The following is a 144179-nucleotide window of genomic DNA, read 5'->3' as shown; positions in this document are numbered from 1 at the left end:
CTGACCTTACGATCGGCAGCAAAGAACTTAAGAAGTCAAACTCCCATCTTTAGCAACCATCCAGGATGACAAATAACAACCCTTGTATCATTTGGTCTTAAATGGCTGGGACTTGGTGAATTAGGGACAGTGTCTCTAATTTTTGTCCCTGCTTCTAACTTAGCACCACGCAGAGAAAACCAAATATGCCCATTTAAACCATCACATAGGATGCCCTGCTTCTAGTTAGCTGCCTACAGTTTCCTCTGCCAACAGGGCACACTGGAAGCCTTCTCTTTTTCCACCATAAACTTTTCCCACCCCTCTGCCTGCCTTCGAGTCTCTGCCAAATGTGAGTGATGGTTGCTGATTCTCTTGACGTAGCAAGCTCTAAATAAATAATGTTTGCTTATTCTCATTTGGGTGGTCTTTGTTTACTTCCTTGCCTGACTCACATAGTGAATTAATGAATGAGTGAGTGAATGAATGACAACCCTGCCTTCCAGAAGCTGACCCTCTAATGCAAGGGATAAAGCTAAGGAGGGGTCAGGTGCAGTGGCTCACACCTGTAATCCCAGCACTTTGGGAGGCTCAGGCAGGCAGATCACCTGAGGTCAGGAGTTCGAGACAAGCCCGGCCAACATGGCAAAACCATGTCTCTACAAAAATACAAAAATTAGCCGGGTGTGGTGGTGCACATCTGAAGTCCCAGCTACTCAGGAGATTGAGACAGAAGAACCACTTAAACCTGGGTGGTGGAGATGGCAGTGAGCCAAGATCGTGCCACTGCACTCCAGTCCGGGTGACAGAGCAAGACTCCATCTCAAAACAAAACAAACAAAAAAAAAACAAAAAAAGAAGTTAAGGAGGGGAAGGTTAACAGCAACATGGCTGACTGATGACAGAGACACTACACCTACAGGGAAACAGATGGGCCCTCCTTCTGAGTCTCTGTCTGTTTACACTAATCATCTTCTCGGGATGCCTGCTCCTTTATAAACCTGGGATCCTCCCATGCAAAATCACTAACATGCATTTTCACTTAATGTATGGTGAGCATCTCTCCACTTAATAGTATATCCTTCAAGGATGCAATTTTAAATGGTTGCATAGTATTCCATGAGGTCAAGTGGATGGTTGCTTCTAATTTTATTTTATTAAAAAATTACTTTTGTTATGTATTGACAAATTACAGTTGTATGTATTTCTTGGGTTACAAAGCGGTGTTATGATTTTTGATTACAAGGTGGAAAGACTAAATTAAGCTAATTAACATATCTATCATCTCAAATATTTAACATTTTTTGTGATAAGAATATTGGAAATGTACTCTTTTAGTTATATTTATATGCACAGAGCTCAATTATTAGCTATATTTACCATGATGTTCAATTAATATAAAAAAACAAATCTCTTTCTCTTGTCTAGCTGAGGCTTTGTACCCTGTGACTATCATCTCCCCATTTCCCACAACCCCAGGCTCTGGTAACCACCATTCTGCTCTCTGCTTCTATGAGTTCAATTGTTTCAGAATCCGTGTGTAAGTGAGAGCACGCAGTATTTGCCTTACTATACTTGGCTTATTTCACTTAATGTAATGTTCTGCCATTCTATCCATGTCGTTACAAATGACAGAATATTTTTTAAGGTTGAATAGTATTCCATCGTGTATATATGCCACATTTTTCTTATCCATTCATCAATGGTAGAGCATCCAAATATATAAAGCACATATTAAAGAATCTGAAGGGAGAGATAGATTGCAACATGATAATAGTAGGGGACTTCAGTAGACCACTTTCAATAACGGACAAATTATCCAGACAGAAAATTACTACGGCACTTCAGACCAAGTGGATCTAACAGAAATACATGGAAGATTTCATCCAATAGCAACAGAACCCACATTCTTCTCAAGTGCACATAGAGCATTCTCCAGGATAGATCAGATGTTATGCCACAAGACAAATCTTAGCAAATTTAAGAAGGCTGAAATGATGTCATGTATCTTTTCTGACCACAGTGTTATAAAATTAGAAATTAGTTACAAGAGGAATTTCAGAAATTTCACAAATACATGGGAATTAAATAGCATGCCCCTGAACATCGGGTCAATGGTGAAATTAGAAGAGAAATTTAAAAATATCTTGAAAGAAACAAAAAGGGAAATACAACATACCAAAACTTATGGGATGCAGCCAAAGCAGTTCTAAGTAGAATGTGTATAACAATAAATGCCTACATCAAAAAAAGAAGAGTTGCAAATAAGCACCTTATTGTTATGCCTTAAGGAAATAGAAAAGGAAGAACAAACTAAGCCCAATGTTAGCAGCCAAAGAAATAATAAATAGTAGAACTGAAATAAATGATACAGAGACTAGAAAACAATGCAAAAGCAATAAAAATAAGGGTTAGTTTTAGTTTTTTGAAAAGATAAACCAAGTTGACCAACCTTTAGCTTGACTAACCAAGAGAAAGAGAGCAGAAATAAAAGAGGAGACATCACAACGGACACCACAGAAATACAAAGGGCCATAAGAGACTATTTAGAATAATTATATGCTGGCTGGGTATGGTGATTCATGCCTGTAATCCCAGCACTTCGTTAGGCTGTGGTGGGAAGATCACTTGAGCTCAGGAGTCCAAGGCCAGCCTGGGTAACAGTGAGACTGTGCCTCTACAAATATTAAAAATAAAAATTAGCTGGATATGGTGGCATGCATCTGTAGTCCAAGGCTTGAGCCCAGGAAGTTGAGGCTGCAATGAGCCATGATTGCACCACTGCACTCCAGCCTGGGTGACACTGCACTCCAGCCTGTCTCAAAAAAAAATTATATGCCAAAAAATTGGTTAACTTAGAAGCAATGGATACATCCCTAGAGATGTCCAACCTACTGAGACGAAATCATGAAGAAACAGAAAAATCTGATCAGACCAATAACGAGAGAGGAGATTGAAGCAGTCATAAAAAATCAACCAACAAAGAAAAGTCCAGGACCAGATGGCTTCATGGTTGAACTCTGTCCAACATTTAAAGAACTAATACCAGTTCTCCAAAAACCCTTCCAAAAAAAAAAAAAAAAAAAAAAGTTGAAGAGGAGAAAATCCAAACTCTTTTAACGAGGCCAGCTTTACCCTGATACCAAAGCCAGACAAGGACATTACAAGAAAAGAAAACTGCTTCTAATTTTAAACATAAAATTCCTAAATCAAAGTTTATGCCACATTTTAAAGTTTTTCTTACATAGTTCCAAGTTGCTTTCCAAAAAGGTTATAAAAATTTGCCCTCACATTCAGAGTGTATGGGGGTGTATAGTTTCCTACTTCTTCATCAGCAATTGCATTTTACACTCTTTTCCACTGTCGGCCCATTTGAAAGCCAAAAAATGTTATTTTGTATTGCGTTACATTTCTTTAATAATAAATGGACTCAATATATTTTTAGCATATTATTTGATTATTTTTTCTCAGATAAATTTTTATTTATGCTCTTTTACATCTGTCTTTTCTGAGTGGGTTCCATATTGTCTTAACAGCATGGTTCTGTAATTTATTTTCATATATGATAGGGTAAGCCTCTTCTAATACTTATTTTGTTTCTTAAAACTATTATGAACGTTTTCATCCTATAAGGATTTTGATTGAAATCGCAATGTATTTGTAAATTAATTGAAAAAGTGCTATCTTTATAGTATTATCAGAATGTGATATATCTTTCCATTCATCCAGATCTTCTTTGAAGACTGTTAATTTTTTGTTTTTCTAATAGGAATGTATGACCTTTCCTGTTTAGTTTATTCTGTGCATTCAGATTTCCAGTTGTTTTGTGGATATTATTTTGCATTATTAATTATGGTTAGTTTTCACTGGCCATTGTGAATAAATAGGAAAGCATCTTATCTATCTATATATCTATGTATCCATCTACTATCTACCTATCATCTATGTATCTATATATCTATGAATCTATCTGTGTATCTATGTATCTATTATCTATCATCTTTACTCTGTAAATCACCACCAGACTGTGCTTTCTTGATTTTTCTAATTTTTATTTCCAGCTAATTCTCGTGGGTTTTCCAGATCAACAAGCATGTTGAGAAATAGCAAAACAAACAAACAAAAGAACCCCAAAAAACAAACAAAAAAACAAAACAAAAAACCATTATCGTATCTTTCCAATAGTCACACATTTTTTTTCATCTTTGTTATATTGAATTGCCTAGAACAGGCGGAATATTGTCAATGGTGATAATAGATTCCCTTGTCCCATTGCTGACTTGAATGAAAATGATGCTGGTTTTTCGCTGTCATGTGTGACAGTGTCTGCGGTTTGAGGTAGCTATTTTGTATTGTTTTGAGATCAGATGCTTCTATTTTAAATTTAGTGAGTTTTCATCAGGAGGAAATATTGAATTCATACCTTTCAGCATCAATCAAGATGACTATGTGATTTTCCTTCTTCGACTTTTTGATGAAATGAATTATAGTTAATGGATGTTTTTAATGTTGAAGTATTTTGCATTTGGGCAAGAAAATCTTAATCTTGTTGGATCTGAGTTGTAATATTTTATTTGGGATGTTTATGTCTATATTCACAAATGAGTTTAGTTCATAGGTTTTATTTTTTGTTATATTTGGGAAGTTTGGATGTCAAGATTATGCTTGCTTTGAACAATGGACTGGGAGAATCTCCAAGTTTCTCTTTCCTCTGAAACAAATGGCACATGGATTGTTCATTCCTTGACATTTGGAAGAAATTGCCCTTAAAACTTTAATCTAGTGTCTTGTTTTTGGAAGCAGTCCTTTGACAGTCTATCCACTTCTTCTATGTTTATTAGTAGTAGTATTATTATCCTAGATTTTTAAATATTTCTTTTATTGACAGTTTTGGAAACCCATATGTTTCCAAGAAATTTGCAAGTCTTATTCAGATTTTAAAAACTGTGGGTGTGAAATTGAGGGACATTCTTCACAATACCAGGCCAGTATTCCTCTAAACTGCCAAGGCAGGACTGAGAAACTGTCGCAGATCAGAGGAGACTGAGGAGACACGGTGACTAAATGAACTGGGGCATCTTGCATAAGATTCTGGTTCAGAGAAAGGACATTAGTTGAAAAATGGGTGACATCTAAATACAGTCTGGAATTTACTTAAAAAAGTATTGTTATGGGGTTATCATATTCTTTTATAAGGATGGCACCATCCTGCCACAGCAGAGATTGTTTTTTTCTTTTATCCTCTTGATTAGACTTGACTGGGATTTGTTTTGAGAAATTCATCCTTGAATTTATTTAATAGTTTGACTTAAAAAAATCAAACTGTCAATCATTTTAAAATTTTCAGTAACTTTTTATTGTCATTATTTCCATCTTACATAAAGTCATAGGAATAGTTTATGGACTCCCACATATCCCTTATCAATTGTGTAAATTTGCCCCATTTATGTTCTCTCTCTTTCTTTCTGTACATATGTTAATATGCACATGCTAATATTTAGTATACATTATTATGTATACTAATATTTTTTCTAAACCATTTGAGAATAGACTGGAAGCATCATTCCCCTTTACCTCTAAATACTTAATTGCTATTTCCTAAGAATGAGGGTGTTCTACGTAACCACAGCTGTTACCCAAATCAGGAAATTTAACATTGATATGGTACTATTATCTAAATTTGTAAATTTCTTGGAAATATATGCGTTACCAAAATTGTCAAGAAAACAAATATTGAAAAATCTAAAGATACTCCTACTAATAAACAGAGGGCATATCTCTTATGTATCCACAGCTCAGTTACCCAAATCAGGAAATTTGACATTGATATGGCACTATTATCTAAATTCACAAATTTCTTGGAAATATGTGGACTACCAAAACTGCCAACAAAAGAAATATTAAAAAACCTAAAGATAGCACTACTAATAAACAGAGGCATTCTCTTACATAACCACAGCTCAGTTACTCAAATCAGGAAATTTGACATTGATATGGTACTATTAACTAAATTTGCAAATTTCTTGGAAATATATGGATTGCCAATATTGTCAACAAAAGAAATATTGAAAAATCTAAAGATACTACTACTAACAAACATAGAAGAAGTGGAAAGACTGTCAAAGGACTGCTTCCAAAAACAAGACACCAGATTAAAGTTTTAAGCTTAATTTCTTCCAAACATCAAGGCATGGACAATCCCTGTGCCATTTGTTTCAGAGGAAAGAGAAACTTGGAGATTCTCCCAGTCCATTGTTCAGAGCAAACATAATCCATTTTCAAATGTTGTCAATTGTCCCAATATTGTCCTTTCTAGTTATTATTTTTTCCCTTGCAGTATCTGGCCCAGGATCAAGAATCGCATTCAGTTGTCCTGTCTCTTTAGCCATCGTTAATCTGGAACAGTTACTAATTTGGGTGTGTTTCATGATTCTTCATTTATAGATTCAGTTTATGTCCTTCTAACAGGAATACCCCACAAGTGACATCGTACCTTTCTGAGTGCATCTTACGAAGAGGCACAGAACTTGGTTTCTTGAGATACTGGTGCTGCTAACTCGGATCACTTGGTTAACATGGTGCGTATCTGCCTCCTCCACTGTAAAGTTACAGTTTTCTCCTTTGTAACTAGTAATTAATTGTGGAAAGATACTTTTGCACCTTGTAAATATTCTTCATCAGATTTTCACCCACTAGTTTTACCATACACTGATGGTTTTATCACCTCAGTGTTCATTCTATATTATCAGTGAGCATTCTACTGTAGGGAAGAGCTTTTTCTCCCCACTTACTTAATTTAAAAAACCATTTACTTATTTATATCAGTATGGACACATGAACTCTTAATTTATTCAATGGGTTATAATACATTACCATCATTACATTAAAAATACTTTTTTTTTTTTTTTTTTTTTACAAACTGGGTCTCCCTCTATCACCCAGGCTGAAGTGCACTGGTGTGATCAAGGCTCACTGCAGCCTTGAACTCCCAGACTCAAGCCACCCTGCCACCTTAGCCTCCTGAGCAGTTGGGACTACTGGTGTGTTCCACTATGCCTGGCTAACTTAAAAAATTTTTGTGTGGTGACGGGGTCTTGCTATGTTGCCCATGGGGTCTTGCTGTGTTGCCCAGGCTGGTCTCATACATACTCCTGGCCTCAAGCGATCCTTCTGCCTCTAAGAATGTATTTTGATGTTCAAATTGTCCTAGATTTGGCAGTTGGGATTCCTTCAATCTGGTTCTTGTCTCCTTTTGACAAATCCGTATGAGTCTTTGAGCGCTTCCTTAATTTCTGACACAGAAAGCTGTTTCAGGGTCATTTTGGACTTTCCCGGCCCCAGTTCAGTTATTTCTCCAAGGAGCCCTACCTGGAACCAACCAATTAACCAACCAACTAACTGACAAACCAACCAGTGGTAAACAAATACAGATTCCTCATTGGTGTTGCTTCTAGTTGGTTTCCTTCCTGCAATGGTAATGGGTTGGAATTTTGAACCCACCTTCTGTGACTTCTAGGATGAGCAAGTGAATCCATGTATCGAGGATAATGGGAACTGAGTTTCTCACTATGGGGATATATGCAGAGGAGGAGGTTAGAAATGTACTGGGTGTTAGCTGGGCATCGTGGCACATGCCTGTAGTCCCACTGCTCTGGAGGCTGAGATGGGAGAATCGCTTGAACCCAGGAGGCGGAGGTTACATTGAGCCGAGATTGCACCACTGCTCTTCAGCCTGGGTGACAGAGTGAGACTCCATCTCAAAAACTAAAAATAAAAAAAATTAAAAAAGAAATGTACCTTGTTGTGCTGAATTGGAATCAAAAGGGGAAGATGAACTCATGGTTTTTAATATCTATCTATCTATCATCTATCTATCTATCTATCTATCTATCTATCTATCTGATCTATCAATCATCTATCATCATCTATAGCTACAGAAGTAAATATTAATACCTATTTAATGTGTGTGTGTATGTGTGCACGTGTTTCCCAGCTGTCTGCTGAGAGGTCCTAGAAACAGTGACACGCTACTAACAATGAGCACGCCTTGTGCTAAGATCCTGATTTCTAATTACTGATCTCAATTACATTTTTAAAAAGTTTATCCTTCTTTTGTGCATGTTATATTACAGGAACATTTTGTAGATGCTATGCAGCATTTTAAAAACTGCCTTCTGTATGCAGCACGGTCCAGCAGAACTGCCTGCGATGGTAGAAATGTTATATATCCACCCTGACTGATGGAGTACCCACTAGACTCAGAAAACATGGCTAGTGAGTCCGAAGAACTGATTATTTACTTTAATTTTAATTAGTTAAAATTCAAATTTAAATAGGCACTCATGGTTAGTGACTACTATATTAGACTTTTGAGTATAGGTTTGAAAGGTTTGTATGTGTGTGTGTGTATTCAAGTTTATTAATAATACTACTCAAATGTATTTTGTTCAAATACTGTATTAGACCTTTGGGTATATGGTTTGTATATGTATATGTATATATGTGTAAACATACCATATCTATATATTCAATTTTGTTAATAATATTGGTCAAATCTTCTTTTTCTTCTCTGTATACCTGGCAAAGATCAAGAGAAAAATGTTCACTTTGACCATTTTGCTTTAATCTCTACCTTGTTAAATATTAATATTATCGTCTCTGATTTATTTTTGTTTGTGTTTGCCTGGTAAGTCGTTGCCCATCACTTTATTTGGCACTGGAAAAAAAACTCAATATTTATTTGTTAAATGAATAAATGCATAAATTTTTAAAGCTTTTTGGAACATTTTATTATAGGTGTGTTCCTTTATAATAGCTCTAAGCTGGATTTTGTTTTTGACCCAAACTAAGTCTTTTAATAGACGCTTCCAGCTCATTTACATTTGGTGCTTAGTTCCTTATAGGGCTTTTGTCATTTTGTGTGAAGTTGAAGCACAGCCTGTATCAGTCGCTTCTGGGTGAGGATTTTTTTCCCAGAGATCTTTTCCTACCTTGAAGACTTCCCTATTCATGTGCCCTAAGGAAGATTTTTGTTTTCTTCTTAATTATTGCTTTTCCACTCTTCTTTTCCTTCCTTTTAAGCCACTGTTACATCCAGGATAAGTGCCTGCTATTTCTTTTCTTTCTTTTTTTCTTTTTGAGACGGAGTCTTGCTGTGACGCCCAAGCTCAAGGGCGGTGGCGCCATCTTGGCTCACTGCAAGCTCCGCCTCCCGGGTTCGCGCCATTCTCCTGCCTCAGCCTCCCGAGTAGCTGGGATCACAGGTGCCCGCCACCACTCCCGGCTAATTTTTTGTATTTTAAGTAGAGACGGGGTTTCACCGTGTTAGCCAGGATGGTCTCGATCTTCTGACCTCGTGATCTGTCCCCCTCACCTGCTATTTCTTATTTCTTTCTCATTTGCATTTATCTTCGAGTCCTGGTACTATCTCTTGAGCTTGTCATCTAATTCTCCATTTACAAATTTGTCAATCATATTTCTCACTCCGAAAGCACTATTTTTAGATTTTTCTCTTTTATACTACCTGCCAGAGTTTCGTAGTTGAAATGTCTTGGAAGGACACACTTAGAGCATCTTTGCACTTGTCTCCTGTTTCTTGCACTAACTCTGCCATATAATGTGATGTTTGCTCTAATTGTGCAGATTTATGTATGCATCTTGAATGGCTACATATTTCCACCTGTCTTGTGATCTCTCTGTTTTTTCTTTCCCACATGGGGGAGGTCAGAGGGTTATCCAGTAGGGGGTTCTGAGAGAGTGTGGTATGCCTATGTAGGTATTTCAGGCCCAGTCAAAGTGGGGAGGGAAAAGTGTAGATTGACAGTTGCTTTCCTTTGCCAAATTAACTTATTTATTAAAACTCTTCTTCTTCTTCTTCTTCTTATTATTATTATTATTATTATTGTTATTATTTTTGATACAGGGTCTCACTCTGTCACCCAGGCTGGAGTAGTGCAGTGCTGCAATCTCGGTTCACTGCAACCTCTGCCTCCCGGGTTCAAGAGATTCTCCTGCGTCAGCCTCTTGAGTACCTGGGACTACCGGGGTGCACCACCACACCTGGCTAATTTTTGTATTTTTTTTTTGGTAGAGATGGAGTTTCATCATATTGGCCAGCCTGGTCTCGAACTCCTGACCTCAAGTGATCTGCCTGCCTTGGCTTCCCAAAGTGCTGAGATTACAGATGTGAGCCATCATGCCCAGCCTAAAACTCATTTTTATTTACTTATTTTGTAACATTCTATTTTATTTTATTTTTTTTTTGAGACAGTCTTGCTCTGTCCCCCAGGCTGGATCACAGCTTACTGCAGCCTCAAACTCTTGCCTTAAGTGATCCTCCTTCCTCAGCCTCACAAGTAGCTGGGACTACAGGAATGCTTCACCACACCTGGCCCCAAATTTAGCCGCTGTGACCCACAACGAGAGGCTCCTCAGGCAGGGGATTTCCCCCATGTTGAAGAGCGTCTGTTTCTTGTTTGCTGTGGCAGCCTCGAGTAAAAGGGAAGCATGTCCTCCTTCTCTTTTTGCCACCATGACAGAAGAAGAGAGGTATTTAATGATGTCAACCTTCTAGAATATGTGTGTGTTCTCTGTGTTTTGATAGTGTGTAACAGAGAAACTAAGCTTCAAGACTTGTAGCAGAGGCCAGGCATGGTGGCTCACACCTGTAATCCCAGCACTTTGGGAGGCCAAGGCAGGTGGACCACTTGAAGTCAGGAGTTCGAGACAAGCCTGGTCAACATGGTGAAACCCCGTCTCTACTAAAAAAAAAAAAAATTATCCAGGCATGGTGGCGGGCACCTGTAGTCCCCAGGCTGAGGCAGTAGAATCACTTGAATCCAGGAGGCGGAGGTTGCAGTGAGCTGAGATCGCGTCACTGCACTCTAGCCTGGGCGATGGAGCGAGACTGTCTCAAAAAAAAAAAAAAAAAAAAAAGACTGGCAGAGAGTGCCCTGAGTGGAGGGTGGCTCTACATAGAGAATTAGGTGCTATCATTGTCCCTGTCTGGCCACCAATTTGTCATGCCCTCATTATCTCCTCTGGATGGATCAGGGTCAAACGGACTCAACTGAAAGTCATTTTCTTTCCCTTTCTCTTTGTTCCTCTTTGGGTCTGAGGTTGAAAGTGAGAAAAACACAGGGCTGCAGGGTACCAGGTGAAAGCATAAAGTTTGGTTTGTTTTGGAACATAGGAAACTCTGTGTGTGTGTGCATGTGTGTGTGTGTGCATGTGTATGTGTGTATGCATACCTATTCCCAGGTCTCTCCAAGCCAAGCTAAATTCTCAGAGCACTATGTCCCTTTTTTGGGTTATATCCACTTTATTTTTGCCCTTGGACAGTGAGAAAGTATTGCCTGAGAAGTGCCAAAGATGAAACCGTGCCTTCCTGTTCTCTCCAAAGTGAGGGTTTCCTTGGAACTGGAGGTGTTTGTTTTAGGAAGAGGGATCCAGGAAGTTTGGAGAACAATGGCTGTGCCTGATGGAGACAAATGACTGCAGGCCAGACTTGGCTGGGAAGGAGGCTCCAGATGGGGCTGGGTCACCTTCTAAGCCCAAGACCTACCTTGGTGAACATCCTTAGATAGCAGATCCTCATCCTCGGGAGAACAGAGGGACTCAGGCAGATCCCGGGTCTGAGTTTATTAGCAGTAGGGTCTGGTCAAGTTTCTGTGCTTCAATCTCCCCTCTGATATGTGGGACAAATATTTCAACTTCATTGGATTGTTGGGATGATTCAGTGATAAAACAGCATCAAGCTTCTTGCTACACACAATGAATGGCACACCTGGGTTCTTAATTCCTCAAGACTAACTGGTTCATAAATATACACATGGAAGCAGCAGCATAGCACAGTGGCTGGGACCACAAGTTATGGAGTCAAATTACCTAATATAAAAATTCTGATTTTTGCTGGCATGGTGGCTCATATCTATAATCCCAGCACTTTGGGAGGCTGAGGTAGGTGGCTTGCTTGAGCATGGGAGTTTGAGACCAGCCCGGGTAGCATAGCAAGATCCTGGCTCTATTAAATTTTAAAAACAATTCTGGTTTTGTTCCCACTGGCTGTGTCTCCTGAGCAATTTTCTTTTATTTCTTTGAGACCAAGTCACTCTGTCACCCAGGCTGGAATGTAGTAGCATGATCTCGGCTCACTGCAACCTTCACCACCTGAGTTTAAGCGATTCTCCTGCCTCAGCCTCCTGAGCAGCTGGGATTACAGGAGTGAGCCATCACATCCGGCTAATTTTTGTATTTTTAGTAGAGGTGGGGTTTCACCACGTTGGCCAGGCTGGTCTTGAACTCCTGACCCCAGGTGATATTGGAGAATCAAAACAAGATACTGGGTACGAACTCTTGTTCCACCATGTCATAGCAGATGATCCTGGGCGAGTCATTGACCCTCCCAAAGTCTCAGTTTCTCATCGGTCACCTGAAGACCATGGTCCTGCTTATCTTCAACTGAAAATGCAGTGAGGCATGAGGGAGCTCCTGTGCAAAGCTTTCATCTCAGCTCCAGCAGGCAGCAAGGGCTGGTTCCGGAATGGTTAACCAGGGGGATTTGTAGACAGAAAGCCTATTTCCTAGAGTTCTCTCTTCTCCAGTTTCTTCCCCTGTTGTTCAGCTATGACACTTGGAAAATTTCTCACTGTCCTGTTTGCTGGTTCCCAGGCATACTCCAGCTGATTTGTTTCCCTGCAAAAGGAACTACCCCAGCCTGGATGGGGGGGCACCTCTCAGTGCTGGACATCACCTTCCTGTGAATGTAGCCTTGTTTAATTCACTAATCAACACATCTGGCAATCACCCTAGAAAGCTCAGTGCCCTCCTGTTCCATGTTTCAAGTCTTTCTGGGAGGGGAGGAGGAATACTCAGATTTACACCTCTGTTACTTACATATCCTATCTCTCAATACAAAGCCATCCTCTTGTGGCACAGGTGGATGCCCAGTGTATTAGTCTGTTTTCATGCTGCTCATAAAGACACACCCGAGACTGGGCAATTTATAAAGAAAAAGAGGTTTAATGGACTCACAGTTCCACATGGCTGGGGAGGCCTCACAATCATGGTGGAAGGCAAAAGGCACGTCTTACATGGCAGCAGACAAGAGAGAAGAGAATGAGAGCCAAATGAAAGGGATTTCCCCTTAAAAAAACGTCAGATCTTGTGAGACTTATTCACTACCACGAGAACACTATAAGGGAAACCACCCCCATGATTCAGTTATCTCTCAGTGTGTCCCTCCCATAACGTGTAGGAATTATGGGAACTGTAATTCAAGATGAGATTTGGGTGGGGACACAGCCAGATCACGTCACCCAGGCTGTATTTGTCCGACCTATCAATAATAATTTAATTGTACACTTAAAAATAACTAAAAGAGTATAACTGGATTGTTTGTAACACAAAGGATAAATACTTGAGGGGATGGGTTTCCCATTATATGATTATCATGCATTATGTGCCTGTACCAAAAATATCTCATATACCCCATAAACATATACATCTGCTGTGTTTCCACAAAAATAAAAAAAAATACAAAAAAAAAAAAGATCTAGGTGTCTGGATCCACCTTCTAGGGTAAGTTTGCATGGATCCAAGGGGTGAAGGTCGAACCTGGCTGATTCATGGTATATCAGACACATGACATCCTTCTTCTATGTCCATGTCCCCAACTGTAGCTCTGCCAGGGAGTTCCAGGAAACCAGGATGGAGGGTTTTGTGCTAAGATCTGTCTTTTATCCATTTAAATTACAATACTGGAATAATTGTGTTTGTGTACAAACGGTCATAAGTGTACTTAAATGGTACCTTTGCCATGTGCTAAAGTTACTTTTCATTATGACCTATTTGTACAGCATTTGAACCAAATATCTGAGCTCAAAAATGTAAACGTGTTTTTAGTTTTGCTCTGCAGGTTAGGTCAGCAGGCGTCTGAAATAAATATGATTGCAAGGGTGAAGGTGACATGATTGACTTAAATCAAGCAATTTCTCCATCAACGCACTGAAGCCTCAACTCATAAAGACACTCTTTACCAGATGAACTGTAAGGTTGTCCAGCATTTGTCATATTAGGCAATTTGAAAGGAAAGAAAGTTATAAAAATGAATGTAATTCTCGGTTGAAGAAAAAAAAAATCCAGTTTTTGCAGCAGGGGGGTGGTTAACTTTCCACAGATTAAAAACAGGTTTCACAGCAATTCTGCTGCTATAACATTCTACAATTAAAACATAAGAAGAAACAGCTCTGGTGCCAAAGAAGACAGTTGTGGGAATTAGTTTGTTTGGGGACAGGGAGGCAGGTTCCCCCTGCAGCATCAAAGGTTATTTTCTTTCCCCTAGGAACAGCACTGTCGCCATAAACGGTGCTGGTTTGCTTCCAACCCCCTTTTCTGAGCTGCTTTCAATTAGCAGGGATTATTAAACTGGAAACGTTTTAAACTGCTGCCGAAGCGGCTTTCCGGCCTTATGAGCTGAGGCCTTATGAGCGGAGCTAGAGGCATCACAATAAAAGCTGATTGATTAGGGAGGAAGGCACTGATAGCAACTGATGCCCAGTGTCATGTTCTATGTGTTTCACAGCCTTCTCTTTCCCCACCAAACTGTGCGTCTTCATGGGGAGTTTGACTTTGGCTTCTCTCTCTGGCGCCTTCTGCAGCCTGGAGGCTCTCAACTTCCGTTTCAACTACCTGACCTGGGCTAGCCATATCTCCATGCCCCATCTCCCACCTGGACCCATAGCTAGGGTGGGCAGATCCCAGAGGCAAGGCTCTTGGATTTCTGCGTGACTGGCCTTTTTCTCTTTGCAGTTTGATTGTCGGGATATCAGACTAACAGCGACGATAACACGTCTCTGCAAAATATAGGCCACAGAGCGTTGGTGGAGGTAGAGGTGGGGGCAGGTGTCTGTGTCTTGTTGGAGGGTTTCAAAAATGGAAGGCATTTCCCTAAAGTTTGATCGTCAATGACCTTGTCTTCTAGTGATCTTTCTTAAAGTTTCTTGTATGCATACCTGATTTCTTCAACTAAATTAATTAATTTATTTGATAACACATAGTACTTGGTTAGCATTGTGCTAAATTTTTAAAGGTATTTACTTTTCATGTTTAATTCTAGCAACAAATCCCTGATTTGTTGGTAGAATAGGTAGAGTTAACAGCCCGATTTTACAGATGAGTAAACTGAGGCCTGCGGGTGGAAAGGCTGACTTCAAAATGAGGGAGAACGCTTCACCACTGTATTGCTTCTTGCATTAAACCTGTTCCTGCTCTGAGTGAGGCAGGTGGAACAGATCCTCTATTCCTCCCCAGGTCATTCACTACTTAAAAAAAAAAAAAATCATGGATTCTTTTAATACATGCTGGTTGTGTGTGTCCAAGCTCTGAAGATGGTGGTGGACTAGTCAGACCAGCTGCCTCCTCTTGTTGGGACAGGGCTCATGCCCCAGCCTCTGTTTCTGATCAGTTTGCAAGGAGAATGCATATACCCACATTGCCACTTACCACGAGGAAGCTCGGCTTCTCAGCGTTGCCTAATTGCTTGAGTTGTAAAGGTTCAGCAACCCAGCTTGTGTTGGGTGGACTGGAAAAAGGAGACAGGGTCTACTTTTTGGTTATGCAGTGGGCTGCCTTCAAACCGCCTCCCCCCCACTCCCTGTTTTCTGGCAGAAAGGGGCTGGAGTGAGGTGCGGGGTGGGTGTTGGGGAGTGGCAGAAAGCGGTTTCCCTAGGGGCGGGGCCCGGGGTGAGGCCGACCACAGTTATTCCAGGATTATGACTCAAAGAACACCAACAAGAAGCATTTATTACCTCCGAAGTAGTGCTGGCTGTGTAGTGCTGAATGGAGAGGTGAGGTATTGCAGCTGTTATCTTTTGAACTAACTGCTATTGCATGTCCCATGACCAGCCGTGGCAGGGTTTTTGTTCCCATGAATGAATGGGCTATAAATCTGTCGGAGCTGACAGTAGCAGCAGTACGAGAGGGTGTAAAGAGAAAATGTGCAGAAGAATCTTGTGGTCTTTGCTTGCCTGGAAAATGAGTTCAATAAAATGGAGGTGATCAGCGCTTATTTATAGGGCAAACTGATACATCCAGCATTGGCCGTCAGAGCCTAACTTAGTGTTTTCTCATTTACAGTCACTCTGTTGTAAAGCACATCTGTGCACCGAGGGCACTCGTGGAGCTTCCAGCAATTGCAGCGGTGGAAGAAGTAGAGGAGACACTTGCAGATAAAGGGATGTTTTCCTCTCTGTTTCTAAGCTTCAGGAGCCTTCAGAGGTAGCTGTCTGTAGAGCTGTAGTTTGAGGTTTGTAACAGGCAGGAACACTCGAGGCTGAAAACTGTTCCTTATTTACATTTCAGTTTTGAGGGTGAATGGCAGGAAATGGGATGAAATTAATCGCCATTTTTCAGGCCCCCGAAACAATAAATTCCAGCAGCCATAAATTTGGAGCTGGGTTAAGTACTGAAAACAATTTATTGCTAATTTTTCCCTTAATTGCATTCCCAAGAAGAAGGGTTTGGTGCTTACTGGTGGCATTATTATATAAAAATTATTCGTTAGAAAGCACAGTGAACAGTAAATCAGAAGCTTACCTGAAACAGGGTCAGGGTTCCTCACAATTCATCCTCGCCCTCACCCAGCCTGTCTCCAGCAAGGTCTTCAGGAAAGAAAAGGATCAGGGAAAATGCTCCCGCTGTCCCCTCGCCCCTCCTCCGTGACACTGTGCGCAGATTAGGTGTTGATTCAATACGATGCTTCGCCTTCTAAAAGTGATAGTGTGAATCACGTGTGGAAGCAGAGGGGACATAATGGAACATCACTGCACGGCATCCCTGCCTCATTTAATTTGTTTTGAGGCTGCTAGCCGTGTCAGGCTAACTGCACTTGAGGCCAGTCAACAGCCTGACCCTGTTGGTGGAGAAAGTTGAAAGACAATGGCATGGTGTCAGAAGCTGCTGGGATGAAGTCAACATCCGTTCCCGTCTCCCCTTGGGAAAGCCATGTTCCAGGGTGAGCCTCCTCTGCAAAAAAGGACTTGTTGGGACTGGAGGTCTGAGAGCTGGGGCTGGCCTTGGGGAAGAGAATCACTGCAAGTCATTTTACACTATGTGGGAGACTTGCTGTCCTTTGGTTGTTTGATGGGCAGACTTTGCTCAGATGGGGATGGTGAGATGTCATCTTCCTGCAAATGCCATCTGTGTTCCTTCAGGTATACAGCAGGCCATCGGTGGGAACTCACCTGCTTAGATCAGTCTCCTTGGCATTTTACAGGCAAAGAGAGAGTGATGGATTTGCCATTCCAAACCAGCCGTAGGTGGAGCCTGTGCCCATCGGAGAGCTCCTGGAGGTTGAAACTGCAATTCTGACAGCCATCTGGGGAAGAGCCAATGGGTGCCAAGTGTTTATGACGTGACAAGTACATCTGCATCACGGATGGTGAGGTCAGTGGGAGCGGTTAGATGGAAGCTCTTCTGTCCCTTCCATAATGGCATCTGTCATCTCAGGCTGGCAATGGCTATGACGGTGGGAGGACCCCTCCCCTGCTGCTTGGGGCATGCTCCCACTGCTGGCCAGGGTGGGAGAATGGCAGGAAGACTGTGAGGGAGGGACAGGGCATTGGGGGCACTGACAGTCTTCCCAGGAAACGGAGAAGATGGGGAAAGTACACACTTCAGGACCAAACAAAATGGCACATTCACAGGGTCCTTCCTCCCTCCCCCCTCCTTCTTCCTCCTTCCTTTTTCCTCCCTCCTCCCTCCTCCTTCCTCCCTCCTCCCTCCTCCTTCCTCCCTCCTCCTCCTCATCTGCCTTCCTCTTCCTCCTCCCCCATCCTCCTCCCCTCCTCCTCCTCTTCCTCTTCCTCCTCCTCCTCCTCCTCCTCCTCTTCTTCTTCTTCTTCTTCTTCCTCTTCTTCTTTTTCCTCTGTTTTGACAGAGTCTCACTCTGTCTCCCAGGCTGGAGTGCAGTGGCATGATCTCAGCTCACTGCAACTTCCACCTCCTGGGTTCAAGTGGTTCTCCTGCCTTGACCTCCCGAGTAGCTGGGATTACAGGTGCCTGCCACCACACCTGGCTAATTTTTGTATTTTTAATAGAGATGAGGTTTCACCATGTTGGCCAGGCTGGTCTTGAACTCTCGACCTCAGGTGATCCACCTGCCTTGGCCTCCCAAAGTGCTGCGATTACAGTTGTGAGCCACCATGCCTGGCCTGAAAATCCTCATCTTCCTTTTTAGGCCAGCCAAGGCAGAGGCTCACAGATGGAACTGCAGGCCACAGCATCACCCCATCTCTCAATCTTATGACAGCTGACTATCAAGAAATTTCTGTAAAAAGAAATCATTAAATAAAAAAGATACCTGCACTTTTATGTTTATTGTAGTACTATTTAACCCAGTGTTCATCAACAAATGGGCAGAAAAAGTATGGTACACATACACAATGGCATGCTATTAAGCCATAAAAAAGAAACTAAAATCATTTCTTTTGCAGCAATATGGATGGGACTGGAGGTCATTACCTTAAGTGAAACAAGCCAGAAACAAAAAAACAAATATTGCATGTTCTCACTGATATGTGGGAGCTAAATAATGTGTACATGTGGATGCACAGTGTGGAATGGTAGACAATGGAGACTCAGAAGTGGGCGGGGTGGAAGGAGGTGGATGATGCGAAATTACTCATTGAGTACTATGCGTGTTATTTAGGTGATGGATCCTCTAAAGCCCCGACTTCACCACTGCACAATCTATGCATGTAACATGATTGTACGTGCACCCCATACATTTATACAAAGATTATCATAAAAAATAAAGCTGGATATATAACCCCCCAAAAAGAAATTCCTGTAAATGAAACGTGCGCCCAAGCTGATTCTACAGCTTTCTATCATGACCAAGGAGAATTTCTCACACCTCTTACTTCCTCTTTCTTCCTTTCCCTATTCCTGCCCTCTAACTCCTCAGAAACAAGACACCTTCTCTGGGGTTTGTTGGTATGAGCTAAGTGGCCAGAGTGTGGGCAACTGAGGGCAAACATCAAAAATAAGGAACTGAACTAAAAAGATGAACTTGCTCACGTACGTTCATGGCAGTGCTATTCACAATAGCAGCTACGTGGAACCAGCCCAGGTGCTCACCCGCAGTGGATTGGATAAAGAAAATGTGGCACATTTACACCATGAAATACTACATAGCCACAAAAAATGAAATCCTGTCCTTTGCAGCAACATGGATGCAGGTGGAGGCCATTATTCTAGGTAAATTAACACAGAAACAGAAAAGCAAATGTCACATGTTCTCACTTATAAGTGGGAGCTGAACATCGGGTACTCATGGGCACAAAGATGGAAAACAGACTACTGAGGATTACTAGAGGGGAAGGAGGCAGTAAAGGCTGAAAAACTACCTATTCGGTACTATGCTCACTATCTGGGTGGCAGAATCACTTGTACCCCGATCCTCAGTATCACACAATATACCCATGTAACAAATCTGCACATGTACCCCTTGAATCTAAAGAACAAGAAGAAGTGCTGAGCCCGTAGACCTTGGGTGAGGAGCAAGGGGGGAGAGGCCTTGATTCCTGGCCTTCAGGAGGCTGAGCCAGAAGCAGAAGCCAGAACAAGTTCTTGCAGAGCTGGGGGTCGCGTGCAGTTTGCGGTAAGTCATTCTGACAGCAAGAGCTGTGGGGGTTCAGAGCCTGTAAAGAACAAAAGCAAAACATTGCTTTTTGAATACAGGAGTAATACAAATTTATTTTTGAACATTCAGAAATACAGGGAAGTTTCAAGCAGAAAATAAAAACTGCCTATAATCCCGCTATCCAGAGATAAACCTTGTTAAATTTTTTATGCATTTCTTTACAGGCCTGTGGGCATTTAGATGTCTTATTATTTTTTCAAAATTGGGATTCAACTATACATATAGTTTTTATATCCTGTCCTTTTTTCCCTCCCGCTTAACATATTGTAAACATTTTCTATGTCCTTGATGGTTTTCAGACTTTTTTTGGTTCGATTTTAAGAATTCACAGAGTTGCATTTTATAGATGTGTTAAATAAAAGTTACAGGAGGCTATTGTTTTCTACTAAGCTTCTGCACTAGGCTTCCACAGAGCAGACTGAAAATCAAAATGGAGTTCCCCATGCTAACATGCTGTTACTGAAACACCAGGGGTTCTGTCTAGGCCCTGCTTCTCACCACATAGAAAGCCAATTACTGAGAAAACAATTATTGCCAAGGGAGAAGGCTTTAATCGGGTGTCGCAGCCGTGGAGATGGGAGGTCAGTCTCCAATTCCTCTCCCTGGCTGTCTAAAATTAGGGACTTATATAGCAGGGAAGAAATGTAACATGTGTTGGAAAACAGGAACCAGGGAATGGTGAGGAAGCAATCATGATGAGTGAGGGGTCTGGCATCTCCTTGTCTGGATGTGGTGATCTGGTGAGTTTCAATTCTTTCCTACTTTTTGAGGGGTCTGGGAGTATTTTCCTGAGGAAGGAATTCAGATAAAACAAATGACCAGAAATACCATTTGACCCAGAAATCCCATGACTGGGTATAAACTCAAAGGAATATAAATCATTATTTTACAAAGACACATGCACACGTATGTTCATTGCAGCACTATTCACAATAGCAAAGGCATGGAACCGACCCAAATGCCCATCAGTGATAGACTGGATAAAGAAAATATGGTACATACACACCATGGAATACTATGCAGCCATAAAAAGGAATGAGAACATGTCCTTTGCGGGGACATGGATGAAGATGGAAGCCTTTATCCTCAGCTAACTACAACAGGAACAGAAAACAAAACTCCGCATGTTCTCACCTATAAGAGGGAGCTCAACAATGAGAAAATATGGACACAGGGAGGGGAAAAGCACACCCAGGGCCTGTTGGGGGGGCGAGGGGAGGGAGAGCATGAGGACAAATATCTAATGCACGTGGGGTTTAATACCTAGATGACAGGTTGATAGGTGCCGCAAACCACCATGGCACACATTTACTTATGTCACAAACCTGCACGTTCTGCACATGTATCCTGGAACATAAAGTAAGATAAAATTTAAAAAACAAAACAAAACAAAAAACAAATGCAAGTTGCAGGCTTTGAGAGCAGAAGAGTTAGTATCTATGTTTATCTGAAAGCACTGTCTAAGGAAGTGTTGGATCTGTTTCAGTTTCCCAGTCACCAAAACTAAACTCAGTTGTTATCTGACCTCAGAAATCGGGAGAGAGATAACAGCCACTTTCCCAAACAGGTCTGTTTCAATCCTCAATCCGCATGATAATGAAGTTCCCTCTGCTTTAATCCTCACACAAAAAAGGAAGCCTGCAGTAACCCGATATTAATGAATCAGTTATTTTTCTATTGTTCTGTCTAAAAGTAACGAATCCTCTCTTTGTTCTTTGTTTCTGCTTTCTTCAGCCTTCTCTGTTAATAAAGCAAATTCTGCAGGGCTCACTGGATCACTCATTCTGTGTTTTGGAAAAAGGTGTTGCCTGATTCTAGAATTGCAAATAAAGCCAATTGAGCGCTTTAAACTCATTTGTTGTGCTGTTGTCTCTTGAATACCCCGGGGGTTACGGATGCCCACTCTTCTCCATCCACCCATTACGTGTTTGAAACTCTACATACAATTTTGACTTCCCCAAAACTTAGCTGCTAGTACTTACTGCTGACTGGACTCCTTCCAATAACATAAACAGTCACTTAATACATATTTTTAATGTTACATGTATTACATGCTGTATGCTTACAATAAAGTAAGCTAGAGCAAAAATGTTATTTGAAAAGTCATAAGGAAAAGAAAATGCATTTGCTGTTCAGTAAGTGGAAATGGTTTATCACAAAGGTTTTCATCCCCATCATCTTTCCATTGAGTAGGCTGAGGAGGAGGAGGAGGAGGGAGGAGGGGTTGGCCTTGCTGTCTTGGATGGCGAGGTGGAAGAAAATCTGAATGTAAGCGGACCCAAGAAATTCAAACCCATGTTGTTCAAGGGTCAATTGCAGTTTTGTCTTTTGACAGACGCATCATATTGTTTGACCATTTCCTTTATGGCAAACATGAAGTTGCTTCTGATTTTTTCACATTACCAGTGAAGTTGTGGCCAGTGTTTTTTTACCATGGATCACTGGGTGCCCTCTGGATATTTCTTTATGGTGAAGTCCTAGAAGAGAAAGTCCTAGGGAGTGAGGCCCCTTTATTTCGAAATATTTGTCCCCCAAGTAAGGTAGGCTCTGTGAGCTTTGTGGGAGAGTGACAGCCTAGATTTCCAAATAAGAGATAGCCTCTGCAAAGCTGTTTGTTTGATAGATCAAAATATTTAAAATGGGAATTTCTTTTATGGTGGAGGTTGAATACATTTCCATATGTCTCTTGTGTATGTGTATTTCTTTTCTCGTGCATTGTTTATTTGCCCACTTTTCTCTTGAGGATTAAGTCTTTGAAAGTGCTCTTCACAGCAGAAAGATATCATCTGTTCAACGACTTGTCCCTCTTTGGATGGGGTTGAAAAAGGAGATATGGGGGGCTGGAGTTTGAACTAGGCCTTGAGTAGTTGTGAGCAGGATTTTGATAGCTGGATCCTAGGTCAGTCCAAAAGGCATCTTCTTAGGTGAGCCATGAACAAGAATACACTGAGGAAAACCATAGCCTTACTTTGTACATTTAAGAAAGGAAGTCGAGTGAACAAGGGCAAATTATTTTTGGTCTTGGTCTCTGCCGAAACTAACATGCAAGGAGCCATAAATATTTACTTATCTGTGAAAGGCAGCATGCTGACAGCATTCTTGGAGAGGTTCTTCATTAAATAAAACCAGACAACTTGGCATTACTTAGAATTTCTTTGCTAGTTGATTATATTGGTCTGGGATGCAGAAGGCCGGGAAAAAAAATCATAAGACTTGTGGGAATCTTCTAGCTTTTCACTGCATCATGTGTATGTGTGTGTGTGTGTGTGTGTGTGTGTCTGTGTGTGTTTGTATTAACCAGTGAAACATTTTATGGAATTGATGGCGGACCTGGTCTTCAGCACCCCCGGCACCCCATTCTCCACGATGGCTGCCTTGTGTTTTTATGTTTTTAGTGTTTACACACACGTGGGATTAGGAAGCACTCCATTGGCTGGTTCAGAATTTGGATTGACTCTGATTGGCTCTGTGGTAGGCTGTTAATGATCACTGCCATCATTTCAGAGGGTGTTGGCAAGGTGATAATGCAATTAACATCTCCCTCTTTGATAGAGAATGAGGTGAAGACAAGCTGACTTTTGGAACCTGATGATCACTGATAATTAGGGGAAACCCTTGAGGGGAAGATATTGGGCTGTTTTAACAACTGCACCCGAACACATGTGCAGCAAGCCCACCTCTGAAACCACTTGAGGGCAAATAAATGCCCACTGGTCCCATCCTTTTGGGGTTGGGCTGGGCACAGCCATTCTGCACTTTATTTTTAGCAAATGTGTATTGCTAATGTGGCCAGAACCGCTGGTGATGTTTCAGGAAATTTATTTAAAATTCAATTTGTACATCGTGACTTTAAGCACGACTTTTGGGGAAGTGTGTTTTGCATTATGCCATATCAGTTCAGGATTATGGACTCTGAGGGAATATGTATAATTTTTATGCACTATGTTTATTGGCACATTTGTGCTAATAGCCAATAAGATGATATTGCTGTCTTAATACCATGCGAGTCTCTGTGACTCTGTGGCTAATGAGTGGGGGCCTCTGAGTACCTGACTGAGGCCGGGAAGGGGGCATCATGGGCTCTGGGATATGGGGTATGATGCTGGGAATCCAAACATTGGCTTGGCAGATTGTACCCTTATAATATGGAAGAGGGAACCTGTAATGCAGAGAGGAAATCCGGGTCCAACCAGGGAACAGTACCACCAGGGAAACACTGACATTGCCTTTACAGCAAAGTGACCATCCTTGGGAGAGAAAAAACAATCCCGAAGATATTTAGTCCTCAATTAAATAAAGCCATGTCCTCCTGATTGGCTTCCAGCGACCCTTCTGCTCCCAGGAACTGGAGATTTTGCTTTTTGCAGTGAATTTATGGCTAACTCTGGACAGATAACAAGATGTTGGACAGCTGACCCTCCAACTTGATTCTAGCTTCTCTCTGTGAATTTCATGGAAATTACACCAAGAAACAGTATATATATATATAGGTGCAAATATCACATTAGTGCAAACCGTGTTCATTGGAAAATTAAAACTAAAACCAAAATTAAAACCAAAAAAAGTCACTTAAAATGAAATAAAAAATTAAGAAATAGGGCATTTTTTGCTTCAAGGAATGCCTATTGGAGATTAGGTTTCTGTATATCCCAAGAGGCAGCCAGTAGAGATTTGGGGCTGAAGTCTGGCCTTAGAAGCTGTCACCTTTCTTTTTTTGGGGGAGATGGAGTCTGTTACCCAGGTTGGAGTGCAGTGGCACGATCTTGGCTCACTGCAACCTCTGCCTCCTGGGTTCAAGTGATTCTCCTGCCTCAGCCTCCTGAGTGGCTAGGATTACAGGTGCCCACCACCATGCCCTGCTAATTTTTGTATTTTTAGTAGAGACAGGATTTCACCATATTGGTCAGACTGCTCTCAAACTCCTGATCTCAAGTGAACTGCCCCCCTCGACCTCCCAAAGTGCTGGGATTACAGGCATGAGCCACCATGCCCGGCTAATTTTTGTATTTTTAGTAGAGATGGGGTTTCAACATGTTGGTCAGGCTGGTCTCGAACTCCTGACCTCAAGTGATCAGCCCGCCTCAGCCTCCCAAAGTGCTGGGATTACAGCGGTGAGCCACCGCACCCAGCCCCGGAAGCCATCACCTTTGTCAAAGCCAAGAGCTGAACCACAGCCGGAAAGCAGAAAACGGCTACTTTACCTACATCCTGTAGGTTCTACTGCCTCCCTTTTGTACCCAACTAGGTGATCTGATGTTAAAATGTGAAGTTGTATCAATAGGCAACTTCCATGAAGTCTCATGAAAGAAGGAATCTGGCTGGTGGAGGGATTTCAGAGTCCTTTGGATGCCATGGGACTTTCTCGGCTAGGACATGTTTGATTCCTAGACTAACTTGGTCAGAAGAGTTTAACTCTGTGCCTTTCCTTCACCCCTAGACACGGAATGTATTCATGTAGTACATCGACTCATAATGATCTTTTTATCATTTACAATGCAGGGCATAGGACTGGGTTCCTTGTGGGGAGGGGGTGGCAGAGAAATCCCCCTCCTGCAACCCAGAAATCCTGGGAGCTGCCCTCCCTCTGTGGGGTTCCAAGGATCATGTCTTCTCCCCAGCTCTCCTCCTTACTTCCAAACCAAGATATCTTCTGCCAAGCCCCATCGCTTCTCCTGTGCATTGTAGGATTGGAAAGAAAGCCCATAAGCTACTTGCGCTGGTGATCCCACCTCCCAGGGAGAACTAGCATCTTAATAAAGGAGTGTTAATGACAAAGCTGTTTTCAGCCTAAGGGAGGGGCAGGTCATGGTGACGGTTTGGGCAGCAGGTGTGACTTTAGAATGATATTTCAGACACATGGACGTAAGGTGTGGAATAATAGTCATTGGAAACTCTGAAGGGTGAAAGAGGAGTGAAGGATGAGAAATTACTTAATGGATACCATGTACACTCTTGGGGTGATGGCTACACTAAAAGCCCAGTCTTCACCACTGTGGAATACATCCATGGAGCAAAACTGCATTTGTACCCTGGATAAAGAAGAATTACACTTTTTTTAAAAAGGATATTTTGTAAATCCACCCCGTGCCAAGAATATTAAAATGTTCATCTAATTTTCACCTGGGTTTTATGGTTTTTATTTTGCCACATTTACATCTTCATGCTACTTAGGATTTTCTTTCTTTTTTTTTTTTTTTTTTTTTTTTTTTTTTTTTTTTTTTTTTTTTTTGAGACGGAGTTTCGCTCTGTCGCCCAGGCTGGAGAGCAGTGGCCGGATCTCAGCTCACTGCAAGCTCCGCCTCCCGGGTTCACGCCATTCTCCTGCCTCAGCCTCCCGAGTAGCTGGAACTACAGGCGCCCGCCACCGCGCCCGGCTAGTTTTTTGTATTTTTTAGTAGAGACGGGGTTTCACCATGTTAGCCAGAATGGTCTTGATCTCCTGACCTCGTGATCCGCCCGTCTCGGCCTCCCAAAGTGCTGGGATTACAGGCTTGAGCCACTGCGCCTGGCCGGGATTTTCTTTCTTTCCTTCCTCCCTCCCTTCCTCTTTCTCTTCCTCCTCCTCCTCCTCTTCTTCTTCCTCTCCTTCTTCTCCTTCCTCTTCTCCTTCTTCTTCTTTGAGACAGGGTCTTGTTTTGTCACCTGGCTGGACTACAGTGGTGCGATCATAGCTCACTGCAGCCTTGACCTCCTGGGCTCAGGCACTCCTCCTGCCTCAGCCTCCTGCATAGCTGGGACTACAGACCTGTGCCATCACGCCCGGCTAACATTTTTGTATTTTTTGTAGAGTTGGGAGTCTTACTATGTTGCCCACATTTGTCTCAAACTCCCAGATTCAAGCGACCTTCTTGCCTCAGGGTCCCAAAGTACTGGGATTAGTGACATGAGTCACTGCACCCAACTCTTTTTGTATTTTACCTCATTCAATGGAAAGACCAATGTTGTCTGCAGTGCTGGCATTGCCGTCATCTTGGTGTTATTACCTGTCTTTGTGATCTCATTGTCTCCTCCAAATTGGCTCCTCTTCCCCAGGTGGATGCCAACCACCAAGGCATCCGAGGAAGAAAATAAATTGAGAGGTCACTCCTGTCCCTTCCTTCTTATCCCACTCACGGTTTCCAGCCAGTCACGGAGGCCAGTCTGCAAGCTGGCCTTAGTACCAGGCTCTCCACACCTCCTACCCCACCCTTCCTCTCTGCAGCCTCAGGTCCAGCTGTCTTCCACACATGGGCAGGGCTCCAGCTGCCCCAGACAATCCCACCTGCCACCTGCACATATCGTCTCCTTCCACCTGCTCATTATGTCAGAATGCCTTTGCCACTTCTGTGTCTATTAAACCCCAAGTCTCAAAGTGCTGCCTCCTCCAGGAAGCCTTCCTCACTTGCTCCTCTACCGCCACACACTTTGTTTTTGTGTTTGCCGCAAGCTCTCCTCACTGCCTTCGGCGGCAGCAGATGAGATCCTTCCTGGTGGTGGGCACCCCTCACACCAGAGCTCAGTGCCGGAAATGGAGTGCATTGGCTATAGTAGGACCACTAATGACAACTACCATTTTGGGAGGCCAGAGGGTGTAGCAGAGTCAAGATTCCAACCTGGGACTGGCTCCTTCAGAGCCTGGCTATGATAGAGTTTCTGGGTGTGGACTGTCAGCTTGGTGGCCACAGTGGTGAAGACCAATTACCTGCCTCCTGGAAACTTACTCTTGCCTCCTGGGGACGCCTTTCGGTTAAGACCAGGGAACTAGGATGCTGGTCCTATTGCAAAGGGACTCCCAGAGATCTGGGCCTTACCTCTCTGAAAATTCTACTCCACCAAGAAGCAGAGTTTTACTGGCTTCAAGGTGACCTGGTGAGGCCCAGGAGAGCATCATTGGAATGTCCCTTTCTAAGGGACTACAACAGCGTACAAACCCGTCTAATGTTTTATATTTTTCAATGTCCTCTTATTAATGTTGTATGTAATAGAAATCAGTGCCCCTCAGAATAGTGCATTTGAATGCTCCTTAGAACCTTCCATTTACTGCTGAGCACATGCCTAAGCGTGTGACATGAGCTGGCCATTTTTTTTTTCTCCAGACAGGGTCTCACTCTGTCACCTAGGCTGGAGTGTAATGGTGCAATCACAGCTCACTGCAGCTTCACCCTCCTGGGTTCAAGGGATCCTAGGTAGTCCTTGTCCTCCTGAGTAGCCAGGACTACAGGCTGCATCACCTAACACCCAGCTACTTTTAAACATTTTTTGAAGAGTTACAGTCTTGCCCTGTTACACAGGCTGGAGTGCAGTGTCTGTCATGCAGGCTGGAGTGCAGTGGCAGTCACGCAGGCATGGTCACAGTTCATTGCATCCTCAAACTCTTGGGCTCAAGGGATCCTCCTGCCTCAGCTTCCTGAGTAGCTGGAACTACAGGCATGCACCATCACACCCGACTTATTTTTAATTTTTTTTGTAGAGACAGGGTCTCACTATGCTGCCCAGGCTGGTCTCAAACTGCTGGACTCGAGTGATCCTCCTGCCTCAGCTTCCTGAGTAGCTAGGACTACAGGCATGAGCCACCACCACCTCTGGCTTTTTTTTTTTTTTTTTTTTGTAAAGACAATGTTGCCGTGTTGCCCAGGCTGGTCTGGAACTCCTGGCCTTGAGGGATCTTCCCACCTTGGTCTCCCAAAGTGCTTGGATTACAGATGTGAGCCACAACACCTTGTCCCAAATGGCCATTTTTGTCCCCATTATATAGGTGAGACATACAGTCCAGCGTACAGGGAATAGGTGAGGAAGTACAGGGACATGTGAAGGGTAGGAATGGAATAGCCAAAGTCTAGATGGCAGCAGTGACTGTTATCCCTCCCTGCAAATCTCCCATTCCACAGAGTGACTGGGCACGAATACCTTCACGTCTTCCACTTCCCTCTCCCAGGTCCTTCCCAGCCCTGCCCAGCAGTGACTGCTGGTGCTTAGGGTCCGGAACTCCCGTGGCCAGGAGGAGAGGTGGAAGGTGAGCCATAGCCCCCTCCCTCCCCTTACTTTTGTAGACACACCACATTGCCCCCTTTGAAAAAATTTCCCCTTTAATAACTGTACTTAGGTGTTTTTTTAGATCCCGTAGTGTTTGCAACAACTGTTATGGCTCTATTATGATAATACAAGAAAGTTACATTATGAAATAAATGCATTTTAAGGTTTTTCCCTGGCAACATAATGTAAGGATCATTCTGCGTGTTGGTACTAAAGAATCAAAAACAGTTTAGTGAGTGGATGTGAACACTGTTTCTTGTCATCCAGTTAATGGATCTACTGTAGTATTTGTGTTCCTTCCAGCCTGGCTGCCGTACATCAATGAAAAATTATGTTTTTTTCCTCCGTGCTACAACACCCGTCATCTTTATAGTCGACGCATTCCCCTTCAAGTCGTGCGGTGTAAAATGCCTACCATTTCTCGGCCCCTTTCCCTCCCCGTCATTTACCTGGTTCTCAGCAATCGAGGGTCAGTGCTTCCTCTTATTAATGTTCTGTGTAATAGAAATCAGCGCGCCCGTGTTACTCATGTGGAAGCCTGAGCAAACAGCAGCTGTTAGTGTGCAAAGGGCAGACAGGAAGCCTAGCTTTATTTTTTTAACCCTCTTTGTTTACTGGATCTCTGCAGTCAATCACAGCCCCTCTTTGCATTTAAAGCAAGCCTGCCTGACTCCTGGAAACAGGCACCGGCTGCGGACACTGGCAGGAAAATCCAGAAGAGCCAGGATGCTGGCCCCATTGCCAAGGGATTCCCAGAGACCTGGCTTTGCATCTCTGAAAATTCTGCTCTCCCAGTCAGCAAAGTGTTCGTGGCTTCCAGGTGACCTGGTAACGTGCAGGAGAGCATCCTTCACCGGTGAATAAGCTCTCCAACTCACATAATTTTAGGGTCACCGAGAAGCATGGCTTACTATGACCAACTATTATCCCACTGGCCCTCTGGAAACTTCTATATCATATCTCAATCTGCAGTCGTGTTTCACCCCAGAGTTGCAAACCAGACACCTGTAGGGGCCAGGCAGGTAGTGCCATCAGTGACACGGGATAGAAGCCCCACTGACAACCGCCCTGCCCCAGCTGACCTAGCCAGGAAGGAATGCAACCCAGAATTGCCTAGTCCTCCATTTTTTATGCAGAAGTGGTAGTACAGACTTAAAAGCCAAACCTGATTTTTTAAATGTTGGGTAATTAAAGTAAAAAATAATTTGTGCATGTCAAACCAAGTCAGGCCACAGAGAGACAGTGACTTTCTAGTGGCTAACCTCTTCCACATCCCGGCCTTGCTGTGTGACCTCAGTCATGGCTGCAGCGGAGAGGATGCAGGGGTGGAAATTGCTTGGGGGCTGTGTTAGTCCATTTTGTGTTGCTATGCAGCAATAGCTCAGACAGGGTAATTTGCAAAGAAAAGAGGTTTATTTGGCTCACAGTTCTGCAGGCTGTATAAGCGTGGCACCCACATCAGCTTGGCTTCTGGTGAGGCCTCAGGAAACTTTCAGTCATGGGGGAAAGTGGACAGGGAGCAGGGTTGTTACATGGCGAGAGAGGTAGCAAGAAAGAGAGAAGAAGAGGTGACAAGTTCCTTTTAATAACTAGCTCTTGCATGAGCTAACATAGTGAGAACACACTCGTTACCGTGGGGAGGGCACCAAGGATTCATGAAGAATCCACTCCCATGATCCAAACACCTCCCACCAGCCCCCCCCCCAACACTGGGGATCACATTTCAACATGAGATTTGGAGGGGACAAATATCCAAACCACATCAGGTGCCCTCTCATCTAGCCTTCATTGAATGCGTCCTCACAGGTGTTGGAGCAGTCAGGGCTGAGCAGCATGAAACATCCTAATTGCCAAGGAGTGGCCCCCATTCCCGTGACAGCAGTGCTGCCTGGGAGGATGAGCAAGTCCTACCTAAACGTTCTTTCCTGTGCCTCCCTCTACAGAGCACAGCTCCCTGCAAACCTGCCACCCACAGTGGTGTTCCAGATCCAGGCTTTGCTGGGGTCTTCAGGGGATATCAGAGTCTGGGTGAGCGCTGAGCCAGAGATATGTGGAAGTTCAGAATGGAGGCATTTGGGGGATCTCGCTTGACGTTCCCAAAGAGATGCTGACAGGTTTGGGGCTGTGGTTTGGTTTTTTGTCCTTGCTCGATTCTGTGATCTTATGGGTCTCCTTCCCACCATGTTCTGAGATCTTGCTTCGCGTCATGCCCTAGGCTCTGCCCCTGCAGATATTTGATTGAAATGGCTACTTTCCTAGGGAGGGGTACACTGATGAGTTGCTAGCGTTAGACAGAGAGAGAAAGAGAGAGAGAGAGAGAGAGAGAGAGAGAGAGAAGAGATCAGCCCTTCCCAATCAAGCCTGCAGAGCGGAGCAAACTGGCAGCTCATTTCCAAGGTGAAGATGTCATGTGGTCATGGAAAGGAAGGCAGGATGGAGACCGTGGCATTCAGGTTCCTGAGAAGAACCCATCAAGCCACTATCCCACTTGATTCAAGGGGATGCAGGCAGCACACACAACCTATTGTGCTATGTTCCTACGTAGAGTCAGCGGCAGCGTGCTGGTGTAGTGGCCCCCCGGCTCACCGGAGCCATCTGGGAGGCACCTGGTGTCACCACTCCAGGGCCACGAAAGGTGGATTTTGCTGCTCTGTCAGCTTTCTTGGAGTTGGCCTAGATGAGAGGGCCTGTGGGCACTGGGATGAAGGCTGAGAGTGTCAGGGTGTGAGACTGGCTGTGTGCCCAGAGGTGCGTGTGGATGCCAGAAGGGCAGGGTGGGGCATGTGTGGGCAGTGGTGGGCACCTGGTGAATGTGTGAGCCTTAGTGCTGAGCTCAGTGTTCTCTGTCCTGAGCTGCTCATGTCCTAGAGCGTGGCAGGGCCACTGCCTCCAAAGGTGATGTAAGTGGCTGCGTGTCCAGGCTGTGCCCATTGGCTCTCCAGGTTCTATGCGGGTGTTAACTCTCAATGCCTGATGACAGCATGGGGACCTGGCCTAATGGCTTTCTCCGGAACACTGAGCAGCATTGCTGTGGGTTGGACTTCCCATGATGAGCTCCCAGTGCAATCAAGAATGGATGCACAGAGTGAGTTTTCACATCCGGGGCCCTGGTGCTTCCGGCACTAACTGGGGCAGCGAATGACATTGCTGAGTGGCCTGGGGCTCACGCCAGAGGCTCTTCCAATTCTGCATTCTTGAATTTGGTAGGATTCCTTGGATAAGGCCCTGTGAGGCCCTCTCCCTGCCTTCCGGACCCCCTGCTCTCCAGCACATTCTCGGGGTTTTGTGGATTTCGCTATAATGGGACAGGAGTCAGTGAAAAAGGACCCGTCCTTCATTCCTACCTCCTTGAGTCCCAGCAGTCCTGGCCTGCTCAGGAATGCTGAACAGGTTGAGCATACCTAATCCAAAAATTCAACATCTGAAATGCTCTGAAATCCAAAACTTTCTGTGCCCCGATATGATGCCACAAGAGGAAAATTCCACACCTGACCTCATGTGACAGATCACAGTCAAAACTTTGTTTCATGGCTGGGTATGATTGCTCACGCCTGTAATCCCAGCACTTTGGGAGGCCGAGGCGAGCAGATCACCTGAGGTCAGGAGTTCGAGACCAGCCTGACCAATATGGTGAAACCCATTCTCTACTAAAAATAGAAAAATTAGCCTGGTGTGGTGGCGCATACCTGTGATCCCAGCTACTCGGGAGGCTGAGGCAGGAGAATCACTTGAACATGGGAGGCGGAGGTTGTGGCGAGCGAAGATCGTGCCTCTGCACTCCAGCCTGGGTGACAGAGCGAGACTCTGTCTCAAAAAAGAAACAAAACAAGAACCAAAAGAAAACTTTGTTTTATGCACAAAAGTATTAAAAATGTTGTAGGCTGGGTGCAGTGGCTCATACCAGTAATCCTAGCCCTTTGGTCGGCTAGGGCGGAAAGATCTCTTGAGGCCAAAAGTTTGAGACCAGCCTGGGTGACAGAGTGAGACCTTGCTCTAAAAACAAAACAACAGCAAAAATGTATAAAGTTACCTTCATGTGTATATGAAATGTAAATTAATTTTGCGTTTAGGCTTGGTTTTTATCCCCAAGGTGTTTCATCCTATATATGCAAATATCCTCAAATCTGAAAAATATTCTAAATCCAAAATGCTTCTGGTCCCAAGCATTTTGAATAAGGGATATTCAACCTGTATTTCTACCTGAATGGTGGCAGAAGAGCAGGTGAGGACTGACCCGCCTCGGAAGACAGGCCTTTGCTGAGGTCAACTGGACTGGGGGTGGGTACCACCTTTGATCATTGTGGCATTTACCTGCAGGAACTCAAGAGGACACAGCTCTATCCCCAAATCCTGGCCTACCCACTGGTGAGCACTGCACAGGAGATTTGGAAGCTCAGAAAGGAGGGATTTAGGGAATTCCTCCTGACGTTCTGAATATCCCCAGACTTCCTGAAGAAGAGGCACTCCTGAGCATGGGACTGTGACCTTTTTTCTTTTGTTTTGTTTTGTTTTTTTTTTTTTTGAGACAGGGTCTTGCTCTGTCATCTCAGTTGGAGTTCGGTGGTGTGATCATAGCTTATTGTGGCCTCAGTCTTCTGGGCTCAAGCGATCTTCCCACCTCTGCCTCCCGAGTAGCGGGGGCTACAGACACGTGCCACTATGCCTGGGTATTTTTCAAAAATTCTTTTTGTAGAGAGGGAATCTATGTTGCCCAGGCTGGCTGCAATCTCCTGAGCTCAAGCAGTCCTCCTGCCTCAGTCTCCCAAAGTGCTGGGATTATAGGTGTGAGCCACATGCCCAGCGAGTGTCCTGCTTTTAAACATTATTTTTTTTCTTTCTCCTTCCTGCCCATTCCTGGTCTTGCCTCTAATAACGAGATAATAGCCTTTGTTCTCCTTTCTGCCAGGCACCCCTTGCATGATGATTCCCTTATTTAATTTTATGTTTGTTTGGAAGTTCTGGAGACTAAATCTTAAAACAATTCAAGCCACTGTGGAATTCTCCCCTCCTCAAGATTACTTCAAGGCTGCAGTTAATTTGTAACCCAGTTCTACCTGAGATGGTGCCAGTCCATTCACCAGATGGGGCAACAGCTCAAGATAGTCATCAAAACAAGTCACATAGACTAGCATCCCCAGTCACTCCTACATGCCCTACATACCAAAATCCCCTTTTAAAGTCCTTACCCTTGACCCAAAAAGCTGAAGCAGTTTCTTTAGGCATGCGCGTGGCTGCTTCCCCACTGCTAGCTTTGGAAGTAAAGTCACTTTCCTTCCACCACACCTCATCCTTATTATTTGACTTTGCCAGTGGTGAGTTGGTGAACCTACATGTAGTTACAGAACCTTTAGTTTGGTTTCTTGTCCTTGCTTGAGTCCGTGATCTTACGGCTCTCCTTCTCCACTGTATTCCGAGATCCTTAAGGGCAGGAACCAAGACTTTGGCTTTATTTGTTTCCCTGTCACTCTCTGACTTTCTCCTCCTTCCTTTCTCTTCCCCGCCCACCGGCCTACCCACCCTCCTCATCCACACTTGTCATCCTTACTTGGAAACAGAAGCAGCTGCTGCTCCTCTGCCCTGGCAATGCAGATGTGTGATGTGGCCCTTGGGGAGGACCCAATGTCCAGATGATGCTGTAGGGAGACTCCAGGTGGGAGCCAGGGGGAATGACCCCCACACCTGGGCCCTGCATGAGTGGAGATTTGCCGTCTGTCCTCAGAGAATTGCATGTCACATGCCTGGCTGGCCCAACACGGCCATTTGGTCTGTGCCTTTCCAGAATGTAAGTGTCTCTTGGATCCCTCGAGGCCCTGCTTAGCTGAGTGAGGCTTTGGTCGGTGCCACTCTGTCTCTGCTACATCTCCTGAATGTGGGGTGAGCGCACGCTCCGGAAAACTTGAGCTGAGCGGAAAGATTCACTCTTGGGGATTTTTTTTTCCTGAGCCTTCCTCCAAGCCAAGGAGGGTCCTCCAAAGAGGGAAGGCCTTGCTGTCTCAGTATGGCTGACATACGGGGCCCTCTGAACCCTCAACAGGGACAACTAAGGCATCCCTCCAAGGCATGCTTCCAAAGAGAACAGGACTTCAGGTCTCTCAGGCGTGGCGTGAGCTCACCTGCACTCACTGACTTAGCGGGTCTATGGTGGTGGTTTGGTTCCACCACGGCCTTGAGACTTCCTGGAAGTGGGGTTCAGATATTTGTCCTGAAGAGGTGATGGGGGTGGGGTTCTTGATTATACCAGACAGCGAGTAAGTTTCTTTAGTTTCAGGATGTCTGTGGTTGAGGCTCTGTATGAGCCAAAGCAAATCCTTCATTGTCTCTGGACCTCAGTGTCTCCTTTTGACCCATCAGGATGAGAAAACTCCTTGGCACTATGGCTACAGTAGGAGGAGATACTTTCGTGCTTTGGGATGAAAAGTGAAATCCCCAGTGCTGCCCATCATCAGGATGCCATCACTGTGAGCTCATGGTTATGGAAATGGTGCACTCTTGAGTTTTTATTCCACATGGTTTAGATTCATCCATTCGTCATCCATCCATCCATCCATCTATCCATCAATCCATCCATCCATTGGTCTATCTCTCCTTCCATCCAGTTACCCATCCATCCATCCATCCATCCATCCATCCATCCATCCATCCATCCACCCACCTATCCATTCATCCACCCACCCACCTACCCCTCCATCTATCCTTTCACACATCCATCCATCCATTCATCCATCCATCCATCAATCCATCCACCCACCCACTCATCCATTTACCCATCCATTCATCTATCCATCCATTCACTCACCCACTCACCTACGCATCCATTCATCCATTTATCTATCATCCATCCATCCATCCATCCATCCATCCATCCATCCATCCATCTATCCATCCATCCATCCATCCACCCATTGGTCTATCTATCTTTCCATCCAGTCACCCATCTATCCATCTGTCCATCCATCCATCCATCCATCCATCCATCCATCCATCCATCCATCCATCCACCCACCTACCCATCTATCTATCCATCCATCCATAAATCCACCAACCCATCCATCCATTTACCCATCCATTTATCTATCCATCCATTCACTCACCCACTCACCTACTCATCCATTCATCCATTTATCTATCATCCATCCATCCACCCATCCATTCATCCATCCATTCATCTCTCCATCAATTTATTCACCCACTCACCTACCTATCCATTCATCCACTTATCTGTCATCCATTCATTTATCCATCCACCCATTGTTAATAGTGTTAGGTGCTATGTAGGGCTGCAATGATGACTGCATCTATGTCCTTGACTTCAGAGGTTTATTTTTGCTTGTTTTACCTGGACCTCTACTCATAAGTCTTATAGATGGAGGAGATACAAAGTGTTTTACTTTGTATAGCCCATGTAAAGCATGGTGAGTGCTCAGCTGGGGGAGATATTAATTTTGGCTGGAGGGATTGGAGAAGCCTTCAGGAGGTGCTATTTAAGCTAAGCCTTGAAGCTTGCTCAGGTATAGACAGTGATGGTGAGGCAGGAGTGACTGTGTGTGTTGGAAGGGCTCATTGTTTAGTGGAGGTCCACAGTTGGGCATTGGTGTGTATCTCTCTGCAGGACCTGCCTCTAGGGGAAAAGTTTGGTCTGACTCACTCTTTCTCGCCGATGCCTAGACTCTCCTTGGGGGCCTAGAGGTGTTGTCTGTGGACAGATCTCTCCCCATTGCAAGACTCTGTGTGGAATCTGTGGACAGATCTCTCCCCAGTGCAAGATTGTGTGTGGAAGAAGGCCCTGCACAAAGACAGCTTAAACACAACCACAAAGGGGCTGTCAGAAGAATGGCTATCTCTGCTTGGACCCCAGGAGAGACCCAGGTGGGGTCCTTGCCTGCCACTAGCACCTCCACTTCCATAGGTTTCAGAGGTGCAGGGGCATCTGATAAGGGCCCCATGGAGGTCAGGAAGAGGAAGAGGGATAACCAGAGGGGCTGCTGGTGAATCAGAGGGTCAGCCTTCTGGGCCCACCCCTCCCAAGCAAGCTTTTGGGTTAGCTGGGAAAACTTTGCCCAACTTAATGAGAGCAGCAAACAAAGTTGTGCGGCTGAGTGATTGGTATGCATTGTTTTGTTTCTTTCATTAATTCCTGCTGCCATTCGGGATGCAGGGATGAACAATAGCAGGGGCCTGTACAGATCAATACCAGATTGCTGATAGTGCCTATCTGTTCTTGGAGCAGATTATTTGATAAATGGCATGGTCCATACATTTTGACAGGTGTTCGCCGTACAGCCCAGACCAAACAGGTTTTGTGGAGCCCCATCACAGGAAGCCAAGACAGCAGATAGAATATTTCCTTCTTGGTATAACCCACAGAGAAATTGTTGCTTTTATGCTATAGATAATGAATTTCTAGCAAGAGATGGGGGAAAAAAGTGGGGGGGGGGGAGGAGGAGCTTTACCTCCCCCATGGCTTGGGTTTTTAGTTGGGTCCTGGCTTGGATCTGGGTTTCATTTTGAAGGCAGGGCAGCTGCCAACAAGTGGTTTACAGGTAGAAAAGCTACTGGTCCCTAGGTCTTCAATGGGCTTTTGAAGGAATCCTGATTACTGGAGCCAAGGGGGAGGCTGGGGGAATCCTGCGGTTGCAGAGCACAGTGGCAGTCTTGGACAGGATTTCATGAGAAGAGTGAGGGACAGACAGGGCAGAGGTGCCAGGTTGGAGCTCCTAGGGCCCCTGACTTGCATGCAGCTTGAACCCCCAGGTGAGCTGCACTAATGCTGGATGGCTGTCCCATCCAGCGCCACTGCACTGGGCTAGCTAGTGACATCCTCTTTCCATTTCTACTGCATCTGTCTGACCCGGCCTCCTTTTGTCCTCTGCAGGGTAGACACACATTCTGCTTCACCACCGCCAGGCACTATGCTCTGTAACTGGGTTAGTCCTTGAGGCTTAAGTTTCAGCATGTCTGAGAGGTTGAAGTTACTGCCTGGCCCCACCTTTCTTGCACATCACAGAGTCCAGAACCTCGTAGAGGGCCAGCCTCATAGAAGGGTGTTGACTGGCTTTTGGGAGTGAATAGAGGATGTATCGAAGGGGTCATCTGGATCAGTGACTGACGTATGGACAGACGCAAGGTGGGCAGGTGATGACCTGAAAGGCCAGATCTTCAGATCTCCTCTGGACCCCTAGTCCCCAAGCCTTGGTTCTGGAGATGCAACGAAACCCTCAAAGCAGTCTTGGAGAATGCAGTACATTGGGTATGGAGGGTATTACAGAGCACAATGCATCCCACGGTATTATAGAGTTTGAGCCTCCCAGGCTTCCTGGCAAGTGGGCTGAGCATCCCCCCCCCCCCACTGCATCATGTAACAGAAGGGAAACTGAGGATCTCAAAATGAAGTGACTGATTCACAGCCACCCAAGATGAAACTCAAGAAATTCACTGTGCACTCCCCTACCTCCTGGATAAATGGTAGCCCATGGAGACAGGTGGGGTGTCAGGGATGGACTTTCCAACCCCAACCCCCCCAAATAGAGGAACCTGCGGAGGTCCCTGTGGAGCTATCCTTCCTGTAATGTGGAGCCTTTCCCGAAGACTTCTTGCTGACTGAGAGGCAATTACATGGGGGATGGTGACCCTCGTCTAACAAAGAATGTTGGGGAGGCTGGGGCCATGATATATGGAATGTCAGACATTATATTTTAGACTTTGCTTTAAAAAATCTCTAGCAACCTCCTAAGGAATGATTTGACATCCTTAAGTTCAACACTGGGCACAAATAAAGCTTATGGCAAAATTAACATAAATCATTAGCATTAATCATGCAGGGTTATTGATAGCCGTATGCAGACATGGATCACAATCCTGGCCAGGGATTCGGGCTGGGCGATATTTCTTCCAGCTGTCCCGGCCAGCTCTAACACATATGGCGGTGGAGTCGGCTTTCTTTTCTAATTTCCCTCCTCAGCTTGAGCTGTCAAAGACACCGCCTTTTCCCCACTCCCTTCTCTTCATGCTGGGCCGTTAATTTCATTGCATCTTTCTCTCTTTCCTCTCTCTCTTTTTTAGAAACCAGATTTCTAGTCTAGGTCAGAATCCATCAATGTCTGTGGCTGTCACCCACCACGTGACCAGTGGAAGCAAAATAGCTGGGTGACAATTAGCGATGGGTGGCCTACATTGATCAGTTTCAATTTGGTAGCCTTCACTTTTACTTACACATTCATCTCTGAAGCTGAGAACACCTTTTTTTCCCCTCGTACTACGTGGAGACTGGCATGCTCTTCACTCACCACCAGGCAATGTGCTTTCTCACCAGTCCAAGATGCAGGGGCATCGATGACAGTTTTAAGGTGGATTTCTTATAAGCACAGCATATCTTACCTTTGTTGAAAAATGAGGAGGAGAAATTCCACTGGTCTAAATCCCGATTGGTCTGTCTAACCACGGTGTAACTATGGCTGTATTAATGGGAGTATAGTGTAAAGAACATGGAGGTGATGAGAAGGATCTCTATCTTGCCATGCTGACCTGACCGCAGTAGATAGTATTGTGATCAGTACAGACTGGGACAGGGTTAGACACACTGCACCAAGGCAATGTGAGACATGGATAGAGAATATTCAATCCAGATATAGGAACATCTAGCGGACCATGATTTCTGGCTTTCTATATTTGAAGAGCTTCCAGATGAAGACAGAACAGTGAGTTTTGAACATCCCTAATGGATGGGAGCTTCAGAGATGTGGATGCTTGCTCAGAACAAGGGAAAGCTTGAGACTTTCAACACTAATCAAAAAAGGGATTGTCTCTGAGGGAGGTAGGGAGTGAGTTCCCCATTACCGGAAGTATTCAACACAGGCTATGTGGACATTGGTAGGAGAGGTTGGGGAGGAAATAAAACTTTAAATTAAGGGTCAGAGTAGATGACATTTAAGACTTTTTCCGCCTTGGTAGAGCTTGGAATTTCATGTTTGTATCCTCATCTGAATGCTGGGAAGACAGAAACAACCATGGAGTCTTCTTCAACCTCTCTTTCTTGCCACAGTTGAAGATATTAGTCTCCTCTATCATAACTTTCTCTTTTCCCATTCTTTAAGCTTCATCTTTTAACACTGCAGTGGCCTCAAGGTATGGGGTCAAATTCAGGTGGAATCATGTCATGTTTTATGGAGAACGTGGCTGGGGGGAATTTTGGTCATTTTTCTTCCTTGTATGTCTCCATCAGAATCCCAGCAATACTAGTGAGCCTAGTTAGCAGGGAGTAGTTAATCAGTGACAGGCTTGGACAGTTCAAGGCAGGGGTAGTTTCCAAGTGTAAAAGACTAGGATGGTTTGGGATTTGATAAATAAGAAAAGAGGTCAGCCACAAACAATGGGGTTGTGTGTGACCTGACCCCCAGCTCTCAGAAAGCTGGGAGCTCCATGTGTCTTGGTACTGATACAGCTGCCTCTCTTTACTGTTGTTATCAGTTCTTTTCCTGCAACTTGCTTTGAGTCCAGTCATCTTTGTGTTTATTGGAGGCAAGGCGATTGAAAAGCTTCTCTATGCTCTAGATCACAGGATTCTACACAGGACTTTCCATATTCTGGAAGCACTGCATGCCATAAAACCCACCCAACTCTCACTGGATTAAAAAAGAGAGAAAATTGTCTTGGCCTTTGTAAACAACAAATTGCTCCTTCAGGTGAGGTTTGATCCAGCACATTAAAAGATGTACCCAAGGGCCCTCTTGGTATTGGTGTCATCATCAGTTTCCACACAATATCACCCCCCCCTTTCATGAATATATGTGTTTCTGGCAGATGCAATCTTTGTATCTATACACAATCATCAATAACTTGGCCAGAATTGGGCCATGAATTCCTGTGTTTGGGTAAAGGCATACATCGATTGACTTACAATGGCATCCAACCTTGGTGCCGTATGTGAGGTCAACCCTATTCAAAATTCATGCTTGAGAATGGAAGGTGTGGCTTCACCAAAGGAAATTCAGAACACTGCTTTACCAAGAAAAGAGCTGATAGCTGGAGGGTGGAAAAACAAAAATATGCCCACTTCAACCTAAAAGTGTCAAGACCTTGGAAGATGGTTCGAACTTCCTCACTTCAGGTTTCCTGGTTGATCTTGCCATCTTTTATTTTCTCTTTGCCATTTTTCATGCAAACTTTGGCAGAGTTCAAACTTTGAGGCATCTTAATTTTCCTGGAGAAACTAAAGAAGATGAATGCAGTTGAGAAATAGCCACTCTCCTGATGCACACCTGGTGTGGGCCCCCATTTTGGAAGCACAGGGGGTGTCAATGCTCTACCTTTCATCAGTGATGAATCTGCAAACTATGCCTTTGGAATAGGGCTTACCTTGCACAAGACCAGCAATGCCTGCATTGGATACACACCTAAAGAGATCACAGACCCACAGAAGGTGGGCAAACAGGTGAGCAAGATTTCTTCATCTTGACCATGACGAAATTTGCAAGAAAGGTTGAGCTACCCCTTGCAGAAATATCCACCATTCCCCATTGCTCACGGGCAGCCATGCAGAGGACCCTAATGACTGGGAGTCACACTGGCGACAGGCATGAATAGGTCCCTTAATTTCAAGGTTTTAAAATACGTTAGTTGACCCCGGTATAATTCCTATATTTTAGTCATTTACGTGTCATGACTCAGTACGCATTCATTAAATATAGTGCTTTTCAAACGAAGAACGAAGATGAAAATTTTTCTTAATGATGACAAGTGGTATAATTTAGTTTTCTTTCTGTCATATCATGGTGCCCGTGAGCCTGGCCGTGGCCTCTCTGTGGCGCCATTGTTAGCTCCTCTTAGCCAAGGGCTTTCTTGGACCCATCACTGTGGCTGATTCTGTTCACATGGGTCTGAGAGGTCCCCACTTTGATCCTTGGTCCTGCTTGAGTTTAGCTGTTTGGATTCTTCAGAGGATCACTTCAATGAAGATACGCCTGCTTGGAGGTGGGAGGTATGATGGGGCTGGAGCTGACGGCGGGGGGATGATGAGGTTCAGAATCTTGGGTTCTGTGGCTGCAGGGGAACTGGGTGGGGGTGCTGGAGCTGAGCCTGAGGATGGGTGGGGCCCCCTTTTCCTCAATAGCTCCTTTTCCTGGCCCTGCTGAATTGGATGCTACTCATAGACCTTTTTTTTGAAGCTTTTGTTTATTTACTTATTAACTTCTAAATTTCTGTTTTTTCAAGACGTACAACTAAGTGATTTTATTATATTCATACAATTTTGCAACTATGACCAAAATCAATTTTAGAATAGTTTCATTACTTTTATTTTAGGTTCAGGGGGCACTTGTGCAGGTGTGTGATGTGGGTATATTGCATGATGCTGAGGTTTGGGGTACTTTTAACCTGTAACCTGGGTAGTGAGCATGATACTGGATAGGTAGTTTTTCAGCCCTTCCCCGCTCCCTCCCGTTCTTATAGTCTCCAGTGTCTACTGTTCCCATCTTTATGCATAGACAAATTTTAATGGCTCTTTGCAGGAGCTCAGTTCAGGATGAATTGATTTGTGCTGGAGTTTTAGTGGGTGCTTTCTGAATGGGCACTAGCAAGCCACCCTGGCTTTTGCACTACCCTGCAAATGAAGATCTCATTCTCACAGTCCTCTCTCTCTGGCAAGAGATACCCCAGCAGCTCTTCCCAAGTCTGGATCCAGAGACATCCTGTAGTAACCAGAAGTTCTGTCCTCAGGACTCACCCCACCAAGCCTCAACCATCTCCTTTTGTTAGTTCCTTTATTTTGGGGGGATGGAGGAGGAAGTTGTTCATTGCTGCTTTAATGTGGCTGCCTTATCCTATGTTAATCTAGAAGGATATTAAAACTATTACACTTTATTGGCATGGAATGCTTGGCAGGCAGTGGAAGGAGGTGGAATCTGCACATCTGGCATTAAGCTCCTAGAAGGTTTTAATTTTTAATGGACACATTTTAAAGACAACTACCTTTTATAGTTACCACCCTACCAATGAGGTCAAATGGCACACAGCCCCAGGCTTGCAAAGGGCTCTGGGTTACAATCCTTGAGGCAATGGTGGTGGCAGCAAACACTGATTATTTGATTATTACTAAACTTAAAAAAATCCCTGGACCACTGTGCATCTGATACTTACAGAGTGCCTTCCTCACGCTCTGAGAGGCTCTGATATCGATGCTCTTTGGGTTGGCTACTCCTGGGGGTCCAAACGGGGCAATGAGAAATGCAAGTAGATGCAAGGAGGTTAGGGTGGGCTTGCAATAGCTCAGGAACCCTGGATTGGGGGAGAGAGAGAGAGAGAAAAAGAGAGAGAGAGAGAGAAAGCAAGAGAGAGAGAAGCTTCTAGCTCCGCATCCAGGTTTTTTGTCTAGTTTCTCCTGCTGAGTATCAGTTTTCCTATCTGTAGAATGGTCCAGATGGTCTCTGAGGTCCCTTCCAGCCCCACTAATCTGCAATTTTCTCTGTTTTGGCTGCCTTTTGGAACCATCAGCAAGTGTTTCTGGAGTGTGGCCTATGTGTCCATGTGAGATGGGGAGATGTGAGAGCTATGAAGTCTCAGCCCCCTGCCTAAAGGGGCTCCTGTGGGGTGGTTGAGGCGGCAAGAGACACCTTAGCAAGTCCAAATGGAGCTCAGTGAGGCCTCCCATATCCTGGCTTCATGGAGGAAAAGGGATTTGATATGGGTCCTTAACAGTGCTAGAAACTAAGGTGCACACCATTGAGACATTTTATATCCCCATGAAGTGGGTATGGTTGGTGCCAGGGAGTGATGGGGAGGGGAGCTCCAGGCGGCCTATAGTTTCTGGTTGGGAAGCAAAGATACTTCCCAGTGGTAAAGGGAGCTGGACCCACATTCTTTCTGTTTTCCTGCCCTGTGATCTCACTCAGGACACTGCCATCCCCCTGAGCTCCGGAGCGAGGCCTTCATCCCATGCTGTGAATGGGGGTCTTCCAGCGTGCTGGAGAGTGGACGAGGCTTCCCTCCCTCCAAGCCGAGTTCCCTCTGGCTGTGCTAGGGTTGCAGGGACCAGGGCTAACTCAGTTGAATTTGAGACCCAAAGGCTCCTGCTGAAAAGTAAGCTAGTTTCCGTGCACGTGGGGTTCAAGGAAGGGCTGGCTGGTAAGTTTTTCTCCAGCCTTGGGACTTTGGATCCCTCCTTTCTCCTCTGTATACACTGTCAACCCTCTTTCTGTACTGTGCAACCCCTGGCAGAGCCCAGTGAAGATTCTGTCACTGTCCTCTGGTACATTTAAATAACCAGGGCTGTGCTGGTGTTGGTGGGCCACCAGGGTCCATGCTGGTGTTCCTGACGGGCTTCTCTGTCCTTCCCATCACCCACAAAGGTGAACAAAGTCCTGCCAAAGGGCTCAGAATGTAAGAAGCTCTGAAGTCTTTTTTTTTAATTTCAAGAGTGAAAGAAAAATGTACCAATAATTGCCTTTCCCTGCTGCCTGTCAAACTTCTTGTTTTCAGGGGCACAGGACACGGGGAATGTGGAATAGTGGTTAGAGTATAGATTTGGGAATTTGGGGCCTAGAAACAAGCAGATGGCATGTTCAAAGCTCAAAGTATGCACATCAAAGAGGGCTTAATGGGCTGGGCGTGGCGGCTCATGCCTGTAATCCCAGCACTTTGGGAGGCTGAGGCGGGTGGAGCACTTAAGGTCAGGAGTTCGAGAGCAGCCTGGTCAACATGGTGAAACCTGTCTCTCCTAAAAATACAAAAAGTAGTGGGACATGGTGGCATGTGCCTGTAATCCCAGCTACTTGGGAGGCTGAGGCACGAGAATCACTTGAACCTGAGAGGTGGAGGTTGCGGTAAGCCGAAATCACACTACAGCATTCCAACCGGGCAACAGAGTTGAGATTCTGTCTCAAAACAAAACAAACAAACAAACAAACAAAAAGGCCTTGCTGAAAGATTGAAAGAGCCATTGACAAAGGAGCAGGTAGGGATTAGGAGTCCACAGGGGTAGGAGTTGGGTAGGGAGAGGACGAGACACGGATGTTGGGAAAGAGCAGTTTGGAGCCTGAAGACAGAGGATTAATGGAAAGAAACACTAGCAGGTAGCATCCCTTCCAGAAGGGAGCTGGGAGAACAAATACCCTCATTCCCTCTCCTACTACCTTCTCATCTGATATAGGAGCTCTCTTTGGCTGAAATTGGCCCAGAGCCCATAATGTAGTCCAATTGGGGGCAGCCTCCCTGCATGGAGAGAGAATCTGGAGAGGTACAACACTCTAAGCCTACAGTAACTTGAGCAAATCACTTACTCTCTGTGTGTCTCAGTTTCCTTATCCATAAGGTGGGAAATAAAAAGAGTTCCCACCTTCTAGTTGTGAAAACTAAATGAAACAGATTGTAAGGAGTTCCTTTTTATTAATATCTAGAAGGACCTGAGTTCTGTGCCCGCCCCCTCCCCTCTGTTTTCAAGACAGGATCTCACTCTGTTGCCCAGGCTGGAGTGCAGTGGCGTGATCTCAGCTCACTGCAGCCTCTGCCTGCTGGGCTCAAGTGATCCTCCCATCTCAGCCTCTCCAGTAGCTAGGACTGCAGGTGCACCACAACGCCTGGCTACTTTGCTTGTTTTTTGTAGAGACAAGGTTTTGTCATGTTGCTCTGTCTAGTCTCAAACTCTTGAGCTCAAGCAATCCTTGTGCCTTGGTCTCCCAAAGTGCTGAGATTATAGGTCTGAGTCACCATGCCAAGCTGAAACCCTGTCTCTAAAAACTAAAACAATACAACGAAAAAGGAAGGAAAGTTGAGAGAGACAGAGAGATAGAGCGAGAGAGAACAAATGAACAAAAGAAAGAAAGAAAAAGGAAGAAAGAAAGATGAAAGAAAGAAAAGGACAAGTTTCACTAGTGGAACATCTTCCAGCTGTGAAGGCACACATGTACCTTGGAGACTAGGGGCCAGAAACTCCCCAAACCAACCTGAAGAGAGCTGGCTGCAGGGTTTATTTGGGTGACAAGTTGTACCCTTTATTTATGTTTCTCTGAAAAACAACCAATGTGTTTTGATGATTTCTGAAGAGTTTAAAAACAATATACTTAATTGCTATGAGTAATTTCAGAGCTCATTAATGTAATAAATCTCTGGAGAGGAATATCTTAGTTAACGATCAGCATAAAATTGGAGAGCCTCTCAGTAAAAGGAGGCTACAGCTCCTTCTGCAGTGGAGACAAGATTGGGGACATGACAGACAGAAGGAATCTGTTTGGCAAGTGACAAACGTCCATCACTGTTCATGTGACTGGTGTCATTTTGGGACTGGGGAGGAACTGCTCTCTGCCGTGTTGTCACCTGAATGCAGGCTCACTGGCATCATCATCAAAAGGTTTTGCCTTCTTGGGACTTTGAAACTCCAGGTTGGTGAATTTTGTTCAAAACCAGAAAACAGAATTACCCATAGGCATGGAGCAGTTGCCATGAGCCTTGCTCACTGCTTTAGGGAACATAAAGATGCCCTGCAGGTCTCTAAGACAAAATACAGTCCCTGATTCATGCAATCTCCAATGCATTCCTCTCCCAATTTGCCCCACATCAATTAAAGGCACCTTCAGCTACCCTGTTATTCAAGTCAAACATCTAGGACCTTCTGTGGTGGGCAGACAGATTGCATGAGTGGTATAAGTCCTCACCCCTGGCCATCTCTCTTTACAGGGCCACCCACTCTAATGCTGAGATCTGTCCTGTGACTTGCTCTGGCCAAAGGAGTGATAACAAATAAGCAGGAACGGAGGCATGAAAAACGCTTTGTGCTTGGGCTGGTCCAGTTTTCCACCTTGGCCTTCACCATGAGAATGTGCCTGGGCCAGCCTCACATGGAGGGTGGGAGCCAAATGGCCCATTTATCTCTCATCCCAGCTAACAGCCAACCCACCACCAGCCTGTCAATGAGCCCTGTCAAAACCAGAACAACCGCCTAGCCGAGCCTAGCCTAAAATGCAAAGTTCAGGATTGTGTACTAAATAAAAGCTTATTATTTTATGCCCCTGAGTTGGGCCATTTTTTCATGCACCATTATCATGGTGGACAGACAGATGACTGAAGCACCATCCTGGACTCTTCCCTTGCATGAGTGGTCTAGAAAGACCCTGTCTCCTGCCAGGTACAGACATCCTAGTCAATAATGCATCCTGTTGACTCCACCTCCAAACATCTTATATCTTCTCTTCTCCACCTTCCCTGACCCCACTCTTGCCTAAGAGTCCTGCATCTACTCTTTCTCATTCACAATCTGTTTGCCTTACTGAAGCCTTAGTGTTTTTTTAATTGTTGTTTGTTTGTTTATTTATTTATTTATGTATTTATTTTTGGCAAAGGAGCATTTTGCTTACTTGCTCAAAACCTTGCAATGACTTTGGATTCATTTAAAATAAAATATTACCTCTTGACCATGGCTTACAAGGCCTCATGTGACCTGACCTTGTTTTTGTGCCTTTCTCTGCCCTCTGCTCCTACCATTCTCACTGTTCTTTACTCTACTCCAGCCACAGGATCTTCCTTTTGTGCTTGCAACACATGAACATGAATCTTGGGCTTTTGCACCTTGCCCAAAGGTGGGTAACTGCCTTTTCCTCGTCATTGACCTCTCTGTCCAAACGTCTTTCCCTCGGAGAGGCCTTGGAGGGTCCAGGACACTGGTGGATTCTCTCTTCTTCCAGCACAAACTCACACTGCTTGTAACATCTGCCTGGTGGCTCAATCTTCTTATTGAAAGTGTCTGCTGAAATAAGAACATGCTCCAAATAGATATTCACCAAATGACCAAGGTGAAACCCAACAAGGCAGCTGGCCATGCATGGAGAGCAGTCCTGGGGATGGTGCTCTGGGCTAGCAGCAGAACATTCTCTAGGGCCTTGGGGCAACTGGCCTTTCTGGTGACCCTGGACAGTCAAGATAGTGGAGTGAAAGTGGGCATGGGGGCTCCTGCAGCCCTAGAGACGGATTCTGCACTGAAATCTCAGTTTGGGTTTAGATTTTTTATTTATTTTATTTATTTATTTTTTAATATGAATCTGAAACTCCTCTCTGCTCTGGAGTAAATGCTGCTGGCCTCAGTTCTGCCTTCCTAGAGCCCCACGAGGACCCAGGGTATGCAGCACAGCCACCCTCCTCTGGATTTCAACTCTGAAGAGTGTCCTCTCTCTGGGCTGATGACCTGTGCATGTGGCAGGCCACACTGCCACTCCTGTGCTGGTGGGAAGCAGGAGTCTGTAGCATCAGAGTAACATAGCGCGCTGAAGTCCTGTGCCATCCTGGTGCACTATTTTGGGGTCTCACTTTACAGACACAAGATGCCAGGCATGATGGCTCATACCTGTAATCCCAGAGACTTGGGAGGCTGAGACAGGAGGATTGCTTGGGGCCAGGAGTTCAAGACTAGCCTGAGCAGCATAGCAAGACTGGGTCTCTCCTTTCTTCTAAAAAAAAAAAAATTAAAAGAATTAGCTGGGTGTGGTGGCCTGTGCCTGTAGTCCTGGCTACTTGGGAAACTGAGGCAGGAGGATCCTTTGAGCCCAGGAGTTGGAGGCTGCAGTAAGCTACGATTGTGCCACTGCACTGCAGTCTGGGTGACAGAGTGAGACTCTGTCCCTCTTAAAAATAGTAAAAAAGGACACTGCTTGGTTATGAAAGCAGTTATCGTGTTCCTTCCCAGCTTGTTGGGACATGAGGTTTCTTCAGAGGAAAATCTGACTTTTATAGTTGGAGAGTCTCTGACCTTGAGTGGCGTCAGCCTGGTGGCGACCCCAGTGGAGAAGGCCCCATGATGATGGTGTGACTTCATGTGGGATTCCAGCTTAGCAAGACCCCACAAGGGGCTTCAAAGCACAGCTTCTCAACGCAAATCCATCTGAGGGGGGTGTTCCATCCCCCAAGAGGGGCTGGGCTGGCTTGGGTGGGTGTCACTGCCAGGGAGCTGGATGTTTCCAAGGAGACTGATTGTTGGGTCTCAGGTAGGGAGGGATGGCTTTGTCCTCAAAGGCATTCAAGGTTGGTCTGACCCCAAGAACTGTACAGCAGCAGCAGCAGTTCAGCTGGCAGAGGTGTGCTCTTGAACCACTCTTCACATGTCCCTACTATCTTCTGGGTATTTTCCTGAGGTCAGAGGCACCAGGGGCCCAGTGAAGTCACCTCCCCTTTCTCTCTCTTCTTCCTCGTGGCCCCAGGTGCTGTTGCTGAGCTGGGAGTGGAAAGCATATTTTCTCTTCGTGACACAGGGTGTACCTGCTCATGGAAAGGTGAGAGGTGGTGACAGTAGGGGTGGGGACTCCACCATAGGACCTATTGAGCTGGGGTCTTCATCCGTTCCAGCTCCTGGGCCAGAAGGAGCCTCACCATGGCTTCATGATGGCCTCACCATGGAACGCAAGAGCAAGGCTGCCACAGGACTGCTCCTACCCTCCCAAGAGCCACTCTCAAACAGCTACCAAATGGCAGCCAGCAACCCGGGGTGAAGAGAAGGGCAGTAAATGGATGTGGTCCTAGTGAAGTCTTCTAACAAGATTTCTGCCAGACTCTTTTTTTTTTGAGACAGAGTCTTACTCTGTCACCCAGGCTGGAGTGCAGTGGCACAATCTCGGCTCACTGCAACCTCTGCCTCCCAGGTTCAAGCAATTCTCATGCCTCAGCCTCCCAAGTAGCTGGGATTACAGGCATGAGCCACCACGCCCGGCTAATGTTTTGTATTTTTAGTAGAGACGGGGTTTCATCATGTTGGCCAGGCTGGTCTCAAACTCCTGACTTCAAGTGATCCGCTCGCCTTGGCCTCCCAAAGTGCTGGGATTACAGACATGAGTCACTGCGCCTGGCCTGCAAGACTCTTTTTATATATATATATATTTCAGTGCTGTGTACTGCAACAGGAAGGATCTCTATTAATGCTGGTGGTACTAGGAGATAACATGCAATGCCGCCTACCCTTCTATTGACTCTTCAGTAGTATCAAGGAAGAAAAGGAAAATAACGAGTAGCCTGGAAGAAGCTTTAAGCTCAAGTTAGATGAAGTGTGCTGTCTGGATTTTCCCCAGACCTTCTCTGTCCATGATAAACAGAGCGAGAGCTGGGATAGGTTTTTGAACAATTGCATTGCAGCCATGTTGATGTGGGTGGTGTAATGAAAGTTGGAAAAATCAGAGTGATTTGAAGAGTATGTTTGTACTTTATTTAGTTTTCTGCTTGGAGCTAGCAAACATTCTCTGCCTAATAGTACTGGTTAGTTTTGTCAAAGACCAAGAGCAGGGAAATATGTCACTGCAGTCTATGAATTATCCATGCAACTGGGAAGTGTGTTTCTTTACTTAACTTTCTCTATTCAAAGCAAACTTATTTTTTCCTCTTGTAATTCTGGGGAAAAAAAAAATACCCTAACCCCTCAGACAGTGACATTACTGTCACCTGCTTAAAATAGTATGACGTTCTTCCAGTCTTAGAATACTCTCTAGGGCTCTCTGTTTTCCATGAAAGCATTTATTTCAGTCAAAATACTTCATGCTTTTTCTCCACTCCGACACTTCACCAAAAAGGAGCTGTAAGAAAATATAGCAGCTCAAAACCGCCATGTCATTTTTAAAGGAGCTATTTTCTTTTTTGACTAATCAACCTTCATTGTCTCCTTGGGTACTGAAGGAGCCACAGGACTGGGTGGCGACTGTGGCCCCCGGAAAGAACTGATCTCTCAGCTGCCTCTGTGACTACACGTGTCTAGGGGTCTGGAGCCTGCCTGGGAGGGGTCCCTGGAGAGGGCAGGGGCTGACACTCCCGTGCACCCTCACCCCGGAGTTGACATCGCTGGTCTGTTACACCCGCATTCTTCTTCTCCCCTGATTGGGCTAGGACCAGGTGCAGGCCTCTCTCCTCCTCCCGTCATCCCTCCTGGCTTCTGCAGGCCTCATCCTGGAAAGCCAGGAGGGCCGCCCCCATCTCCCGCATGATGAACCTTTTGAATATTCGGACGTGGGCTCCTGGTCGGAGATGTCATGTCTTTCCCTCTGTTGTTAGTCCAGAGACAACACGGACCCCCCTGGTTTACCTGTGTAGTCCCAGGGCGTCTCAGGTGCCAGGAGCCGCTGCCACGAGCGCCTCGTCTCCTGTCAGATGTGGTTGGCGAGAGACGAGGACAGCATGACCACTGGGCACCACACAGTACAGAGGTCAGCGTGCAAGGACAGCGGGACGGCAGTGATGTGGCCATGACTACTTGTCAAATGAGTGGAGAAGAAGATCGGGGAGGGCGGGGGGAGACAGTGGCAGGCAGGACAGTCGGGAAGCGGAGGGGGGACTGCAGAGAGAAAAGTCCTGTCATCCCTGATGAAATATTCAGTGTTGTCGGTGATGTTTCATAGGCGGTTTCCCCCCAGGGGGTGGATTTCTAGATCATTCTTCAGGCCCCTCGGAGGCGATGAGAGCACTTTGTTTAATAGATTGGCGGTGCTCATCAGAGATATCTGTAATGCATTGCCAGTGGTTTAATGTTGGGAGACCCTGGAAAGTCCAAGCTGACTCTATTGTGTGCCAGCATCACACACGTGCATGTGTGGGTGCAAGCCCTCACATTCGGGACGTACATCATCCCTGCCAAAAATGACTTTTGCCTCCAGCACGCCACCTTTTTAAGCCTATAGAACTCCGAAACTGCTGTATAGTAACAAGTTTGTGAGATTTTGGAAAGGAAACCACAGTAATGATGCCAGTTCTTATGATCATAAATAATCATAATTAACAGGACTGCTGTATATTTATGTTGGTTTGTTTTCAGACACTTTTCATTTTATTTTGAATTTTTTCATATTGTGTTGACTTGAAACACTTCTGTCTATAGCGTGGCGTGCTTCTACAGAACACTGGAGAGCAGCATACTTTATTTGTCCTCGGAAACAGACCACAATAATGTGGGAACTTCTATCTGCTGGCAGGTTCACAGAATGGTGATATTAGTCCCATTGAAATTGCTATATATTAGACAGAGAATCAAAAGCTAAACGTTTAGAGTTTTTTTCTTGGACCAGTAACATTTTTCTGACTTTCCTCATGTATCCAGAATACTGCCTCAGGAAAGCACGTGTACATATTCTCCAGTTTAAATTCCTGACAAGCTTGGGTAGGATAACATGACAATAAATAATTGCGCTATGTCTGAAAATGTATGATGACTCATGGTTAAACGCCTGGGAAGGAGAACAATAGCTCTCATTCTGACACTGAAAGAGAGGCTGGGGCCTGGGTCCTCAGTGATCAATAATCTATAGCCCATACATTGATTCTGGGTGGAACGTGGGGTAAAAAGCTCAGAAAATCCAGCGTCCCAGGAAAGTGATGATGTGCACCCGGGGGGTGAGAAATTAGACCTCATTTACATGAATCTCATGTCAATAAGCCTTTGGTTGCTGTTCCAGAGCGGAGACATATCCTCTGTAAATTTCCAGTTGTGAATTTACAGCCAGGTGTCTCTCCCTCTAAATTCCCCCCCCGCCCCTCCAAGGAAGGGCTCCCGTCTCTATGTTTCATCTGTGTGCAGGCACCCCCTCCCAGCTCCTTCTCTCAGAAGGAAAAGAGGCTCTGCTGGGGAGGCCACGACAGCTTCAGAATGGAACGATCTTTCCAGCTAGCAGAAATTGAAACAAAAAGTTTGTTTTTCCTTCTTTCTCTCTCTGGCTTTCCCTGGGTTGTGATTTTAAACTTCTAATATGTGCATACTGGTGAAGCATTGTCCCTACTTAAATTATTTGTCTCCCTGTATGGCAGTTTTGCTGGGAAATGAACTATTCATGTAGCTTTTAGAATCACCATGGGTTTACATTAAAGCCTTAGGCCAGGTCTACACAGGCAAAGACCAAAGATGATTATGATTATGATTTCAAGCTCTCCTTTCCTGTGACTATCAGGATATTTCATCCAGAAGCAATAGCAATTTTATTATTTTTCTTTATTTTTTTTTTATTCCTCGTCCTCCAGCTCATGGGGGCTCCCTCGCTCTGGCCTCAGTGGATGTCGGGGTGCCTGACTCCATAAGGACTCATTGGTTCCGGGCAGCTGGGCCCTGTTTGATTGCAGGAATGGACCCAAAAGTGCAGCTGGATAGCAGAGAACTTGAAGGGGGCCACTGGGGGTGTGGGGAAGGAGGGGTGGGGATGAGAGCTGTTGAAGGGTAAGGAGAAGCAAGAAAGGTCTCGTGACAGAGAGTTACCAGACCTGGTCTCCCGTCCTATAGCGTAATCAAAGGTCCTGTTCGGGGTGCCCCCTGGAGGCTTGGAGACAGCTCCTTGGTCCAGGGCTTTGCTAGATGGTTTCCATGGAAACAGACAAGGGCCAAGGGAGCCAGAAGACAGGGGAAGAACATGGTGGCTGCTGAGTGGGTGCTTTGCAGAGGGCAGGAGGAGAGAGCTGAATTCCAGAATCAAGGCGGTGGGGCTCGAGTCATTATAGTTTGGTATTTAAAGTGAGCATGACCCCATTTCTGCCCCCCTGGGAGGCTGGTAGCATGTGGACATACCAGATTCCCAGTTTTGCCAAAGTCCAGGCAAAGTAGCTGGGGCAGCCCATTCACGCTTCACGCTTCTGTCTCTGCCCTGCCTCTGCAGGCAGGCGTGCGTATCCTCATCCCGTGGAGATGGGCAGCACCCTGTGCTTTGACTCCCTGTGAAATGATGGAAGGAGCTTTGCTCTCAGTTGACTCAGAGTTCTCTAGTCCAGTAGGATCCCAAGTTCCAGCAAAGAAAGGGTGCTAGGTCTGGCTGACGAAATGCAGAATATAGAGCTATTATCGTTAATAGTGATCTCCTAGTGAACTGGCAACACCAGACTTTTTTTATTGCTTACTCTGTACCAAGCACTTTATCTGCTCTGTCTCACTCTTTTTTGTTTTGTTTTGTTTTTTGAGATGGAGTCTTACTCTGTCACCCAGGCTGGAGTGCAGTGGCTTGATCTGGGCTCACTGCAACCTCCTGCTCCCAGGCTTAAATGATTCTCCTGCCTCAGCCTCCCGAGTAGCTGGAATACAAGAGTGTGCTACCACGCCCAGCTAATTTTTGTATTTTTAGTAGAGACGGGGTTTCAGCATGTTGGCCAGGCTGGTCTCGAACTCCTGACCTCAGGTGATCCACCTGCCTTGGCTTCTCAACCTGCTGAAAATACAGGCATGAGCCACCTCACCTGGCCCATCTCATTCTTTTAATGACTCCCTGAGATAGATAAGATTATTTTTTTCTTTTGTATCCATTTTACAGATGCAGAGGCTGAGGCTTAAAAAGATTACATGTTTTGTCCAAACTTGTAGAGTTAGTGGAGCAGGAATCTGAACCTAGGCAGTCTAATTTTAGAGCCTGCATTCCCTGCTTCCCTAAATCATGACAAACACCGCATCCCCATGCATTTTCTCATGGATGTTGCTCAGCTGGGGAGTTGGGGGATAAGTAAGGAACCCTGGCCTAGAAGCTGGGAAACCTGAGTTCTTCCATTTGCTGGCTGTGTGGTCTTGAGCAAGCCACATCCTTTCTTTAGGTCTCAGTTTATTTATCCATCAAACAGAGGCTTGGACTGGATTAATCCTTGAGGTCCACCCAGGTGCCAGAGCAGGATGTTCTCCTAAAATGAAACTTCAGGACATGACTGGGGCATCTCCTGAGGACATGCAGGGTGAAACGAGCATTTGGGGACGCCTTCATTGCCTGTGGTGTTGCAAAACCGCACCGGTGTCATAGTTCTTCATTGACACTGGACTGCCAGAGACTAAACCAACAGGTATGTGCTGAGAATCAGGATGGTTGCGGTGGCAGGTGACTGACCTCCTGTGGGCATGCACACTCTCTTACCTGGCCCATCTGCTTGCTGGTCATTCTCTCCTCCAGCCCATGCCAGCCTCTGACCTCAGGGTGCAGGGAGCGAAGCGGGGGGATGGGGGGGTGCATCCCTGGGAAAAGATCCCTGGGCAGAGTACTTAAGAGAATCTTCAAGGGAAAACAATCTTTTCTAATCTAATGTGAAAAACTTTGCTTTCTTGGGTACTGAGCTTTCTCAAGGCGGGGTTAATTCATCAACACTCCTTTGATTAAAGCTGTGCTTTCCTTCTCACTCAGTGTCGGGGGCTTCCCTGGCTGAAGGGAGCTGAATTCTAAGGCATCTTGAAAACTCCTTGAAGGGAAGGGGCACGTTTTTCATTCCTGAGGTGGGATGGAGATTTTCATTCTGGAGAGGCCTCTGTTGCCCACCCCTCATCACCCATTCACCAGCCTTCCCTGCCCCTCCTCCTGCCCAGGAGGCTGGTCCTGCAGGCTGCCCATGCTGGCCAGTGCCAATTAGATTTGCCCATTGGGAAGCTGCAAAAGGGGATGAGAGAACAAGGCGGGTGTGCTGTCTCAAGCTCCCTTTCTGCTTTGGGGCCAGGTATCTGGCAGAACTTCAGCTCTGCCTTCCTCAGAGGAAGGTTCCTGGGCCAGCTCATGAGGCTCTGGGAACACAGTGTCATCCCTCGGCCGTTTGGATGCTGTCTGGTCCATCGCTGGCCCCATCTGTGATAAATTATCTTTCCTGCACTTCCCTGCCTCATGTGATCTCTCTCTAGTCAGGCATCTGCTAATACTCCTATTAGTAAGAGACAGGTAAGGTAAATGGCTACTACTAAAAAGTCAAAAAATAACAAGTGCTGGCGAGGCTGTGGAGAAAAGGGAACGCTTACACACTGTTTGTGGGAGTGTAAATTAGTTCAACCATTGTGCAAGACAGCATGGCAATTCCTCAAAGACTTAAAAACAGAACTACCATCCGACCCGGCAATCCCGTTACTGGGTGTATATGCAAAGGGATACAAATTGTTCTACCATAAAGACACATGCATGTATACATTCATTGCAGCACTATTTACAATAGCAAAGACAAGGAGTCAACCTAAATACACACTGATGGTAGACCGGATAAAGAAAACATGGTACATATACACCATGGAATACTATGCAGCCGTATAAAAGAATGAGATAGTGTCCTTTTCAGGAACATGGATGGAGCTGGAGGCCATTATCCTTAGCAAACTAATGCAGGAACAGAAACCCAAATACTGCATGTTCTCACTTACAAGTGGGAGCTAAATGATGAGAACACGCGGACACATAGAGGGGAACAATGCACACTGGGGTCTGTCAGAAGGTGAAGTGTGGGAGGTGGGAGAGGATCAGGAAAAACAACTAATGAGTACTAAGCTTAATAATCTGGGTGACAGAATAATCTGTACAACAAACCCCCATGACACAAGTTTACCTTTATAACAAACCTGCACATGTACCCCTGAACCAAAAATAAGAGTTAAATTTAAAAAAGGAGGTAGGTGAGGTACGGGTGTTCCCAGCTCGGTGAGGAAACGAAATCCCAGGGAGGTGCTGATGGCCAAAGTCACAGAACAGTTTTATGCATGAGCTGGGACTCCAACCAGAGCCTTCCAATTCCAAATTTGGTATTATTTCCGTCGTTCTCCTCGCTGGATGATTGCGCTTACCAAAAACTTTTGGTTGTTCATGACAGGAAGGCTTTCTTAAACATTTAGCTTGGCAAATGCAAGCAAACCAGTCATGTAATTCACACATTTCCCAATTGTTTCCACGGCCGTAGGCAAGAGCGCTCATTCAGCCTTAAATGAGAACCTACAAATTTTAAAGAATATTAATGATACTGAGATACACAGGAAGATGGTTATTTATCCTGTTGACCAACATGAAAATATAAAGCAAATGATTAGCAAAAGACAAGCAGAATGTGTATTTACATGTTATGATATACGCAGGGGTAAAATGAGTGGTACAAATGTATTTTTAATTTGAGTGTATTTATTACTTGTGAAAGTGAAGACTAATTATACTGTCTCCATTCTGGTATTATAAGAGAGGTTCAAATGCAAGCTCAACCCCCACCCCTCCACCCCTTACATTGCTTCCAGCATTGCAGACCGCGTCTCTGGCGGGGTGGGTGCTGGAACGGGTTTCTGGAAGGAGACTTGAAGGACAAAAGGGAGGCAGATTTAGCTTCTCTTGTCACCTTCTCCTCAAATTGCCCATCCAGTTCTGTGCATAATTGCGACTTCCTCCTGCAACTTCTCAGTCTTGTATCTAAGGCCGTAATTCAATTCTTTCCCAGTGGACATCCGAGGGGGCAACCCACCAAGAGATGCACATGAGGTGTGGCGAATCTGTCCACCGTGGTTTTAAATCACCGGGCTACAGCCGATGCCGCCAGAGTCCTGGGCGGTGGATGGGCTGCGTGTTGCCGGAGTTGCAGTGAATTCTAATTATAGGCTCTAACTGGCTTCCGAAGGCAGTTATGAACTTCAGTGAGGGCAAGCAGTTATTCTTGGCGGCTGACACAGAGGCCTGACTTACAGCGAGGTGCCTTTCTGGCAGAACTCAGTGAGGGAGTGATGGAGAAGGATGAGCGGCATTCCCTGGGTAGAAGTCCTTCCCTGTCTCTAGCGGCTACTGCTCTGCACTCCCGTGGGCTGCTCCTACTCTCTGCCCTCCGTCTTTTATATTGTATTTTATTTCATTCTTTAAAAAAATTTTTTTTTTACTTTAAGTTCTGGGATACATGTGCAGAATGTGCAGGTTTGTTACATAGGTATACATGTGCCATGGTGATTTGCTGCACCTATCAATTCGTCATCTAGGTTTTAAGCTCCTCATGCATTAGGCATTTGTCCTAATGCTCTCCCTCCCCATGCCCCCAACCCCTGACAGGCCCCGCTGTGTGATGTTCCCCTCCCTGTGTCCTTGTGTTCTCACTGTTCAGCTCCCACTTATGAGTGAGATTGCAGTGTCTGGTTTTCTGGTCCTGTGTTAGTTTGCTGAGAATGATGGTGTCCAGCTTCATCCATGTTTCTGCAAAGGACATGAACCATGAACTCAGTCCTGTTTTTTTTTTTTTTTTAGATGGAGTCTCGCTGTCTCGCCCAGGCTGGAGTGCAGTGGCCTGATCTCCACTCACTGCAAACTTCGCCTCTCAGGTTCAAGCAATTCTCTGCCTCAGCCTCCTGAGTAGCTGGGATTACAGGTGCCCACCACCACGCCCAGCTAATTTTAACTCATTCTTTTTTATGGTTGCATAGTATTTCATGGTATATATGTGCCGCGTTTTCTTTATTCAGTCTATCATTGTGGAGAAATAGGAATGCTTTCACACCGTTGGTGGGAATGTAAATTAGTTCAACTATTGTGGAAGACAGTGTGGCGATTCCTCAAGGATCTAGAACCAGAAATACCATTTGACCGAGCCATTCCATAACTGGGTATATACTCAAAGGATTATAAATCATTCTACTATATTTTATTCTTTTAGAGGTGGGGTCTCCCTCTGTCTCCCAGGCTGGAGAGACATGGTACAATCACAGCTCACTGCAGCCTAGAACTCTCAGGCTCAAGCAATCCTCCTCTTGGCCTCCTGAGAATCTGGGACTACAGGCACGTGCCACCTTGCCTGACTAATTTTTAATTTAATTTAATTTTTTTTTTTTGCTGAGATGGGATCTCACTGTGTTGCCCAGGCTGGTCTTGAACTCCAGGGCTCAAGGGGGCTCCCGCCTCGGCTTCCCAACGTGCTGGGATTACAGGTGTGAGTCACTACACCCAGCCACTCTTGGTCTTTATTCAGATTGGGGGCTTCCAAGCTTTAGTCTGTGGTTCTCAAGCTTGGCTGCACAGCAGAGCCATCTGGAGAGCTTCAAAAAACCCCAGTGCCCAAGTGGCACCCCAGACCAGTTAAATAAGAAATTCTGCACTGAGACCAGGTGATTCCACTGTTCAGCCAGGGTTGAGAATCATTGTCCTAGGTGGTGGCACATGTGGGCCCTTTCCTGCCTTCTCCTCTCAAGAATGGGGCTTACTAGGGATTGTTGGTGGGCAGGGAGGTGGGGGTGGCGGTGGCGGTGGCGGGGGCTGCCTCTGCAGGTTGATATTTGTTTGTGGTAAACTTATCACCGCTTGTAGTTTGATTCTCAACCTCACAAATCTAGAAACAAGATTTTATTCTGATTCTGAGAGTGAATCTGTCTCTTAGGTGTGAACTCACATTAGTCAAGGCCATGAGACTGATGTATAAACCCAGAAACCCAATGTGTAATTTAACAGTGAAAAAGAAAACGGCATGTGTATTAGTCCATTTTCATGCTGCTAATAAAGACACATCTGAGAGTGTGTAATTTATAAAAGAAAGAGATTTAATTGACCCCCAGTTCTGCAAGGCTGGAGAGGCCTCAGGAAACTTATAATCATGGCGGAAGAGGAAGCAAACACGTCCTTCTTCACATGGCAGCAGCAAGGAGAAATGTCGAGCAAAAGGGTGAAAAGCCCCTTATAAAGCCATCAGATCCCGAATTCACTCTCACAAGAACAGCATGGAGGTAACTGCCCTCATGATTCAACTACCTCTCAGCGGGTCCCTCCTATGACCCGTGGGGATCATGGGAAGTGCAATTCAAGATGAGATTTGGGTGGGGACACAGCAAAACCATATCAGTATGGAACTGGGCTTCTTGCATCAACTCAAGCTCAGATCAGGCAACTTTCCTGCAGCAGCATTTTCTACCCTCTTCCTGGGCAGGTAGTTGTACCACTAGGTAAAATGGGCCAGCCCATTCTTCTCAAATGACTCATCTGAGATTCATCCAGGCGGGGCCTTGCCAAAATGTCGATTTCTTTTTTTGGCTCTGACTTCCTACAAGCCTGATAAACTGAAATTTGCTCAGGGAAAACTATGCTGGTTTCCTCAGCCTCCCTGGATCCTGGGAGACTTCACACTTCCTGGATACCCCTTTGAACAAGAGGCAGATAAAGGAAACGGGGCAGTAAAGCAAAGAGCGGTGTAGTTTCTTGTTTTTTTTTTTTTGTTTGTTTTTGTTTTTTTTTTTTTTTTTAAGAATATTTTCCTAGGCATTGCTTTCTCTCAGTGTGGCAGTCCACATTTGAATGTGAAGCCAAAAGCAGCAAAGTTGCCACAAGGTGGATGGGCCACTGGAGGTCATGATGTGTCAAGGCAGGAACTTAGGAGAAGCACAAACTAGGAGGCAAAGAAAATGTGGAAACATTTGGAGTAGGACTGCCAAGTGGGGGAGACTCATAAGGCTGGGGCCCGTGTGCAGAGTGGCAGGCCTGGCACAGGACCCACACGTCCGACTCATTCCCCTGCTCCTTTCCTTTGAGCTCCATGTGCCAGTGTGCCAGTGGCACTGCATCTGGGACTTCACTGAACACAATCACACTAGAACATGTGTCTCAGGGATCAGGGGTCTCCTTTGCAGGCTTCCCTAGGGTATAGAGTGACCTCGTTCCCCAGAAATCTCCATTCAGTTCCCAGGCATTCTTTTTTTTTTTTGGAGAAAGGGTTTCCCTCTGTTGCCCAGGGTGGGGTGCAATGGCACAATCATGGTTCACAGTACCCTCAACCTCCCTGGCTAAGGTGATCCTTCTGCCTCAGCCTCCTGGGTAAGCTAGGACTAAAGGTGTGCATGTCCAGCTAATGCTTTTGTATTTTTTTGTAGAGACGGAGTTTTGTCATGTTGCCCAGGCTGGTCTCAAACTCCTGAGCTCAAGCCATCTACCTGCCTCGGCCTCCTAAAGTGCTGGGATTACAGGTGTGAGCCACAGTGCTCAGCTTCAGGCATTCTTAATGGGCTGTAAATGGTTCCAATAGTTCCTGCTCTGGACTTGGGCATGTGTTGGGGTACAGGCAGGGCTAAAAGAGGCCAGACCAGGCCAGGTGCGTCTGTCTCCATGAAATGCTCACAGCCAGCAGCTGTCCACAGAGCAAGGCTGGTATTGGGGCATGCTGGCTGATTTAGAAAATAAATGAGAAAAACAACTTTTTGCATTGTCTACACCAATCGTATTCAATAAGAGGTATTACTAATATTAATAGAATCAATGGAAAATGCATTTCTTTAACACTGTCATCTCTCACGGTGACGTGCGTCTTCAGCTGATTTGCAAATGTGGGGTTCTAAGTGGTGCGTGGTCGGAAGCAGTTAGCTCCTAATGTTATGCTGCCGCATGGGCTGCAGCCGAACCTATTAATGAACTAATCCCAGACTCTCCAGTGGATGCCGTCTGGCTCCTCCGCACTACACTTTGCATTTTAGCTAAAATCAACAACGTTAAAGAAAGGAGAATTTAAATGGCTTAGGCTGCTTATCTCCAAAATTAGACAGTGCGTTCAGGAACAACGAGAGAGAAAGGAGCAATGGGTGTGGAAGATTTCTGAGCGCGGGGAAGTAGATTTAAACTTTGCTCATCCTCCATTGGGCAACCTGCCCCAGTCAAACATCGGCCGTGGAGGTCAAGGGCTCTGACTGTGTAGCCAGACTTCCTGGTCCTACCACTCACTAGCTGTGTTATCCTGGTAAATTACTGAGCCTCTCTGTACCTCAGTGTCTTCATCTGTGAAATGGGTTGGTGATGGAACTTACTTCCAAGGGCTTCTCTAAAGGTAACACGAAGGTTCATATTTTCAAAGTGCTTAGAAGTGCGTGGCCTGTAGAATATGCTATCAAAGGACTTGTCATGCCAATTCATTTATTCTGCAAATATTTATTAAGTATCTGTCACATGCTTGGTAAAATTCTTAGTGCTTGGGATTCAGCTTGAGTAAGAAAAATTTCTTGGTCACGTGGAGTTTCTGTTCTATGTGGAACCATAAGAAACAGGTAATTTCAGATTGTAATAAGCATGTGAAGAAACAATCCACTTTGCTTTTTGTTTGTTTTGAGACGGAGTCTCCCTCTGCACCCAGGCTGGAGTGCAGTGGTGTGATCTCAGCTCACTGTAACCTCCGCTTCCCGGGTTCAAGCAATTCTCATGCCTCAGCCTCCCAAGTAGCTGGGATTACAGGCACAGACCACGACACCCAGTTAATTTTTGTATTTTTAGTACAGACAGGGTTTCACCATGTTGCCCAGGATGGTCTTGAACTGCCCTCAAATGATCTGCCCTCCTCGGCCTCCCGAAGTGCTGGGATTACAGGCGTGAGTCACCTCGCCTGGCTAAAATGATCCACTTCGGACAGAGTGGTTACAGAAAGCCTCCCTGAGCAGGGGACACATGAGAAGATGCCTGGGTGATTAGGAAGCTGTCTGTGTGCCAAAGCCCCATGGGTGGCCCGAGAGAGGCATGAGCAATGCTGAAGACGTATGGGGTATGGGAAGCTGTGGTGGGTGATGCCTGGGGCTGGGCCTGCCTTCCCTGCTTTCCACTTTCACCTTTGATTAGACAATCCCCCAGCAAACAGACACTTTTGGAGAGTTAAGTCAGGCTCTGGCTCGGGCCGGGGAGCTGTCTCATAGAATCTATGGTGAGGAAATTGTCCATTACCTTGGAGGGGACCCACCCAAGACATTTCTCTCAGGCCTCAGCTGCAGGAAAAGCAGAATTACTGCCTTTTCAGTTATACTGACAAGGTGCTCCTCACTGGGTTTTGTTTTCCTCTTTGCTTTAGCTCCACGGAAAGCTCAGGGCTACGTTTTCAGTGTCCCTGTGGGCACTGCATGTCCACGTGGCTATATATGCTCCTTGTTTATGGCTCCAGGGTGGACTTGCCTCTCCTTGTATTATCCATGTTCCCCCATCTCTTCACTTCACCCTTTTGTGTCCTTTCGAGAAGTAGCTGAGGAGGAAAGAAAGGAAGGAAGGAAGGAAGGAAGGAAGGAAGGAAGGAAGGAAGGGAGAGAAGGGCAGAATGAAGGAAGGAAGGAAGAAAAGGGAGGAAGGAAGGAAGGGCAGAAGGAAAGAAGGAGGGGATGAAGGAAGGAAAGAAGAGAAGGGTAGAAGGAAGGAAAGAAGGAAGGAAGAGAAGGGCAGAAGAAAGAAAGGAGGGAAGGAGGGAAGAAGGGGAGGAAAGAAGGAAGGAGGGGAAGAAGGAAGGAAGGAAAGAAAGAGGGAAGGAAGGAAAGGAAGGAAGGAAAGAAAGGGAGAAGGAAGGAAAGAAGGAAAGGAAGGAAATTGCATCTGAGAATTTATTCACGAGTGAGACACTTCTGCCTTGGAGTTAGATCCCGGAAGAAGTTCTGGTCTTCCACTTCCGGGAAGGTAGCTTAGAGTAGTGTGAAGACCCAGCGGGAGCTGTTGCCTGTGCTGGCCCTTTGGCTGGCAGACCATGGCAATGGATACCAGGGACCATGGCCGGTGTCTCTTAGAGCTGGAACATCTTGCTGTGTGTAATGGATTGTTACATGTTTAAAGGTACACACTTAAAAATTAAAAAAAAAGGAAACAGCGTGTTGCCAAAGGCAGGCCACCCACTTTATCTAGAATCCATTGAAAGAAGGAATGACAGCCAAAGATGGAGGTAAAGTTGATAGCGTCCACTTGCCAAGGGGTAGGTATGTTGGTCTCTGATGCTACACTGTCTTAAGGGACTTGCAAGTGTATTTTTCATCTCACATCTATTTCTGGGTGTCTTCTGACTTTGGAAGCTCCGTCGTGTAAGTTCTTACTCCACTGCCTGTGTAGACAGGAAAGGGATGGCAGGAAGATGGAAGGGGCAACTGAGCCTGGCACAGTCCCTGGGGCTTTATTTTCCATGGAGAGAGCTTCCCCTAGAGCACCTCTGGGAGGAAAATGGCCAACCCTTGCCGAAGCTGGCTTTGATTCCCACTGGCTTCTGCTGAAAGAGGGGGCCTCAGGCTACCTCTCAACCCAGTTGGGTCAGCAGAGCATCGAAGGCCACCCAGTGGAAGATGGAGTTGAGGCTGGGGGATGGGGGCTGCACTGGGTGCAGGGTGCTCATCTGGTACAGCTCCAGCTCACTGAAGACATGGGGTGTGTGCATTTGGGGTCATTCCTATTCTTCTGTTTTGGGTCATTTCAGCAAACCCCGGGAGACAGCCTTCCTGAGACTCACCTGTCTGTGTAGAAGGACTCATGGTTGTCCACCCACTACTGGAGGCATGGTCTTTCATCTCCAACGAAGGAGAAATCACCCCCATTGGTCTTACAGCCAATCTCCGCTGCCAAGGCCTGGGGAACTCAGAAACACCCAGATGAAGTTTGAATGTCTGAAGATGGGTCCATCAGCCCTAATTTGCACTGCATCACATTTGCAAGTTGCAAAATGGAATTTGCAATTGCTTTTCGGCAATGTTCAAATTAGCACTTCTTAGCATATTAATGAATTTCCTTTTTTTTTTTTTTTTTCCATTATGTGACCAATTTTAATGTAAATAGCAGTCTCAGTGCAAGGATTAGGTCAGTGTTTCATGGGAATAAAGTTCCAAAGCTTCCAGTGGAGGCCGAGAACTGGCTTGTGGATGGGCATGGCTTTTGCCCAGCATGACAACTCAGACTGTGTGGATTTTTCAGACTCCTTAGTCTGGCAGGCCGTAAGTCCCGGATGAGGTCTGTGGCTCCTGGCTCAAGAGTTTGCACAAACCATGAGAGAGGTTGCAGACCCCGTGCCTGAAAAGGCTGGTGACTGAGCCAGCAGGGCAGGAGAGTGGCTGACACCAAGTATGTTCATCTCCATGCCTACAAGAGAGGTCACAGTGTAGGCCACCTGCAACAGATCATAGCCACACCTACAAACGGTGCAATTTTCTTCAAAATAGGTCAGAATCAGCTATAATGGATTCTGTGTGAATTTATTTTCCTGAGATATTTTCCTGCATTGATGCTGCCCTGGTCTACACTCTAGTAGCTGGTCTGGAGTCGTAAGAGTGCGTTGTCCATAACCCACCTGAGCATTTTCTGGAGCCATGTCAGGGTAAATTGAAAGGATCCCCCACTACAAGGATCTTGTAGCTCCCAGCCATGAGCAGCTCAGTGATGGGACTGAATGCACAGAGGACAAGAGAGGAAATCAACAAACAGGGCTTTTAAACTTGTCCCGAGACCAGGGACAGAACTGTGCACCATCTGCCCCTCCACAGAGCCAGCGTTTGGAGAAATGACAGACCTCTCTGTGGGCTCCGAAACCACTGGAGCCAGATGAGAAACTGGAGCCTGGGGAGTCTGCCTGGGTGGTCTCTCATCAGCTGTGTCTGACCCACTGGAGACAGTGTCCTGTGTCCTCTGGAAGAGGCGGTGACCCTTCCGCATAAGAATGACACAGCCACACCAAGATCCCACAGACAAGCATGGACCCCAGGTTTTCCAAATGGCAGTGCTTTCTTGGGTCATTATTTGAAATGAACTGATTATCCATCCCCAGCTTGAATTACCAGGTAGACCGTATTTTCCTGCCGAGTGTACATTTGTGATGCTGTCCATTTCATCCTGCATAACAGCAATACATTCCAGGAGCTTCGGCACCTATTCTTTACTATCTATAGATGGGTGCGTGGGTGCGCTGATTGCATTTTAAAAACAAGAGTTTGTATATCTGCTGGATCTGGAAATAATCAGTAACTAAGGTAGCAGAGGAGAAAAAAAAAAAATCCAGCTCTTGATGAGTAATTTAAAAACTGTGAATACTTCACAGCTTGATGTATTCCTGAGGAAGGAGTCCTTCACTCAGCGCAGCCTGAAGTGCAACTTTTTTTGGAGACCCTGGGAACCCGGTAGGCGTCATGGTACCGGGAGAGGAGGCTCTTCTGCCTCCCATCAGCCTTGTGATTTCAGAGGAGCCATTATGCTGTGGTCTGAATGGGGCTCCTCTAAAATTCAGGTGTTTTGGCCAATGTGATATTACTAACAGGTGGAGCTTTTAAGAGGTGATTAGGCCATGAGGGCAACTCTCTCTCTCTCTTCTGTTTTCAGAAACAGGGTCTTTCTCTGCTGCCCAGGCTGGAGTGCAAAGGTGTGGTCATAGCTCACTGTAGTCTCAAACTCCTAGGCTCAAGTGATCTTCCTACCCTGGCCTTCGAAGTAGACGGGACTACAGGTGCATACCACTATAACGGGCTAATTTTTGAATTTTTTGCCGAGATGGGGTCTCACTATATTGCTCAGGCTGGTCTCAAACTCCTGGGCTCAAGCGATCTCCTGCCTTGGACTCTGAAAGTGCTGAGATTACAGGCATGAGCCACTGAGCCTGGCTACTCCTTTCTTGTGAGTAGGATTAAGGCCTTTATGAAAAAGGCTTTATGCAGTATTCTACCGGCTCACCCTTCTACCTTCTGCCACATGAGGACATGGTTCTTCCCTCCAGAGGATGGAGCAGCCAGGCACCATCTTGGAGATAGACAGCACCTTCACCAGAAAACTGAACCTGCTGGCACCTTGATCTTGGACTTCCCAACCTCCAGAAAGGTGAGAAAATAAATTTCTGTTTTTTATGAATTACGCAGTCTCGGGTATCATTATAGTAGCACAAATGGGCGAAGACACTTTATATGTTTATCAGTCAATCCGTGAACTTATGATAGATTCCATAAACCTTGACTAAGATAGACTCCCTTATAGAGTCTCCAAAGGTCTCAAAAAAAAAAAAAAAAAGACTGTATAAGTGAGTTTATCTTATCTTTTGCAAGAAGCCCACGTCAGATGGGCTTGTCAAACCACAGATGAACTTGGCTCCTGTAACTAAAATTCCCAGGGGGTAGAGCTTCAGGTATAGCTGGATCCAGGGGCAAGAATGCTGTCAGCAGGCTTCAGCTCTGGTGTTCTCTGCCTTAACTCCATTTTCAGGCAGCTTGGAGTCTCTCTTTGTGGTGGCAAGATGGCTGTGAGCAGTACCAGACATTCATCTATCTTCTCTGGAACTTCAGTGAAAAGATTCTCTTTTTACACAAAGACCTGTTATTGAGTCGGGCTGTTCTGTATTAGTTTCTATCCCAACCCGTGAGCCAATCATGGTGGCCCGTGGGATATGATGCCCTCATTGTCCTGGTCTGGGTCACTTGCCTGTCCCTGGAGCTGGGGGTGGGTTCAGCTCCACCTAAGACCACATGGATCGAGCATGGGGGAGGAGTGATTCCTCAAGGAAAATCGGGATGCTATTTCCAGTAAAAGGAGAAAAGCGGCTGGGCAGGCAAAAACAACAGATGTCCACCCCAACAGCTTTTCAGCTAACTACTCACAGACGTCCAGGAGCAAGTTATATCCAGAGAACAGAAAAGGAGGCTGATTCTACGGATTTAACTATTTATATTTTCTCAGTGAGAGGCTGGCCACAGGCTTGGGTTTCCCTTTAGACGGAGGCTGGTCACTTTCACCCTTTATTTGCAAGCTCGTAACATCTGCTGGGCTCACCTGAGAGAACTCCCAGCTTCTCTGGCTGGAGACTGAAGGGAAAGGAAACCCTCTTTTGTCACTGCCTAGGGATCAGGTCTGCTGCCTTCACGGCTCTTTCTGCTCCAGCCTCTGAGTGTCTGCTTATGGAGTCAGAGACCAGGCTCTACAACGGGTCTTCCCAGAGGGCCATCATGTTTTCTAGTGTTCTTTTTCTGAGCCACAGCTGCACTCCCCTGTCCCTACAACCTGGATGTTGGCGCCTAGGCTGTTGTCTGGAACACATGACTCACACAGTGGTTATGGAGTCAGTCTCTCCTCCTCTAGCTCTTGCAGATTTAGCCATTTCAGGCCCCGGAAATGCTGGAGAAAGCCACACACAGCATCTCTCTCCATTCAGGGGCTGAGGCAGCTACAGATAGGAGACTTCGTTTTGTCTCTTTCTTCCTTCCTCTCTTCCCTTGCTCTTTCTCCCTCCCTCATTTCCTTCTCTTCTCACTCTTCCCTTCCTCCTCTCCTTAATCTCCTCCCTGTGATGGATCCTGGAGGGAATCACTGGTGCCCTCTGGGCCTCTTGGTTTCTAAGTTATGTCTTTCCATTTTCTCTGGATGGGACTGTAGGGTCTGAGGAGGTGGAGACGAGAGAGCTGGGAGAAGCAGGTTGGAGGCTGCCCTCCTGGTATTTGAACTCCACGTCCCCCCACAGCCTCCCTCGGGAAGATCTGGAAGGTCTAAGGGGACAGATTTTTGTTGCACCTTGAAGGACGCCTTGGCTGGTTCAAGCCTGGAAATGCTCCACGTGGGGTCATCCTTCTCTCCAGGTGTTCAGTCTCTCATCCCAATTGCCCGGCTTCTCTCATCTTCCATTTGCCTTCCCCTCAGAGGCCGGGCCAAATCCCATGAGGACAATTCATAGGCAGGGAGCCGTGGCCACCTCCTTCCCACTTATTAGGGCAGAATCGCTCTGACGAAGCCGCAACAGCCCAGCTAGTGCCTCATTATTTTGGGCTTCATTGAAATGCACGGCAGAGCCATCCTCAGTACTTTATGTACTAAACTTAACTACAGTAATGTATTCAAATCATTCTGAATTTATCTAGCCTGAGCATCTTTTTTTTTTTCCTCTTCCTCCTCCTCCTCCTCCACATATATATTTTTTTGAAGACAGCAAATGTGCCTTTTGAAACAACAGCTTAGGGCCACCTATTCTGCGTGGAAGGGACAGGTGGCCCCTTTCTGTCTCCATTGTCCCCTCTCTCAGCCAGGGTCAACCAGTGCTTACCTGATGGCCGTGGCATTTTGGGACCCATAGTGCCCCTTCTGGCTCCCGTGTTCCACCTTCGTCATTCCTTCCCCACGTCCCTGCCATTGCTGGGAGGTGAACTCTGGAGTGGGGGTGACCTGTGAGGCCCAGATATCAAATTCCTGCCTGGGGAGCCAAAAAGGTGGCAACACCTGGGGTAATCAGAAAGGCACTGATGAGAATGAAGGAGTGCAAAGGGCAGAAGAGCCCAGGAAAAGGATATTGCCTGGGAGGTAGGAAATGGGTTCTCTCTCCAGTTTGGTCATTTTCCTTCTGCGTGGTTTTGGGACACTCTATCCTCCTCTCTGGGGCTCAGTTTCCTTCACAGTAAAACTTATGGTGGTGAGGATGGTGGTTTTGAGCCAGGTCAGGGGCTCTTAGCTTGGAGTGTATGCATGAGCTTTGGGGTGGTCCATGAAATTGACATTGTAAGCAACATTGCATTATTATCTTTTTGTGGTGGAGAGAAAGTCCATCACTTTCATTGAATTTCCAAAAGGCTCTTAGCTATCAGAGGCTAAGCTCTCATATATTTATAGGAGCCAGGGACCCATTCACCTTCAGATGCTTTTGTTCAGTGTCCTGGTTTTAGAGATGGGGCCACCGAGGCTCAGAGAGGCGACTGGCAGGTGCTGTGTGCCATTCTGATGGCGATCCCCGAAGGCAGATCCAGGCAGGGATCCAGGCCCAGAGAGTTTGGGAAGAACCAACTGGACTCTGTCTTAGAACCTGACCTCCCAGAGAGGCATTGGGAAACCCAGGGGAGAGGAGAGACATGGACATAAGTAAATCAGGAACCACACATACACCAAAGCTTTTGGCAAAAGTAAAAACAACCGCGTGATATTGGTTAGTGACAATCGTTTGATGTGGGTTTCAGCCTGCACCTCTCTCTTCCAGCATCAACATGGCGGCTCTGGTCCACCAGAGGGAGAGGCTATAGCTGAGGACACGTGGCAGCTCCTGGGCCCTCCTCCCTCTGGCTGGAGACTGGACTCACTGTTCAGAAAGCGTCTCGTTTCTGTGGCACTGGGCATCTCCCACACACTCTTCCGCTCTTCAGTGTCTAACTCTTGTGGCTAAGGTCAGAAAGTAGGCTTCCTCGAGCTGATGGAAGAAAAGACCCCCTGCTCTTCCCCTCCCAGGTGGAATTATTTTGTCTTCCCTTTGTTTGCTCCTGTGGGATTTGCTCCTGCTTTTTAGCTGGAGAGAGACCACCAATGGGTCACACTCTGTCCTGGGTGGATCTGTCATCCTGTCTCTTGTCTCTCGGGGCTGGGGAAATGGGTGCATGCAGGAGCTTTGAGGTGGTCCATAAACCTCTTGAAAGTGTAAGCAACATGGCATTATTATTATTATTATTATTATTGTTATTATTATTTTGTGTGTGCATTGGGCAGAGGAGAAAGTCTATTGCTTTCATTGATTTTCCAAACTTGGCTATCAGAGGCTAAGATCTCAAATGTTTACAGGATCCAGGGCCCCATTCAACTTCAGATGCCCCATTCACTTTCAGATGGAAACAATTGAGCCTCCATTCATCTTTCCTGGACTCCTCCAGATTCCAATTTGTAAATGGCCCTGCAGTAAATACCCCATGGGAAGTCTGCAGCTACAGGTCAAATGTGGTCCCATGCAGAAAATTCTGAACCTCAAATAAGCAGTTCAACATTCCTGTTTGCCTAGAAAACATGTTTCTCCATAGTCTTTGCCCACTAGAAAGACCTTTCCTAGGCACCTGTGCTTAGTATTTTCCCCCTAATACTCAGCTAAATCGGTGCTTTCACTCTCCAGTCATGGAGGGAATATTAATCTAGAGTTGCTTTTAAAAATGTAGTTAAAAGATAGAATTCTGCTGTCTTTCAGAAAGGTAAAGACAAGCTTCCTTTGGTTATGGAAGTGTTACAGGATACCAACACTTACCCAAAGTTAACCTTTGGGTTGGGGGTTTCCTCACTGTAATCCCTTCTGTGGTCGCTGGAAAGATGTTACAGAAAAGGGGTCCCGATCCAGACTCCAAGAGAGGGTTCTTGGATCTCGTGCAAGAAAGAATTCAGGGCAAGTCCATCGAGTAAAGTGAAAGCAAGTTTATTAAGAAAGTAAAGAAATAAAAGAATGGCTATGGCATAGACAGAACAGCCCCAAGCACAGCTAGTTGCCCATTTTTATGGTTATTTCTTGATGATTTGCTACACAAGGTGTGGATTATTCACGTATTCCCTTTTTAGACCATATAGGATAACTTCCTGACATTACCATGGCTTTTGTAAACTGTTGTGGCACCGGTGGGAGAGTAGCAGTGAGGACGACCAGAGGTCATGGCGGTGGCCACCTCGGTTTTGGTGGGTTTTAGCAGACTTCTTTACTGCAACCTGTTTTTATCAGCAAGTTCTTTACGACCCGTGTCTTGTGCCGACCTCTTATCCTGTGACTTAGAATGCCTTAACAATCTGGGAATGCAGCCCAGTAGTTCTCAGCCTCATTTTACCCAGCCCCCATTCAAGATGGAGTCGCTCTGGTTCACACGCCTCTGACAGAAGTGTCATCCCATGCAATTGAGGAAGAAGTTCTATGTGCTCACCATTAAATACAATTTCATAATGAAAATTTTGTCTTATGAAGGTGAAACTTTGAGAACCTATTAGAATTCTCATTTTTCTATGCATGGCAATCAAATGACCTTCCTATACTGCCACATAAAGTATAGATTTAAAGTTAAATGATCCAGTCAGTCATTTAACATTTTCTTAAAGAGTAATTTCTTCTATAACTATAGATGTTTACATATGGTTTTCTTTTTGGTATTTACATTTTAAGAATTGAAGAAAAACTGACGTTCCTTTTTGGAACTGTTTTTTAATAGCCTTTGTTTATTTTTAATATGTGGCGTTCCAGGCCCTTGCTCTAATGATTTTTTTCACACTGCATTGATAATTAAATTCATTCATTTTCCCAGCTGCACAATTCCTTTAAGTAAAAAGTTATGGGTAATAACACCTCTTATGTTCAAAGTACAGAGGAGAAAAGGGCAAATCAGGATCTTTCTGTCAAGGGGAGTTACACAGTTGAGCAGGTCATGGGTTAGGGCAAAAATCTGTGTACACGTTCTCAGGTATTCAGGTCTTCTTAATTCATAGATTAGGACCTGTGGGTTTTGATTTTCTGATACTGAAAAATATGCCTTTTTCCCCCTTTATGTTCTAAAGATGTAATTTATCTCCTTATATCCTGCTCAGTTTTTTAGTTCATAATTTGTAGTAATAAGTGTCATCAAAAGCACTGAAAGCGTTGGTTTCTCTTAAATGATTGGAGACTGTTTGCATGCTGTTACCAACTCGCATATCTATAAGGAGGGCAGTAAAAGTGAGCTGAGATATTTAGTGACATAAAAAGAACCATGTAGATTTGTGAAAATGTAAAACTGTGATCATGGAAGAGGTTCATGAAGTAATGAGAGAAATGCTTCGTCCCTGGGCTAGTGATTCACTTGTAGCTTCTGTAATTTCATGGATGCTATAAGGATTTGGTTTTTACACATTTTAATTTAGTCCAGAGATGTTCCTATTTTAATTATCCATACACAAGGGCACAGTATCTTTCTACGGTTATTGCTATACGTTACATTTATATATAGCAATAGCAATTTGAAAAAAAAAAAAAACACAACAAAATGCTTTCACCTAGATGACCAAAGGGTTATACTCATTTGTTTTAATGACACTATATGGACCTTTGCATTCTTAAACAGGATTTTCGAATACACGAGATGCAAGCACTCAAGGATGTGCACGCAAACAGATACCTGTCAGAGAATAAAAAAAGAATATGTCCATGTCTCCCCTTTCATGAAGGATTTGCGGGTGCTTTCGTGGCAGCCCCTGAATGGGGGGGTGCCTGGAGCCTCTTGCTTTTCTGTTGAAATCAGAAGGCATTGAATCAGGGAATTTGAGAGCAAAGGGATTCCCACTGAGCCTCAGTGATCACATTTCAATATCTGGAAATCCATTTGCAGGAATGTGACATTTTAACTATCATATTGGACTCAGTCTATATGCATTAGCAAGGAGCTATGAGATAAAAAAACATAAAAATAAATGCACATGCCTAAATATATATCTATGTCTATTTAGTATCTGTTTATAAATATATATGTATGCAATGTATAAAAAGAATAGTCTGATGAAAGCACATGTTGACAAAAACTGAAATGTAAATCACCCAGGTCACACACGCTCTGCTGCTGTGAAAGGCTGATTCCCTAATGGCCAGGGGGTAATTCTTCCCCCTTCCACGGAGAACCAGCGAGCAGAAATCCGTCGCATTTAAGTGAATCTCCTGCAAGCCCTTCTGACCTGGGAGGCTGTGGAACTTCCCGCTGGCTGAGTCAGAGCTGGTCCAGCTTCTCGGGCAGCCCCGCACGGATGCCTGGGGGACTCTGCCCGGAGGCAGGGGACTCAATGTCACAAGCTCAGAGGGTCACTTCTACTAGTAAAGACTTTACTCTCTGGCCAGATGACCTGGTCCCACAGCCCAAGGGAAAACATCGTGCAAAAGGTCCCCTAGCCCACCCTGCTCGGGACACAGTGACCTTGGCCTGAGCTTGCTAGTCCTGTCTGTTGAATGGCGTGATGCTTGGCTTGGGAGGAAGGAGAGGAATTTAATGGTTTGTGTGAGTGTCCAGGGTCCTTGGAGGAAGGGCTTTTCCCAGGGTCGTTCACACAATGAATATCTGGGGGGCCCAATCTACCCACAGATGTATTTTGCTTGGTTCTCAAATTATTTGAAAAAAATTTGAATTTGTCGCCAGTATTTAGTAATTGGAGATTTCACATAATTATCTGGAAATCTGGCTTCATTCAAATGTTTGGAAGTGCTGGGAACACTGGGTCCTTACCACTGTGCAGAGCAATTGATTTCTCTGGATGGTGCAGACACTCCCCAGGCCTGTGCAGACCCCCAACTCCTTGTTATCTGCCTGGCCCTGGTGGACATCTGACTTGCCACTGCAGGTGCTTCTGCAACATTGGTGTCACTGGGGGCCTGTGATCCTTGTTTTCTGGGATGGTTCAGCCACTGCTTTATGCAGCCTTGCCTCCCCTTACTGCGTGACCCACTGAGGTTTGTTACAAGTGACAAGTGGGCTGCAGAGTGTCAGCTACGTCGCTCGAAGGTGGAATCTTGCACGCGACCCGCTGGGGCAGTGCTCTTCAGCATACATGCAAGTCCTCTCCTGAGAACACGATCCTCCTAGACGTCTAGAAGGACCACCAGGTGCAGAAGAACCAGTCGTCAGAGGTTGATGTGTAAGGGGCTTACTGCGTAGCTTCCTCGCGCTCTGCGACAGCTGGGGTTGAGTGTTGACTCCACGCACCTGCCTCAGCTAGGAGCACATTCCTGTGCCATTTAAAGATGCTGTCGCCTCCCAAACCGGGACTTGCCGAGGTCTGGGCTCTCACCCTGCTGCAGTTCCCAGTGAGTTAGTTTTTCTTTTCTTTCTCCCCCAGTAGTGGTAAGATAGGTGTATCTATTGGTATGTGTCTGTGTTTTGTGTTCTTGCTAGGCACAGCAGGATGGAGCCCCAGGCCAAGAAAGCTAAGGTGGGGGTCTCCATTCACTCTCTTCTTGTCTGGCACAAGGGAAGTTGCTGCAGGAGTGAGGGTGGCACCGTGCAAGGCTGTCCCCACTGCTGGGACAGAGCTCAATGGCCCTGTTTACCCAGACCCTCCCCCTTCCTCTGTTGGACTAGGAGTTTCTTGAGGACAGGGCCTGTCTCATTTTCATCTTTGTGTCTAAATGCCTGGGTGGATAGATTCATGGTGAACTGGTTCCGTCTTCTCTATGTATCTGGGATGGGAAGTTGCTAAATTAGCATGGCTGCTGCAATACAGCAGGTATGGGAGGTAGTTTTAGAAGCCTGGGCTGGAGGAGGTGAACCAAGAGGGCCCATGGGCCTGCATTGGAACTTTGACTCTGCCACTTCTCAGCCATTTTCTTACCTAAATGAAGGAGGGGCTGGGTGAGGTTTTTAAGGATACTCTGCCTGTTGAACCTCTTTCTTTCCTTTTCTTTTGTTTTCATTTCTTCTCTCTCTTTCTCTCTTTTTGAGACGGAGTCTCACTCTGTCACCAGTCTGGAGTGGAGTGGTGTGATCTCGGCTCACTGTAACCTCCACCTCCAGGGTTCAAGCGATTCTCCTGCCTCAGTCTCCCAAGTAGCTGGGACTACAGGCACCTGCCACTGCGCCTAGCTAGTTTTTGTATTTTTAGTAGAGGCGGGGTTTCACCATGTTGGCCAGGGTGGTCTTGATCTCTTGACCTCATGATCTGCCTGTCTCGGGCCCCCAAAGTGCTGGGATTACAGGCGTGGGCCACTGTGCCCTTCCTTCCTTTCTCTTCCTCTTCCTCTCCTCCTCCTCCTCCTCCTTCTTTTTCTTCTCCTCCTCCTCCTCCCTTCTCTTCTCTTCTCTTCTCTTCTCTTCTCTTCTCTTCTCTTCTCTTCTCTTCTCTTCTCTTCTCTTCTCTTCTCTTCTCTTCTCTTCTCTTCTCTTCTCTTCCCTTCCCTTCCCTTCCCTTCCCTTCCCTCCCCTCCCCTTCCCTTCCCTTCCTTTCCTTTCCTTTCCTCCTTCTCTCTCTCTCTTTCTTTCCTCTCTCCCCCCAGCTTTCTCTCCTTTCTCTCTTTTTTTCTTTCTTTCTATAGGGTCTCCCTCTGTCATCCAGGCTGGAATACAGTGGCACGTGATCATATCTCATTGCAGCCTCAACCTCCTGGGTTCAAGTGATTCTCCCGTCTCAGCCTCCCAAGTAGCTGGGACTACAGGCGTGCATCACCACGCCGGGCTATTTTCATTTTTTATTTTTTGGAGACACAGGTTCTCACTATATTGCCCAGGCTGGTCTCACACTCTTGGCCTCAAGCATTCCTCCCACCTCAGCCTCCCAAAGCACTGGGATTACAGGCATGAGGCACCACGCCTGGCCTGAACCTCTTCCTTTCTTTTCTCTCTCCTCTACCTGTGTTGTCTGTCCAACACAACTGCCAGATCTGACCCTGGAACACAGTGTTACTTATTCATTGATTGATTGGAACACCATTTTTTGTTTTTTTGGGATGGAGTCTCACTCTATTACCCAGGCTGGAGTACAGTGGCATGATCTTGGCTCATTGCAACCTCCACCTCCTGGGTTCAAGTGATTCTCTCGCCTCAGCCACCTGAGTAGCTGGGACTACAGGCTCTCGCCATCATGCCTGGCTAATTTTTGTATTTTTAGTAGAGATGCAGTTTCGCCGTGTTGACCAGGCTGGTCTCGAACTCCCGACAAGTAATCCGCCCCCCTCAGTCCCCCAAAGTGCTGGGATTACAGGCATGAGCCACCACGCCTGGCCTGGAACACCATTTTCTTAAGGGTCTCTGAGACCTAACCGTGGTTTGAGCTGGAGGTACTGTCACATACCTGTCAGTGGGCAGCAGTGCCTGTCAGAAGGCCACAATGCCTTCGTTATCAATAAGACTTGCCATCCTGAGACTGTGTGCACACTCTTCTTTTCCTGCCTTCTCCATGAAGCAGCCATACCTGGACCCCGCTGCAGGTGCTGTTAGTGCCAGGACTTTGCCCCTCTCAGAAGCGGGGGCTGACGTTCCCGGAAGTTGAACTTCGATTGACAGCTGGCAGGTTGTTGCTGAGATAGTGGTCACTGGAAAGGTGCATTTGACCCAGACTGGTTTTGGTTTTACTGGAAATCTGTATTCAAAAGCTCTGGTTTCTGTTCATTGTGTCTAAAGAGAAATAAAAATTTATTTAGCATCTGAGACCCCAGTGAGGACAGATCCTGTCTCATAACAAGCTCAAAAGGATCTCCATTCTGACCACACAAGAAGAAGATTTTGAGTGAGTTTTGAGGGGATACACAGGATAAGGGAACAAAAGCCCCTCTGGCCTAAGAGGTTAGGGTGAGAGAACGGTAGTTTCCTTAAATATGCCTATCATGCAGCGTTTCTGAGAACATGGAACTGGAAAAAGGAAATTACCAGAATGCCTAGGATGAATGAAATGATTCTTAGCTGAAGCTCTTGGAAGAAAGGCTTTTTTTTCTTTTTCTCAGTGTTGAGACTAAAGGCTTGTTCCTACAAAGGTGTCAGAATAGAGGGTGGCAGGTGCATCTCCAAGGGCTACAAACTCAGGTGACTGCCCAGGTCAGGCAGGACATATGCGTGGGTGAGCACAGGAAGGCTGGGTGCTCCTTGGCCCACGCTTGTGTATTCCTGGCTGAACCCTACCAGAAGAACAGAAAGGGTAGTAACCAAGGGAGGAAGAGCCAGGCACAGTGTGCATCCCTGGAGGCTCACATATATACACATCTCTGCCCTACGCACCCTCTGCCACCTCCTCCCCCAAAGCTTTTGCTGCTTAACTATGTCCAAGTCCCTCCCGTTCTGTAAGAGCTAAGAATTAACCTTGAGTTGATGTCCCTCTTGCTGTGTGTTGCCAGAAATTGATGTATATTTGACTCCCTGCATGTCCTACCCCAGTGTACATTGACCAGATTGTAACATCTTTGATGGGAGGCTGTTTCCCTGCTCCTCCCTGCCATTGTAGCCAGGGCTGGGCAGTACAGGGAGTATCCACGTATCTTTCTTTGTGGGTGGGCTGGTGAGGTCAATGAATCTCCGAGGTCTTGCAGGCCTGGGGTTCTCATTGCAAAGGCCATCCAAGACAAACAGGGAACTTGTTTTAAGCATATTGCGTGGAATTCGAAGCAAACGCTGGATCCAAATAGTCGGAAAGGTGGTTGGGGCTTCAGGCTTTCCAAACCCATCTGTAGAGTTATATGATTTACTGAAATACAAGAATGTTCTGCTTTTACTGCTCAGAGCTCCCAATACCCATTTATTTGTTTTACACATTTTCCCCATTAGAAAATGAAACATAGCAATTAGAAGCCAACCCAGATTGTTCTGCATTTAAGGGTTTTCACATATCTACTTGATAATTTTGTATCTGTAGCAGCTTGGGCATAGCACTCTTAAAGAGCCTTGTTTGGATTGTTGGAATAATGTTTTCCAGTTCAAAGTAACTGTTAGAATGGTCAAAAAAAAAAAAAAATTGCGTGGCAAAACTCAAGTCTATTAGCCTTGCCGTTCACACCTGCAGTTTCTCTCTATCCAGGTGTGGGGTTAATGCAAGCACCTCAGGTATATTTTCTGGGATTCTTTAGGAAAAGAGATAAAAAAGAGAGAGAGAGAGATAAACCCAAGATGCCTAATCAGAAATTACCTTACTGGTAGTAAAACCCAAATTCATGAGAATGTATAAAAATAGATTTCTTTTAAATGCCAGGGAAGAGATTTGGAAGCGTTTTGGCAGATTGGGATGCATGGGCCGACCTGCGCCAGGTTCTTCTTACGTTAATAAATATTCATTTTGTTTTTTTGGGGGGGAGTCCAAGTACTAAGCAGAGGGTCCTTGTTGTAGAAGTGAGATCTATTTCCACATTGAGAAATTTGAGAAATTCGAATTCTTAAATACCAGGTATTCTTTTCTAAAAATGTAACTCTTTCCTCGCAATTCAAACGGTGCAGGGGGACAGCTGCTCCTGGAGATGGATTCAGCCACGGCCTTTTCTTCTCTCGTGCAGCTAAGCCAAGCCAGGTATGAAAATGGCGCTCCCTTCCCCTTCTCAGACATCTTGTTTTTCTTTCTTGGACACACAGAGAAAGCTTCATTCAATATTGATAGTGTTTTGATACATTAAAATCGAGAGCAAGTCAGAAATCTTATATACAATGTACACAGATGTCAGTTTTTCCTGGTTTCGCCATTTTTGACCAAAAGCGTCAATATTTTACAGGGATTTCTTTTCCCTTCAAAGCCTGCAAGAAGTCCAATTCTCACAGAATGCATGTCCAGTTGGTACTGAAACGGTTCCCCCCAACATGTCTGTGGAGATCGCGTTATTAATATTATTTGAAAAAAAATCTACTTACCACTTGTGTTCAATTTAGCAAATTTGGAGCTTGAAAAAAAATCTCAAAATGATTTTCCTTCATCTGGCAGAGAGTAACATTGTTCATAATAAGTAAAAATAAATGTTTTGCCATTCTAACAAATAATGTAAGTAAACTAGAAGATATATTTCAAACAATATAGTTCATTTAAATTTATTTGAAAGACAAGGTAAAGAGAGAGAGAAAGAGAGAGGGAGAGATGGAGAGACAGACCTAAGTTGCAGCTGTTCCAAAGATTTCGGGTACAAATGTTCTTTCATTCCTTTGCATGATTTTGATAAAATTAGGTCAAAGAAATGTTCATTTGAAAACAGTGCTTTGTCATATTATCTACAACACATGTCTAGCAAATTTATGAATCCAGCATTCATCTGCGTGAAGTTTCAAATCCTAATGAATGGTTTAGACAGCATTGTCATCAATTTTCCGCAGGTGCAGCTGAGGCAATCAGTCAATTCAATCAAAAGCCTCCGTCAACTTGCGTGGCGCTGTCATTTTTTACATTCGGATCGCTGAAATTAACAAAAACGATCCCTCCCTGAATGCCGTTACACTCCTCCTGCCTTTGGGTGGCGCTTTTGAGCAACGCTTTGCCGTTCGCCGTGCTGCAAGATCTCGCAGCATTTTTTTTAACTTTATACTAACATAATATTTCTTTTGTGATATTATGGAGATAAAATTGCACTGTGTGTTTTAACACACATTACAACAACCTCTTAAGGCAAAAAAGTAAATTCATGCAAATGAGTTATAGAAAGTGAAAAAGATTTCTTGTTCGGTGCGATGCACGGTGGGACCCGGCGCTGGGAAACACTCCAATTGCCAGGTTCTGAACTTCCTTGTCCCTTCTCCTGTCAGGCTGTGCAATAGATTGCAATGCGGGCTCTCAACTTTGGAACTGTTGCTTTAAGATTTAAGAACCAGGCCACCTGGTTGCCTTTATCTTGTGTTTCCTCTGGGTTTACCTTCCACTGCCTTCCAGCAGTCGCTAGAAATCTCCAGGGTGGGCTTTACTGGTGTTGGGAGAGGCACGTTTTATTGCAACCTGGGTGATGAGAATTCTCTTCTTATCATTGCAAGCTATTGAGCTCCTTCTCCTCAAAGGGTTAACTCCTTCAAACCCTGCCACTTACCTTAAAAGAGTTAAAGATCCTAAGAAAGAAAAGCCTTGGCTTTTTAACTCATTGAAAAATAACCTTGTTTCCAAAACTCTATGATCTAAGAAGGATTTCAGCAGTGCCAGTGAGGTAAAGAGAAAACTGCAAGAGACACTCTGCATATGGCGAAGATGAACACTCCTGTCTTCTGTCTCCTAAGAACGCTACCAGGTTCCTTCTAAATCTTTAAAATATATGGACAGACAGAAAGCACTTAGCATCAGTTTCTCCATGATGAATGGAGTTAACCTTTGTAGTTCGCCAAAAGTCAGTAAGTTTTTCTTTCCCATTTGTTTCAGTCGAGCGACGAGTAGAAATGCAGGTAGGACCAGATAAACTCACATTGTCTCGGCCTTTTTGCTTAATGACAGCAGCCGACTGCTTACAGCAGCTGGCAAAAGAGACGTGCTAATATTAACTTATTTAAATAATCAGGTTACATGTAGTGACAGACAGACGCACTCAAATTTATTAAAGTGGCTTGAAAAATATTTAGATGCCTTTCCTTTGCAGACATCATGAATGGTCAATTGCCCCAACATTTCTGTGGCTGCATTAAAAAATACACTTGGTTTCTAGAAGAATGCAAATTCCAAGGAATATAATAAAAATGTTCTTTTAAATAACTAGTTATGTCACTTTGCAAATAGCTTTGATGTAGCATTCCTGCCTGCATAAAGTTGAAGCTACATCTGTGTCAGCCATACCTGCGTTTATGATACCTTCCCTGAGAGAGCAATTAGGGGCTGGTGAGGGCTGGAGTTCTAGCTAATATTTGAAACTACATGTGCGTCTGCAAGCTAAAGGGGAAAAAAGGACTGTGATCATCTGTGAATAGAGAAAAGAATTCTAACAACTCCTACCTTTTAGACACTTGATAAAAAATGCAGTTGGGGGTGCCTGGAGAGTCTCAAGGGAGTGGCTTTTCCGCTGAGAAATGAAGACTGCCACATAGCCGCCAGCCGGGCTTGCTATAGGAAGCTTACAATTCGGCTCTCTTCGGTGGAGTTTGAAGTTAAATGGTCCTGTCTGTTTCTTCTCTTGTTTGTGTCACTTGTTAAAGATGCCTTGAAATGCACCATTATAGTTTCTTTTTAGTTGATTGTAACAGAACTAAGCGAGTCATCTTGCATTTTGGCTACCTCTAATTTCCTATAAGGGCCTATGGAAAAGATCTTTTCTTTTCTTTTTTTTTTTTTAATTGCTCAAATATAAAAACATTTGACTTGCTATTACTCTTAATGTAACTGTAGATCTTGTAATAAAAGGTGAAGTGAAATTGAGTGTCCATAAATCAAGCAAGTGAATGTACAGAAAAGAACTAACGATACATATAGTCAAAAATACGTGTAGCCTTAAAGGAGATGCTCGGCATTGTGTGTGTGTTTTAATATTTTGCTTTTCATTAGGCTGGACTCTGTTGTACAGGGAAGACAAGTATTTCCATATTTGAATTTTTCTTTCTCTCTTCCAATCCAAAAGAGAATTTCTTTTGTTGTTGTTGTTAGTTTCCTTCTGAAAGGGAAAGAAATTAACATTGCTTTCCCCCCATGAATATATGTGGTGAAAAGCTTGCAGGGTGTTTTGACGAAGCATGCAAAATGTTTTATTAATCAGAGTAATAGAGTAGAAATGAAGGCAGTACGTCTTTAAAAGTGCCTGGGTGTCCAGGTACGCGGGGAGATCCGTAAAACCGTTGACCAAGCACAATGTACGTAGACAAATGTCTTCTCATTGTGTGATGCGTGAAGGCCATGATAGATGGCTTCTAACAACAAAGCGTGGCCACAGAGACAAAATTAGTGTTGTTTTAATTACCAGTGTCTGTAATGTTATCTATCCATAACTGCCTGAAATAGACCGTCACAGAGGGTCAGAAGGCGACCCGAGCTCATACTTCCACACGCAGCTTCCTTATTGGTACTGGAGTTGTAACAGCAGTGTGCTTAAAAAAAAAAAAAAAAAGAAAAAGAAAAAGAAGAAAAGAAAAAGTTTAATTCTTTACTTGAAACATTTATTTATAACAAAAAAATTGTTTCTTGTTTAAGGGAAGTGCCTTTATCTTTTTCTTTCAAAGCAGATCTTATTAAATGCTATTTGGAGGTCAGAGTAATGGGCAGAAAATGGGACTGGCCTTGACATTCTTCAACGAAAGTTTACACTCTCGGAGCGGTGTTTTTTGTCAGTCACAAATAGCATTATGACACTAATAGGAAAGAAGGTTCTTTATTTTTGAAACCTCCTTGAGCTGAGATGGGGCTGCTCTTCAGACATTAGTAAGTGTGTATATTGTGAAGATGAAGTATCCCTTACTTTCTGAGCTTGCGGGAGATGAAAGATAGGCCAGTTTTTGAAAATGGCCTGCGTGGCACATGCTATAAATGAGCAGGGAAAGCAATCGAGCTAATAGATTACAGTAATTATCCAATCTTTGGCTAGTTTGTATTGGCAAACTATAAATACAGTACACATTAGAACAAGGTGCTTTCAGAATGTACATGAAAGGTCATTGTAATTTGCAAGTCGCTAGTCATTAGAATATGCTAAAAACCATTGCTTCAGGGCTCAGATTTTAATGATGAATACATTGATTATTAAGTAGCAGAGGAAAAATGTACAAGAGCGGCTGTGGTGTAATGATAGGTCGCTTTATTTTGGGAAGGAAATCAACTCAGCTTCAGAATGCAGGCATTGAGGAATATAATTGCAGTGAGGAAAATTCCTCAGAGGAGCTTGGCACATATTAAAAGCAAAAACTTGAGACATGTTTGTGATAAGATTACTAATAAATCTCTGGTAAGTCTTAGACTCCTGACAATAATACAGCAACAGAGTACTTCATCTTCTCCAAGCTTTAGAATTTAAGATCAGTCACAAACAATCTAAATTACGACTGATACTAGGCAGATGCAGTACTGGACGATGTTGCTTGTCATAAATCTCTCGTTCCTTATATGCAAATTAAACTCCATTTTAAAAGATAATTTTTCACATGGTGATCGCCTTTATTTGTGAAACGCTGGTGATTTTTAATGGGGAGAGAGAAGAAGCCAGGCTCTATATCCGGGAATGATTTCGTGCAAGAGGGGAGGCAGGAGCCTGTCATCTGGATGCTTCGGGTGGGGCACCTTGACCGGCTTTGGAGAGAAGTTAGGGACCAAGTTGGGCTTAAATACAGCCACGCTGTGCCTAGAAGCTGCCTTGGCTGCTGGCTGCAAGGGGAAGTCCCTGAGTTGCATCTATGTTGCAAGGCTTTCTGACTTTTCTGTTTCAGAGGGGTGTGCCTGTTTCTGCTTGTTCTGGGATGGAGGCATTTTCTCTGACAGTCACCCGCCTCCTGCCCTCCTCCTGCCCCATTCTGTCTCTGCTGAGGAGTTTACCCTCTGCCCCTTGAACCTCATTTCTCCTAGCTGGCTATGGGCCGAAACCCGGAGTAACTCCTCACACGGCTGTCCTGGGTATCTTTGCCAAAAGAAGTCAACACGGAAACGGCCTGTAGTCCTGAGTCCTGTGCCAACCGTTATCACTGTTTTTTTTTTTTTTTTTTCTTTCATTTTAAGAGCAAAGCACCAGGGTCCTGATAGATAGAGAGGGAAGGCTTGCTTTTCCTCATCACAGTCTGTACTCATGAAATGTTTGTCTCTGAAGCCCTGGATTTTTACTGCAGGGCTGTTGATGGGAAACTTGGAAAGAATAAAAAAAAAAAAAATGTAAAGAGTGGGAAGCACCTGCCTTTTCTGAAATCCATCACTCTGCTACGTCATTCATGGACCCCGAGGGTTATAGGAGATGCTCAGCCTCTTTGTTGAAGCTACAGGGCAGTGAGACCAGGTGTGTTGAAGGCCTCTCCAGGGCCCCAGAGACAGGGATGCTGGCTGGCATTTATCTGGCAAAAGAGTAAAGCAAAGGGATTTTCACACCGTACTGGGTTCACCAGGGTAGTTTGGGGGCAGGGTGCTTGGGATAATCTTATTCTATATACACCTCCAAGGAAATATCAGGACCAAGGGGCCAGGTGGCCAAGTGTTTTGTAACGAGGAGCAGCACCACCCTGGAAATCTGGGTCCAATCAGAGGTTGGGCAAATTCTTCTTTTCCCCTGGTGCTATCAGGATGGAACTCCTACTATTTTTCCATTGTTTTCTTGGAAATACATTGGCAGGTCCCAGACAAGTGTTGGGAAGTTTGTATTTGCGCTTCCTTTTGTCTTTCTGTCGTTCTACCCCCACACCCTGAACACACACACACACACTCTCTCTCTCTCTCTCTCTCTCCCTTCTCTCTCTCTCCCTTCTCTCTCTCTCTCCCCTCCTTGTTCCCCCGTCTCTCCACGTCCTCTCCAAATTAACAAACTTAAAACAAAAACCAAGTGCTTGTTGATCAGTGCTGACAAAACCTGTTCCAGGAGGAAGGGACTAGTGGCTCCTTGGGGGCAGATGCGGCGGGAACCAGGTGGAGCGGCACATCCCTCTGGGTCCTGTGTAGCTAGTCATTTTATCAGCCTGTGCATTAAGGGGCAACACCACACAAGGGTAAGAGTATAAACATGCTTTACAATTCTCAGCTCCCTAGCATAAGAATACTTCCTGCGTGGATGTAAATTTACAACAGGTGCTTATCAAATGTGAAAATGCTTGCAAATCAGAAACAAACTTAAGGGTGAACATATCTCAGTGACGGCTTTTGCAAGGGCTGTGCTTGATGTTGGGCTATAATGTTGTTCCTCTTTAGTTTCTACATGAAGTGTCTTTCCATGGTTTGCCACGGGGAGAATGATGATGGCTGAGCCTCAGACACTGGTGTGAAGATGCAGATTTGTTTAATGAAATCCGTATTTACCATTGGGTTACAAACACAGCTAATATGCCCTACATTCAAAGGAGAGATCTTTACTCTGAGAACTAATATTTTCATTAATTGTGTCTTTCTACCAGAAGGCAGACATCATCTAACCATCTTTGCAGCGTAACTGCACCTGTGATAGAAACGGTTTTCAACCGTCCCATTCTCGATGACTAAAATGTGTTGTATTTGTAACATAAGGCAATAGCTTCTTTTCTTGGTTTGCCTGTCCTAAGTGGTGAATTCTCCAGTATAATCGGGCTGCGTGTGCTTTTTCTGATTTGCACTTTTTGTTTTGCAGTTTTAAAACAGGCCCCACCCCTTTGCCCCCCAAATCTTTCAGGTTTGCTTGTAAGATGTACTTGTTGTGCAGGAAGTAATTAGCCTGTTACAGAGATATTAATTAACATGTTGAAAATGTTTTCTTTATTAATGAGAAATTCACACATTCTATTTAAATTAATTTGTATAGTTTAAAATTAATTTATCGTGGCCTTTGATGACCTCAGATCTACGAAGACAAAACTGGAGTATTGTACTAACTGTTAAACCATTCATTAAACATTTTATGCAAATAGTGTTTGTTTATAAACAAATTAACTGCAAGGATTTTCAAAACAGGTGCTGTGTTGTGAATGCGTACTAAATGATGTGGTACTGAAAGAATTAATTAGACCTTCAAATGTAATTAGTTGCAATAATTTGCGTGATTAGCGGCTTGGTTAAGAAGTAAGACACACACATTGTAATGCATGGGAGAGTCACTGCAGTAGCTTTGTTTTTCATATGGTGAGGATGAGTCTTCTCCATGTTTAGGAAATTTTTCAAAAAATTGCTGACATAGCTGCAGTTAATTGCCAAGTATCCTGTGGGGGGTAATGTTGTTGTTGTCGTCTTTTTTTTTCCTCTTTCTCCCTTGGCTTCTTGCAATGCATAGCCACTGGATGCAATGCTGTTTATTTGCACCTTTATGAATTTTTAAAAGAGAAAGTTGTTAACCCCAGATCTTTTCATCCCCAGAGGATATGACAATACTTAACACTTTGAGGGTTAAAAGACAGTACACAATTATTATAAGCCAAATGAAACATGTCCTGCATTTCAAGAGCGGCTGTTATCGCTCAGGGAATAGCGACAGTCATTTTTTTCTTGACGTTGCGGTGGAAGTGTCTCTTCTGTTCTTTCACAAGATGGGCCGCCACTGTGAACAGTTTAGTCCGATGGGCCACGGAAACTGGTCCTTGTCACTGCTGATGGCTTGTTTACATGTGGCTGGTGTTCTAGAGGCAAGGCCATTGAGATCCCTGGGACCACGGCTTTCAGATGGATTTATTCTCTAGGGCCATGTTGCTGTGAGATGGCACTCAGTGTCTTAGGGACCCTCCGATCTCTAACCTCTATGCTGAGACCTTCCATAGTACGGTCCTGCTTTGAAGGATCCTGGTGAAAAATAGACCAGAGTGATTTCATTTCTTCATTTGTTCAGAAATATTCACTGGGTGCTCACGAGGCACCAAGGCCCTGTTTTAGGCTCCAGGGGGGATGCGGTAGTGACTCATATAGATGAGTCCTTTTCTTGTGCAGCTTCATTGGGTGCAAAGGCAAACAAGCGGCTGCCAAGTCTCAGACAATTTCAGCTAGGAAGAAATAGGAACTTGGCTGATTTCCCCTTATTTAAGTACACAATTCCTGTTGACGCACCTCTGAACAACTGTCACTCTTGTGCCCTCACTGGGCAATAGTGACATCCGGTACTGGAGGAGATGGAATAGAGGGAAGGGTAGTTGGTTAAGGGGTGAGCCAGAGCTCTAAAATAAGCCTGTTGTGTGCCTGTGTGTGTGTGTGTGTGTGTGTGTGTGATGTATCCTGCTGTTCCCAAAACCGACTAAATGACAGAAAGACTTGAAATGCATGGTTTCACTGGTTTCACATTTTATGAAGGCTCCTTTACCCAGGAGGAGAGTTGAATTATCTCGTCCCTTCCCTACCACACTGAATGACCTTGGGCAGGGCTGGGGTGAAATCTGATTTCCCTTCCAGCTCTAGACATCAAGGATTCTACTCTCAGCCTTGGAGAGGTTGAGGATCTAGAGACAAAAAAACTTGTGAGTTTCCGTAAGACCACAGCTTTTCCTCCTCTGAATTTCTTGGCGGTGTTTGATTCCGTTCATCCTCATTTTCAGCTGGTGTTTGCAAAGCAGTCTTTAAAATAGGCCCTTTTTGGATGATGTTTGAACTTGAACAAAATTAACATTTGCGTGTCATCAGTAGCCGCAGTGCATCATTCTGGGCAGTGAAGGATGAAAAGTCAAGAATGTGGGCCGCTTGATTAAAATGAACAATCCAGGAAAGTTCGGAAAGATGGATACGCAGAGCTCGCCTGCTAATTTATGTGGACTCGATTCCAATTGCAAAGGAACATTTTTTTCCCCTTTGAAACTTTTAAGAAATTAGGTTTTAAAGCTGAACTGGTGCACCACTCAACTTAAAATAGAAGAGAATTTGATTTTATGTGGTGCCTTTCACATTCCTGCACTCTATATAATAGCACACATCAGAGCTCCTGGCTGCAGGGTGGCTGGCAGGCCGGGCTAGGTTGAATGATTTCCTAAGAAGGGGATGAACAACCATCCCCTTTGCAAAATACTTGGAAAGAGCTTCGTGTGGGGTTTTAAAGCTTCTCTCTTTAGGGCCTTTGCACATTTTCTCCCTCCCTGGACTGTGAACATGGAGGAAATATTTACTGGGGTCTTAGGAGCTCTGCACACAAATTGTCCTCTGTGCGCAAATACCATCCTAAATATTTACTGGGACCTTAGCACCTCTGCCCACAAATTGTCCTCTGCATGCAAATACCATCCCGTCCTAGAAGATTCAACTAGAATGTTGTTTCCTACTCCCCAAGGTAACATTAATAGTTCCTTCCTCTGAAGTAACCTCTACAGTAGTATTATCAATTATTGGGCTCTGTTGTGTGTGTCCTTAGGAAAATGAGTGCCCTTGACTGAGCCTCACCTGCACATTGGAGCCATGCATACAATTGCCTGAAGGTAGAGGGAGAAAGCTCAAACTAAATGCCCAGCGTGCAGGCTCTTGATAAAAGTCAACATACCCTCTTGCTTCCTCTACCCCTGCATGGGGAGGAGTGCTGATGAGCAGACAACAGGCAAATGAAACCTATCTCCCTGCCCACAGGCTAGAAGGGGACTGGCGACAAGTCATGGACGGTCCCATATGTCAGCTATTCTTGAGTTCCCAACTGATTGCAATAGTTACTGCCTTTTGAGAACAGACACATTGTTCACATATTACCAAGCAAGACCCAAATAGAGACCTAACTGTTGTCCTTACTGGTGTATGTATGACTTCTCTTATGAGCCTCAGTTTCCCCAATTGTGAAATGAGCTGTTCTGGTGCATTAGGGCTGCTTTCCACTCTGATACTTTAGGAACCTGTATTTGGCTTTGAAATAATTATAGAATCAGGAGAAAAATTAGACCAAGGTATTTTCTTTGCCCTATGATTTTTTTTTTTTACAGATTCAGTTTGAGTTATATTCTCTCTCTCTCTCTCTCGCTCTCTCTCCCTCCAGTGTGATATATGAAAAAACAGACTTTAAAATGTACCTTGTAGAATAATATTTGGATTAGAACAGAATGCTATTCAAATATGCGTTCAGGTGATTTCTGCTTAAGCATGTTTTGGGTAAAAAAGTTAAAAATGGGGAGATTCCCTTAGACTTAGGGAGCTGGAGCTGGAGGTAAGTTGCAAGGAAGGAGGAAGTGGCTATCCAGAGGAATCTAGGATATCTCTGAGGGTCTCACTACCCTGGATACAGAAATGGTGGCTCTGTGGTAGAGGGCTTGAGCAATGTTAAAAACGAGGAAATAATCTGAGCAACCACAATGATTAATACAACACTCGTCTTCAAAGAGCCATGAGATCTTTAGTATCTACAAAATATATGAGGCTTCAGTTGAAGTTTTTATCAGAGAGATGCAGCTGGGGTTTTATTTCATCTTCACTCAGCTGAAGGCAACCTTGAGGGCTGGATGGAAGGGGGTTGAGGTGGGCGGAGAGAGGTCTGAGGATAGAGAAGCAATATCCCAGCATAGGCACCTCGGGAAGCTTGGCGTTCTGTGTTGGCATACAGAAAAGTACAACAGGGGACTTGTTTGGTGTCAGATACAGCTGGCTTGAATGGTATCAGTCCTGGGTGTCACTCTCTCCTCTACCATTGACCTCTCCCAGCCTCAGTTTCCTCCTTTTTTTTTTTTTTTTTTTTTGAGATGAGGTCTCCCTCTGTTGCTCAGGCTGGAGTGCAGTGGTGTGATCTCAGCTCACTGCAACCTCAGCCTCCCGGGTTCAAGCTATCCTCCTGCCTCAACCTCTCCAGTAGCTGGGATTACAGGCATGTGCCATGATGCCTGGCTAATTTTTGTATTTTTAGTAGAGACAGAGTTTCACCATGTTGGCCAGGCTGGTCTCGAACTCCTGACCTCAGGTGATCCGCCTGCCTTGGCTTTCCAAAGTGTTGGGATTGCAGGTGTGAGCCACCGCTCCTGGCCAATTTCGTCCTTTGAATACTGGTAATGTATATGCCCTACTGTGCAGGTTTTTTTTTTTTGTTTTTTGTTTTTTGTTTTTTTTTTGCTTGTTTTTTTTTTTGAGGACTGGAGAGAACCTAGGGCAGGGTCCTATGCATAAGTGGAAGTCACCTGAACACATATTTGAACAGCATTCTGTCCTAATAGCATTCTGCCCTAGACAGTGCTTGCAGAGAACAGACACTCAACAAGTGTATGTGAATGTGCATAGTAACGTTATTCCCTCGGGTTTTCAAGTGCACATTTCAGATTGGGGCCTGGCCCTTCACTGTTTTCTCTCTCCACTCTGTTTTGAAGAGCTCATTGCTTTTCGAAGGAGCTGTTGATGGACTGTGTTATGTTGTAGGTTCCAGCCTGAACATCTCCAAGTAACAATTTTGGAAGCACACGCACATATACAAAGAAGTTAGAGGTGTGAGAAGACTAGCATTGGAGAGAGGCTCAAAGAAGAGGCCACGTCATCTGATTCGTGTAAGAATTCACTGATCTTGTCTCCAGGAGGGACTTAGGGTCGGCGTTGCTTCGTTTGGTCAGTTTCCCTGGAAGGTAAGGGGTGAACCCATCCAGGGCAGTGCCGTTGCCAAGCAGTGTGTTTTTACTTGGAAATTCCTTTCCACATCTGAGGCACAGTGATGACTCATCTGACTCTCGCTTTTCAACTCATTTCCTCTGGGGTAATTCTCTCTGGAGCCCGTGCCCAGATGTTTTTTTTTTTTTTTTTTTTTTTTTCACCATTGGCAAGATGGAAGGGATGCTGGAGAAAAAGTTTTTCCGGTTCCCAAGCATCAGCAAATTTGAGTGAGCGTCCAAAGGTAATTGTATTAGGCAACATACTAGTCTTACTCTAATGGTCTTATGAGCCCCAATGATAAAGTGTGTACGTTCCAATGATTATAGGAATTTTATTTTCATCTGGTTTTTATATTGCTATAAATATTTTGCATTTACCAAATAAAGTGGTTGCTATGTAGAGATCATAACTTCTGAGACCTAAATTTGCTTCAGATGATAGGCAAATTATAGAGTACAATATGTGATCAAACAGCAGTATGGAAAACTTAAATAGAGTGAGCCCTGAGGACGAAGCCTGCTTAAAACTATGGGGGATGGAATAAATGGGAGTTTTAGCAAAGCTATCGCTGATTCCAGCAGATAAATTATGCTCTGCCTTTTTGTATCTCTTTGGGACTGTACTACATAAATTATGACCAAATATAATTTAGGCTATCAGCCTATATTTCTGAACATCCATCTTGTACATTTTAAGTACAAAATTACCATTTTGCAGAAGTATAAAATTGAGACAAATTTTTTTCTATCTGTGCATTTAACTTCTGCATACTTTATAGCAGCTAACGGGTTCGAGAGGACCTCATTACCATCCGGAGGGGACGTTAGCCCCGCGACTATATAACTGTATTAAGATCTACATAAACGGGAATAAAGTTCGAGGGACAGTGGAATGTGGAATTATATATTCTTTCTTAAATGGAGATGTAACTTTTATATAAAACTGCTCGTCGCTGCTTTTCTGAATAAGAGTCGCTGTTTATACATTCAAACTTCCTGATGGAGGAGGCTGTGTTTAGGAAAACTCCTTTCAAAACAGGCAGAAAAGGGCAGGCTCTTGGTGGCAAAGGGGACCTTCCAGAGATCCCTTGGCCATGGGAGCGATGATCTGGTCTTGAACTCTGGCGTGGCCCACGGAGACGACAGTGACTTCTTGGAGCCTCATTCTACTGCCCCCCAAGTACCACCTCCTCCGATTTCTGAGTGATATGAGTTGGGCAAGTCAGACAGGGCCTGTGCCCACCCATCAGGGATGAGGCTCCCTCGAATGACTTCACCTCACTGGCTTCTCGGGAGGCCTGGGTCTGGGTCGGGGACTGCACTGGACTGGACTATGAAGCAATGAGAACAGGCAGGGATTTGGGGGGCGGGGGACCAAGTTCACTTTCCCTGACAATTGCAGGTCTTCTGAGGGTGCTTGGCAAACCTTTGGCCAGGGACTGGGGCAGCCCAGGTTTCTTCCATGCAGACCTGGGTTCTTCACGACCCAGGGTAACATTGCTCTGACAACTGTTGTTGCATCTGAGGACAAGTTTTCTACTTCTGAGCTTGCAGCATCTTTTGAGCTGGAATGGAGCCTCTTGCGGCTCACAGCATGGCGCAGTGGGAGGTGCAGGTGGCAGGGGGTTGTTAAGACTTTGCACCCTTTGTGCCAAGTGGACAGCACCGTATAATCCTCACCTCATGTCCCGTCACTCCTTTATAGACAGCAGTTAGTTTTTGAAAGATCTTAGAGAATTTCTCCCCTTAATCTTCTTTTGCTTCATTTCCCCCTCTCCCTTATGTATGATTCATTTTCCCCTCTCCCTTAAACTAGTTTTTTTTTTTTTCTTTTTCCTGTGTCTTTTCTCTGCTCCTGGGTGCGTGTCTTTTTCCTTCCATTTCTTCTGTTTTTCTGTCTATCTTCTTTCTTACCCTCCTCTGATGGCCAAATTGCAGAACGAACTTATATTTCAGCCAAACAAGGTGGCTCGTTGGTCTACTTGATGTGAGGTGTTGCAAGCTGAGTCCCTCAAGAGGCTGCAATCCAAGTGAAGAGCAGCTGACCAGGTGCACAGAGAACAGACGGTCAGGGCTCCCATCTAGCCGGAGGTCTGGGCAGCAGTCACTGCTGTGGAATGTTCGGAGATGGGAGTGATGATACCAGACACGGATAGGAGTCATCACACAGGTCAAATAACAGGACAGATCCCTGTTTCCTCACCTGTTTTGGGAAAATACTACAGAGAAAGAAGGGCTTATGCAGAGACATTACGGGAGTGGCTTCGGAAGGACAGAAGTCCCAGCTCTGTTTGGTGGTTGAGCACACTGCTCTAAGAAGGCATCAAAAGGAACTTCTTTCATGAGTAAGGTCTGGTCATGTTTACAATGGAAGATTCTTCCTTTTTTTGAGACAGAGTTTTTCTCTGTCACCCAGGCTGGAGTGTAGCAGCTGCAGGGGTGCGATCTCAGCTCACTGCAACCTCTGCCTCCCAGGTTCAAGCGATTCTTGTCCCTCAGCCTCCTGAGTAGCTGGGATTATAGGCATGTGCCACCATAGCTGGCTAATTTTTGTATTTTTAGTAGAGATGGGGTTTTGCCATGTTTGCTAGGCTAGTCTTGAACTCGTGACCTCAAGTGATCCATCCACTTCGGCCTCCCAAAGTGCTGGGATTACAGACATGAGCCACTGCACCCAGCTACAGATTTCTCATTTTTTATAGGGGAAAATTCATAGGGGTACCTGGGGGGCTGTATCCAGAGTTGGCTCTCCTGAAGGGGCTCAGAGCTCACTGTAGGCTTGACACTGTCTTGGGTTCCCCAAATTCAGGGAAAATGCATCCAGCAGGAGAACTTCGACTCTTTCCATCATTGAGGAAGTGACTGGCAAAGGAGGCGATGAGAGGCAGATGCACTGAGACCTGGGAACCAGGATCTATCAAGCCCGGGTGTCCCAGCCTCGGGCAGGGATGTCCGCTCAATCATCCCCTCATTAGCTATTCAGTCAATGTCTATTGAGGACCTACTGTGAGCCAGGCAGGTTCTACTTCAGTGACTAAGATACACCTATACCTTGCAGACCACCAGATAGCAAGTAAGCAGTATAATACATAAATTAAAAAACTTCTAGTTGGTGATAACTAGAAGACTAGCATTGGAGAGAGGCTCAAAGAAGAGGCCACGTCATCTGATTTGTGTAGGAATTCCCTGATCTTGGCTCCAGGAGGGACTTACGGTCAGGACTCCTTGGTTTGGTCAGTTTCCCTGGAAGGTAAGTTTGAGACTTTCTTCGAAAAACAGAGCAGAGGTATCATTTAGAAAGTGCCTTGAGTTGGTGGCTACACTGGGGTGAGTGGCGGGAAGTCCACTCTGAGGCGGTGACTCCTGGGCTGAAGCCTGTTGGATGAGAAGGAGCCGGCCGTGGAAAGGGGGAGCAGCAGAGGGGACCACGTCGGGACAGCCAGCGTGAGGATTGCGAAGACACCACCCCTGCTGGCTCTGTCATCCTCTGGGCTCACTCATGACAGCTCTGAGGGTAACCACAGCAGAGCATTGAGTCAAACCGGTGAGGAGGCAGGGTGGGATTGTGGTAAATGTCTCATAGATAAGCATCCTGAGGTTCAGAAGAACTGGTCACTGTCCCAAGGTCACGCAGTGAGTGAGTGACAGAGGGGGCATCTGAACGACAGCTTCCTGGTTAGACTTCCTCCTACTGTTCCTTCTGCATTTTCAAGTCCAGATGGAGTATCCAGGAGGTGCTGCCATCAGACGCATGTGCTGTGTGTCATTTCCCATTCAGGACCTTGTAAATCATCGGCAGCAGTTTTGAGAGTTGAAGCAACATTAAACCTTGAGGAGGATTTGAGAGTTGAAGCAACATCAAACCTGCTTGAAGAGGGTGCTTCTTCCCAGTGGCTGCCTACCACCACTCCCCCAGGTTGTGACACTGCACACTGTAAGGGCTGCCTCATGTCTAGTGGGGTGAATATGGATGGGGACCCTGCCCTGTGCACTGGGGTGCAATGATCCTATGGCTCAAGCATGCCCATAAGTTGCCTGCAAATAGTGAGTCCAGAAGAGCTGGGGGCTGGCTCTGTCCATACATCAACACTCAACTGCTCTCTTAATGCAGAACTCAGATTCAGAACAGGTGCAGGTAGAGATCGGCTTTGAGCATGGACAGATGGACACCACCACACTGTATCACTGACTCTGTTCACTCCCCCAAAGCCCAAGGTCACACCTTTGGCAGAGCCTGGGTTATCAGAGCTGAGACCAACTCTCACCACCTTCAGGTGCTGGGGAAACGACCCATTCATTTGCTGAGAGAAACACAACCGCCCTGACCTGGAAATGTACCCATTGGCATTATCAACACTTTATTCTTGTGATGGATCACCCCAGGAAGCCAGGCTGTAATCCGAAACCACACTGTCAAATCACCCTGGGAAGCAAGATTGTGGGCCATTGTCATGAGCATATTCTTTACTAAAGACAACTGGAGATGTCCAGCCAGTTTGGAGCTAAGCCTGAGATCTGTGGGAAGAGCTTGGGTTAGCACCTGGAGTGATAGGTAAAGCTATGGCGGGGGAAATGGGGCAGATTGTCAGTGGAAGCCTGGGGACCACCACCAACCAGGGACAGGTCAAGAATGAGGAAGTCCTGGGTGGAGCTGAGCTGGAGTGGTCATGGAGGAAGGAAGAAAACCCGAGGCCAAGCGGGTAGATAGTTTCAAGATGACAGGAGTGTTCAGTGGTGATGAACACAGCAGCTATGTTCAGCCACACAAGGACTGAGGAGTGGGTGTCCATGAGATCTGCCTAGGGGAAGGTCACTGATGATGGACTGAGTGAGAGGGAGGAGCTCATCACGTTAAGAGTGGTTAGTTTGTTGGTTTATGGTAGGAGTGCTTTAGCTGGTGGTGATGGGGAGAACAGAGTGGAGGAGATAGAGGACCGTGGGTGACAGGGAAGAGCAAGGAGGGAAGGTTGGTCTTCAGTGGTTGGTGAGACAGGCAGGAAGGTGTCTCCATGAATGTCGCTAAATTTGTAGGTGGAAGGATGAGGTCATAAGAGCACTGGGAGGAACAAAAGAGGAAGCTGAAAACAGAGGCGGAGAGCCCTGATGGAGGGACCCAGGGCGCAGCGGAGATGGGGGCCCATATGCAGTGCTACACAGTGGAGAAATTCTTACCATTAGCTCTCAGTCACGTGGGAGCAGGAGGGGCGAGCAGGGTACAATCTCTGTAGGTTTAAGGACAAGGAAGAAATGTAGAATAACTGAGTGCCCAGCTGAGACCAGTGTGTTCTTATGAAGCAGTGTGGGTTCTGGCTGTGTGGGAGGCAGGAGCTGCCAGGAGGGACTGATGCAAGGGGCAGGGGGCTGGCGTCACTTTCCTGCAGGTCTCTGGGAAGAAAACCCGGCGTCTGAAGACTGGGAGCAAAGGCGGCTGTGGTCGAGGGGAGGACATGGGGATGTTAGAGTTCTGAGACCCGTCCCTCCCACCCTGTGGTGACGACACTATTCTGGGACACTGCTGGGCGAGGGTGACTGAAGTGGAAGAGCTCGCAGGCCTGAATCCTGGCTTTTCTGCGTGAGATTGAGCGAGATACGTCACCTTTTTGGGCTTCCCCTGCGATGGCGGTAATGATGGTGCTTCCATGATAGGATTGTGTTACCATGTGGCAAAGCAGAATTGAGTTGGAACCTGGAAGAAACGACCCATGTGGTGCCTTAGGCCAGGGCAGGGCTTAATAAATGATTGCCACTATCGTTGTCATCGTCATCATCATCATGACGTCATAGAACCAGGGTTCTAGAAGGCTCCATGGCAGGGAGTAGGACGGTAATTAACAGGGGAAGAACTAGGAAAGAGGACACGCAGGGCCACAGTAAGAGATGGAAATAAGAGTAAGTTTAGGGGCCGGGTATGGGGAGGAAGCATTGCAGTCCCCCTGACTGTGTGTGTTATGGAGATGGGAGCTTGTTCACCTCCAGGTTTCTGATCTAGGCCCAGCCGAGGGTCTGTGGTAGAGCCTGGTCAGCTGTGAGGGAGACGGCGAGTGCCCCTGCAGGTGGGGCCTGCTCTGGGTGTGTCTGGAGCATGGATGGACCCGCACGCCTGAATGTACTGTAAGGCAGGGCCATGTGGTGAGGCAGGGATGGGCCGCAGGGGAGTTTACCATGTGTAAACCCAAGTGCTTCTTTCTTCTTTGCCCCGTGGCTCAGTTTCCCCACGTGTGGCATAGAGAATTGGAGAAGGTGATGTTTTAATTCCTTTCTGTACTTCCATTCTCTGATTCCAAGTCTCCCTTTCCTGATGTTTTTCTGAAATGCCACCCTACCCTCTCACCCTGAGTGGTGAGAAGCTCAAGTGGACGAAGTCACATAGTGGGCACCAGGTGCTTCCCCTAACAAAAGGATGGTGCTTCTTTGATGGCTGTGAGCAAACCATTTGCACAAATCAGGGCTGCTGAAATACAGAGTGGAAACATGTTTGGGGGAAATAAGCCCAGTCCTCGAAGAGAGATGGCTCCAAGGTGAATTGTACCCATAGGATGGTGGGGAATGTCCCATAGGTTTTGTGGGACCTCCTTGAGCAGTGTCTGTGGTTGGTCTTACCTGATAAAACCAAGGGGTGAGTAAAAATGGATGTGGGTCTGGGGAGGGAAGGAGAGGCAGTGCAGGGCATGGCCTCACTGTTCCAGCTTTCTGTATCGATGTCGAAGACGTTGACCTCTGCTTCAGACGGCAAACTCCATTTTGCAAATTGGTTAGCAGGTGGGGTATTTTGGTCCTCTCCAGTAGGTCTAGGGGCAGAGGGAAGCATGTCTTGTATCATCGACCCATTTGTGGAGTCCCAGGAGGTCTTGGCAACTGGACTTAAGGTCACTGAGAGGAAGTGGAGCCCTTCTAGCTGCTTCCTAACATGCACACCCGAGCGTGGGCATGCACAGCCAGGACGTTCGGGACATGAACTCGAAGAAGCAAGGAGATCCGTCTGGAACAGCAGGACAAGGAGCAGGGACGTGAAATACAAATGGAAAATACCGGTTGCCTCAATGAGATACCATCCGACACCAGTCAGACTGGCTATCACTAAAAAGTCAAAAAATAACATATGTTGGCATGGATGTGAAAAAAAGGGAACACTTATATATTGTTGGTGGGGAGGTAAATTAGTTCAACCTCTTTGGAAAACAGTATGGAGATTCCTCAGAGAAATCATGACAGGACTGCCATTTATCCTGCAATCTCAGTACTGGATATCTACCCAAAGGTAAAGAAATCATTATAGTATTCATCAAGTATATATTAATCATTATAATGTATACTTATATTCATTACAGCACTATATATATTATATAATATATTCATTACAGCACTATTCACAATAACAAAGTTGTGGAACCAGCCTTAGTGCCCATCAACAGTTTACTGGATAAAGAAAATGCGGTACATACACACCATGGAATATTACACAGCCATAAAAAAGAATGAAGTTATGTCTTTTGCAGCAACATGGATGCTGCTGGAGGCCATTATCCTATGTGGATTAACGCAGGAACGGAGAACTATACACCATGTGTTCTCACTTATAAGTGGGAGCTAATCAGTGGGAACACACAGACATAAAATGGAGATAATAGACACTGGGGACTTCAAAAGGGAGTAGAGTGCGAGTGAGGCAGGTGTTGAAAAATTTCCCATCAGGGATAATGTTCACTGTTCGATTAATGTATACACTAGAAGCCCAATTCTCACCAGTATGCAATATACTTATGTAATAAACAGGCACAGGCACCTCCTGAATCTAAAATTAAAAAAATAAATCACGCGCGCGCGCGCACACACACACACACACACACACACACACACGCACACAAAAACACACAAAAGAATATACCAATTGCCAAAACCAAATTCTCCCAGAGCAACATCGCCTGTCCCTCTGGGTCCCATCTCTGCCCGGCACAAAGGCCCCACGCACCAGGGTGCATGGAGGGTCAGCACATACTGCTGCTTCCAGAAACTGAAACCTTTGGATGAGGTTGGGGAGCCCCTGCTTCTTCCTCGAGCCATGTTACTTCCTGTTTTTGTTTCCCATCCTATGCTTTGCTGCAGGAGCAGGGCCTGCTGACAAGGAACGGGTCCCGTAGAGGAATGCAATCGTGCCCTTGTTTGCCCGGCGCCCTGTTTGTTCCCCGCGCAGAACAATGACCTCTTGTAAGCCAGTGCTTTCCAACCTCATCGAGGGTTACTGCGCAGCCCCGATTCCTCCCCTGATTATCTTGACGCCTGTCAGACTGTGAGGTTCTCCCTCCCCTCTGTGCTCTTTCTTCCTAATAGACATGAAACAGTCCAGTCAATAATATTTTACTTGTCTTCCCACTGCGTGTCTCTTCTTCTGATCAGTTTAGGCGGGTTTGACTGCAGAAAGTCAGAAGGGAGGTTAAGATCTGAAAAGTTCAGCCAAATGTTATCAGCCTCAGAGATGTTGCTAAGGGAAAGGCCCCCGAGCCCTTGGTGACCGGAGCCAATAATAGCTGCGATTCACTGATAGCATCAACGCCTGTCAAAGATCCAGGCGTTTGTGGTTCGTCTGTAAACGCAAACACCTGTATCCAGTCAAGCTATGATGGTTATCCTCTCTTTCCCTGTCATTCCGATCGGTTCCTTGAAGGGGCTGCCAGGATGTTCTAAGCTGTGAGTTGATTTATAAAGTGAAGAGTCTCTCCAAAACTTTGGCATGGATGGAGAAATTGACGAAGGGGGCGCCTCTCTTTTAGGGGGTGATGTGGCGTTTTGACAATGATGAAGTTGACAGTCTTCTTTTAATTGCATTTTTGAACCCATGGCACCCGTGGCCCGAGCCGTGGGAAACATGGGCTTAGGCGTACTTTTAACTACCTTAACACGTCCCCCTGAAAGGACACTTAGTGCTTGTTTGAGATTTTTGCATGTGATGAATTAGATCAAAGTGACTAATAAATAGTGTTTGGGTAAGCTCTTCAGAACACAGTATATGCATAGTTGTGATATTTTCAAGATTCAACAGGCAAGGTCCAAACTGTTAAATAAACTTCAGTAAGTGCAAGGAGAAGACAAAGCCTGTGCTGACCCTCCCAGTTGGGGCGAGATTGTGCGGGGCATCAGATCTCTCTCAGTGAAAGACTTATTGACTTGGATGCTTGGGTGGTCAGCCATGGTGGCCTGGAAAACAGAGAGGAAACGTGGTCACATGGCATCCTTCCCAGGCCACATCCTCAGCTGCTCCACGTGGGTGCTTCCGTGGTTCCCTGGGAGCTCTACCCCTCCTCTGCTGGGAATGTCCACATGCACTTGCCTTCAATAAGCTCTGGCTTCCCATTCCAGCAGCATGAAGGTACAACTGCCCCAGCCACTCAATCCAAGCAGTCCCGTTGTCCACATGACTCTGCATTTGGTACCATCTTGTCCATCTTGTTTGTTTGTCTTTTCTCATCAGCAGCATGCAGCTCAGAGTAGAGGCTGGGGAAGAAGGGAAAAGAAAAAAGACTGGGGAACTAGGTCAGGGCAGGGCACTCAAGGGTATCAGCTAGCAGCACAGTCCCTGGAGTCAGAGCTGGGACAAGCTGGGCTTGACCACATGCTTGGACCACACTCTTCTCCAGCCTCAGTGTATCCACGTATAAAAAGAGGACAATGACAGTATCAGTTCACTTGCTGGGAGGATGATAGGAGACAACGTAGTGGGTCAAACAATATAAACATGGGACCCATAAAAATGGCAGTTTCACAGGGCACAATGTAACACGAGAAGCACTCAGCAAAATGCCAGGTGCTTAGCAAAACCACTCACTATCAGCGATTTCTCTTCTTCTTCCTCATACTCATTATTTTTATTTTCCTTCTTCCCAACACTTCTGGATGAGAAAAGTCTAATTTGGACCTGGGATTAGTGAAAAAAAAAAAAAAAAAAAAAACCTTGGTTATTCGACTCATATTAATGTAAAGCATAGAGTAACAAAAAAATTACAGTGATTTAATCAAGAGCAATTCAGTGCAATTCATATGTAGGCATCACAGGCTCCCTTTGAAAGCCTAGCAGAAGGCAAGGGACATGTGGGCCCACCCTGTGACCAGTCTCCACGAGTGATGCCCACGGGATCTGGCTGGAGATGTTCATTATAAGCTGAGTATTTAAAAGCTCACAAGCCAGATGATTCTCGGTGCCGTCAGGGTAATAAAAACCTAATTTGGATTTTATTTATTTATTTATTTATTTATTTATTTATTTGCCAATAAAGAGAATGTTGAGATGCATTGGTTCCATCCTTTTTAAATTGTTCCTCTATATTTTAATTCCAAATAAAAGGACTACAGTGAGTTGATGCTCTGGCCACATGTGCTAGGGAGGACGTGGCACCCCATGTTGGATCCTCAGCTGAAATAATGCTTTTGATGGGGTCTGGGGGTAACTGGCGAAGATTGTATAAATGACTGGATTGGAATGATTTGCAAGACCTCGGTGGAGAAGGGTCTGCTTACTCTACCCCTTGTTTTCCATTCCTCTCACTTAAGCCCTCATTGTTTTATGCTTCAAATTGTGCAATAGCCTCTGAAAGCCTTCAGTCTTCTTCCTGCAGTATGAGGTGGAAATCGTTTTCAGCAATGATTGACATGGTCTCACTTCTGCTCAGAAGCCCCATGGGGCCAGTTTCCCACAGCCTGGTGAATGTACTTGTATATCTGCTACTACAAAACCATGAAACTGTATGATATGGTTTAGTTCTTTGTCCCCACCCAAATCTCATCTCGAATTATAATCCCCACATGTGGAGGGAGGGACCTGATGGGAGGTCATTGGATCATGAGGGTGGGTTCCCCCATGCTGTTCTCATGATACTGAATGAGTTCTCATGAGAGCTGATGATTTTAAAGTGTGGCACTTCCTCATTCTCATTCTTTCTCTCTTCCTGCTGCCTTGTAAGACGTGCAAGCTTCCCCTTCGCCTTTCACCATCATTGTAAGTTTCCTGAGGTCTCTCCAGCCATGCAGAACTGTGAGTCAACTCTTTTGTTTATGTCACCCAGTCTCAGGTAGTATCTTTATAGCAGTGTGAGAAAGGACTAATATACTATGTTTAATTGACCATGGTTTGGTAGGCTCAAACTAAGATTTACGTGTTTACTTAAAGAAGGCAAATTACTCTATGGCTTGCAAAGGACTGGTTTTAGCACTGAAAGCCCTCTGTCCTGGGAAACCCTTCAGCCCCAGGAAAACCAGGATGGCTGGTCACTCTAGGTTAAAGAGAAAAACATCTGGCCGGGCACAGATGCTTTCCTTCTTTCCTCTTTCTTTCTTTCTTCTCTCTTTCTTTCTAGCTGTGGGTTTGCCCTGCAAAGTGCATGTCCTTTGATAGCAGCTCTGAAAGTCAGGTCTTTAGGGATGGGCAAGGGAGTCTTTGGATCAAGGTTGGTGTCCCCACTTGGGCATCCAAAGCAAGTCAGTTTCTGGATGAGGGGCTGCATCTACATAGAAGGTTCCCCCTCGACATCCCCTGGGGGCATCCCAGCCTCGAGTCAGCTAACTGGGGGCAACTGAATATAGAGAGAAACAGCTCAGTTCATGCCTAGACTTTTCCTTTTCAGGTCTTTCAATTAATATTGTCTTCTAAAGTTAACATGTAGATATAAATAATTAATGCATCATGAATATGCATTCTGTTGTTGATAAAACATTCTCTCTCTCTCTCTCTCTCTCTCTCTCTCTCTCTCTCTCTATCTCTCTTTTGAAAACTGAATCTCTGGGGAATTTGAGCCCACGAAGATTTGCAGTGCAGGTGAGGGAGCACGCAGTGGTAACCGCTTCCAGCTTCAGCCCCATGGCTGCTATGGTTGCCGCTCCCAGGGGCTCAACTAGAAGATGCCGTCTTTCACATCAAAGTAGAATTCACGGCTGCTGCACACCAGCCCCTTGTTCTAACAGTGAAACTCCAGTCACCTCGAGGGTTCCTCCATCGCTGTAGAAAGTGTGTGTCTTCCCTCCCCAGCACTGGTCTCCTCCTTAAGAATTGACCTTTGAGACTGTGTGTTCAGTAATGTCTCCAGTTTTGCTTGGTTAAACATGGAAAAATGTTCCTCTAGATAGAACCAGCTCCCCATTTATTTCAGAGCACCCTGTCTCTGACGTAATGTTGCCTGGTTTATGGCCTCGTTGCTCTGCGTTTCGGGTTGAGTAATGCCTGCTGGTGCAGGAGGCACCACCTACGTAACCACAGGAAGGGGCATCATCCAGGCGAGGCTTCCAGGCATCTGTTGGGAAATAGCTTCCTTTGTGCCAGACAAATGAATGTTTTTCACATTTCTCACAAAAGGAAAAGGGTTGCATGGCGGAGGTTAACATAACAATCTTCTCTTATTACAGTGATTTATGTGTGCATAACTTCAGCAGCAGAATGTCATCGAGGAGGTCTTTAATTGGCAGACTTCAGGGACCACAGAGGGAGATGACAAAGTGAGCTCTAGAGAAATGAGAGTGTCGGCTGCCATTCCCAGCTCATCCCTGCAGAGGAGGTCTAAATAAATCTCTTGGGGAAGGCAGTCAACTTTTAAACTTTTTATTAACCTGATCTCGGCTAATGAAATACAAAAAGGAGGAGATGATCTCCAACTTCAGATGATTTGGATCTCGTGATGCGGCAAAAGACTGCCTAGGTTTCTCGAGACAACGAAACACAAGTCCTCTGGCAATTTTCATTCAAAGACAACAATACTGCAATTTGCAGCCTTTATGACTTCAATGAGTCACTTGGTCTCGTCTTGCCACAAAGGATATAATCACGTATTTTTAAGCATGTCAAAAGATGTATTTTCTTTTGTGAACAGATTCTGAGCCCTTGGATAGAGGTGTTGTTTTTAAATGAAGTCTTTGCTGCTTTGGTGACGTGATGGGTTTCAGACAAGAGTCTTTCCCCTCTCAGAACATTGTGAACTGTCTAGAAGGTCGGGCATGCAATGGAATAGAGAGGGACTTCTTTGACAGCACCATCCTAATATCTGTGTCACTGTTAGGAATGCTGCGGTCTTTCCAAAATCATGATCAACGACTTTAGAAACATCTGTGTTTACATGCCCTCAGAAATTGTGTGGGCCTTTCTAGGCATTAAACTCCAGCACCTGTGATGCAGCGGTTCCCAAACTGTGGGCCAAGTGCTTTCATGGGTCACTAGGTTTTTGAAAGAGGACTAAGCATTTCTATGCTTTCATTTATTTTCCAAGTCACAGTATACTAAAAATACGATGTCTTTAAGTTAGGTTCCCCCAGAAGCAGACACTGTTATAAGAATTAGAGTGCAAGTTGTTTCTTTCAGTGGTGGTTGCAGGACACACTGGTAGGGGATGGGGAATGGAGGTGTGATGGTTAATTTTATGTGTCAACTTGACTGGGCCATGTTACCCAGATATTTAGTCAAAATTGTTTTGGATGTTTTTGGATGAAAGTAACATTTATATCGGTAGACTTTGAGTAAAGCTAATTGCCCTCCATAAAGTGGGCATCTAGTTATTTGAAAGTCTGAATAGAATAAAAGACTGACCTCCCCTAAGCAAGAGAGAATTCTGCAGCAGACAGCCTTCCAACTAGAACGACAACATTGGCCCTTCTTTGGGTGGGTCTCCACCCTGCAGGCCTAACCGGCAGATTTCGGACTTGCCAGCCTGCAAAATCACATGAACCAACTCCTTCAAGTGAGTTTGGCTCTCCATATACAATCATGCATTGCTTAACCATGGGGATACTTTCTGAGAAATGCATCCTTAGGTGATGTCGTCACTGTGTGAACCTTGTAGCATACATACACAAACCTACATGGTATGTCTTACTACACACCTGCACTATATGGTGTAGCCTGTTGCTCTTAGGCTACAAATCTGTGAGCATGTTACTGTACTGAATACTACAGGCAACTGTAATGCAGTGGGAAGTACTTGTGTTGTCTAAACAAATTTAAACATAGTGCATTCTGCTATGATGTTGTATTAATCTGTTTTTGTGCTGCTGATAAAGACATACCCGAGACTAGGTAATTTATAAAGAAAAAGAGGTTTAATGGACTCACAGTTCCACATGACTGAGGAGGCCTCACAATCATAGGAGAAGGTGAAAGAAATGTCTTACATGGTGGTAAGCAAGAGAGAAGATGTACAGGGGAACATCCCTTTTATGAAACCGTCAGATCTCATGAGACTTATTCACTATCATTAGAACAGCATGGGAAAGACCTGCCCTCATGATTCAATTACCTCCCACTGGGTCCCTCCAATGACACAGTGAATTATAGGAGCCACAATTCTAGATTTGGGTGGGGACACAGCCAAATCATATCAGATGTCATTGACAGTCATGATGGCTAATACATCACTGAGCGATAGAAAATTTTCAGCTACATTGTTATCTTATAGGAGCACCATGGTAGATGTGGTCTGTTGTTGACCAAAATGTTGTTATGCAGTGTGTGTATGCACATCCCATTGACTCTGTTTCTCTGGAGAACTCTGGCTAAAATAGGTGGTCTTTAGGCCCTAATTCCATCTAACCTGAGAGGAGAAGGGAAGGGAAGAGGACTGATACAGAATGCATTGAATGAGCAGGTTGCTCTGCCTGGCAGCCAGGAGTTCTGGGAATGTAAACAAATCCTGAGTTGTTCCAAGTAAGGGAGGAAATGGCTGGGTATGAATCTATCAACTCCCATCTGCTACTGGTGGAGTGGAGGGCTGTCCTGGGGCATTAGCCCTCTGGTGCATGCTTGCAGCAGACACCTTTGATGCCTGTACTAGAAATCTGAGTGCTAGTGCAGGGCACAGAGGTGATGTACAAATACTACCATGTTAGGGTCTGTACAACGTTATGCTTAAGGGACTACTCTAAGCATACTGTACATTTGGGGGAAGGGGGGCTCTGGAATGCAGGGTTGCAAGAATATATTACGGGCTTTGTCTTTAGGATATGGGATACTCTATGTATGACTTTGCATGGCTTAGTGTTGCCTGGGTTTGGTGTGGTCCAACATAAGTAGAGTGGTCAGTATATCCCTGATGTGAGCCAGTGGGTGGAGAGATTGCTACAGTTTATTAATGGTCCAGTTTATTGGACTGTAGCAATGGTCCAATTGTCCAACTGTAGCAATGGTCCAATTGCTACAGTTTATTTATTATCTGGATCCAAAGAAGAGTTGAACCTAGCGCTGGTTATATCTAAAGGCACCAGGGGTATATGTCTTGAAGGATACAATTCATTGGTTGAGGTGGGTGTTTGGTTTCTTCATTGTGGGCAAGCCCTTTATTTTCATCTTAATGTCAGAATACCTGTGGCTAAACTAACTCGCCATCTAAGTCTTTCAGACGGACTCTGTTTCTAGCCATGTATTTCTATCAGAGTCTCTTCCGCCTTTCCCTTCTCCCAGCCGGGACCACGGGGGCAGCTCTGCCTCTTTCCTGCTATTTCCTCAGCCAAGTAATCTTAACACCCCATTCGTCTTTCCTTTGAAGAGCCTCTCCATCCTTACAGTCTTTTTTATTTTATTTTTCCAAGTTTCTACATGCAGCATTCATTTTTATTTTATTTTTTTTCAAGATTATTTTGGTCTTATTTTATTTTATTATTTTTTTGAGACAGGGTCTCATTCTGTTGCCTGGGGTGGAGTACAGTGACACCATCACAGCTCACTGCAGCCTCAAACTCCCATGCTCAAGTGATCCTCCTGCCTCAGCCTCCCAAATAGCTGGGACTACAGGCATACACCACCATGTCTGGCTAATTTTGTTGTTGTTTCTGAGACAGGGCCTTCCTCTGTTGCCCAGGCTGGTCTCGAACCCCTGGCTTCAAGCAGTCCTCCTGCCTCAGCCTCCCAAAGTGTTGAGATTACAGGCATCAGCCACTGCGCCCAGCCCATCCTTACGATCTTGACTTTTGTTATTACTGGAGAGGAAGATGAGTGTGCTAACCCCATTTACCTTAACAAAATCATTTTGCTCATAGCCAGAAGCTCAGATGTTTCAGACGTCTACCAGGCAGAAGTATGATCTGTTTTCATGTCTGCCTCTCTGGGGTAATGGCTACACCATACCTACCTATAAATACTTGGAACAGCCCATGTATAGTAAGTGGTAAAATACACCCAGAGTAATAATTCCATATGTTTAATAACCAATGTGCCAATGAGACTGCTGCTCCTTGCCTCTGCAAGCTCCAAAGGGTGCCATCGTTTTGTAATCTTGTGGGCTGGTAGAACAGGCCCTTTAAAACTCAAAGTGGGTGGGGTGTTCTAATGGCTCTCACTTTCCTTCTGTAAAAACCCGTGTGTCTGTGGGGCTCGTGTGCCACTATTCACGAGGTGACAGCGGTGATCAGAAATGTAATTTTCAATATTTATGATTGAAAATGTAATTTAGAAATGAAAGAAAGGGCACTTGTTCCTCCTTAGCTCGAAGTGAAATCATTGTTTTGAGACGTGTTCTTTGTGCAGTTAATCTGGCCAGTGTAATTTACCACACCACGGCTGAATTGTAAGTCTGGTGCTCTATTCATCAAATAAGAATTATTTGTGCAAAATGCATTTGAATTAGTGGGTGTTGTGTGGTGCAGTGGTGATTTGATTTCAGAAATCTGGCAAAGGCAGGAGTTCAGTGAGGTAAGTCTGCAGTGTCACCTCCAGGGCACTGGTTCCATAAAAGGGTCAACAGTTGAGGTTGGCCGTGTGTGGAAGCTGCCGGGTCAGGGTTTCGGGTCCTTCTCCCATTTTGTCTGTGAGGCACTAGCCCACTTGGATGTGACCAGGGGATGTCAACAAGCTTAGAAAAGTTGTGGCTTGTTGAGCTATGCAGCTTGGCCTGCACTGTGTGTGTGTGTGTGTGTGTATGTGTGTGCATGTGTGTGTTTAACTTTGCATTTTTAAATAATTTAAGCTGCACACGAAGTTGCAAGAATAGCACCAAGAGAAGAATTCTTGCGTATTCCTTCCCCACCTTCCCCCAATGGTAACATCTTACGTGACCATAGCACATTATCAAAACCAGGAAACTGGCATTGGTACAATATTATTGACTGAACTATAGACCTTATTTGAATGACATGTGAATGTTTTAAAAATTGAATTGGTTGTAGGGTGAGGTCGTGCGGAAGTAAGAAGATTTATTCATACTGAGCCTGTGTTCTGCAGGGGAACAGCAGGGAGCACTGAGTCACAGCAACCCCTCCTGGAGAGGGACAGGCTCCCCAATTTGCTCTGCTCCTCTCCACCGCATAGGGACATACGCCTTACTAGCTTTGGTCATTTACTCTGCCTGCTGTGTCCTTGTGGGGATTGAAGTCTGCAATGCCTGTAATAATAGCTGCAAGTTCCCCAGTGGTAGCTGGGGGCTGAGAACCATGCCCTTGCTGAAGAACCTCTGCTTTAAGGAGTGGCCACCCCAGGGGCCAGGGGCTCAGCAGAGGAATTCCCTTTGGAGAGCAGTGGACTTTTTCTGTACAATACACAGACATAGTGGATAGTGGAACCACTCACCACTCACCACAAATAGCGAGATGTTCATGAGATGTGGTGTGTGCTCATAGCCAAACTACAGACGCACAGATGCAGTTGTTTTACAAAAAGTAAAGTATTGCTTGGGCTAAAGACATGTTTCAGGGTGTAGCAGTGCCCCTCTTCGCTCCTGCTAGCCCTCTGGCTGAACTGCATGGCATTTTGTGGTCCTTGGTTATCCTTTTGCAAAGCCGTGGAATAGATTTGGAGGCAGATATGCCCTTTCACGCTCCTCTTGTGATGGCGTTTAATTCATAAGCAAGACAGGCATTGGGTCCTGGTTCTAAGAACAGTCTCCTGTCTTTTCAAGGATAGGGAAGATGGAGGACTGGATGCAGGTGCTATTGAACTGAAGCCTCTGAGACACTTCCTGGAGAGGTGTCAGTGCTGCAGAGGGCTTTGTAAACATAGAGCCCTTGGAAGGGGCCATCCTTTCCTTCCCCAATTCAGTTCAGCAAACACTTGCTAATGCCAGTATGCGACAGGCACAGTGCTCGGTGCTGGGGCACCACAGATTAGTAAGTCATAGCTCCTATCTTTGGGGAGCTCTCGGGGCTCTGGGAAAGAACCATTGACACCACGAAGTAGATGAAAGCCAGGGTGCTATTTCACCACAGCGCAATGGGAAAGCCAGTGATGCAATGCATGCTGCCGGAACATCTGAGGTGGAGGCTCCGTGTATCCCACCAGCAGGCTCCCGTGCATGCGGCATGCGTGCTACAAGAGCAAACACCAAAGTAGCAAGTGCTTTTTTTCTTTTTAGAAGGCTGTGAGGGAAAGCAGGTGGGTGAGTGGTGATGGGAGTAAGGCAGGCCACAAAATGAACATCTGGAAAGAGAGACAAACAGAAACTCCCTTTCTCTGCAGAGCGGCTGTTCTTCCCCGGCCTCACAGTGCTAGAGAATTAGTTCTGGATTCTCTTAGTAATTAATAGCATTTAAGTTCCAGGGTAGTCAGTTTTGATTAAGCAAACATTAAATTAATCCAATCTGCAAACACTTACTCTCTAAGCACTGCTGGGGGAGAGAGGCGGCTGGATGGACAGATGGATGTGTTCTCATTGGATTGCGGGCCACCTCCGAGTAGTTACAGCTGGATCAATACGGCTCCTAGAGCTATAATAGAATGGCTTCGACATGCTCATCTGTGGCTGAGAACACAGTATACACATTGATTTCCTGGCCTGATATAACCCATTTACCTATTCAGCTACTCCGTTCAGGAAGGTGGAGGGGTCCCCAGGCCCAAGGGAGCAATGATGCCTGTAAGTAGGTTAGCAAATGCTTGGGAAATGTCTTAATCGGCGACATGGTTCCTTTTTTAGGAAGGCGCGTTTCTTTGTAAAGAAAAGGCCTCCTTAGAATCATATTGGCTTTGTCTGGGGAAGCAGGGGAAGTTGGGGTGTCACCATTTCCACTCATCAGGATTTGCCCTTCTCATCATTGAAATCTCAGGTGTTGAACAATTATCTTAGTTCACGGAGCATTAAGGGCTTCACTGTGGAGTGCATTCCAGGTGTGTCTTTGGCTCTGACTTAGGTAGGTTTGGGGAGCTCATAGAAAATGCACCAGGATCACTCAGACAGGAAGGATGCTTTCCTATATCTACTTTTGCTTTCCAATTTAATTTATCTTATTTATTTTTACTTCTTGAGACACGGTCTTGCTCTGTCACCCAGGCTGGAGTGCAGTGACCTGATCTCCACTTACTGCAAACTCCGCCTCCCAGGTTCAAGTGATTCTCCTGCTTCTGTCTCCCGAGTAGCTGGGATTACAGGCATGAGCCACCACATCTGGCTGATTTTCATATTTTTAGTAGAGATAGGATTTTGCCATTTTGGCCAGACTGATCTTGAACTCCTGACCTCAGGTAGTCTGCCTGCCTTGGCCTCCCAAAGTGCTGGGATTACAGGCATGAGCCACCACATCTGGCTCTCTTTCCAATATAATTTAAAAAGAAATAGCTGGACTCAGTGGCTCATGCCTGCAATCTCAGTGCTTTGAGAGGCTGAAGTGGGAGGATCACTTGAGGCCAGAAGTTTGACACCAGCCTGGGCAACATAATGAGACTCTGTTTCTACAAAAATAAAATAAAATAAAATAAAAAAATTAGCCAGGCACAGTGGTGAGCACCTGTATTCTTAGCTACATAGGAGGCTGTGGCAGAAGGATTGCTTGAGCCCAGGAGTTTGAGGTTGCAGTGAACCTATTTTACCACTATACTCCAGCCTGGGTGACAGAGTGAGACCCTGTCTCTTTAAAAAAAAAAAAAAAAGGCCAGCGCGGTGGCTCACGCAGGTAATCCCAGCACTTTGGGAGGCTGAGGCGGGCGGATCATGAGGTCAGGAGATTGAGACCATCCTGGCAAACACGGTGAAACCCCATCTCTACTAAAAATACAAAAAATTAGCAGGGCATGGTGGCGGGCGCCTGTAGTCCCAGCTACTCGGGAGGCTGAGGCAGGAGAATGGCGTGAACCTGGGAGGTGGAGCTTGCAGTGAGCCGAGATGGCGCCACTGCACTCCACCCTGGGAGACAGAGCAAGACTCCATCTCAAAAAAAAAAAACAAAGAAAAAACTCATAAAAAGAAATTTTGCAGTTGTGTTTAGCTCATCATTTCCAAGTGAAGTTCAGCCATGGGATATTCATAAACTCTTTAACATGTTAAAGTTACAGAGAACTAAAGACCAGGTCAACCAAGGACCTATGACATCCCTCCTTAACTGACTAGTTAAGGGTCAGTTAACTGGTCACTTAACTACTCAGTAAACTTTCTGTTTTTTGAGACAGGGTCTTACTCTGTCACCCGGGCTGGAATGCAATGGTGTAATCACTGTTCACTTCAGACTTGAACTCCTGGGCTCAAGTGATCCTCCTGCCTTGGCCTCCCAAAGTGCTGGAACTACAGGTGGGCACCACCACATTCGACCAAGGCCTGGTTAATTTTTCTTCCTTCTGTGGAGCATTTATTAATACTAACATCTTGATTGTTCTATGGAACAGACTTTGGAAAATGATACTTTAAGTTCACATAGAATTTGTTCTTTGCCCTAACAATGATAGTTAATATCTGTTTATCATTTACTTTTGAAGAGACAATGTGCTGATTTGTGTAAACTAGCTCCTTCAGTCCTCACAAAAGAAATCCTAGGAAGCAGGGGCCATTATTATTTTTCATTTTATTTTTTTTGAGACAGAGGTTTGCTCTGTTGCCCAGGCTGGAGTGCAGTGGTTCGATCTTGGCTCACTGCAACCCCCGCCTCCTGGGTTCAAGCGATTCTCCTGCCTCAACCTCCTGAGTAGACATTACATTCCTCCTGAGTAGGAATTACAGGCGTGCACCACCATGCCTGGCTAATTTTTGTATTTTTAGTAGAGATGGGGTTTTGCCATGTTGGCCAGGCTGGTCTTGAACTCTTGACTTTGGCCTCCCAAAATGTTGGGATTACAGGCATGAGCCACCGTACCTGGCCACAGGGGCCATTATTGAGACCCCATGTCACAGTGAGGAAAGTAGCATGTGGAGAGACTCAGTACCTTGCCCAAGGTCACAGACCAAGGGTGTGGCAGAACCGGGGTTTAGTCGCCGTAAGTCTGCAATAGGACCCAAGCACATGGCCACCAGTTTTTTTCAGCCTCAGAATTGCTTGTTTTTACATTAATAAGTAACAACTCGAAGTTCTGTTGAGCTGGCTCAAGTCAGAGGCTGAATGCTTGACTTAGGAAAAAAATAGATGACTTGTTCCCAACAGAAGCATTCTTCCTTTGTTTCTAGAGGACACACAAAATATACTGAGGACTCTTCATCCTTGCATGCATTTGTTCATACTTTTGGAAATAGCTAGGGGCACGTGGTGACAAAGTGTAATGTGCTGTTGGATGGGCTGTGGGCACTGTGGCCCCACCATCTTTCTGTGGCTGTTTAACTTTGCCCTTGTGGATACAGGTAGTGAGTGAAGGTAGTTTAGTGGCATCAACCTTCCGCCAGCTCCTTTATTCTAATCTCTTAAATGATTCTCGTGCATGTTTGATGTTAACTCTGCCTTTTGATGTGGTATCCTCTTTATTAGGCAGTATAGAATACAGCTTTTAATATCAGTGTGTGTCTTACACATGTGTTCAGAGAACACATTACATTAGAAGGTGCTGGGAAGGAAAAAGAGGCTAGTGATCTTAAATGCGTCCAAGTGCCTTTATGAGATGCAATCAACCATGTCTTAATTCCCTCTATCCATCATTAGTTGAGTGGTGAAAATATATGCAAAAGAAAATGAAAGCCAGGCAGTAAGGTGGTGAAGAGGTTTTACAAATTAAATTATTTGAGTATATGATTCCTCAGATAGAAGGATATTGTCCAAAGGACTCTTTAATTATTATTCACTTCCTTTGGTGCACAAGAGAATACTGTCAGGGCCACAAGAGCACTTCACTGCAGTCGAATTAAAAGGATAACTATCTGACATAGGGCTGTGTCTACACTGGATGAAATACGCTGTAGGCGGGGCTTCTCTATGCCTCAGATTGACAGGCCTTTGCTTTTGTAAGAAAGAGCTGGCTGCTGATGCAGTGATCTTGGTCAGATGTCTCATTAATGGCTGGGTGATTGTCCTGAACCTTCTCCCTCTGCAGATGGCTCAGCTGTCCCTGAGTCCTGATCCCCTTTGTCTTTAAAAGTCATGTATTCTGACCAAACAAGCTTCATAATCATCTAGTCTAACATTTACTCTGGAGAAAGCCCAGTGGTCCAAAACTCTTTTCCATTTTTAACAAAAAGTATGGGATCTAAGTGTAGAACAAAGAGAAAACAGTAACAGCCAAAAAAAAATTTGATTTCTATCCTTTGCATTCTTCCAGCAGGGGAATTCACCTGCTTGAGTGTGCTTGAAATGGGAATGCTATGGGGATACAAGGTCATGGCTGTGGGTGCCTGGGCTCCCCTACCCAGGATGTTTTGGAATCGGCCTGCAATTTACAATGAGTTTTGGGCATGATCAATGCATTTTGATGAAAAGCACAACCTAGAGGTTGTCCCAAGGAGGTAGTGGGAGATCAAATCATCCCAGTGTCAGTAACGGGCAGTGGGCCTAAGACACTGCAAAGCAGGGCACCGTAGAAAAAAAACAAATCTGAGTGGCCATCATGGGCATAAATCAAGACATTTTGGACTTTCTTGAACTTCACTTAGGTTACTATTAAGATTTTAGGGTTTTTGTTGTTGTTGTTGTTGTTGTTGTTGTTTTTGAGACAGGGTCTCACTCTGTTGCCCAGGTTGGGATGCAATGGCACGATCTTGACTCACTGCAACCTCCACCTCCTGGGTTCAACCGATTTTTCTGCCTCCGCCTCCTGAGCAGTTGGAATTAAAGGCATGCACCACCACGCCAGGCTAATTTTTGTATTTTTAGTAGAGATAGGGTTTCACCATGTTGGCCAGGCTGGTCTAGAACTCCTGACCTCAAGTGATCCACCCACCTTGGCCTCCCAAAGTGTTGGGATAACAGGCGTGAGCCACCACGCCTGGCCTACTATCATGATTTTAAATTATGCACTATTGCAGAGGGCACCAGGGAGCCCTGTAGTCTTTCAGATCATCTTTCTGGGGCTCAGCCTTCTCTGGGATGAATCTGATACTGGGCGAGACTCACAGCACCCCCATCCCTCCTGCTCTTCTCTCTTACTCCTGGCTTCTGTTTTCAGTGACTCCCAGGGTGCAGGTGGGTAGCTCATATTGCCATCAGGGAAGAGACTGAGGAAGAGAGAGTGAGAAAATTGCTGATAGGTGGTTATTAGCTGCACATAAACTGTAATCTTGACTCACCTTATGGGTGTAATAATTACCAAGGCGCCCCTCTACAAGAGCACCGTGGCTTTGTGAAGGAATTAAGTAAGTGCCTTTATTAACCCTGCAAGACAGGGTCAGGTGGGTGTGCAAAGCTGCTATTATCCACACCTGCGAGGTGTGCTCATTTGCTGGGGGTTTTAGATGTGTTCTTCTACCTTTTAGGTGGCTTCAAGCACAGTCCTCATTCACATCCTGGTGTTCATAGTGACAGAGAGTTAAAATTTAAAAAAAAATCTGATCAATGGCAAAAAAGCGACAAGACGAAGACATACCTGGAGACTTCGTATCTCTGAAATCAGGTGCCTCCACACCATCTTTGTTATTGAGTCTTAGCTGCCGTATTTTTTATTTGGAAATCTTCACCTTCCTCCGGATTGGCTTTAATGATGGCTCCATCTGAGATTCTCCTGTTTACCATTTACCTGGGCATTGATTTGGACAAAGAATCGTCTCTCTGCTGCCAGACAAGTTAGGTCTTAATCTATTTTCTTTATTTTTAAAAAATCTTCCCTACTGACATTTAGGGCAAATGGGTGGTGGATGATGGGGGACAGGAGAAAATACCCAGTCTCTCTCCACCTTCACGTCCCCACAGCTTCCCTGTGCTGATGACATTGTATGATTCTTGGCTTATCATGAAAAAAGAACAATCTTTTTTCCATATTCATAACTAATATACACTCACTGAGAAAAATTTAGAACATGCATAAAGAAAATTATAAAATGAAAATAATCTGTAACCTCAGCACTCAGAGATGGTCACTGAACCTTTTGAAATACATCATCCTGGCCGGGCGTGGTGACTCATGCCTATAATCCCAGCACTTTGGGAGGAGGCGGGCAGATCATTTGAAGTCAGGAGTTTGAGACCAGCCTGGCCAACATGGTAAAATCCCATCTTTACTAAAAATACAAAAATTAGCTGGGCATGCTGGCAGGTGCTTGTAATCCCAGCTACTTGGGAGGATGAGGCATGAGAATTGCTTGAGCCCGGGAGGCAGAGGTTGCCGTGAGCAGAGATTGTACCATTGCACTGCAGCCTGGGTGACAGAGCAAGACTCCTTCTCAAAACAACAACAACAGCAACAAAATCATCCTGTTGTTTCCTATACATATACATGAATACATGTCTACGTATATATTAATTTTTAAAAATAGATCACAATTATATTCAGTTTTACAACATGCACTTTTTACAAATAGTAAGCAAGGTTCTCTCTCCCCCATATTCAATAGTTTGATAACCCATATTATTCACTTATAATACAATGACTATGATTTCAGATCATCAATATTATTTATAACATTACTTTTCATGGCTAATCATTGTCTATTGCGTAGAAATTCCCTTATTGTTGTACATTTCTATTGTATAATTAGACTGCCTTTCTTTGATTTCTGAGATTGCCTACTTAAAAGTGTTTATTGGACGCTCATATTTGTAGTTTTTGAATTTTATGTTTTTCTATCTCACACTTGTTTGCCCATTTGATTTGGAAAAGCTGACTACATATTAAAAATACAAAATGTTTATCATATATGTTGCAATAAATTTTTAGTTAATGGTATTAAAACCTTTTTTTCATGAAAGATACCATGTAGAGAAAAGCGCGCAAAACAAAAGCATATAGCTCAATAATAATCATGTTCTGAACACCCATGTAACTACCATCCAAGCCAGCAATCCAAAATCTCCTTGTACTTCACAATCACTATTCTCTCGTCCCCAGCAACATCCATGCCAAACCAAAAGAGCATGCTGACTTTCATGGTATGCAATTCCTTGCTTTGCTTTATAGTTTGCCATGTAAGCATGCATCCCTAAATACTATAGCATCGTTTTACTAATTTTCTGAACTTTATATAAATGGGAACATGCACTGTGTTCTTATGTGTTTGTTGCCTGTAGCTGTAGTTCCTTCCTTGCCATTCTTGCAGTTCATTCCTGCAGTCTTCCATCGTATGACTACAGCACAATGTATTTTTCCATTATTCTGTTGATGGACATTTAAGTAATTTCAGTTTTGGGGGCAATTGATAATGCAGCCATGAATATTCTTGTATATGTCTCTTGGTTCACATACATGTGTATTTCTTTTGCATATGTAACTAAAATTGTGTTAAAGTATGTATAAGTTCAGCTTTGGCATACACTGACAAACATTTTTCCAAAGTACTTGTACAATTTACACCCCACGTGGAGTGTCTGACTGTTCCTGTTGGTCTACATCCTTGCCAAAACGTAGTGCTGTTAGCTTTTTATTTTATTTTTATTTTTAAATTCCAACCATTCAGGTGTGTGGATTGTGGTATCTCACTGTGGCTTTAACCAGCATTTCCTAGGTGACTAATGAGGTGGAACACTTCTGGTCTGTTTATTTGCCATTTGGAGATCCCGGCTCGTAAGTGCCTGGTCATGTCTTTTTGCCATCTGTCTATTCTGGCTCACCTGTCTTTCTTCCAATAGCTTTGTGGTTTTGGTGAAAAGCCTTTGTTAGTTTCATGTGTCACAGATGCGTTCCCATGATCTGTCTCTTCTGTTGGAGTGTTTTGATGAACAGAAATTCTTAGTTTTAATGTAGTAAAATCTACCCTAAGGTCATGAATACACTCCCGTATATTACTTTTCAGTGGCTTTATTAATTTGCCTTTTATATTCAGGTCTAAAATCCCCTAGGTATTGATTGTTGAGTATTGTGTAAGGTAGGGTCAGTTTTATTTCCTGATAGATATCTAATTGTCCCATTGTCATTTCCTTCTAACTCTCAAGTATGACTTTTCTCCTGTAGAGCAAATGCGTATATACATGTACATATATATACACACACACATATGTACATACATATATATAAACTCAGTCTTGTTATCATTCAATTCTACTGGCTTTGAAGAAGCAAGCTGCTATGATGTAAACTGACTATGGAGAAGGTCACGTGGCAGGGAATTGGGTGCAGCCTCTAGGAGCTGAGGTCTCAATCCTACAGCTGCAAAGGGACTAAAATCTACCAACAACCACCTGGGCTTGGAAGATGACCCCGATCTCCAGATGAGAACGCAGCCTGACCAACACCTTGAGTGCCATCTTGTGAGACTCTGAGCAAAGACCCAGCTAAGCCACACTTAGACTCTTGACGCACAGAAAATGTAAGATAAGGAATGTGTGTTTTCTAAAGCCACTGATGTTGTGATAATCTGTTTCGTGGCAATAGAACGTTGATACAATAAGCTTGTAAACTTCTAAAAAAATACTGTTGGAATTTCTATTGTGATTGTATTGAATAGATCATATTGGGGAACACACAGTATTTTACAAAATCAAGCTTCCAGTTCATGAACATAAAATATCGCTCTGTTTATATTCTTTTATATTTTTCTCAATGATGTATTATGATCTTGGATGTGGAGATCTTCCACTTTTTTGTTTGGTCTATTACTAGGCTTTTGATATAGAATTTTATTTGATATTTGTTGTAATGGTTTTAATTATATTTGTAGATGGTATATAAAAATACATATTTTAAATATATTGCTCTTATATCGAGCAACCATGCTAAACCCACTTATTATACTAATTCGTACTTCCTTTTTTAAAAAAAATCCACAACTTGTTACTTCACTTCCAAATCCTCTTTTGTTTATTTTTTGACTTAATTCTTAATTTCAAAAACAATATTCCAATATTTTATCATTGAGATCCAGTTCCTCTACCGTACCTTGTTGAAACTTGGGCAGCAATCTTCAATACTTTTTTTGGGTGAGTCTATTAAAAGCACTTCTCAGTCTTCCTAACTGGAATTGGTATATATCCCCAGGTGAAAAAGGTAACCCCAAATTCTAGGCCTCCTGGGCCTCCATTTCCCATTGGTCATGGATTGTTAATTCTTCTATATTTTGTTAGTTCTGTATTTCCTTAAAGTATTTTTTTTTTATTTTTAATGTGTTATCTAGTTTTTCTAGTTATCATGGGGAAATGACAGTTCAAATAATCTATCATACCCTTATCAAAAGTGGAAGTACTACAATAATTTTTTAGCCATTTTATGGAGGTATAATTTACATAATTTATAAGCCAAAGCATTCAATGATTATAAGTGTACAGTTCAATGAGTTTTAGTTTTATGTATAAATGTATAGAGTCATGCAACAGTGGCCACAATCAAAGTTCAGAATATTTCCATCACTCCTAAAGGTTTTTTCATGACTTGTAGTTGGTTTCCATTCTCAGCACTTAGTCCCAGGTAACCACTGATCTGCTATCTATTGGTATAGATGGGCATTTTCTAGAAAGTCCATGTAAATGGAATCATACAATCTGTGATCTTTTGTGTCTAGTTTTATTTCACTTAGCATAATGTGTTGAGGTTCATCTGTGTAATTTCATGTAATGATTTATAGTTTTCAGCATACAAGTTTTTAGTTATAATTTTGAAGTTTCAGCATATAAATCTTTTGTTTATTCCTAAGTATTTGTTTTGATACTAAGGTGAATTTTTTTCTTAATTTTGTTGTTTATAGACATATAATCGGTTTTTGCATATTGATCTTTTGATCTGTGACTTTGGTGAATTCTCCCAGTAGTAGTACCTTTTCATGATCTATAGAAATGAATAGAAATTTACTTCTTTTTCAATATGCATATGACCCTTGAACAATGTGGGAATCAGGGGCACTGACTTCCTTGCATAGTTGAAAATATCATAGAACTTTTGGTTGCCCCAAAACTTAACACTAATACCCTACTGTTGACTGGAAACTTTACCAATAACAAAAACAGTTGATGAATATATATTTTATATATGTATTATTTACTGCATTCTTACAAGAAAATAAGCTAGAGAAAATAAAATGTTATTGAGAAAATCATAAGAAAGAGAAAATATATTTACTATTCATTAAATGGCAGTAGATTCATCATGAAGGTTTTTATTCTTGTTGTCTTCACACTGAGTGGGTAGAAGAGGAGAAGGAAGAGGAGAGGTTGATCCTCTCAGGGGTAGCAGATGTGGAAGAAAACACATGTATTAAGTAGACTTATGCAGTTCAAGCTTGTGTTGTTCAAGGGTCAACTATGTATGCCTTTGATTGTTTTTTTCTTGCTTTGTTGCACTGGCTTGGTCCTGTACTGCAATGGTGAATGGAAACGGTACGAGCAGATATCCTTGCCTTATTCCTGATCTTAAGGGGAAATAACACAGTCTTTAAAATCAGTCATGTTGATAGATGTAGGCTTTTCATAGGCTTCCCCAACTTTATCAAATTGGGGAAGTTCCCTTCTAGTCCTGGTTTGCAGAAAGTTATTATTTTAAATAGGTGTGGTTTTTGAAAATTGAGAAAATCATGTGAGCTTTTGGTCCTTTATTTATTAATATTATGTATTACATTAATTGATTTTTAGATGTGAAACCAATCTGTGTTCCTGAGATAAATATCACTTGTAATGTTGTATAATAATCTTTAAAAAAACTGTAGCTGTGTTCAATTTTTTAATATTTTGTTAAGAATAATTTTTTTTCTATCTTCATTAGGAATATTGATCTTTAGTTTTCCTTTGTTGTGATGCCTTTTTCTGGCTTTGACATCAGGGTAATACAGGCCTTATAGAACGACTTGGGAAATGTTTCCTTCTCCTCTGTTTTCTGAAAGAGTTTGTGTAGGCTTAATATTATTTTCTTAATATTGATAGAATTCATTAATGTAGCCATCTGGGCCTGGGATTTTCTTGTGAGAAGATTTTTAACTATTAAATATATTTATTTACTTGTAGTTTTATTCATGTTTCTATTTCTTTGTGTCAGTTTTGGTGATTTGTGTCTTTAATTTTATCTAAGTCATCTAACTTTGTTGGCCTAAAGTTAATTATAGTCTCTCTTTATGATCTTTTTAATTTGTGTAGGTTTGGTAGTGATGACACCTTCTTCATTCCTAATTTTGGTAATTTTTATATGTTTTCTTTTTAGGCTCATTCATCTAGCTAAAAGTTTATCAATTTTGCTAATCTTTTCAAAAAACTAAATTTTATTTATTTTCTCTATTGTTTTCCTATTTTCATTTTCATTGATTTCTGTTCTGATATCTCTTTTTTCTTCTACTTGTTTTGGGTTTAATTTGCTCATCTTTTCAGCTGTTTTTTTTTTTTTTTTTTTTGAGGTGGAAGCTTAGAGTCTTGAGATTTTTGTTCATTTCTAATGTGAGCTTTTAATGCTATAAATTTACCACAAGGTGCACATTTTACTAACTTTATTGAAGCATATTTTGTCATATAATAAGCTGCACATATTTAAAATGTACAAATTAATATTTAATAGATTTTGACATATGCACATTGTAATGTGCAAGAAATTACAATGAAAATAATATATATATCTGTCTTCTCCAAAGGTTTCCTTGTGCCCTATATAATCGTCTGCAATCCTGCCCTGATGCACTAATAATTCTTATGTTTTGTTGTCATTCTCATTCTGTTCAAAATATTTTCTAATTACTTTTGTAATTTCCTTTTTTTTGCCATTGGTTGTTTAGAAGTTTGCTTTCAAATTTCCAAATTTTCAAAATTATTTGTTTTTAATTTCTAATTTAATTCCATTGGAGACAGAGAATATACTTTAAAGGATTCAGGTCATTTTAAATTCATCAAGAGTTTTTCATGGCCTAGATATCATTCATTCTGGAGAAGGCTCTTCATACACTTGAGAACACTATATTCCTCTGTTGGAGTGTTCTATGCTATACATGTCAGTTAGGTCAGTAGGGTTGATAGAGGTCTACATATTTATATCTTTACTAATATCTTTATATGTGTAAAGTTTATATATTTATATTTTTGCTAATTTTATCTATTGTTTACAGTGGCTTATTGAAATCTTCAACTATGATAATTGACTTACCTATTTCTCTTTTAATTCTGCCAGATTTTGCTTATTGAATTTTGAGGTCTATTATTAAATTCATAATACATGTATTATTATACATATTATTAGATTCATAATACACATTGACCACACTCATTCCATCTTGATGTATTAAAGCTTTATTATTATGAAATATTTCTCTTTATATCAAGAAAAATTTCTTGTCTCAAAATCAACTTTGCTTGATTTTTATGTAGCCACTCTAGTTATCTTATTGTTAATACCTGTATGTTATGTCTAGTTTTGTCCTTTCACTTCTATTTATTTGTCTTTGAGTCTACAATGTGTCTCTTATTGATAAAATAGAATTGGATTTTGCTTTTTTATCCTTCAGATAATCTTTGCCTTTTGTTTAGAGAGGTTAGTTCTTCAGTACTTAATGTAATTATTGATATGGTTACATCTGCCATTTTGCTATTTGTTTTCAATATGTCTCACTTTTTTTTAGTTCATCTCTCCCTCCTTTTTTTGTCCTTGTCTGCATTAAACAAACATTTTTAATGTACCATTTTAATTCCTCTGTTTTTCTAATGATGTATTTTTAAAATTTTTTCAAATACTTTTTGCTCTGTAGGTTTAAAATATATCTGTTGAGGTATCACAATATACTTCAGGTTAGTACTGACCTAATTCTAGCAAAATAGGCCACTTTGCTATAATATAGCTCTATTTCTTCCCTCTCTTTTGTGGCATTATTGTCTTATATATTTTAGCTATGTGTGTTAGAAGCTAAAAAATACAGTGTTCTAATTCCTCTTTGAAATCTTGTATTTTTGAAAAAAATAAAGCAGAATATATATTTAATCATTGTTTTATATTTAATCATTTATTTATCATTTTTAAGCTTTTCATTTCTTCCTGTTGATTCAAGTTACTATCTGGTGACATTTCCTTTCAACCTGAAAAATGTCCTAAAGCATTTCTTGTAAGATTGGTTGGCTACTAACAGACTTTCTCAATGTTTACCTAGGAGCATCTTTCCCTTCATTTTTGAATACATTTTTTTGATACAGAATTCTTGGTTAACAGTTTTATACCCACCACACCCCCAGCACATTGAGTGTGTTATTCTATGCCTTCTGGACTCCATTGTTTCTGATGCAGAGTCTGCTGTTAATCATTGTTGTTACTCCCCTCTACACAATGAGTTGTTTTACTCTTGCTACTTGCAAGATTTTCTGATTGCTTTTGTTAGCTCTCAGCAGGCTGATTATATTATATTTATCCTACATTTGGTTTGAGCTTCTTGTATCTGTAAATTGTTTTCATCCAGTTTGGGAAGTTTTGGCTACTATTCCTTTGAATATTCAATTTATATACCCTTTTCTCTCTTCTCAAGTTCTAGAACTCCCACTTTACATGTGTTGGCATTCTTGATGTTGTCTCACCTGATGTCTCTGTTTTTTTAAAAAAAAATTTTCTCTGTTCTTCAGGTTAGATAAGTTTTATTTATGAGTTTTCAGTTTACTGATTCTTTATTCCACTATCTTAAATCTGATGTTGAACTCATCTAGTGAATTTTCATTTCTGTCATTGTATTTTTCATCTATAATTTTTATTTAGTTTACTTTTATAGTTTATATTTCTCTATTTTGGTTCTTGGTATGAGTCATTGTTATTATATTTTCCTTTCATTATTTTTTAGATTTTTAAAATTGAGGTGAAATTCACTCTTTTAAAGTGTACATAAAATTGACTATTTAAGGTGTCTGCTAAGTTGGGGGTGGAGCAAGATGGCCAAATAGGAACAGCTCCAGTCTCCAGCTCCCAGCGCCAGTGACACAGAAGATGGGTGATTTCTGCATTGCATTTTCAACTGAGGTACCAGGTTCATCTCACTAGGGAGTGCCAGACAATCAGTGCTGGTCAGCTGCTGCAGCCCGACCAGCGAGAGCTGAAGCAGGGCGAGGCATCGCCTCACCTGGGAAGCACAAGGAGGAAGGGAATCTCTTTTCCTAGCCAGGGGAACTGAGACACACAACACCTGGAAAATCGGGTAACTCCGACCCCAATACTGCACTTTACCAAGGGTCTTAGCAAACGGCTCAACAGGAGATTATATCCCACACCTGGCCAGAAGGGTCCCACGCCCACGGAGCCTCCCTCATTGCTAGCACAGCAGTCTGTGATTTAACGGCAAGGCAGCAGCGAGGCTGGGGGTGGGGGCGCCCACCATTGCTGAGGCTTAAGTAGGTAAATAAAGCCGCTGGGAAGCTCGAACTGGGTGGAACCCACAGCAGCTCAAGGAGGCCTGCCTGTCTCTGTAGACTCCACCTCTGGGGACAGGACACAGCTAAACAAAACAAAACAAAACAAAACAAACAAAAAAAAAGCAGCAGAAACCTCTGCAGATGCAAATGACCCTGTCTGACACCTTTGAAGAGAGCAGTGGCTCTCCCAACATGGAAGTTGAGATCTGAGAACAGACAGACTGCCTGCTCAAGTGGGTCCCTGACCCCTGAGTAGCCTAACTGGGAGACATCCCCCACTAGGGGCAGACCAACACCCCACACCTTACATGGCGGGGTACACCCCTGAGAGGAAGCTTCCAAAGCAAGAATCAGACAGGTACACTTGCTGTTCAGCAATATTCTATCTTCTGCAGCCTCTGCTACTGATACCCAGACAAACAGGGTCTGGAGTGGACCTCAAGCAATCTCCAACAGACCTACAGCTGAGGGTCCTGACTGTTAGAAGGAAAACTAACAAACAGGAAGGACACCCACACCAAGTATTCAGTTAGGAAAAGAAGAAGTCAAATTGTCCCTGTTTGCAGATGACATGATTGTATATTTAGAAAACCCCATTGTCTCAGCCCAAAATCTTCTTAAGCTGATAAGTAACTTCAGCAAAGTCTCAGGGTACAAAATTAATGTGCAAAAATCACAAGCATTCTTATACACCAGTAACAGACAAACAGAGAGCCAAATCATAAATGAACTTCCATTCACAATTGCTTCAAAGAGAATAAAATACCTAAGAATCCAACTTACAAGGGATGTAAAGGACCTCTTCAAGGAGAACGACAAACCACTGCTCAGTGAAATAAGAAGACACAAACAAATGGAAAAACATACCATGCTCATGAATAGGAAGAATCAATATTGTGAAAATGGCCATACTGCCCAAGGTAATTTATAGATTCAATGCCATACCCGTCAAGTACCAATGAGTTTCTTCACAGAATTGAAAAAAACTGCTTTAAAGTTCATATGGAACCAAAAAAGAGCCTGCATTGTCAAGACAATCCTAAGTCAAAAGAACAAAGCTGGAGGCATCACGCTACCTGACTTCAAACTATACTACAAGGCTACAGTAACCAAAACAGCATGGTACTGGTACCAAAACAGAGATATAGACCAATGGAACAGAACAGAGTCCTCAGAAATAATACCACACATCTACAGCCATCTGATCTTTGACAAACCTGAGAAAAACAAGAAATGGGGAAAGGATTCCCTATTTAATAAATGGTGCTGGGAAAATTGGCTAGCCATAAGTAGAAAGCTGAAACTGGATCCTTTCCTTACTCCTTATATGAAAATTAATTCAAGATGGATTAGAGACTTAAATGTTAGACCTAATACCATAAAAACCCTAGAAGAAAACCTAGATAATACCATTCAGGACATAGGCATGGGCAAGGACTTCATGTCTAAAACACCAAAAGCAATGGCAACAAAAGCCAAAATTGACAAATGGGATCTAATTACACTAAAGAGCTTCTGCACAGCAAAAGAAACTACCATGAGAGTGAATAGGCAACCTACAGAATGGGAGAACATTTTTGCAATCTACTCATCTGACAAAGGGCTAATATCCAGAACCTACAAAGAACTCAAACAAATTTACAAGAAAAAAACAAATAACCCTATCAAAAAGTGGGCAAGGGATATGAACAGACATTTCTCAAAAGAAGATATGCATACAGCCAACAGACACATGAAAAAATGCTCATCATCACTGGCCATCAGAGAAATGCAAATCAAAACCACAATGAGATACCATCTCACACCAGTTAGAATGGCAATCATTAAAAAGTCGGGAAACAACAGGTGCTGGAGAGGATGTGGAGAAATAGGAACACTTTTACACTGTTGGTGGGATTGTAAACTAGTTCAACCATTATGGAAAACAGTATGGTGATTCCTCAAGGATCTAGAACTGGAAGTACCATATGACCCAGCCATCCTATTACTGGGTATATACCCAAAGGATTATAAATCATGCTGCTATAAAGACACATGCACATGTATGTTCATTGTGGCACTATTCACAATAGCAAAGACTTGGAATCAACCCAAATGTCCATCAGTGACAGACTGGATTAAGAAAAAGTGGCACATATACACCATGGAATACTATGCAGCCATAAAAAAGGATGAGTTTGTGTCCTTTGTAGGGACATGGATGAAGCTGGAAACCATCATTCTCAGCAAACTATCGCAAGAACAGAGAACCAAACACTGCATGTTCTCACTCATAGGTGGGAACTGAACAATGAGATCACTTGGACTCTGGAAGGGAAACATCACATACTGGGGCCTATTATGGGGAGGGGGAAGGGTGGAGGGATTGCATTGGGAGTTATACCTGATGTAAAGGATGAGTTGATGGGTGCTGACGAGTTGATGGGTGCAGCACACCACATGGCACAAGTATACATATGTAAGAAACCTGCACGTTATGCACATGTACCCTAGAACTTAAAGTATAATAATAAAAAAAAAATTAAAAAAAGAAAAAAGAAAAAATTGACTATTTAAAAGTGTACACTGCAGTGGCATTTAGGACATTCACAACATTTTTCTAAAACATTTTCATTACTCTGTAAAGAAACCTTATATCCATTAAGCAGTTGCACCCTATTTCTCCCTTCATTCAGCCCCTGGTAACCACCAGTTTGTGTTCTGTATGTCTGGATTTATCTTTTCTGGATATTTCATATAAATGGTGTCCTCTGATTCGTACATTTTGTCTGGCTTCTTCCACTGAGCATAATGCTTTTGAGGTTTATCTACATGGTAGTGTATATCAATGCTTCATTTATTTTTGTGGCTGGATAATATTTCATTGTGTGTATATACCATGATATCTTTATTCATTCATTTGTTGATAAACATTTGGCTGTTTCCACTTATTTGCTATTGTGAATAGTGCTACTATAACTACGCATGTAAATGTATTTGTTTGAGTACTTATTTTTAAGCCTTTGGGGGATATATGTACAAGTGTTATTGCTAGGTCATATGATAATTTCATGTTTAGCTTCTGAGGAAATGGCAAACTGTTTTCCACAGTGTCTGCATCATATCACATTGCACCAGTAATGTAGAAGAGTTTTGATTTCTCCACATCCTCACCATGTTTTTTTTTCTGTATGAAGCGTAAAGTTTTCCCTCATTGTGGTTTTGATTTCCATTTTCCTAGTGACTAATACTGTTGAGTATTTTTTATGTACTTGTTGGCCGTTTGCATATCTTTTTGGAGAAAGGCCTATTCAAGTACTTTGCTCACTTTTTAATTGGGCGTTTATTTTTTTTCTTGTTGAGTTATAAGAATTCTTTATGTATTCTGAATGCTAGATTCTTATTAGATATGTGCTTTGCAAATATTTTCTCCCATTCTGTAGGTTGTCTTTTTGTCTTTATCGATAACCTCCTTTGATACAAAAAGTTTTTAATTTCAATAAAGTCTAATTTATCTATTTTTCTTTCATTGCTCGTACTTTTGGTGTCCTATCTAAGAATCCATTGCCAAATCCAAGATTATGATTAACTTCTAGGTTTTCTTCTAAGTTTTATGGTTTTAGCTCTTACATTTAGGTTGCTCATCCATTTTGAGTTCATTTTTTGATAGAGCGTGAAGCAGTGATTTTTCTTTACTTATTTAAACATAGTGTTCTTTGATGCTTTGAATGTATTTCTGCATTCAAAGTCCAGAGTGCTCACCATTACACCATGAAAACATGAATGTATTTCTAATAGCTGCTTTGAACCCTGTCTACTAAATCCAAATCCAACATCTGGGCCCACTCAACATCAGTTTATATTGATTCTTTTTTTTCTCCCTGAGTAGAATTTATACTTTACCACTTCTTACAATTTTTTTGTTGAAAACTGTACATTTAAAATAATATTTTGTACAACTCTGAATTATAAATTTTCCCCTAAGCATTAAAAAAAAAGTAACTTGCCTGGACTTAATATATGAAATCTGTCTTCTAGGCATGTGTGGTTGATATATCTTTTTAGTTTCTTAAATTCTTATTTTTGTTTTTAGCCTGAATTCCTAAGAGTTGCCCCTGTGTCTGCATAGGTTAGTAGTCAGTCAGTCACTGGAAGATGCTCAGTGCTGCCATACTCTGTTGATTGATTTGTATATGGGTTGCAGCTTGTACCCCATGTCCAGGCAGTTTTCAAATGTGCCTTAAGATTTAGTTGTACTTTCTGCTGGGCTCTCCTGAGTATTCCCTGCACATGCTAGTGGCTCTCTAGGTAGCCCAAGATGTGTGGATAGCTTAGTTAGTTCTTCCAGGATAATTAAATTTCTGGTTATCCATTCACCCCATTCATCCCAACAGGGACAGCAACTTTACATTAGCAAGGCTGTGGGTTTTCCTCCTTAATCTGCTTCTGAGTTTGCAACTTTTACTGACAACACAACCAAGTACAGGTTTGCTCTTCACTCCAAAACAGACCAGCTCCCTTTGGCAGTGAAGATGCTGTTTTTCTAGCCAGCTTTGTCCTAAAAAAAATACCATGCCAACTTAGCTGGGGAAGAGAATGGAGCAGCCCTGGGCAAGAAGGTCACCAAATCCTACTGTTCTTACTCAAAATTCTTGCAGTTTTCATGAATAAATGCTTCCAATTTATTGTTTGCTTTGGGTCAATGTTATGGAAAAAGTTTGTGTCTCCCCAAAATTTATATGTTCAAACCCTAATCCATTGTGATGGTATTTGGATGTGGAGACTTTAGGAGGGGTGGAGCCCTCATTAATGGGATTAGAGCCCTTATAAATAGAGCCCAGAAAGCTCTCTCACTCTCTTTCTGCCATGTGAGGTCACAAAGAGAAGTTGGCAGTCTACACCCTGGAAAACAGCCTTCACCAGAACTTGACCTTGCTGGCACCCTGATCCTAGATTCCCAACTTCCAGAACTGATATAAATTTAGGTTGTTTGTAAGCCACTTAGTCTGTGTTACTTTGTTATAGCAGCCCAATGGACAGAGACAGTCAATTTCCAGAGCTCTTAGTGTTTGTTTTTGATAGTTTTGTCCAATTATTATTTGTTTTATGGGGAGAAAAGTTGCTGATCTCTTTTCTCCACCATGGCTGAAAATTCTGCTACCACAACAACTGTTTTTAAATTTGAGTTTTTCATTTTTACCTGGTTGAAGAGATCAAAGTTTTCTCTATGGCTATGCCCTTAGTTTTATATTTAGGATTTCTTCATCCCAAGATTACACTGTAATTAACAGAAATTTTGTATTATAGTGTAAGGGTTTAATTTTCCCTTCAAATGTTTGGTCATTTCAATTTATTTATTTCATTGTAATGAGGCAGGACTGTAGCTCACTTTTTCTTTTGTTGTTAGCTAGTTGTCCATACCAATCTTTTGAATAATTTATTTTCCTGTTGATTTGGAAAGCAACATTTTAAATGTTTGAGCGATATATTTTTTTACTTGACTTTTTATTCTGTTCCACTGATTAATTTTTTTATTGATACTTTCTTTTTTATTTTTTACTTTTATATTTATTGATTTGTTTGAGACGGAGTCTCAATCTGTTGCTGAGGCTGGAGTGCAGTGGTGCAATCTAGGCTCACTGCAACCTCTGCTTCCCAGGTTCAAGCAATTTTCATGCCTTGGCCTCCCGAGTAGCTGAGAATACAGGTATGTGCCACCACACCCTAATATGGCAAATTTTGTATTTTTAGTAGAGATGGGGTTTCACTAAGTTGGTCAGGCTGGTCTCAAACTCCTGACCTCAAGTGGCCTGCTCTCTTCCCAAATTGCTGAGATTACAGGCATGAGCTACTGAGCCTGGCCTTGTATTCACTCTTTCTTAGAAATGCCATATTGTTTTAATTATTGTACCTCAGAATGCCTTCTAATATAGGGTATGGCAAGATCCTTTCCCCTGCCCTTTCACATTTTGAACCATACAGTGGGCTCCCATTGTCCACACTGCAGAGTTAGTGTTTATTGATTCATTAATTCCTGCATCCCACAGATGTTTATCGAGCTTGTGCCCTGCATCAGGCAATGTGTTGCTTAGGGATTCCATGGTGAGCAACAAGGCCTAGTTTTTGCCTTGCTGAGATTTGCAGGTTGGCATGCAGACAGGAAAAAAAAGGTAAACAGACAAACTCATCAAATACCTGAAAATTCTAACAAGTAATGTGAGGCAAAGAATCAATATGGGACGTTTCTATTCCAGAAACTAATGTTTAAGTCAAAGTCTGTAGGATAGGTAGGAGCCATGTAGGAACCAAACATTGTTTTTGTTGTTTATTTTCCCCCAAATGTTTGTTCATTTGTCCCAAAGCCACTAATTACAGAATTTCTCCTTTTCCCATAGGGGTGGGAGGGAGCAGTCCACATGAGGGGAATAGCACATGCCCCAACCCTGACATGGAAAGGAGCCAGAGAACCTGAAATACAACCTGCATTCATTCACTTAGGCGAGTGTCCTGACCTGGCATGTGGGAGGGGTTGAGATGGTCAGGGAGGGGAGGGGAGCAGTGGGCAGATCACGCTGGCCTTGTAGACCATGGAGGGAAGTTAGGATTGCATCCTTAGGGCAGTGGGAAGCCCCTTCAGGGTGTCCCCAGGGCAGCAGTGCACATTATGTTTTAAGACGACTGTGCAGTGTGTGGTCTGGATAAAGGCTGAGTGCCTGCCGCAGTGAGTGAGAGTGGGGTGGAGTCCAGACTGAGGGAGGGGAGCCAAGGTGGGTGGCCAGATGATGGACAGACATGGGGCAGATGGAAAGGAGGGCAATTCTGTCCCCTTGCAGGTTCTGGCAACAGGCCTTTTCATTATGAACTGGAGAGGGGCAGAGAGGGAGTCCCTGCTTAGGCTCCTGTGGGTGAACAGAGCCCAACAAACTGCCTTTCTGTAGGCAGCATCTACCGTGAGATGGGAGCATCCTCGGTGAGTGCCTTGGGAGATGATTGGCCGTGTGGGATGCAGCGCACTTCTTTGGAAATCTAGTGGTGTGGATGGCGAGAGGGTGACACCCGGCCTCTTGCTAAGCAGCACGTACCAGGGCCGGGGAGGGCCGAGAGCACGGCAGAAAAGGCGATCGGTGCAAGAGCGAGACGTAAACAATTGACAGAATGTTATGGGCTGAACAGAAATGTCAGGGTATTAAAGTGGGTGTCTGAGAAAACAGAGAGTTGCTATCTGAGATGATGAATAAGCCAGTGCCAGTTGTCACAAATGTGTGAGGCGCCTCTGTGAGCAGAGAGGAGGCTGAGCTGCACTTTAGGGAGGCAGGCAGTGGGGGCCCTGCACTGGGCCAGGCCCTACTGCTATGGGGATGGAGCCAGACGCCCTCCCACAGTGCCCACTCTTCCGCGCCTGCCTGCCGCCCTTCCAGTTACATGCAGAGTGTATCTCCCTGACTGAAATGGAAGTTCCATCAGGACAATGTGTTATGTGGTCCTCAACATTCCTGCTCCCTGGTGTACACGCCCAACCTGACCCCCTCCCTGGGTGTGGGTGAGACCTGTGAATGTGGTGTGGTGCATGACAGAAGTGAAAGAATTTTTAAAAATTGTATTGATTTATTTATTTTGTATTTTAGATTCAGGGGTCCATGTGCAGGTTTGTTCCACAATCTATTGCATGATGCTGAAGTTTGAGCTTCTTTTGAACCCATCACCCAAATACTGAACATAGTACCTGATAGGAAGCTTTTCAATCCTTGTCCCCGTCTCTCCTCCCCCACTTTGGAGTCCCCAGTATCTCCAGTGCAAACCATGAGCTTCTCTTGCTCACTGCTGGGTGTCCAGCATCTTCACACAGTGTGCTTGGCACACTTCAGTTCCCAGATACCTCTCTGTGGCATTAAGCTGTTTTCCCTTTGGTCCTCATTTCTCTGCATTCAAACAGCTTGGCTTGTTCCTCATGATCTCAAAGAGAGAATCCTCCTCCACCGTAGCCATCATTTAACAGGAGGGGACAAAATTAAGTCTGACGGAAACAGAAAAATGGCACATACAGCATCAAGGCCAGAGAGCAGGTGGAATAGAATATTCTGGAGGGTGCCGAGTACCAGCCTTGATGCGGTCCCAGCACTGTCTGGAAGGCCACGAGGAAACCAACTCAAACCTCTTATTGTGGCTACTGTCAGATTAAATGATCCCTTTAACATAAGGATTCAGATTCTCTGAGGGTTAAATGTGTTTGTCGGCCGGGCGCGGTGGCTCAAGCCTGTAATCCCAGCACTTTGGGAGGCCGAGGCGGGTGGATCACGAGGTCAGGAGATCGAGACCATCCTGGCTAACATGGTGAAACCCCGTCTCTACTAAAAATACAAAAAACTAGCCGGGCGTGGTGGCGGGCGCCTGTAGTCCCAGCTACTCGGAGGCTGAGGCAGGAGAATGGCGTGAACCTGGGAGGCGGAGCTTGCAGTGAGCCGAGATCGCGCCACTGCACTCCAGCCCGGGCGACACAGCGCGAGACTCCGTCTCAAAAAAAAAAAAAAAAAAAAAAAAGTGTTTGTCAGCAATATTTAACACTACAAAGTTACAGGACAACCAATGGTTTAGCTAGTTACTTGGAATTTATTACAGAGGGATTTAATTTATACAAAAAGAAAAGAGATTTCTTTTCCAAGGGTGATGCAATATAACAGGTGAAATGGGACAGCACTGAAACATGTTTCGGAAAGCTTGTGATTGAAAATACTGAGGCCTTCTCCTGCTAACCTTGTCATTGCCTCACAGAGCTAAGAGTCCTCAATTGACAGCCATACCTTGTTTTATGCCAATGTTGTTGGATATTTCCATGTAAGCCAACATTTCAGACATTGAGTTAAATACACAAGTGATGCTTGGTATTTTTTTAGGACTAGATGTATCAGACAGGAAAACACAAATGCACATACCCAAGCACAGGGCATGTCCAGAACTCATTGTGAATATCTCAAGTAGGAAGAGATTTCATGTAGTCAATGTAATGCTTCCAAAACCATTTGAAAGTTTGGAGGAGTGAAGGTCAAGGAACTGGCTGAAGTCCTTAGACATGCCACTGGCTTTCAGAGACTCCAGACTTTGCTACAAGCCACCAGCAATGACTACAGTTGCCTCTAGCACATAGCTGGGAACTTTGCAGGCTGTAAACCAAGTTCATCCTGCAGAACCCACCACCGTGAATCTGCCACTGCTGTCCCAGGAAAAATGATACAACTCCTGCCCATTAAATACTGGGCAACTGTCTCCCTCATTGGCCCATTCCATGAGGTTCCAGAAAATGTAGTTTCCAGGTTTCTAGTCCCTGTGGTAGAGGGGAGAGTGGAGGAGAGGGGTAGTGCCTCAGAGTCACCAATGGACAGCATTGAGTCCAAAGAGCTGCTGGAACACGGCAAGGAGCCAGAGTGTGGCTTGCCACAGAGAATGCAGTTAACTCTAATAATTTTTAGGCTCATGGATGACAAAGTGCCCATTAATTCTTCTTATCTCCTAGGGAAATAGATGGCAGGAAAACCAATGTAAAGTCCATGGAGGCAGCGAGGAGACAAGTGCAAGGAGGGTATGTGATTCCTAATCAGTGCTGGTGCTGGAAGCAGAGCCCAGGTCTCCTCGATTCCGTCTTACTCTCTTTCTCTGTCCCTGTACGGCCATCCCTGTGAGGACAGTAGGAGAGAAAGTAGTAGCCACAGAATGTGAGAAGACATGATGGGGGGAAGAGAAAGTGGGGGTGGGAATGCAGATCTGAACAGAGACTGCAGCTATGTGGTCACTTTAATTTGCATAGCTCCATATGGCAATTGGAGAGTTCCAGAGAAATAAATTCTCCAGTGAACCAGGCTTGGGCAACCCTGGGAAGTTTTGGAGGAGAGATGTAGAGCTGTGCTTGCATGTGTGTGCTTGTGTGTGTGTGTGTGCATGGGTCTGTGCTTATGTGTGTGTGCATGTGTGTGTGTAGTGAAACAAGCAAGGTAAAATAAAGAGATCTCTGTACGCCATGGTGGCCATGGGCCATACTCCAGCCAATGAATACATCTGTGCCTGTGAATCAGCCTCTGGTGCTTTTTTCCTCCTGATTGAGATCCCGCCTGGCTCCTGAAGAAGTCAGGGAGGAATTCATTGTCTCAACCAAGTCCATGCAGCACAGTGCTGGCTCCTGCAGAGCACCTGGCTCCAACCTAACAAAAACCTTGGGGAAGGTGTGAAATAACTTAGCCTTTGAGACCAGAGTGGTTCAGCTATGGGCGCTGCCTTTCCCTTTGTCTAGATGAACAAGCTTGAGTTTCTGCTTTGTGTTCAGCGGCTGGGGGCAGGTGAGGTGCAAGGAGGCTCTCTGTGTTACCTGGAAGCATGGGTGGGTTCCACAGGGAAAGGCTGAAGTGAGGAGAAGAGGAACCCCCGGGGGCTTCCCCTTAAGGTCCAGATGGGTTTTCTGGATCTGTTTCATTGAGATGTCGTCTCTGGAGGAAAGTTGTGGTTATTGAGCACTGGGATGGGTGGGGACAAGTCACTTGTCACAAGCAGGGCAGAGGAGGGGACTTTGAAATTTGGAGGTCAAGTTCATGCCCCCCCGCACCATGTGAATTTGACTCAGGATGTAAAAGGTGGTAGGAGAGACAGTCAACCCATCGAGTCCCTCGTGGCCGCGAGCTCTTCCCTTGATGGTCAGGTGTTTCCCCATGGATAGGAAATGAGAAACAAACAGCTACTCCAAGTCGCTGTGGGGGAAAAGGAATCTTGAAGGCAGAGTCCACAGCCCACTGCAATTGTGAAGTTTCTCTATTATCTCGTGATTGATTTTTAAGTCATGCAAAATTTGTATTCTATTTATTGCTATCTATGTCTGATTTATGTAAAAGTTAATGTTTGAGCTTCATTATGACACACAAAGTGAACTGTAGGAAGACAGTTTTGCCCTGTGGCTTCATCCTGCGCCTCTCCCCTGGCTCCAGGTGCCACCCCTCCACCCTGCCTCCCATGGACGGGAGTCCTCTGGTTTGAAAGACTTTGTGGAAAGGATAGTGTTTTGAGAATGCTAGGATCCAAGCCTCTCTCAATCCTTCTGGAAAGGTTGCAGCAGACTGGTACTAAGGTTCAGGCTGTGATTTTTCAGGGCAACAGTTGTATTAGTCAGGGTTCTCCAGAGAATCAGAACCTATCAGATGAATGGGCAGATAGATAAGTGATAGATACAGATAGGTAGAGAATACGTAGAGAATAGGTAGAGAAATAGATGATAGATGACAGATATAGATGATAGATATAGATAGCAAGAGATGAATGATAGGTATAGATAAGTAGATAATAGATAAATAGATGATAGGTGGATGATAGATTAAATAGGTAAATAGAGAGCTGGATAGATAGATGAATGGATAGATGGATGGATAGATAGATAAATAGATGAACGGATGGATGGATGGATAGATGGATGGATGAATGGATGGATGGATATAGATAGATGGATAGATGAATGGATGGATGAATATAGATAGATGGATAGTTAGATGGATGGATAGATAGATGGATGGATGGCTGGATAGATAAATAGATAGATAGATAGATACTTGGATAGACAGATAGATTTCTTATAAGGAATTGACTCATGTGATTAAGGAGGCTGACAAGTCCGAAACCTACAGAATCGACATCTCAGTTTGAGTCTGAAGGCCAGCAGGCTGTTGTGAAACCACAAAGAGCTGATATTCCAGTTCGAAGGCTGGCAGGCAGGAAGGGTTCTCTCTTACTTGGGGGAGGTCAGCCTTTTGTTTTTAACTCTGGCCTTCAATGAATTGGATGAGGCCCCACCCACCCTGGGGAGGGTCATCTGCTTTACTCAGTCTACCTGTTTAAAAGCTGATCTGATCCAGAAACACCCCTGTGGACACACCCAGAATAATGTTTGACCAAATATCTGGGCACCCTAGGGCCCAGTCAAATTGGCACATAAAATTAACCATCACAGCAGTATTTAGAGCAGGAATTGTGTCACCAAGAATGTTCTTTGGATGGCCTTGGATTTTTCTTTGTCTGGGCACCAGAGCCCCAGACTTCTCATCTGAAAGATGAAGGTGGAGAGGTTTCATTAAATAAGGCATATTTCTAAAGCACCACTTGCCTGACCTAGTGAGTGGGAATAGGTGCTTAAGTACAAAAAGGAAGTACTTTTTGGTTTCTTCTGTGTCCAGGAAGATCAAGCCTGGCCTGTACCTTGATGTGAGTCAGGATCACAAGCCAGTGGCCAGTGCAGAGCCTGAAGGCAACTGCTCTGAATACTCTGAGGAATTTCTATTCTCAGCTCTAATAGCAAGCCACCCTACCCCGACCCTGACCAAGCCCTGAGCCCCATCTTCTTCCACCTCAGTTAACCCCAAATTGCTCTGGGGGCTCACCCTCCATTCACACTTCCATCTGCACCATTTGACTGTAGCCAGATCTATAGCAGCTATGGGGGTCAAAACACTGCTTGCTAGCTGAGCCTTATGAAGACAGGAAAGAACTGGGACTGGAGGCTCAGCCTGGCAGTCAGACTTAAGTAAGCAATCACCTAAGTAACGCAGCAATAAACAAAACATAATCGAACCGGGTTCCCCTTCCGCTTTCTTCCCTGCCTTCCCACCCCCTCTCTTTCTCCTTGTCCTCTCTCTCTGTTTTTCCTCTCTTCCTTGCTTTGTCTCCTTTTCTTTCCTGCGTGGGGAAAAGATGTTTCTTTCAACTCCAAGTGATAGAGTTTCAGCTACTCCGGGCTAGATTTCCAGTTGTTCCTCACACTTCACATAGCAGCTTGTTGGGAAATAAAACATCTTCCATTTAGATAAATAAGCAAAATAAAAAAAAATCAGAAAATTAATAACCAGAAAGATACACTCATTTTGCTATAGAATTTCTGAAACAAAACAAAACGCAGGCTCCATCACAGCCAGGTCTGTGGGTAGAAACTTGAAGCCCTGCTGGTGGGAGCTGCAGGGAGCTGGGAGGTCTACTGGGGCCAGCATGGCGGGGCGTGGGCTGATTCCTGGGGTCCCTTGCCTTACCAGCTCCCCATCAACAGCTCTGCCATTAGCCCCAGGGTGCAGTTCAGCAAGTGTGTGATACGGCTGGAGCTTTAGAGCCAGCCCCTGGGACCTCTGTGACCTAATTCCACCCTCCAGCCCTGCAGCCCCCATGAGATATAGTCCTCCTGTGGTTGCTCCTGCTTGGAGACTCCTGAGGCACTCTGCTACATGCACATCCCCCCGCCCCTGCCCACTGTTTCTGGAGTTGTTTCCCATGCCTGTCTCCTGTCTGGGGTGCCTCTGTAACATTCATGAGTGTTTGCCATGTACCCGGGTCTATGGACAGCAATTTATGCTTATTGATTCATTGAACTTCACAACACCCCTATGAGGTAGACACTATTATTATTATTATCCCCACTTTACAGATGAGGACAATGAGGTAGAGAAGGCATCCAGCACCCACAGGTAAGGGCAGACCTGAGCTTCAAACATGAGCATTTGGGCTCTGGCTAGAGGTGGCCATCTACTGGGTTAGGATCAGAGGCTTCATGTAAGTTTAAATATTAATAATCATTTTAAAACAGGGGACTATCAAAATACTGAGGCATTATTGAGATGATTGCCTTTTCAAAAATGGACCTTTTTTTTTTTTAAAAGAGGAGAGAGTCTGGCTCTGTTGCCCAAGCTGGAGTGCAGTGGTGCAGTCATAGCTCACTGCAGCCTCAAACTCCTGGGCTCAAGCAATCCTCCTGCTTCAGCCTCCCACCAAGTAGCTGGTACTACAGGCATGCACCGTCATGTTTGGCTAATTTAAGAAACATTTTTATGTAGCAATGGTGTCTCGCTATGTTGCCCAGGCTGGTCTTCAACTCCTGGCCTCAAGCAATCCTCCTGCCTTGGCCTCCTGAATCACTGAGATTACAGGCCTGAGCCACTTCACTCAGCTCCAAAAAATGGACATTTTTAATGCGTAAAACTGCCATGCATGAATGGTGCCAGTCACAGGACAATAACAGGGTTTATGGGATTAATGTGACTCCATGGTGCATGCGCTCCCAGGGGCGTGGTCCAGGGATATCCTTGAGTTAGTGGTTGCTTGATGAACACTTTTGCCTTCCAGGGCTGTCTGTGTGCCTCCACAACTCTATGTCCTCCTAGGGAGGAAGCCAGGGAACTTCCAACTTGTAGTTCCCGCTCCTGCCACCACCACTGTCCCCAGTGCCCAGCTTGTCCTGAGCTGCAGTCACACAGTTCAGCGATCTACTCCGTGAACACACCACTGTCCTTTCCTGCCCTCTCACCTTCCTTATGTGGATCTCTCTCTCCCACCCCTTTCTTCTTGCTTTTCCTCTTTCCCCCATTACCATCTGTGTCCGATGATGCCCTCCCCTCCCCCAGAGGAGCTGAAATTCTAACCCCTCACCTGACTCCGCCCTGGAGTGCCGCCCCAGGTGATCTTTTCCTCCGGTGACCTGCCCTGTGTTGTGGTGCTGCTCACTCCGGCAGAGTCATCACCTCCAGGCTTGTCTTCCACGCCCACGCTGTGTACAGTGCCTGCCAGAGGGTCTCACACACGGGGTGGGGTGATCAGACTAGCCCACTGCCGGAGTGCATGACTTGGGGAGAGCCCTTAGACCCGTACAGTGGGGACTTACCAGTCAGCAAAAGCCCTCAGAGTTGAGTCCCTGTGCTCAGCCCTGGCTGGGGGCCTTTGGGCACCCCCATCCTCAGAGGGGAAGGTATGACACAGGCATAAATACATCAGTCCCTCTGCTGGAAGAACACCATGCATGTTTGTGAGGAGGAGAAAGCCAAACCACAGGCATCCAGAGTACAAGGGTCACATCTGGCAGGGCAGGGAGAGGTTCCAGAAGGCCTGAGAGCTGGCGGTTGGAGGACAGGACTCTGTGTCTTCCTCGGCTCAAATGCTCAGCATGAGTTTCTTGCAAATATGTGGCTGCAGGTGGCCTTTCCTTTGGGGAGCAGCAAAGGAGGGAATATGCATGCTTTCTCTCCCTACATGAGGATTCCTGCAGGGCCATGAGTGGGCCTGCGGGATGTGGCCATTCCCAGCTTTGCAGAAGGGCTGTCGGGGTGTCCAGTGCAACTGGAGCTGGAAGCATGAAAGCCTCTGTAGGTGGAGAGATGGTGAGGGCATTGCGTGTTGAGAGCATAGGGTTCAGACTGGTGGGTGGAAGGATCTCAGTAATTCTGAGCTGAGGAACCAGAGGGATGAATTGCCTGTGACTGAGATAAGGAAGACTGAGAGATGAGAAAGACTGTGGAAGAAGGTGTGGAGGAGGAAGGTGGCAGGAGTTAAGCTTTACAGATTCAAATGTGCAATGCTCATTACTTTGGTAAGAAGTGGGATAGGAATCTGCAGTCCAAAGGAATGGTCCTGAGTCAAGATCCGGCCAAGGTGCCCTCAGCATGTAGGCTGACTACCCTGCAGAGGCAGATTAGTTATGTACAATCTGCACATGGGGAGAGCAAGCCCCAGAGAGGGTATGCAAGTCACAGTGATGAGGGCTCTCACAGCTAGCGAGCAGTGATGTCAGGATTCAAACCAGGGGCTGGGTGACTCCTAATCTGGTGCCCTTAACCTCTGGACTGCCTGTGTGGCAAGGCTGTACTACTGCCCTTTGGAACAGGCCAAACCACTCCCCTCCTGGAGACCTCAGCATGCATTCACAGCTTTAGCTGTATTGAGGTGCTCCCTGGAAACAATAAGAACAAGATAGCCATACATTAGGCAAGGATTCCATTGTGTACAACAGTGGTTCTGCAAGTGCCACCCCAGGACAGTGGCTCAGCATCCCTTGGAAAGTGTAAGAAATGCAAATTCCTGGGTTTCACATCGAACCAACTGAATGAGAGACTCTGGGGGTGAGGTTTTAACAAGACCTCCAGGTGAGAATTTGAAAACCTTCTCCAGGGGCCCCAGTAGCTCTGCTCCCAGGCAGGTACAGGTGGGAGAGCCTTGCTCAGCTGGGGCTGTGCAGCCTGGTGGCTATGGGGACTGCCACTGAGAACAGCCCTGCAAGCAGCCGTAGTCAATGCAAGAGCTGTCGGAGGGTCAACAACACTGCACTGAGCAGGTGTAGTGCTCAATGTCCTTCTCTCTGGTCAGTGGTGGGTGTGGGAAATAGTAGCCCCAGAAAACAGGACGTTCCCTGACTTGTCCCTTTTTCCCTCCCATCACATAGACCCCAAATCAAGGCAAGGAAGTAGGCTTGATTGTGATGGTCAGATGGGTGATTCTTCCAACCAAGGAAGAAAATATGGATATAATATCACTTGGGGTGTTGCAGATACTTAATCTTGCACGGGGAGAGAGAGAAGTCCTAAATTCAAATGCCTCCAGACTCCAGGCACCAAAAGCGTTGAGTGAAGTGGAGCATGTCTCAGAAGCACACATTTCTTTTGGTTTAGAACTTCTCACTTTCTTAAAAAAAATAAATGTTTTATTTTGGAGTAATTTTAGATTTACAGAGAAGTTGCAAAGAGAATACAGAATGTTCCAATGTACCTCTCACTGAGTTCCCCTAACATTAGCAACTTCTATTCCCGGGGTACATTTGTCAAAACTAAGAAACAACATTGTTCTATTATGATTATTACTGAACTCCAGATTTCATTTGGGTTTCACCATTTTCCCACTCATGCCCCTTTTCTGTCCCAGGATCCAGTCCGAGGAGTTCCTCATGGTTCCCATGACTTTCATAATATCCATGTGTACCGGCAGGTAGGTAGAATGTCCTTCCCACTTCTGATAGAAGTAGGAGGTAGGCCTGCAAAAATCCTGGGATTTTTGTTTTCATAAGACAGTGTGTTTTCCTGTTGCATTTCCTAATTTTAGATGTTGGTTACTAGTTTATAAATGGTGGTTAATACCAGGCAGTGCCTCATGACTCTAGAAGATGCCACTTAAAGTCTATAGAAATGCTGCCTTGTGCTGGGCGTGGTGGCTCATGCCTGTAATCGCAGCACTTTGGGAGGCCGAGGTGGGCAGATCACCTGAGGTCAGGAGTTCTAGACCAGCCTGGCCAACATGGTGAAACCCCATCTCTACTAAAATACAAAACTATTAGCCAGGTGTGGTGGCGGGCAGCTGTAGTCCCAGCTGTACTGTACCTGTACTCGGGAGGCTGAGGCAGGATAATAGCTTGAACCCGGGAGGTGGAGGTTGCAGTGAGTTGAGATCATGCCACTGCACTCCAGCCTGGGCAACAAGAGAGAAACTCCGACACACACACACACACGCACACACACACACACACAAACACAAAGAAATGCTGCCTTGTTAAAGTTGGGCACAGTGGTCATAGAAGGCTCTATAACAACAATGAATGAAACATTTAAAAAAACACGTGTACTCTATACCTGTCAGATGAAATACATCCACGAGCCCTACTCAGCCATGTAACTTTGGCCGTATGGCTCAGAGGGGGAGGACATTCACTGGACATCCTGGACAACTTTGGAAGAAGCAACATTGCAGTTTCTGTGTATTTCTCCCTCGGTTCTGGCACTCTTCACTGTTTAATCCCATCGTTTAATCAGTAACCATTTTCCTGGCTTTATCTGACCCTGGTAGCTTTAATCAGGAATCTTCTGCTAAGATTCTTTTCCGCAGTATGGACTGAGCAGGTGAGCGTCTGCCAGGTTTATAATGAATTTCAATCCCAAAGGGCAGGAGGCTACTTGGAAAACAATCCTGTCTGTAACTGGCCTAAGAAAGACTGACTTTTAGAAAATACCAGTGGAGCGTTAGTGACATGTTTAAGAGCAGCCGGTATGCGAGGTCGAATCTGCCCTCAGCAGCAAGAGTTGAAATTGACATTCCCTGAACACCACCCACATGCCAACCCCTGGGAGGAGGGCATCATGGATGCTGCCTTGGCAGATCTGCACTTCAGCCATTGCCGTCCTCTCCCTCTTACGGATCAGGACTCAGTGGCACAGGGAGATTAAGTCACCTGCTCAAGATCATATAGCCATCGAGCATTGGACCAAAGATTTGTTCTTGGCCGTCTGGGTTAGGACCTAGCCTGATAGCCTCCATGCTATGCTGAGGGCCTCTGCCACCCTAATGAGAAATGATGGGTCGGCAAAGGGGAACATGTGTGGTCTGCAAGGAGGTGGCATGTGAATGGGCTCTTGGGGAAGATGTAACAGGATGCGTGGGTCACTGGCCAGGGTATACCCAGGTTTAACTGCCTGAGCCCCTTCCACAGAAGGGCAGGTGCAGGCCTTGGAGTGTGAATCTCTACCTCCAGCGTTAGCCATATTATTCAGAGTACAGAGAAAACAGCAAGACTTAGTGTTTCCATGAACAACCAACTTCTAGAGCAAGCTTGTCCAGCCCGAGGCCTGCAGGCCACATGGCCACATGCAGCCTAACATAAATCCGTAAAGTTTCTTAAAACATTACGAGATTGTTTTGTGATTTTTTTTTTTTTTTAGCTCATCAGCTATCGTTAGTGTTAGTGTCTTTTATGTATGGCTCAAGACAATTTTTCTTCTTCCCATGTGGCCCATGAAGCCAAAAGTTTGGACACCCTTGTAGAGGTCTCTTGATTGATGGTTTTTGCGTTTCCCACAGCAAATTCACGGGGCTAAAGCTGAGATGAGACTTTGCTACTTGCAGAGTTGTCAGATGACACATCTCAGCAGAGCTCTGGGGCCATTTGAAAACCTTCCACTGCTCCTCTCAGCTGCTCCTGAGATGGAAGGTGCTCCATGCACTGTTTTGTCTGATGCCCAAAGAGTGGCTTTTTGTTTGTTGCATGGTGCTCTGTGTGGCTTGGAGATACTTCACATTTGAAGCCACATTTCCAGCCCTCATGGCATGCTGTAGAAATGTTACAGTTGTTTTTCCCCTTATCTACATAAACAACATAACTTTGTCAGAAAATTGAAAATGTGCACTTTGTCCCATCAGCTAAAACGGGCTGTCAGATAAGGCTTTTTTTTCTCCATTGCATCCGATGAATGATGTAAATGGTTTTTGGCTTTGGAGTTTTTTTGCAAGGCACTAGAGTAAATGATCAGAGTAGTAACATTTTTAACCTTATCTATCATACTGAAACATTTTTTCTGCCTCCAATAAAACACGTCAGAGTCGATTAAGGACATTTTTCAATGAGGTATAATTCACAGATTTTAGTAGCGAATCCAAGAGCACTGAAGTATTAAAGAGGCTGTGAATACTTAATTAAGGCTATGTTACCATCCTACCTTTGCCTGAATTCACTTAACGCTTTGGAGCTCTGCTCTGAAAACGCGCGATTTGTCTGATGGCGGGGTCGGAGGAGTAGCAGGTAGGATGGCCGGGGATGTGTCACATTGTATCTGGTGACAGGGCCGTGAAAGATACGGCGGCTCAGTACGTTTGGCGGTGCTTATCTGGTACATGAGTGCACATTACTTCCCAAAGACCGGGATCACTTTGGACAGTATCATTAAATGCTACGTCATTACCTGTTATAGAGCAGTGCTTTAGCTTCAAGGGCCTCTTGGGAAACATGGAACAGTCGGAAGAATGATGGGCAAAGATGGAGCCGGCATTAAATTTTCAATGGAAGCAGTATTGGCTTTGACTTTTCAGAAGCCTTATCTGTTAGATGGTGTTTGTCACTGGGCCGCGGAGCTGTGGATGTTCGTCAGTTGGCAGTTGCAGGCAGTTGAACGATATGGACAGGTGAAGGCTCCGTGGGGACTGGCCCAGCTCGCGGAGAGCTGGAGGGGGTAAATTGAAGGTTTATTTATCCCATTCGCTGTCAAGGTCAGCTTGCTAGAGAGCTGTCCTATGGATGCTTACAAATGCCAAAATCCTGGCAAATTGTCGAAAAGAGCCTCCAAATCACTGACCTTTGTACAGCTCCCATCAACGTGCCTGTGTCTCTGAACGGGGTCCTTAGAGAGAGTTAAATGGTTGGTAAAATGAGGCTTATGCCGTTGCTGTAATGTCAACGGAGCTGCTATGTATTTTTTATTTTTGTGTTTTCAGCAACAAGGATGAAGTTAAAGATATGACTGATGAAAGAAGGAGTTTGGAGTGGGGTAGGGGGAGCTGAGCAAAATAATTATGCTGGTGTGGGTTTTGGCAAACGAGTTGGTCTGAATTTCTACATTTGAGCGTATTTCCAGCCTGGAGTCGGAGGCATCTCTGTGTCTCCATTGTTATGCTCCTTGTCGGAAAGGGGCATTTCATAGTTCTTTTTGTCATCCCTCCTCCCTACTCAGGGTGCCTGATGCAGCCACAGGCTCTCCTGGGGCTGGCTGTTCTGAGTGATGTGTTCTCTTGCTGTGACTTCTTGTCTGACTTTGCCATGACAGCTGATTTAAGGAGGCATGACAGAGCCAGCCATATTGTCTTCTGTTCCTTTTGTTGACGGCGAGCAACACTGCAGTACAGTTAACCAAATGTAGAGGGCATTATCCAGAAATTGAGGAATAACCATGATGTGGAATATTATGCATCCATTAAAAAGAATGCACTAGGGCTCTACCTGTTGACCTGGAAAGATAGCTACAGGATTCCAAGAGAGAATGTGTGAATACTGTGATCAGATTTTACAAAAAAAAATAAAAATAAAATAAAGCCACCTTCTTCCCGAGGTTTCCAGATAAAATATAAGACACTCAATACATTTGAATTTCAGATAATCAAGAAATAATCTAGAAATGACTTAAAAGCTATGTGTCATTTATCTGAAATTCAAACATAACTGGATGTCCTGTGTTTTTATTTGCAAAATCTGTCAACTCTCTCCCCTCCCCTCAGACAGGTAATGTGTATGAACATGATGTATATGTGTGTCTATATGTATGCATACAGGTATGAGTAAATATGTGTATTTGTATGTGGTTATATAGTCATGGAGTAAATAAAGAAGGATGAATCCTGGATAAGTAACATGGATTTTCTGGAAGAGATTGCATAGGGGTTGATATGAGAGCGTGTGGTGGAGGAAGCAGGTGGAAGGGAGGAACGGGTGAGGGAAACAGAAAAGGCAAAACGGAAAGCCCATAGGTGGTATGTCATTCATCCTCTTGTTCACTCTCCAAAGGATTGTCTAGATTTCCTTTCTCAGGGCCTGGGGCAGGCACCTAGGATTCTGAGGAGGTGGCCAGGGCCCCTGGCCCTTAGGAGTTCAGCTGATAGGAAAGCAGGCCATCCCATCACCATGTGCTTGGATTCTGTGGAGCTTATAGGAAGGGGCTGGAGAGTCAGCAGTTTATCTTGCATTGCTGATTTAGAAGAGAAGTGCTGGGATCATGCCTGTAATCCCAGCACTTTGGGAGGCCAAGGCAGGTGGATCACCTGAGGTCAGGAGTTAGAGACCAGCCTGAGCAGCATGGAGAAACCCCATCTCTACTAAAAATACAAAATTAGCTGGGCATGGTGGTGCGCGCCTGTAATCCCAGCTACTTGGGAGGCTGAGGCAGGAGAATTGCTTGAACCTGGGAGGCGGAGTTTGCAGTGAGCCGAGATGGTGCCATTGCACTCCAGCCCGGGCCCGGGCAATGAGAGCAAAACTCCATCTCAATAAAATAAAATAAAATAAAATAAAATAAAATAAAATAAAATAAAATAAGTAAATAAATAAAATAAAAATAAATTAAAAAAGAGATGATAAAAGGTTGCATCTCAGCATTTCACCAGCCCTGTTTTTACTCTCTGGGTCCAAATTTGGGCTTCCTGGTCCAAATGCCGTCCTTAGCACCCACAAGCTCAGCTCAGGAATGATAATGATTGTCTCAGAGTGGGCATGTGGGGATCCCGTGAAAGGTAAGAAACCACCGGCCTTGGGGGATCCCCTGTCTCATCTCTCCCTGTTTAATGTTGAAGACAGTTGCTGCAGAGGCCGGCACATCCACTATTTATAAGACCATTCAAAACCCTCCTTCTTATTTCCAAATTCAATTAAAGAGCTGTTAATACGTCCCAGGTTTGTTGTAATGAGCCCATAACTGAAACTGACATCATTATCAATTCAAACAAAACACAAACGCTTCATCTTTTGCTTCCTCAGGGAAACACCCAACTTCCCCAAGCCTCAGCCTCTCCCTGGCTGGGAGGATGCCGGGAGGCTTGCCTGGTGGTTTCTTCTTTGCAAATACAAAGAGTTCTGCGGAAGACCTTCCCTTCCCACTGCATGTTGTGCCCTTCGGTCCAATGAGACTTTGATCAGTGTGGTTCTGGAATGCTCTTTCTATAGCTGACTTCCCTTGGCAAATTTCTTTCAGGAGGGGAGCAGCTGCAGGAAACCTGGTGGGTGGGAATTCTCTGTGTTGTCATGTGGGCCAAACCTCTGATGTTCTGTGGCCCCAAATATTGGTTTCTTATAATGTAAACTTTGCAAAGCTCCAACACCCA

At 44.6% G+C, this 144179-nt stretch overlaps 4 long non-coding RNA genes across 7 annotated transcripts; 2 read left to right on the top strand and 2 right to left on the bottom strand.

The window, feature by feature from the left end:
• The first annotated feature begins 17306 nt into the window (after positions 1 to 17306).
• LOC112429164 (uncharacterized) lies at positions 17307 to 18323 on the top strand. Its single transcript, XR_011617371.1, has 2 exons — positions 17307 to 17421; positions 18215 to 18323. It is a non-coding gene; the product is annotated as an uncharacterized lncRNA (long non-coding RNA).
• Positions 18324 to 48693: 30370 nt separating this feature from the next.
• On the top strand, positions 48694 to 57721 carry LOC139360294 (uncharacterized). 2 transcript variants are annotated; one of them, XR_011617595.1, is made up of 4 exons: positions 48702 to 48741; positions 48865 to 48936; positions 54194 to 54433; positions 57601 to 57721. It is a non-coding gene; the product is annotated as an uncharacterized lncRNA (long non-coding RNA). The 2 variants fall into 2 exon arrangements; XR_011617596.1 differs by lacking the exons at positions 54194 to 54433; positions 57601 to 57721 and adding an exon at positions 49010 to 49732 and having other exon boundaries at positions 48694 to 48741.
• Positions 57722 to 69063: 11342 nt separating this feature from the next.
• LOC105495603 (uncharacterized) lies at positions 69064 to 95075 on the bottom strand. 3 transcript variants are annotated; one of them, XR_011618037.1, is made up of 6 exons: positions 94900 to 95075; positions 94476 to 94525; positions 83018 to 83171; positions 81104 to 81230; positions 75577 to 75899; positions 69064 to 69204 (listed from the first exon to the last, which is right to left on the bottom strand). It is a non-coding gene; the product is annotated as an uncharacterized lncRNA (long non-coding RNA). The 3 variants fall into 3 exon arrangements; XR_011618036.1 differs by lacking the exon at positions 69064 to 69204 and adding an exon at positions 70198 to 72037; XR_011618035.1 differs by lacking the exons at positions 69064 to 69204; positions 75577 to 75899 and having other exon boundaries at positions 79903 to 81230; positions 94900 to 95071.
• A 35296-nt stretch (positions 95076 to 130371) lies between these two features.
• Positions 130372 to 141513, bottom strand: LOC139360558 (uncharacterized). The gene is made up of 2 exons (XR_011618034.1): positions 139178 to 141513; positions 130372 to 134599 (listed from the first exon to the last, which is right to left on the bottom strand). It is a non-coding gene; the product is annotated as an uncharacterized lncRNA (long non-coding RNA).
• Positions 141514 to 144179: the final 2666 nt, after the last annotated feature.

This window comes from Macaca nemestrina, chromosome 20, assembly GCF_043159975.1.
Source record: "Macaca nemestrina isolate mMacNem1 chromosome 20, mMacNem.hap1, whole genome shotgun sequence".
Lineage (NCBI taxonomy): Eukaryota > Metazoa > Chordata > Mammalia > Primates > Cercopithecidae > Macaca > Macaca nemestrina.
The sequence above is the reverse complement of the archived record's forward strand: the minus strand, read 5'-3'. Positions and strand labels throughout refer to the sequence as shown.